Source organism: Periophthalmus magnuspinnatus, chromosome 19 (genome assembly GCF_009829125.3).
Source record: "Periophthalmus magnuspinnatus isolate fPerMag1 chromosome 19, fPerMag1.2.pri, whole genome shotgun sequence".
NCBI lineage: Eukaryota > Metazoa > Chordata > Actinopteri > Gobiiformes > Gobiidae > Periophthalmus > Periophthalmus magnuspinnatus.
In genome coordinates, this window is record NC_047144.1 from 15727912 (window position 1) to 15869857 (window position 141946).

General features: G+C 39.9%; 9 protein-coding genes across 14 annotated transcripts in view; 3 read left to right on the plus strand and 6 right to left on the minus strand.

Annotated features, from left to right (window-relative positions):
* The first annotated feature begins 15995 nt into the window (after positions 1 to 15995).
* On the plus strand, positions 15996 to 84507 carry kat6b (K(lysine) acetyltransferase 6B). 2 transcript variants are annotated; one of them, XM_033984171.2, is made up of 17 exons: positions 15996 to 16240; positions 21142 to 21990; positions 45737 to 45845; positions 49592 to 49707; positions 51261 to 51342; positions 53856 to 53985; positions 55187 to 56085; positions 61316 to 61431; positions 62386 to 62495; positions 63029 to 63170; positions 63619 to 63780; positions 64959 to 65052; positions 70440 to 70671; positions 71957 to 72128; positions 74083 to 74358; positions 77858 to 78167; positions 79256 to 84507. In XM_033984171.2, the coding sequence occupies exons 2-17, from the start codon at positions 21355 to 21357 to the stop codon at positions 82159 to 82161; spliced, it is 6492 nt and encodes a 2163-aa protein (XP_033840062.1). In that variant the 5' UTR covers positions 15996 to 16240; positions 21142 to 21354; the 3' UTR covers positions 82162 to 84507. The 2 variants fall into 2 exon arrangements, with proteins under 2 accessions (XP_033840062.1, XP_055085302.1); XM_055229327.1 differs by lacking the exon at positions 15996 to 16240 and adding an exon at positions 17224 to 17401 and having other exon boundaries at positions 79256 to 84115.
* LOC117387720 (dual specificity phosphatase 29-like) lies at positions 83959 to 88525 on the minus strand. Of its 2 annotated transcripts, none has more exons than XM_033985263.2 (4): positions 88402 to 88525; positions 87589 to 87798; positions 86664 to 86887; positions 83959 to 86090 (listed from the first exon to the last, which is right to left on the minus strand). In XM_033985263.2, the coding sequence occupies exons 2-4, from the start codon at positions 87747 to 87749 to the stop codon at positions 85876 to 85878; spliced, it is 600 nt and encodes a 199-aa protein (XP_033841154.1). In that variant the 5' UTR covers positions 87750 to 87798; positions 88402 to 88525; the 3' UTR covers positions 83959 to 85875. The 2 variants fall into 2 exon arrangements, with proteins under 2 accessions (XP_033841154.1, XP_055085339.1); XM_055229364.1 differs by having other exon boundaries at positions 88406 to 88425.
* A 1553-nt stretch (positions 88526 to 90078) lies between these two features.
* On the minus strand, positions 90079 to 91395 carry LOC117387721 (dual specificity phosphatase 29-like). The gene is made up of 3 exons (XM_055229841.1): positions 91268 to 91395; positions 90513 to 90736; positions 90079 to 90284 (listed from the first exon to the last, which is right to left on the minus strand). Exons 1-3 carry the CDS (start codon positions 91393 to 91395, stop codon positions 90079 to 90081), a joined length of 558 nt encoding a protein of 185 aa, XP_055085816.1.
* An 852-nt stretch (positions 91396 to 92247) lies between these two features.
* LOC117386879 (dual specificity protein phosphatase 13-like) lies at positions 92248 to 98205 on the minus strand. Of its 2 annotated transcripts, none has more exons than XM_033984254.2 (4): positions 98146 to 98205; positions 96753 to 96921; positions 95680 to 95900; positions 92248 to 93120 (listed from the first exon to the last, which is right to left on the minus strand). In XM_033984254.2, exons 2-4 carry the CDS (start codon positions 96911 to 96913, stop codon positions 92918 to 92920), a joined length of 585 nt encoding a protein of 194 aa, XP_033840145.1. In that variant the 5' UTR covers positions 96914 to 96921; positions 98146 to 98205; the 3' UTR covers positions 92248 to 92917. The 2 variants fall into 2 exon arrangements, with proteins under 2 accessions (XP_033840145.1, XP_055085340.1); XM_055229365.1 differs by having other exon boundaries at positions 96753 to 96941; positions 98146 to 98200.
* Positions 98206 to 101481: 3276 nt separating this feature from the next.
* On the minus strand, positions 101482 to 105734 carry LOC117387440 (dual specificity protein phosphatase 13-like). Of its 2 annotated transcripts, none has more exons than XM_033984948.2 (3): positions 105572 to 105734; positions 103707 to 103924; positions 101482 to 101800 (listed from the first exon to the last, which is right to left on the minus strand). In XM_033984948.2, the coding sequence occupies exons 1-3, from the start codon at positions 105694 to 105696 to the stop codon at positions 101580 to 101582; spliced, it is 564 nt and encodes a 187-aa protein (XP_033840839.1). In that variant the 5' UTR covers positions 105697 to 105734; the 3' UTR covers positions 101482 to 101579. The 2 variants fall into 2 exon arrangements, with proteins under 2 accessions (XP_033840839.1, XP_055085343.1); XM_055229368.1 differs by having other exon boundaries at positions 103707 to 103919; positions 105572 to 105647.
* Positions 105735 to 106701: 967 nt separating this feature from the next.
* LOC117386880 (dual specificity protein phosphatase 13-like) lies at positions 106702 to 109502 on the minus strand. Its single transcript, XM_033984255.2, has 3 exons — positions 109364 to 109502; positions 107702 to 107919; positions 106702 to 107311 (listed from the first exon to the last, which is right to left on the minus strand). The coding sequence occupies exons 1-3, from the start codon at positions 109486 to 109488 to the stop codon at positions 107118 to 107120; spliced, it is 537 nt and encodes a 178-aa protein (XP_033840146.1). The 5' UTR covers positions 109489 to 109502; the 3' UTR covers positions 106702 to 107117.
* Positions 109503 to 110216: 714 nt separating this feature from the next.
* LOC117387439 (sphingomyelin synthase-related protein 1-like) lies at positions 110217 to 121734 on the plus strand. Its single transcript, XM_055229360.1, has 7 exons — positions 110217 to 110381; positions 112097 to 112385; positions 113046 to 113322; positions 113684 to 113779; positions 113985 to 114102; positions 116261 to 116411; positions 118305 to 121734. Exons 2-7 carry the CDS (start codon positions 112106 to 112108, stop codon positions 118607 to 118609), a joined length of 1227 nt encoding a protein of 408 aa, XP_055085335.1. The 5' UTR covers positions 110217 to 110381; positions 112097 to 112105; the 3' UTR covers positions 118610 to 121734.
* Positions 121735 to 122494: 760 nt separating this feature from the next.
* On the plus strand, positions 122495 to 130785 carry LOC117387455 (voltage-dependent anion-selective channel protein 2-like). Its single transcript, XM_033984967.2, has 9 exons — positions 122495 to 122616; positions 123198 to 123269; positions 123574 to 123623; positions 124418 to 124570; positions 124944 to 124996; positions 125339 to 125566; positions 128705 to 128855; positions 129687 to 129744; positions 130654 to 130785. The coding sequence occupies exons 2-9, from the start codon at positions 123203 to 123205 to the stop codon at positions 130743 to 130745; spliced, it is 852 nt and encodes a 283-aa protein (XP_033840858.1). The 5' UTR covers positions 122495 to 122616; positions 123198 to 123202; the 3' UTR covers positions 130746 to 130785.
* Positions 130786 to 133201: 2416 nt separating this feature from the next.
* Positions 133202 to 141946, minus strand: part of LOC117387216 (catechol O-methyltransferase domain-containing protein 1-like) — a 12721-nt gene continuing 3976 nt past the window's right edge. The window contains exons 4-7 of one of the 2 annotated variants that reach the window (XM_033984661.2): positions 141107 to 141225; positions 140212 to 140266; positions 136546 to 136679; positions 133202 to 135683 (exon numbers count right to left, since the gene is read on the minus strand). In XM_033984661.2, the coding sequence (XP_033840552.1) occupies positions 135537 to 135683; positions 136546 to 136679; positions 140212 to 140266; positions 141107 to 141225 (455 nt within the window). In that variant the 3' untranslated portion in view covers positions 133202 to 135536. The remainder of the gene's footprint in view (positions 135684 to 136545; positions 136680 to 140211; positions 140267 to 141106; positions 141226 to 141946) is intronic. The other variant, XM_033984662.2, reaches the window with a different exon arrangement.

Consider the following 141946-nt stretch of genomic DNA (forward strand, 5'->3'; position numbering starts at 1 on the left):
AAGTTAGCAACTAATTAAACATGGTCATGGGCAGAGTGTAGTCCTCCACTCTAACGAGTCTTTTTGGCGGGAGTATTTTTAGTGGGAGTAGTTTTAGTGGGAGTAGTTTTGGGGGGAGTATTTTTAGTGGGAGTAGTTTTGGCGGGAGTATTTTTAGTGGGAGTAGTTTTACTGGGAGTAGTTTTAGCGGGAGTAGTTTTAGTGGGAGTATTTTTAGTGGGAGTAGTTTTGGCGGGAGTAGTTTTAGTGGGAGTAGTTTTGGCGGGAGTATTTTTAGTGGGAGTAGTTTTGGCGGGAGTATTTTTAGTGGGAGTAGTTTTGGCGGGAGTATTTTTAGTGGGAGTAGTTTTGGGGGGAGTATTTTTAGTGGGAGTAGTTTTGGGGGGAGTATTTTTAGTGGGAGTAGTTTTGGTGGGAGTAGTTTTAGTGGGAGTATTTTTAGTGGGAGTAGTTTTGGCCGGGGTCGTTGCCTTTGCCGCTGGACTCTTGGTGGATGGGGTCTGGACTACTTGGGTCTGTGGCTTTTGGTTTTCCATTTTCAGATTGTTAACTAATGAATTTAGGTAACAATTGTCCCTCCGTTTGATGTTCCAAATGTGTGCCGCTGTCTGTTCCTGCTCCCGTCGCCAATGTTCTGCGATCTTTTCCGAGTGTTCTATTGTCTTATTCATCTTCTCTGTTAAGTACTCGTTTATACTCTCCACATGCTGATCTACTGGCATTCTGGAGTGCCCATTAACGTAAAACCCAATCATTGATTCCACTTTTTTTTTCAGACGTCTGGGATTTTCTAGAACGACTTTACAGCCTTCTAAGTTCACTTCAATATCTTTCAATTTTTTCTCCAAAAGTCTGTATTTCTCCCTCTCTTCTTTGAGCATGGGTTGGAATGAGTCAACTTCGAACTTTAATTTCTCATTTGTTTTTCTCAGTTCATTATTTCTATCCTGGAGCACCTTTTTTCCCCTCTCGATATTTTCTGCGTGATCAATCAACTCCGAAAACTCTGCTTCCAAGTTTTTCATTTTTTCATTGCAAGATTCAGTCTTGACTTCGCACAAAACCTTCTTGGTCTCCATCTTTTTCAGTACCTCTACGACCCTACCCCTTTCCTTAATCTCGCTAGCGATGTCAATGTCTTTGTCCAAATTCGTTTTCTTAAGTTTTGCGTTCTCTTTTTTCAAATTCTTAATTTCAATTGTTGTGTCATACTTCAGATTGTTAAATTCTTCTTTTAAACCCGCAATTTTCTCAACAAAACGGTCTTTTCTAATTAGAAAGTCTATTTCAAAAGACTCTTTCGTGGCTATGTACACGTTCTTCTTCTCAATTCGTAGCATGTCTGCAATATCTTCCAGCTCTTTAATCTCAAGGTTCTGTTTTTCGATCAGTTCATCCCTTTCGTCAATGTCTTTTTGTAAAGACTCTCTGATTTGCAACAGTTCCTCAGATTTTTCTTGGAGCTTAACGTTTCTATCCATTTCCAGGTCGGCAATTTGAACCTCTAGTTTTTTCACCTTTGATTCATATTCAACCTGTTGTTTGGATAACAAGTCCATGTATTTGTCTCTTTGTTCTGAAAGCAGAGTTTTAGATTTTTTCTCTGCTGTCTCTAATTGAACAATCCTATTTTTGGCAATATTCAGTTGCGTTTCATACTTTTTGGCGGACAAGACGTACCCGGCTATCTTGCCCTCGCACATTGATTTTACGGATGCTGTTTCAGTTTGACAGCGTTTTAGTTCAGATCTTAGATCTTTTATCTCCTGGATTTGGCGCTGCTCATTTTCCTCTAACTCAGTTTTTTTTATGTATTTTGTTTGCATGACCCTTTCCAGCTCTTTAAATCGAATGCGGTGGTATTCTTCCCGTTGTTCAATTTTCCATTCCATATATTCCATGGAGCCAGGGGCAGGCTTATTTTGGGCGGGTAATTGAGAAATATCTCTCTTGATCTTTTGCCTAGGCATTTTGATATAGGTAAAGTCTAAAATGGTCAACTCTCTAACTGCTCGTAAAGGCTCAAAATAGTCGTTCTATCGCGCTGTTTGTTGCTAGCCGTATGCTTCTACGTGTGAATGAGATGAAATGAAACGCTCGCACACAGGTACAAACTTGGCAAGCCAGACTGGCAGTGATGTCATAAAGCTTCAAAGAATTCCGTTGCTATGACATCACAACTTCAAAGGATCACTTTTGGTTTCTATGGAGACGGAGCACAACAGTTTCATTAGGGCGTATCTAGGGCGTATCTAGGGCGTTCTAGAACAGTGTTTTGTTTTGGGGGGTTTTTGGATTCTTGAATGCGATGATGTCATAGTCTCAGGTGGGGGAGGGGCCACAGGTTCATCTATTGATAATGTTGTATTTAGTTATGAAATATCCAAAAGGTAAATGCACAAATGTTGAACCTGATCATTTCTATTGATTAGACCTAAGAACTCACTGTTTCACAACAGAAATCTGCATTTGAACAATATTCATTTTAAGGGCCCCTCATTTGTGTTAAATATTATTGGCCTATACTGTAGAACAGGGGTCACCAACCTTTTTTAACCTGAGAGCTACTTTATGGGCACTGAGTCCTATGAAGGGCAACCAGTTTGAGACGCTCTTCTGAAATAACACATTTTCTCAGTTTGCCTTTAGTTATACATTATTAATAATGATAAATGATAATCATCTATGTGAACACACTGATCATGTTGGAAGACACTGATCACATTAATGATTTCTCAAAATAATTATCAACAATGAGCAAGGAGGGAAACAGATATCAGTATTCAGCACTTTAACTTTACTAATCTTAGCAATTGTTAAATTTCCAGATGACACTTACATCACTACATCTCATAGGGTGACGCAAGGGTGATTAAAAAAAATAGCAACAGAATAAAATTAAATTTTAGATGCAGCTCATTAGTGAGTTGTGCTATTTTTGAACCAGTCTGCGGGCGACTCATGTGGGGCTTGGGGGCGACATGGCGCCCGCGGGCACAGGGTTGGTGACCCCTGCTGTAGAATGTGGTGATGTCGTCTAAAACCCAGCTATAGTTTAACACTGAGCTGGTCGACAGGTCAGAATGCAGAATCATTGGAGCGGCGGTCACATTCACTGACCCATAGGTTGACAATATGATACTAGCTTCCACAGATAAATGCTGTTGTTGTGTCTTTGGGCAAGACACTTAACCCGCTCCGCCTCCAGTATCTGCGTACACTGGTGTATGAATGTGTGTGTGAATGGGTGAGTTGTGCCTTGATGTAAAGCGCTTTGAGCATCTTGAAGGTGGAATAGTGCTCTATAAAAATGTGACAATTTACCAAAGTACAAGAACATAAAAGTAGTAAAAGTATAAGAACATAAAAACCTGAAATGCTGTCATATACAGTTGATTAGCTTCGGCATTAGCATTAGCTGCTAATTAAAGCTAAAGTCACATTTAAAGCAGCTCCTGTTTTGTGTCTGCTCTCATTATTTAATCAGCTCATGGCTTCATCATGTTAATCACTTTTGGACACATCCGCCCCCCGTAGAGAGACAGAGGGGCAGCAGAACAGAGGGGGCGAAGTGGAGGAGGAGAGGGAGGAGGGAGGAGTCAGAGAAGGAGGACGGGAGAAGCGGTGGAGGGAAGGAAGGAAAAGGGAGGAGGGTGAAGAGGGAGAAGAGGAGTAGAGAGGGAGGAGGGGTTGAGGGAGGGCAGGAGAAGGGGGAGGAGGAGAGAGGGAGGAGGTGATTGAGAGGGAGGAGGGGGAGAGGGAGGACGGGAGGAGCTAGCAGGGGATGGGGGCAGGCCTGGTGGCTACAACCTCCCACTGAGTCCTTGTTTGTTTCACTGTAAAAATGAAAATTGGCCAACTTTTTCTGTTAGTTTTGCTTTTTGTTTATTTACTTTTTCACAATTTTTTTTTTTGGATTTGCTGGAGTGAACTCAAAATGACCCCACTGATAAAAAAAAAATATTCTAGATTCAGCAAAAGCAACCACACTATTCAAATGAACAACTCTTTGGCTTAGAAAAACTTTGAAAAAAATTACTAATTTAAAGGTGCACTGTGCAACTTTTCTAAGTGGGGTTCTACCACCTGGAATGTTCCACAGGATGCATTTTAACGTATCTATTTGTCCAGTATTTATTTAACTACAGGTGTTTTTATTGCTCATGAAATTACCTTGAAAAACTATCTCGATCGTGAACGCCTCTCCATAGATCTGACCTGTCACTTAGCCTGTTCAATGCCATGCTGTGAAACATTCCAGGCAAAGCGACAACAGGACAAGATGAGAAAACACCAGAAAAGTTCCACAGTATAAGTTAATTCTTTATATACACACTTTTTTACAGTGTTACCATGGCGATACGTTTTTGGGGGGATTAGCGGGTTTTGCTCCACACGGCGATCATTAGAGGGCTCTGAAAATTAGCCTGACCCTGGAGTCCAGCTGTGTGCGGCGAACAGACATGCCCCTCCCCCTTTTCTCGCTCCTCCCCCCTTGCTCGCCCTCTCTCTTTACCCTCTCACTTTCTTTCTTTCTTTCTCTCTCTCTTGTTCCCAGTCCCTTTACCCTTCTCACCCTCTTTCTCTCTCGTGCTCCCTCCTTCTCTCTTCGCCCCGTCTTCTCTCTCTCTCCCTCCCTTTTGTTCCAAATCCCCCCTACCTTCCCTTCTCTCCCTCTTCCTCCCTCCTCCCATCTCTCCCTCGCTGTCTTCTTTCATCTCCCCTCTCTCTCTGCCTCCCTCCCCTGCACTCTCTGCCCTCCTCCTCCTCCTCTTCTCCCTCCTCCTTTTCCTCCTCTCTGTGCCCCTTGCTCGCTGTCTCTCTCCTCTGTTCTCACCCTCTCTCTCTCTCCCCCTTCGCTTTCTTTCTTTCTTTCTCACCCTCTTTCTCCCCCGGGCTCCCTCCCCTTCCCTCTTCTTCTTCTCTCTCTCTCTCTCTTGTTCCAAATCCTCCCTTCTCTCCCATCTCTCCGCGTCTTCTTCCCCTTCTTTCCCTCTCCCCTCTCTCCATATCTCCCTCCCCTTCACTTTCTTCCCTCCTCCTTTCCTCCCCTCTCTCTGTCTCCCCTTCACTCTCTGCCTCCCTCTTCCTCCTCTCCTCCTCCTCCTCCTCTCTTCCTCCCCTCCTTCTCTCGCTCTTTTGCCAGTCTCACCAGTGTTTTATGGAGAAAACAATGTCTTTACAAAGAGTTGCTGGTCTGACGCTGAGTTTTTTTGTTTTTTTTTTCTTTTCTTTCAAAATCTCTTCCACTTTTCTCTCGTGGATCACACTTTTATTCCACATGTAACTGACAAACACGAGCAAAACGTTGGACACGCCCCTTTTCATTGTTTTATTTTTATTGCTTTCTACGTTTTGTATACACACAGAACTGATCAAATATATGACATTAAGTCTACATAGTTTCACCTTTTTGCTGCAATAATCACAGAGTTGCTGGTTTGACTTCGTTCCTGTCCTTGTTTCATTGGGCAAGACACTTCACGTCACACATTGGCATTCTCCAAATCTATTAAAAGTGTTTGTCGCTTTTTCTAAGACTCCAAACTGCAGCAGAAAAATGATAAAACAGTAAATGCTCGGTTTGATGATAGACTTAAAAGTGCGACACGTAACTTTTCTAGAGGGTCTGTTTCCATGGAGACAGGAGGACATTTATTTAAACCTCAGTATGGAGTGTAAGTTTGAGATGTCGTAAACTGACTCATAACAAGTATTTTGGCCGTGCTTTGTTCTAACAGGTCACGTTTGCTTCACTTATGCAAAACAAGTTCATCTGAAACCTCCTCCCAAAATAGACACTCCCTTCTTTCTCTCTCTCACTCTTTCTCCCTCACTTTCTTTCTCTCCCTCTTGTTCCCAATCTCTATCCTTCTACCCTTCTTTCTCTCTCTCTCTTGCTGTCGCTCTCTCTTTGCTCCCCCCTCTCCCTTTCTCACCCCTTCCCTCTCTCTACTTCTCCCTCACTAAATCTCTCTCATCTACTTTCTCTCTCTTTCTCCCTCTTGTTCCATGTCTCCCTCACCCGTACCCCTCTCCCTCCCTCCTCTTTCTCTCCCTCTTCCTCTCCTCTCTGTTTCCCTATGTCCCTCCCTCTGCTCCTGTCTTTCTCCCATCCTCTCTCTCTTTCTCTCTCTCCCCCTCTCTCCCTCTCTTCTCTCCATCTCTCTGCTCCTGTCTTTCTCCCCCCAGATGCTCTCCCCCTCTCTTTTCCCTCTATCCCTCCTCCCCCTTCCCCTCTCTCCCTCTCTCTGCTCCTGTCTTTCTCTCTGCAGATGCTCTTTCCCCTCTCTCTCCCTCCTCCCCTCTCTCTGCTCCTGTCTTTCTCTCTGCAGATGCTCTTTCCCCTCTCTCTCCCTCCTCCCCTCTCTCTGCTCCTGTCTTTCTCTCCGCAGATGCTCTCTCCTCTCTCCCTCCTCCCCTCTCCCTCCTCCCCTCTCTCCCTCTCTCTGCTCCTGTCTTTCTCTCCGCAGATGCTCTCTCCCCTGTCCTCCCCTCTCTCCCTCTCTCTGCTTCTGTCTTTCTCTCTGCAGATGCTCTCTCCCCTCTCTCTCCCTCCTCCCCTCTCTCCCTCTCTCTGCTCCTGTCTTTCTCTCCGCAGATGCTCTCTCCCCTCTCCCTCCACCCCTCCTCCCCTCTCTCCCTCTCACTGCTCCTGTCCTTCTCTCCGCAGATGCTCTCTCTTCTCTCCCCTCTCTCTCCCTCCACCCCTCCTCCCCTCTCTCCCTCTCTCTGCTCCTGTCTTTCTCTCTGCAGATGCTCTCTCCTCTCTCTCCCTCTCTCTGCTCCTGTCTTTCTCTCCGCAGATGCTCTCTCCCCTCTCTCTCCCTCCACCCCTCCACCCCTCTCTCCCTCTCTCTGCTCCTGTCCTTCTCTCCGCAGATGCTCTCTCCCCTCTCTCTCCCTCCACCCCTCCTCCCCTCTCTCCCTCTCTCTGCTCCTGTCTTTCTCTCCGCAGATGTGTTCTGAATGGCCCTGGCTGGATCAGGCAGCTGAAATGACAGATGGTAAAATACAAACACAAAAAGGCGGTCACATGATGAAGGCTCCAGCTCTAGGACACTGTTCACACTTTCACTCATCCCCCTGTCCCACAGTCTGAAGGAGAGAGCCGAGGCTCGCTTGTGTCTATGTGTCATTGGCCTATGTGTGTGTGGGCCCATATGTCTGTGGGTTGCGTGTCTGTGGGCCGTGTGTCTGTGGGCCTGTCTGTCTGTGGGCCCTTGTGTCTGTGGGCCCTTGTGTCTGTGGGCCTGTGTGTCTGTGGGCCTGTGTGTCTGTGGGCCCTTATGTCTGTGGGCCTGTGTGTCTGTGGGCCCGTGTGTCTGTGGGCCCTTGTGTCTGTGGGCCTGTCTGTCTGTGGGCCGTGTGTCTGTGGGCCTGTGTGTCTGTGGGCCCGTGTGTCTGTGGGCCCTTGTGTCTGTGGGCCGTGTGTCTGTGGGCCCGTGTGTCTGTGGGGCCTGTCTGTCTGTGTGCCTGTCTGTCTGTGGGTCTGTCTGTCTGTGGGCCGTGTGTCTGTGGGCCTGTCTGTCTGTGGGACTGTGTGTCTGTGGGCCCTTGTGTCTGTGGGCCCGTGTGTCTGTGGGCCCGTGTGTCTGTGGGCCTGTCTGTCTGTGTGCCTGTCTGTGGGTCGTGTGTCTGTGGGCCCGTGTGTCTGTGGGCCCGTGTGTCTGTGGGCCCGTGTGTCTGTGGGCCTGTGTGTCTGTGGGCCCTTGTGTCTGTGGGCCCTTGTGTCTTTGGGCCTGTGTGTCTGTGGGCCTGTATATCTGTGGGACTGTGTGTCTGTGGGCCCTTGTGTCTGTGGGCCTGTCTGTCTGTGGGCCCTTGTGTCTGTGGGCCTGTCTGTCTGTGGGCCCTTGTGTGTCTGTGCCCATGTGTCTGTGGGCCCGTGTGTCTGTGGGCCCGTGTGTCTGTGGGCCCGTGTGTCTGTGGGCCGTGTGTCTGTGGGCCCTTGTGTCCGTGGGCCGTGTGTCTGTGGGCCCTTGTGTCTGTGGGCCGTGTGTCTGTGGGCCCTTGTGTCTGTGGGCCTGTGTGTCTGTGGGCCGTGTGTCTGTGGGCCTGTGTGTCTGTGGGCCGTGTCTGTGGGCCCTTGTGTCTGTGGGCCCGTGTGTCTGTGGGCCGTGTGTCTGTGGGCCCTTGTGTCTGTGGGCCATGTGTCTGTGGGCCCGTGTGTCTGTGGGCCCTTGTGTCTGTGGGCCTGTCTGTCTGTGGGCCTGTCTGTCTGTGGGTCTGTCTGTGGGCCGTGTGTCTGTGGGCCCTTGTGTCTGTGGGCCGTGTGTCTGTGGGCCCTTGTGTCTGTGGGCCCTTGTGTCTGTGGGCCCGTGTGTCTGTGGGCCCTTGTGTCTGTGGGCCGTGTGTCTGTGGGCCCTTGTGTCTGTGGGCCCGTGTGTCTGTGAGCCCGTGTGTCTGTGGGCCCTTGTGTCTGTGGGCCTGTGTGTCTGTGGGCCCGTGTGTCTGTGGGCCCGTGTGTCTTTGGGCCCTTGTGTCTGTGGGCCCATGTGTCTGTGGGCCCGTGTGTCTGTGGGCCCTTGTGTCTGTGGGCCTGTGTGTCTGTGGGCCTGTGTGTCTGTGGGCCCTTGTGTCTGTGAGCCTGTGTGTCTGGGCCGTGTGTCTGTGGGCCCGTGTGTCTTTGGGCCCTTGTGTCTGTGGGCCCGTGTGTCTGTGGGCCCTTGTGTCTGTGGGACCTTGTGCCTGTGGGCCGTGTGTCTGTGGGCCCTTGTGCCTGTGGGCCGTGTGTCTGTGGGCCCTTGTGTCTGTGGGCCCTTGTGTCTGTGGGCCTGTGTGTCTGTGAGCCCTTGTGTCTGTGGGCCCTTGTGCCTGTGGGCCGTGTGTCTGTGGGCCCTTGTGTCTGTGGGCCCGTGTGTCTGTGGGTCCGTGTGTCTGTGGGCCCGTGTGTCTGTGGGCCCGTGTGTCTGTGGGCCGTGTGTCTGTGGGCCCTTGTGTCTGTGGGCCCGTGTGTCTGTGGGCCCGTGTGTCTGTGGGCCCGTGTGTCTGTGGGCCCTTGTGTCTGTGGGCCCGTGTGTCTGTGGGTCCGTGTGTCTGTGGGCCCGTGTGTCTGTGGGCCCGTGTGTCTGTGGGCCGTGTGTCTGTGGGCCCTTGTGTCTGTGGGCCCGTGTGTCTGTGGGCCCGTGTGTCTGTGGGCCCGTGTGTCTGTGGGCCTGTGTGTCTGTGGGCCTGTGTGTCTGTGGGCCGCGTGTCTGTGGGCCCTTGTGTCTGTGGGCCCGTGTGTCTGTGGGCCCTTGTGTCTGTGGGCCCTTGTGTCTGTACAAGACATACAAATGTTTTACTATTTAATTTTGAATGTGGTTCACTGGTAGAACAATTAATTTTTTTACAAGAACAAGTCCAATTTTGAGCTCTGGGTTTTGTTCCAATTCAGAAATAAAACCAGAAACTTTGTATAAATGAGTTTTGATATTTCTAGATCATTACTGCCACTTACCTTCTACATATTGTACCACTTTAATTTGCACATCAACACCAATATTATTTTTGAAAGTTTAAATTGTAATTAAAATTCATTCACACTTTGTTCTGGTTTGGGCCCTGTTTAGTCCTGATGTAGACCTGGTTTAATCCTGGTTTAGTCCCGCTTTAGTCCTGGTTTAGTCTTTAAACATAATGAAAATACTGTGCTTAGTTTTATAATTGGTTGATTTTGTGTTTTACTGGCAGCACTTTACTTTTTTACTAGAAACGGTCCAATTTCAAGTCCTGGGTTTTGTTCCAGTCGTAAATTAGAACTTGTTATAAATCAGTTTTGATATTTAGATAAAGTTTTGAATGTAATTACTGCTATAATCTAATCTCAGTTCTCCCTCTGTTCTGTTTCAGACTTGTGCTTGTTTTATTCACACATTACCACTAATATTATTTTGAAAGTCAAATTTTTATCCCTCTTTAATCCTGAGGTAGACCTGGTTTGGCCCTGGTCTAGCCCTGGTCTAGCCCTGATTTATTCTGGGTTTAGTCTGTGTTTAGTCTGTGTTTAGTCTGTGTTTAGTCTGTGTTTAGTCTGGGTTTAGTCTGGGTTTAGTCTGGGTTTAGTCTGGGTTTAGTCTGTGTTTAGTCCTTGTTTAGTCCTTGTTTAGTCCTTGTTTAGTCCTTGTTTAGTCCTTGTTTAGTCCGTGTTTAGTCCTTGTTTAGTCCGTGTTTAGTTCGTGTTTAGTCCGTGTTTAGTCCTTGTTTAGTCCGTGTTTAGTCCTTGTTTAGTCCGTGTTTAGTCCGTGTTTTAGTCCGGGTTTAGTCTGGGTTTAGTCTGGGTTTAGTCCGTGTTTAGTCCGTGTTTAGTCCTTGTTTAGTCCGTGTTTAGTCCGTGTTTTAGTCTGGGTTTAGTCTGGGTTTAGTCTGGCTTTAGTCAGGATTCATTCTGAGTTTAGGCCTAGTTAAGTCCTGGTTTTGTCCTGGTTTAGTCTGAGTTTAGTCCTTGTTTAGTCTGAGTTTAGTCTGGGTTTAGTCTGGGTTTAGTCCTTGTTTAGTCCTTGTTTAGTCTGTGTTTAGTCTGTGTTTAGTCTGTGTTTAGTCTGTGTTTAGTCTGTATTTAGTCTGTGTTTAGTCTGGGTTTAGTCTGGGTTTAGTCTGTGTTTAGTCTGTATTTAGTCTGTGTTTAGTCTGGGTTTAGTCTGTGTTTAGTCTGGGTTTAGTCTGGGTTTAGTCAGGATTCATTCTGAGTTTAGGCCTAGTTAAGTCCTGGTTTAGTCCTGATCCAGTCTGGGTTTAGTCCTGGTTTAATCCTGGTTTAATCCTGGTTTAGTCCTGGTTTAGTCCTGGTTTAGGCCTGGTTTAGTCTTGGTTTAGTCCTGGTTTAGTCCTGGTTTAGTCTTGGTTTAGTCCTGGTTTAGTCCTGGTTTAGTCCTGGTTTAGGCCTGGTTTAGTCCTGGTTTAGCCTTGGTTTAGTTCTGGTTTAGGCCTGGTTTAGTCCTGGTTTAGGCCTGGTTTAGTCCTGGTTTAGTCTTGGTTTAGTCCTGGTTTAGGCCTGGTTTAGTCCTGGTTTAGGCCTGGTTTAGTCTTGGTTTAATCCTGGTTTAGTCCTGGTTTAGGCCTGGTTTAGTCTTGGTTTAGTCTTGGTTTAGTCTTGGTTTAGGCCTGGTTTAGTCCTGGTTTAGTCTTGGTTTAGTCTTGGTTTAGTCTTGGTTTAGGCCTGGTTTAGGCCTGGTTTAGGCCTGGTTTAGGCCTGGTTTAGGCCTGGTTTAGTCTGGGTCTAATCCTGGTCTAATCCATAATCACCATATATTTGATAAAAATGTGTCTTGTCCCAGTACAGATATATTACATTAGCAGCTCTTGGAGTCAAACTAAGTCAGCTGTGTCCTGTCTGATCAGGAAGTGCACTGTTATCATGCTAGTTGTTGTTAGCGCTGCCGTGACTACAAAAGTCTGATCTGCTCTGGCCTCTGAAAGGTGTAACCCAGTATTATTTTCATTATTGGGAATGGAAACAATGTGTAGATTTGAGAAGTTTAGTTTTTTGGAAGGGCATCTGGATTAAAACCACATAACACTGAGCAAATCCAGATACTTTAACATCAACTCTATGTCTCTGTAGTCATTGTTTTAGATTGATTGTTGGCTCATTTTTCCCATAGTGCTTTTGGAGGCTCAGACGGAGCGGGGTCCACAGATGGGCAGCGGGGATGGGGTGAAGTTGGCAGAGTTTTGGGGGGAGTCGTCTCGGGGAGAGGGAAGGCGGGGGATGGGGATGGGCAGATTGCAGGCAATGGCTCCAATTCAAATGATCCCTAGACTAACTGGGCAAGAGCCGTAATTGACTGGAGACAGTGCGGGCTTTTATTGTGAAATTTTACTCTTGTTTAACGTAATTTTATTTTGTTAATGCTGCATTTATGTCAATATCAGGACTGAAACAGAACCAAACCAGGAAAATCTGAGTGTTTTTACAGCCACTTAAAGCTCCACTATGTAACATTACTTTCTTACATGGAATCTGCATTGCTTTTGGAATGTCCCGCAGTACGGCATTAAACTAATTTATCTCTAATATTTCATAACAGTTGTTTTTATTGTTCAGAAATACCTTGCGTTTTAAGGTAGTCTCCACAGATTTGACTTGTAACTTGTCTCCATGGAGGTAGATACGATTAATACCATATATGGAACACTCCAGACAGTGCATCAGCATCTCCATGGAGACAAGCAGGTGGCAGAGAAGTTACACAGAGCACCTTTAATTAAATTATTGCTAATTTGTGTAATTATTTTTGCTTGTTCTGCTAGTTTTAATTGGGTTTTGTTCCGGCTTCGTACTCCAGACCTGACAAAGAGGACCTGGACCTGTTCAAGGACCTGACCACTTGCTCTTTACAGGTGAAATATGGGTCAAATGCAGAGGACACATTTCCATAAGAAGATCGTAAAGCATTAAAGTTACACCATGTAACTTTTCTTTTCAACGTGGAGAAGTTATTGTTTTTGCCTAAAATGTTACATGGTAGGGCATTACACTCATCTGTCTTGCACTTATTCAATTGCTCAAAGTGTTTATCACAAAAAAAAAACACAAAAAAACTAAAAATCATGCATTCTTACAGCAAGTGGGCTCACCTTTCCATTGATCTGACCTGTAACATGGTCTGGTGGCATCATCTGCTTGTCCCCATGGTAAATAGATAAGTTTAAAGCCACACTATAGAACATTCTATGCAAAAGCAGTGACTCAGGCTCTATGGCACATGTGTCAAACTCAAGGCCCGGGGGCCAAATGCGGCCCACCACATCATTTTATGTGGCTCGCGACAATGTAAATTAAAACGTGTGACATGTCTTAAAATGGCAGTTTATCAGGAAATATACAGTTACACAGTCATATTTTTTTTTACATCTATGCAAATTTGAGGGATGCTCGCTAGTGTGATGTGCAGCTGTCCATAGGGGGCGCCGACAGCTACACGTCTCTTTGTTGTGATGACGTTTACAACATCATCTCCCATTGGACATCGCAGTTTTCAAACGTGGAACTCAGCGGACATCTTTCTTTTATTAAGCCGTTTTAGATAAATATTGCGATTTAAAATGTGCAAATTGTGACTTCAGGATCCACGAGTGTCATAGATTATAACTATATCACAGACACAAGCACAACAGGTCTTTTTAAGCTGAATTTGTAACCAGTTTCCCAGGCAACAACGCAATAAAAATACTTTTCTATTTTACATTTTGCGTCTGTGTCTCCATAATGTGCAAATGAGCCACATAATCACAACAGCCACGCATTATCGATCAGCTGTTTGCCTAAAATCATGTCCTTAATACACAGATCGATCACTAATTGGAAAATCATTATGGTGCAATCAAGCGGGAATCTGTTCTGATTTAAATGTTAAAAATAGTAGATCCGATTCCTCCATTTTGTATTCCCCTCATAGAGAACCATGTTTATAATCTCCCCCAATTATCTCTCTAATTACATCTGAGTTAGTGCATGAAAAATTAGCTTTCCAACGCAGCTAAAGACTTCAAATCTGCAGCCTCCGTGATAGACATTACAGAGCTAACAACGCCGCGCTTCCTCCAGCAAGTTAATTAGCAGATTATGGAGTTACTGTATAATGTCCCGCAGTGCCCAGGGTGATATCAGCCAATGCAAAGATACCTGTCCTATTTTATTAAAATGTCAAAATGAACCACACTGATATTGAGTTGAAATGTCCATAGGGAATCAATGGGACTAATAGCAGGAGCTTAAAAATATCTGTCCAAAGCTAATCCGGATAAATGCAGTTTAAAGGTTGTCTTTTTGGACGGGAAGTTATGGAGTAAGAGGTGTAGTTGTTATGTCCGACTGATTTACTCAAAGAAATATATACAGTATGTGTTAAAGGGCTCGTATTACGCTGTTTTCTGATCTATGTTATAATGTTTCTTCATCACAAACAGACCTGGAATTGTGTTTTTTTTTCTTTCATTCGCACATATTTAACACACAAACCCTTCTTCTCTCAAACAGAAAACACTCCGTTCCACCTTGTGATGTCATCATGTGATAATACAGGAAGTGCTCCACTGTGTTTTTAAACTTCGTACACCTTCACTAGAATCATTTGGATGATTTCAGCTCTGTAATTGTCCATCTTTAATGAACAAAAGGTAAAAGGAGCCAAGTTAACGTGTAAACTACCACTTAATGACATCACAAGGTGGAACAGAGCATCTTGAGCTTTGGAGACAGACTAATAATAAACTTGTGTGAATCAAACAAAACACAGGACCTTCACAAATAGTTCAGTTGGTAGAGTATTTGTCCAGTTCAAATCCCGCTCTCGGCATAAACGTCATTGGTTGATCGGTCAGAATATCAACTGAACCACAAGTTGGCGGTGCGATTCCAGCTCCAATAGATGAATGCTGTCGTTGTGTCCTTGGGCAAGACACTTAACCCACCTCGCCCCCAGTGTCTGTGCACTCCGGTGTATGAATGTGTGCGTGGTTCCTTGATGTAAAGCTAGATTAAAAAGTTTAGCGTAACATTTTGAGCATAAACTTATTCAGTCACCAATGCCTCCAGTAAAGGGAATCATACATGTTGTCTGGGGTGAGATTTTGAAGCATGTATAGCACTATAAATGTGGTTCTGTGGTGTGATTTACATGATCACTCGTCATTATACAGGGAAATTGTCCAACTAATTTATGAGTTTAAATGGGTTGGCCCTGTTGCATGGGCCAACCTGATGTACACGTTTTTCCAGGTTTGGGGATAAACCAAAGCAGAAGACGAGGTTTATGTGGACAACGACGGCACAAATACTCGGATACAATCAAATCAAACCCAGGACCGTGTAGCTGTGAGGTGAGAGTCTTAACCCCCGCACCACTGTGTCTTAAACATTTTATCCTCACAGTGGTGGGAGAAGTACTCAGTTTTGTTACGTAAGTGAAAGTACAGACACCAGAACAAAAAAGTAAAAGTATCACATGGACAAAAAAGTATTAAAGTACCAGTTTAAAAGACTTTGAGATCTAATAAAGCTTCAAACATAGTGATTTTGATAAACATTTGTGCATTTATATTTTAGTTTTACTTAAATTATGAACATGTTAAAAATAAAGCTCAGTCCTTTATAGCAGGTCTTAGACAGTAAAACAAAAAAAATAAATAAATAAAATAAAATAAAAATAAATACTTGTAATATAATAGAGCGAAAAAATAAATAAATAAATAAAATGTGTAATATAATAGAGCAAAAAAAATAAATAAAAAATAACATGAATAAATAAAATGTGTAATATAATAGAGCAAAAATAAATAAATAAAAAATAATAATAAATACAAAATAAAATAATAATGCAGTACGCCCTATTCTCTACTACTATAAATTGTTGACGGTGAAATGTATAGGCTGGTCATAATGTTCTGGCTCATATGAATTCTATTGTTTTAGTCTATTATATCATGTATTGTATAAAACTAATTCTAATTTAACATATGGCACAATCTTAACACTAGCTTCACGTTTCTGTAGTGGTGCACTTAAACAAACACATTATTAAAATGAAATGCAGAAATTCAGATGTTTTAATTTGCATATTTATGTTGATTCTGTGCCATTTTAATTAGATTAGCCAACCTTAAAATCCTAATTAGGCTATTTGCTTTGGATCTACAAAACAATAAAAAGGGAAAAGATGACATAACACGTTTGGATGATTAAAAGTCAACATTTATTTTACAATGTGACTTAAGTAAGACTGTATTTTGAATTAGTTTTACTGGCCAAACCACAGTGCCCCGATTGAAACCAATGGTGATTTTGTTGCGCCACAAACAACAGCCAAATATGTGTGAAACTATGGGAGCTGTTAGCCTCCCAAACTCAGTCCCGCTGTGCCTGTACAATAATGCCAGAAGGGAGAAAAAAAACCTGCTTGTATGTACCACCAAGCAGCCACCGACCGACCGAGCGAATGACTGCTGGGTATGTGGACTGAGGAGGAGGGAGGAAAAGTGAAATTGACAGCGGAGAGTCGACGGTCCGCTGCGCTACACTCAAGTACATGTCTACAGTGAGCGAGAGCGAAAGGGGGAGGGTACCACTTTGTCACTGGCTGCTACGAAGATTAACCTTTCAATTAGTAGTTATCAGCTCCTCTGTGTGTCTCCATGCGTGCAGACCTGCGGGATTATCATTATTTTGGATACATACAACACCATCCTGACGCGCCTTCCCCTCTCCATCGACCATTATGATGAAGAGCGCGAGCCGATGTGCGCAAACTTGAAGAAGGTAAAACTACGAGTGCATATTTTTACTGTCTTTTCACGCCGCCTCGCCTGCATCCATCGCTGAACATGTAAAAACGCGTTAGTTCGTGTGTCCTACGGGGGGAAAGGGGCGCCCGTTACGCACAGAGTATGTGTCTCTGTGCGTCGTTTTGGGAGAATTTGAAGAGCAAACTTGTATTCCCCCCTGAATCGGGTTTTCTTCGCCTCAAGGGGCTCGCTGTTCCCCCGCCGTCATTGGAGATATTTGATAGTTACGGTTATAAAGAGGTCATGGCATGGTTGCGCGCGGTGCATGACGTTAATAATGCTCGCTGGTAAACACACAACCCACTTTTCATCGCTAATGTGGCTTAATGGCTTTACGTAGAGTGCGTTTTATAAGACAAGAATAGACGAGGTGGGGGAATAAGGTGTTTTTTCATGCGCTTGCTTTAAAAAAAACGCTGCGTGGATATGCAAAATATGGCACGTAATTATTACATCGGTTTCACTTTAAGTCGGTGCTGAGCCTTTGCGGGTTTTATGCAAACAGATGATAGATTTAACAAACAGCCAATTAAAGTCTAAAATGATCTAAATCACTTTCAAGTGTAACCAACTGTTTCAAGGAGGAATATGGATTAAGGTGGGACGGCGCTAAACGATTCACTAATGGGGTCATAAATTAGCCCGTGTAATTAATTCCGGGCTAATTCGCGTTTGTTTTTTCTCGTTTTAACACGGTAATAAAGCGATCTGGAAGCGGTTAGGCGGTAGAGAGTCGATGCTCCCCGTACTCCCCGAGCTAAGCGGTGTCAATTCATCTCCTTCGCCTCTCCACCTTAAGAGGAGGGTCAATTGAATGAAGTGACGGGTAACACAGCCAATGGCGCGCCTCTGAGGGTGAGCGCACGCATAAAGATTGACACACGCTTTATCAAACCAGGAATCGGATCTTGTCTTTGCAGCCAATATTGACGTTGCTAGGGAGGGCGCATTAGCGTAGGTGAGCTTTAATGACGCTCCATTGGATTGTAATAAGCGTCATGTCGGATTCATGTAAACTGCAACATTGTAACAAAATGGCGACTGTTTAGGTGACATCAGTAACGCGCCCGCTGGCATCGCTGTCATGTATCTGCGGAAGGAAGCGAAGAAGCGACACACGGGGACTCAACTCGGGGTTAGTTCTGTGGTTATTCCAGGTTTATACACGTTATTGTCGCGGACATTTCACTGCCTTTTGGCCATCGCTGTCAGAAAGTCCAAGCGTCACAATTTGGCTGGCGCGTCCCTGTGCGTAATGTCACTGGAAAACGCAGGGACAGAGCTGTCAAAAGTGCGCACTGGGCCAAAGTTATCAGCCGCATCCTTCACTTTAGCATACTTTAGCGCGTATGCGAGGATGACACGCAGGATTTCAGCGTTAAACAACTTGACAGCTTGTTCCAAATAGGATAAATAATGTAGCATACACTGTCACTTCACTTGTCTTTGCGAGTCTCGAAGTTTCCACGCATCTCGTTCTTCTTCCACAAGACCCAACTCCTTCAAAAAATGGGCAGCTGGGTTTGCAATGTGGATTAATAGTGTGAGATTAAGTCGCTTTAATTTCTTTTGCAGCCATGACAGCTCCCGCATCTGTTTGGATCCATCTGTTTTTCGCGTTTTAGCACATCTTAAAAAGTAACTTCACCCCTCTGCTCCTCCCACGCTCACATTTGTATTGAGTAAAATGCGTGCGTAAAAGTGGGCCATGGGACTCTGGCATTCCTAGACTACTGAGAAATGCATTGGTGTGTAGTCTATAGAAACGTGGTGGTTATTACAGGAGCATTCATGGACCATTTGACTGCGCAATGTGGGCAAATCAATGAAACAATCACAGGTTTAGCAAAGTAAAGCTGATAAAGATATAGTTTTAAGGATTAGACTTCTTTATGTTTGCGTAATAAGAGTAACAAACCTATTTACAATCATTAATTTCACTATTATATGTTTATGTTACATCCTTAAATTTTTATCATTTGAATATCAGTTTTATAATTTTTGGCACTGAAGTAAAGCTTATAAAGATATAGTTTTAAATATTAGACTTTTCTATGTTTGTGTAATAAGATTAACAAACCTATTTACAATCCCCAATTTCACTATTTTTATTTATGGTAGGCTACATATTAGTGACATGGATTGGGTAGGCTAGTTCAGCTGTCATCAAAACTTTATAGCTTTGTTTTAGCGTTCATTAAGCTAACATTTACATCTTTAATTGTTGTTATTTAAATATGAGTTGTAAAGTTTTTGGAATTGACAGTCATTGATCATTCACGATCTCCAGTTTCTCTTGGTGTCCATAGTTTTATTTTTGGTACATATGAGTGACACAGATTGGGTAGGCTACTTCAACTGTCATCAAAACTTTATAGCATTGATTAGCTTTCCTTATGCTAACATTTACAAACGTGAGTTATTACCATTGAATGTCAGTTTTATAGTTTTTGGCATTGAAGTAAAGCTGGTAAAGATATTGTTTTAAGTAATAGACTTTTTATGTTTGTGTAATAAGATCAACAAACCTATTTACAATCCCCAATTTCACTATTTTTACTTATGGTAGGCCACATATTAGTGACACGGATTGGGTAGGCTAGTTCAGCTGTCATCAAAACTTTATAGCTTTGTTTTAGCGTTCATTAAGCTAACATTTACATCTTTAATTGTTGTTATTTAAATATGAGTTGTATAGTTTTTGGAATTGACAGTCATTGATCATTCACGATCTCCAGTTTCTCTTGGTGTCCATAGTTTTATTTTTGGTATATATGAGTGACACAGATTGGGTAGGCTACTTCAACTGTCATCAAAACTTTATAGCATTGATTAGCATTCCTTAAGCTAACAGTTACATCCTGAAGTTGTTGGTATTTGAATATCAGTTTTATAGTTTTTGGGATTGAAATAAAGCTGATAAAGATATAATTTTACATAATAAACTTTTTATGTTTGTGGAAAAAGAGTAACAAACCTATTTCAATCCGGTAGGCTTCATATTAGTGACGGAGATTGGGTAGGCTACTTCAACTGTAACCAAAACTTTATAGCATTGATTAGCTTTCCTTATGCTAACATTTACAAACGTGAGTTATTACCATTGAATGTGAGTTTTATAGTTTGTGGCATTGAAGTAAAGCTGGTAAAGATATTATTTTAAGTAATAGACATTTTATGTTTGTGCAATAAGAGTAACAAACCTGTTTACAATCCCCAATTTCACTTGACATCCATATTTTTCCTACATATTAGTGACACGGATTGGGTAGGCTACTTCAGCCATCATCAAAACTTTATAGCATTGATTAGCATTCCTTAATCTAACAGTTACATCCTTAAGTTATTGTCATTTGAATATCAGTTTTATAGTTTTTGGCACTGAAGTAAAGCTCATAAAGATATAATTTTACGTAATAGACTTTTTATGATTGTGTAATAAGAGTGACAAACCTATTTACAATCCCCAATTTCACTTGACATCCATATTTCCTACATATTAGTGACACAGATTGGGTAGGGTACTTCCTTAAGCTAACAGTTACATCCTTAAATTGTTGTTATTTGAAAATCAGTTTTATAGTTTTTGGTATTGAAGTAAAGCTGATAAAGATATAGTTTTAAGTAGTACTCTTTATGTTTGCGTAACAAACCTATTTATTTTTGGTAGGCTACATATTAGTGACACAGATTGGGTAGCATTCATTGAGCTAACATCCTTATATTGTTGTCATGTGACTGTTTTTGTATCGTTTTTAAGTTTTCTACGGCTGTGTCTCCCGTTGATCCGACTTCCTCAGTCATAATGTGATACAACATTGTTTGTTATTGCGTGTTATTACATAGAGCTCATGACCTAGATTTGACCCCAGCGAACCAGGAAGTTATGTGCTCAGCCCTTTGTCCACACACTTCTGGGTTTGACTATTTCCTAGTTTGAAAATGTCATGCAAACTGTGCAGTACGCCTACACTGTAAGCGTTACATTTGAGGCATTTTAATAAGCATGGTTTATACTGTATAGATATTTGGAAAATGATAACAGCGAAAACCTTAGATGACCTCTGCAAAGGCACTAGCTCTGTATTGCAATGTGAAGTGTCCAGACCCACATTCTAAGTCAAAGACAGTGGTGGAAAAAGTACTCAATTTTGTTAAGTAAAAGTTCAGACACAGGGGCAAGAAAATACTCAAGTTTAAGTAAAAGTATAATATGAAAAAAAATTACTTAGTAAAAGTATTAAAGTACCTGTTTTAAAACGGACTTAAAGAGTAAAAAGTAAAAGTATTTTGTGCTGTTTTTTAGATCTAATAAAGCTTAAAACTGAGTGATTTAGATACAGATTTATACTATTTTTGTTTGCTCAAACTGCAAGCGTGTTAAAAATAAACTCTCAGCCTTTTCAGCAGGTCTCAAACAATAATAAAAAAAACACTTTTACTTTTCAGTCTAGTTCAAAAATGTAGTATAGTAGAAAGTACAGATACCTGCTCTCAAATGTAGTGAAGTAAAAGTAAAAAGTACCCAGTTTACAATTGGCTTAAATAAAATACAGATACCGAAAATGTATACTTATGTACAGTACTTTACTACTTTTACTTTGTTCCATCCCATCACTGAGTTCAGGGGTAAATGCTTTTCACATCTTGATTTAAAAAGATCCACAATCCACATCTTTGTTCTTTTAAAATCGAAAAACGTTTTTGAAGTGACATAAAACAACAGTAACTAAAACAAAAATAGACTAATCTGAAATCGTGCATATTTATCCAGAGTAATTACTATGCCCATATTAAATACATAAATAAGTACGCAAAAAGCTTGAATATGTGAAATATATTATCTGACATAACTTTTGCTCTATCTCTCCTCAGATTTGAACTTGGATTTCGTCTCAACAGCGCCCTCAAGCAACTATAGTGGATTTTACCAGTGCCAACAGTTAAAACTAAACCTTGGATTGAGTTCAATGCGCGGATGTAACTTTGGAACCTAACTTTTTGACCTTTCCGAAGGATGTGGATTTATTCCTTGTTCTCTAGCTGTATGGATTACATATTATTATTATTATTTGCAATCGAGTAACCATGGTAAAACTCGCTAACCCTCTGTACACGGAGTGGATTCTCGAAGCAATACAGAAAATCAAACGCCAGAAGCAAAGACCGTCGGAGGAGAGGATATGCCACGCTGTTGGCACCTCACATGGACTCGACAAGAAAATTGTTCTCGAGCAATTGGGATTAAGTGTTCACGATGGGTCTATTCTCAAAGTCACCAATAAGGGGAGCACTTCATACAAAGACCCCGGGAATCCTGGAAGAGTTGGAGTGGTCGCGCAGCCGGCAATCGCGACCCCGGTTCCGACAAAGGAATTTAAATGGGATTCCCAAGATCTGCGCCATGTTGATTGGAATAAAATACTAAAACGGGCGATCGAAGGCTTGGATGATACGCACGGCTCCTCTCTGAAAAATATCGAGCGGTATCTGAGAAACCAGAGGGATTTGGCCAAAGTTGCCTCTAACCCCGCTTTCGGGCAGAGGTTGCGGTTAGCGGCGAAGCGTTCGGTGGGCAACGGCAGGCTGTTGAAAAATGGCCCGCGATACAAGCTTAGTTCACAACGGGGCAGCGTGGAGCAAGGCAGGGGGCACTCCAGGGGTCCCGGTAGCTCGACGTTACTGCTGACGACGGTGACGCTCCTCCCACACGAACGCGATCAGGTAAGAGCAACGTTTAAGAGATTAGCGCTCATACTAGCAACAGAACACGTGCTTTTGTTATGACGCCATTTTGACAAGTCCTTCTGCTCTGATTGGTCCAATGCTTCACTTTTTTTTCCACGCAAAACTTTTTTTTAGAAACGTGATGACATAATAACAAGTTGGGTATGGTGGAAAGTCAACGTTTTGTCCATGTTAGAAGCTAGAAAATGTAGAAATATGGGTTTCACAAGCTAGCGAAAGAAACAAAAATGGTGAAATACTTGTGTTGACATGAAATACAGTGAATATTAAGTGTAATCACAAGAGGTGGGGTTATGTAAACAACTCAAAGATGAACTGCTTTAGTGTTAGTCCATTATTCCATATGAGTTGTTGTTGTACATTTGTCTAGAGCATATGTGTCAAACTCAAGACCCGTGGGTCAAATGTGGTCCTCTACATCATGTTATGTGGCCCTCGACAGGGTAAATTAAAAGGCATGATGGACTTAAAATGTCATTTTATCAGGAGATACAAAGTTACACAGCCATATTTATACATATATGCCAATTCATAACTAATATTTGTTACTTGAATAAGTAATACATACAGAAACAGTGAATTAACAAGTTATAAAAGTAGTTTCAATAGATTTATTTTAAATCTGGCCCTTTGAGTGCAGCCATTTTGCTGATGTGACCCTCGCTGAAAATGTGTTTGACACCCCTGGTCTAGAGTATATATTTATCCATTTTTGTTACTATAGACCTTTTAAACTGGTGACAAAGCTGATCTCGTCTGACTCCGTAACACCAGCAAACATCTAAACAAGTCACTTTTAAGACAGTAGCTCAGTTGTTAGAGCTTTTGTCCACTGATCCAGAGATTGGCCGCGCGATTTTAGCTCCCACAGATGAACGCTGTTGTTGTGTCCTTGGGCAAGACACTTAACCCACCTCACCTCCAGTGTCTGTGTGCACTGGTCTATGAATGTGTGAATGGATGAGTGGTTTCTCGATGTAAAGTGCTTTGATTGACCGTTTACCATTTACACTGGCACAAAATCCCCCATGTCAAACTTGGGAATAATTTTAAGGAAGCACTGTTACGAAAATTTTCATGGATCAGATATTAATTCTGAGATATTGAGTCAATATCCCATTTTGGTCTTTAAACTGGGGTAATAAGATGATTTACTAGCCCCAAATGTCTCGTAATATTAATAAAACTTGTATTTTTATGAAGTTGTTCTGTAGTTACTTTAAATGTTACAAAACACATGGGATAATTTTGATTATTTTTCAGATACTTAAAACCTATATGACACGAAATTAACTCATGTGAGCTTTAAGTCATGTTACAATGCTGTTAACGTATGAAAAAACATACTTGGAGCTGTGTTTTATTTCATTCTATTTACATCTCCAAAGCTCAAAATGCTCTGTTAAACCTTGTGATGTCATGAAGTGGTAGTTTTCAGGTTTACAGCTCCTTTTACCTTTAATTTAGTAGAGACTGGAAATTGTAGGGCTGAAATGATCCAAATGACTCTAGTGAAGGCAGTTTAAAAACACAGTGGAGAACTTCTTGTATTACCACTTGTTGACATCACAAGGTGGAACAGCGTGTTTTCAGTTTGAGAGAAGAACTCAGCCTAAATATGCGCAAACATACAACTTCAGGCCTGTGTGTGATGAGGAAACGACATTATAACAGATCAGAAAACAGCGTATATGGGCCCTTTAAACGATAAATAACAGTTACAAAACACATGAGCTAATTTGGATATTTATCTCAGATCGGTTAATCGTTATCGACAACAAAAAAACACTGGATTGGTGCCTCCTTAAATAACTTGTTCTTTTGAAGTCTCATAACTGATCCTTTCGTGAAGCATAGCAAAACATTTTCACAGTCTCTTCAAATGAACTTCAAAAATAAAAGAGCTAGCAAAACAAGACAGCGGCTCTTGTCAGGCTAAAAATAAACGCATTACGGTTAGCATGCTGCTTTCTTGTTCATGCTAATTGTGTAATGGAAAGGAGTTTGTGTGCCTACAAAAATATTTACAACGGCCGTGTATTGGTGCTGGAGTAATTGTGTTAGGCTGATTTCTCCATTACACTTGTTTGCATATGGAAAATCATTGGAGTTGATGACTAAGCAGAAATATAAATGGAACTTTTTTTATTTTTTTATTATAATATTTGTTCAAAGGGATGGTCTGATTACGCATGGAGACTGTCTGCTGTTTTGTTTTGTTAAAGGAAACCTGTTTTTCCCCTTTTAAGTGTCTAAATGGGCGATGAGGTCTGTTTTGTCCTATGATATAATGTTTGGGTTGGGATTTGAATGGGAGTTTTATGCATTTGGAAGAAGAAAGTATAAAAAAAATCAGTATTTATGCATCGTGCTGTAGGAATTGTCTTTGCTACTTTCAAAAATGATGTATTTTAAAGGTCCTATATTACGTAAAACTGACTCTTGTGAGCGTCAAGTCGTGTTATAATGCTGTGACCTCCTCAAAAACAGACCTGGAGTTGTGTTATGTTTCATTCACATGTTTCAGTAACACTTTATTATTATTCTGTAACATCTCCAAAGCTCAAAATGCTCTGTTCTACCTTGTGATGTCATGAAGTGGTAGTTTTCAAGTTAACAGCTCCTTTTACCTTTAGTTCAATAGAGATTGGCAATTCCAGGGCTGAAATGATACAAATGATTCTGGTGAAGGTGTGTGGAGTTTAAAAACACAGCGGAGCACTTCCTGTATTAGCACATGATGACATCACAAGATGGAACAGAGTCTTTTAGTTTAAAAGAAGAAGGGTTTGTTAAACATGTGTGAATGAAACAAAACACAACTCCAGGTCTGTTTGTGATGAGGAAACAACATTAGAACAGAGATCAAAAAACAGCGTAATATGGGCCCTTTAATGCCATACCGTGGAACCTTCATAAAGATGTATTATGGAGCTTTTCTGGTGGGGGGTCTGGTCTGCCATCTGCTCGTCTCTGCTTGTCTTTCCACAGATCACACCTGTAACTTGACCTGGTGGTGTCACGTGCTTGTTTCCGTGGCGATAAATAGGTTTATTGACATAGTATGGGACAAAAGGCAAAGCAGTAACATCTCCGTGGACACAATTGGCAAACCTTTCAACAAAAAAGTTGCACAAAGCACCTTTATATAGGCTTTAAATATCTGTATGCGACTTACCAACACCCAGATATTGAGATCTTTAGAAAGAAATTGGGAATTGTTGAAGTCGGATAATTTTAAAAGTTCAGATTTGACGAATTTATGAAGTTTTATTCGTTATATTGATATTGGAAAACGACAAAAGCCATTCGTTATCACCAAATTAATTAAATAGTTGTTGACGTTATGTTTTTAGACAGACTATTGGCAGTAATTTAACCCAGTAAAACAAATGAGAAAAGTGGATTTGATTTCATTATGATTTCCAACATTAATATTGAAACTAAATACTCATTTGAGCAGGTATCGATACTAAAAGAGTCCCATTCCATCCTCGTGGTATCGAAACACCGATACCACAACGATGACAACATTTTTATAACAAAGAGCCTTTCTTTACCCATCTACAAATCACTGTTTTGGATCACGACGGTTGCTATGGCTACGTTTACGGCTTTGTAATGTTTTCTTTTCTTCAGTACAAGTTAGCACAAGTTCAAAACAACTTTATTGACCTGAAATCTCTCCAAACATCAGAATTCACCAGGACAAAGGCGTGAATGGCATCTCCAGAAGCTCGGAGCAGAGATAGTATTTAATGTCTTTGTCCTACATCCATCAGATTAGCTCTTTCCCAGAAGGCACATTTAGCCTGTTTACATCGATAGCTGTGGTTAAGAGACTAAAACACACACTTTATAGACTGGAAGTGTGCTCGGGCTAGTGTGGGCACCATACTAAAGCTTCAAACTCGATTTACATACTTGATAGTGATTCCGATACCACGATGATAATAAAAAACACTCTTTATTTAGACCTTTATCTTTAAAAATATTTGACAAGGAGGAACAGTGGTCAATACAGTGGATAATTCAGATGGTGCATAGTTTTGACTTCATACTTTAAATAAGGCTTGAAATATTAATATTAGGTCTGTAGGACAATGCAGTATGATGTTATTTAGGTTATATTGATAAAAAGTGCTGATTATGATCAATTGGGCCAGGTCAACTGAAGCCTGAGGACCACTAAAAATTGGTCTGAGGACCGCATTTGGCACCCGGGCCACAGTTTGGACACTCCTGATTTTAACGATAGAATGTGACTTTCAACATTAAATTGGTAGAACCTTTTTTTTCTGTTCCATGTGGCCTTATGTCTGTGTAATCCCTCAGTCGTCCATGGAAGTATAATAGTCTGTGTGTCTTATACTCGTTCTGATACAGCTCAAAATCATTCTAAAAATATTCAGGAAAGGTTCATTTTAGTATCGATACTACGCTCAAATATCAGCATCAAAAGTATCCAGTTTTGATACTAGTTTTAGTATTGTTTAGTATTAGATTTTTAATACTTTTTACATCCCTGTCTTATGTTTGGAGTAAAGTTTTGATACAGATAAAGCTGCTCCATTGTGGCAAAAAATATAATCTTGATTTCTGTGGCTCATTGTTCAAATCAGTTATTTCAAGTGATTATGTTTCAAAATATTAGTGTGTCAAAATATTAGTGTGTCAAAATATGAGTGTCAAAATATTAGTTGAGACAGTAGGATATTGACAGGTTTCAGAATGATGAAAAATTACTGTTGCCTCCGAGAGAGGAGGAGAGAGGAGGAGAGAAGAGGAGAGAGGAGCAGAGAGGAGGAGGAGAGGGAAGGAGAGAGGAGGAGAGAGATGAGAGAAGGGGAGAGAGGAGCAGAGAGAAGAAGAGAGAGGAGCAGGGAGGAGGAGAGAGGAGCAGAGAGGAGGAGGAGAGGGAAGGAGAGAAGAGGAGAGAAGGGGAGAGAGGAGAAGAGAAGAGCAGAGAGGAGGAGAGAGGAGCAGAAAGGAGCAGAGAGGAAGAGGAGAGAGGAGGAGAGAAGGTGAGAGAGGAGCAGAGAGGAGGAGGAGAGGAAAAGAGAAGAACAGAGAGGAGGAGAGAGGAGCAGAAAGGTGCAGGGAGGAGCAGAGAGGAGGAGGAGAGGGAAGGAGAGAAGAGAAGAGAAGGAGAGAGGAGCAGAAAGGAGGAGGAGAGGGAAGCAGAGAAGAGGAGCAGAAAGGAGGAGGAGAGGGAAGGAGAGAAGAGGAGAGAGGAGGAGGAGAGGAAGGAGAGAAGAGGAGCAGAAAGGAGGAGGAGAGGGAAGGAGAGAAGAGGAGGAGGAGAGGGAAGGAGAGCAGAGCAGAGAGGAGGAGAGAATGGGAGAGAGGAGCAGAGAGAAGAAGAGAAAGAAGCAGAGAGGAGGGAGAGGAAGAGAAGAGCAGAGAGGAGCAGAGTGAAGGAGAGAGGAGCAGAGAGAAGCAAAAAGGAGGAGAGAGGAGGAGAGAAAAGCAGAAAAGTAGAGAGGAGCAGAGAGGAGGAAAGAGGAGCAGAGAGGAGGAGGGAAAAGCAGAGAGGATTGGGGGCCCGGGGCAAGGAGCCTAAAATGGCCCTACCCCGTAATACAAAGCTTTAGGAAAAGGGTCCGATTCTGGGACCTAAAGACCCTGGAGCCCCGGACAACAGACCCCTTTGTCCTGTTGACTCCCCTGTGGATAAGTCATTTTTTTCTGTACATTCTGGTGATATAACGGTGATTATCTTGTTGGCGATTATCCCGATTATATAAAATGTCTCACGAACGATTCTTGTCGACCTTTTTATCACGATAAACGATGTAATTGTGTATTGTCTCATCCCTAATCCCGAGTTTACAGCCAGTGAAAGCTTGAGGCAGACGATAAACGATAATATTGAAACTAATTTATGCTACTAATTTAATCCAAGAGCAGATTTACATCACAAAAACTGTTATAAATCTGCAATATTGTTAAAAATCATGAGCTTGCAGTAAATAAACAGCAAAATGAAAAAGTTTAGTTATTAGTTTGCATCTGTAATGAGTCATAAAAGTTATTAATTTAAACTTTTACGGCTTAAATCTTATCTTATAGTCAAAAAATTACCCAAAACCCAAAGAGTAATTAAAGAGAGTGATTAACGGGGCTAATATTTTGTCAGTTTTCTTTATGGAAATGATTAAAAGTCTGTATTGTTTATGTAAAATATTGAAATCCGTTTTTATCAGTTTTTAGCCAAATAAAAAAATAAAAAATCATGGTCAGTGCGAGAGTCAAGCCTTGTGTTGAAAGTGTGAAATGTTATTGTCATGGCAACAGTGTTTTAAAGTCCCGCTCTCTAGGGACGTCCTTTATTTATTTACATATTTTACTAGAACAAAAGTGACACAGTTCAAATAGTTTAACTGAGACAATATTATTACCACATGTTTGTCAAAGTCAAAATAATGAAAGAGAGATGGAGGGAAAGAGACGGGGATAGAGAGAGAGAGGGAGAGGTAGAAAGAGAGACAAGGAGAGACAGAACCATAGAGAGAAAGGGGAAGAGAGTGTGAGGTAGAAAGTGAGAGAGAGACAAGGAGAGACAGAGGGCGAAACAAAGAAAGGGGGAGAGAAAGGGAGAGATGAGGACAAACAGAAGGCGATGGAGAGAAAGGGTGAGAGAGGGAGCAAAGGAGAGAGAAAGAGGGATAAGGAAAAAGAAAAAGAGACAGGGATAGGGATAGAGAGACAGTAAGAGAGAAAGAGAGGGGAGAGGGAGTGTAAGAGAGAAAGGGAAAAGATAGGGACAGAAATGGAGAGAGTGAGAAAGTTTCTCTTTTTATCTAAGAGAAAGGAGGAGGGAGGGATAGAAAGGGAAAGGGAGCAAGAGAGAGAGAAAGATACTTTGACTTTTAGAGAACAATAGGAAGAGGCAAAAAGGAAGAGAGAGACAGAGAGAAAGATAGAGAGAAAAATAGTGACAAAGAGAGAAAATTATAGAGAAAGAGGTAGCGAGAGGGAGAGACAAAAATAGAGTGAGAAAGAGATAGCGAGAAATAGAGAGTAAGAGAGGACTTCTGGGAATTGCGAGGAACAAGGATGTCATTGTAATTGTATTTGTAATTGTAGCTTTATCGTGGATGTCAGATGGGATTTTTTTAAAAACAGGTTTTCCACAGATGAGCCGTGATTTTAAAACCAGCTCAGATCTGGAAACGATAAGGAAACACGCCTCTGTTTGGGCCACAGAAATAATTTAGTTTCAGAGCTCGTTGTCACAAACTCTGCTGCTGTTTTTAGCCATTTTCAGACAGATTTTGTGACTTTGTGAAACTGGAAAACACTGGAAAACAAACACTTCACAAATATAGAAGATACTAGAAAGTTTACTTTTTAAAAAGAACTTCCCTGGTTGTGGTTTGACAAAGGAACATCATATTATGTTAATTAAACACGCTCTACCTGATTTCTGTTGTTATAAAAATGTGAAAAACAGAAGCAGTTAATTTCAAACCGTTTGCAATCGTCCAAAGTTACTCCTCAATTACCTCATGCATTCAGAACATCCCAATTATTCACCATGATGAGTTTATAAGCAGTTTTCACAGCTTTCAGATGCCAGAGCGAGTTTTGCTGTCACTGTAAACAACTAGCATGCTAATTGTGCACCTCTTCAGTATCAGACGAAGAAGAAATGCTTTAGAATTAGTTCAAAATAGTACAACAGTCATTAAAAATATCCAAAATCAGACAGTAATCGACACAAAAATCACATTCTATTGTCTAAAGAAAGAGCGTTTTTAATGAATCATCGTGGTATCGGAAAGGTTTGTGGTTCAAATCCCACTCTTGATATAAAAACATATTGGTAGAGTGGTCCGATCCACTGACCCACAGGTTGGCAGTGTGATTCCAGCTCCCACAGATGATTACTGTAGTTGTGTCTTTCCTTACCGTACTTGCACCACATATTAAGAACCCTGTGTGTATCTGGAGATTATCTTTGATCCATTGGCCCCACTTCTACACCTCTGCCCTGTGAATATGAGCCTGGTTAATCACAGAGTCATGCTGACAGTGTGTGGTGGGCCGTGTGCTGGCTGGCTCTGATCGCTTATGTAACTCGACCCTAATGACCTTAAGGGATGTGACTGGGTTGTCTTGTGAGCTCCGCTTTTGGCCAAACACACGAGCAAAATGTTACTGCCAATTTACAAGGACAAAAAGTACTAATGGTGTTTTGTTTTTTTTAGTTTGTGTTCATGTACCGTGAGAAAGAAGGTGATATGTGCTGATCTAGGAACTGGTTTAGATCTGGTTTTGTTCTGGTTTAGTCCTAGTTTAGTCCTGGTTTAGACCTGGTTTAGACCTAGTTTAGTCCTGGTTTAGTCCTAGTTTAAACCTGGTTTATAGTAGTGATTTAGTAACTGGTTTAGTCCAGTTTTTAGTCCTGGTTTAGTCCTGATTTAGTCCTGGTCTAGTTCTGCTTAGTCCTTGTCTAGTCCTGTTGTTTGTCCTGGTTTAGCAGCATTTTAGTCCTGGCCTAGTCCTGGTTTAACAACAGGTTTAAGCCCGTTTTTTGCCATGATCCAGTCCTGGTCTAATCCTGGTTTAGTGCTGCTCTAGTCCTGGTCTAGTCCTGGTCTAGCCCTGGTCTAATCCTGGTTTAGTGCTGGTCTAGTCCTGGTCTAGCCCTGGTCTTATCCTGATTTAGTCCTGGTCTATCCTTGTTCTAGTCCTGGCCTAGTCCTAGTCTAGTCCTGGTCTAATCCGAGTCTAGTCCTGGTTTATTGATGGTTTATTACTGGTCTCGTCATGGTCTAGTCCTGGTTTAGTTCTAGTTTAGTCCTGGTTCAGTTTAGTCTTGGTCTAGTTCTATATTATTTTGTTTTTGTTCAGGTTCTGTGAGAAAATAAGGAGGAGCCACGTTTGCGGTTTGGGTTTGGTTTTGGTGAGATTAAACACTGACCTTTAAAAAGAGGAAATAAAACTGCTCTGCTTCTCTTTGGCTTTTTGGAACATTTAAGCCCCAGTGTAAACACCAAAAAAAAAAAAAAAAACACACTAAAACATAACAAAGTACACCAAAACACACCACAAAAAACACCAAAATACACCAAAACAGACCAAAATACACCAAAATATACCAAAATACACTGATATATATACCAAAACACAACCAAAATACACAGAAATACACCAAAACACACCCAAAAAAACACCAAAATACACCAAAATATACCAAAACACACCCAAAATACACCAAAGCAGACCAAAATGCACCGATATATACCAAAACACACCCAAAAAAACACCGAAATACACCACTATATACCAAAACACACCCAAAAACACCAAAATACACCAATATATAACAAAACACACCCAAAAAAACACACCAAAATATACCAATATATACCAAAACACACCCAAAATACACCTAAACAGACCAAAATGCACCAATATATACCAAAACACACCCAAAAAAACACCAAAATACACCAATATATACCAAAACACACCCAAAAAAACACACCAAAATACACCAATATATACCAAAACACACCCAAAATACACCAAAACACACCAAAACATTCCAAAACACACAAAATACACCAAAACAAACCAAACAAACACACCAATATACAACAAAACACACCAAAATGCACCAAAACACACCAAACACACCAAAGATTTGCCTCAGGAAGAAAAACCCTTGTCATAATCTCACATGATTAGTTTAATTCATGGCTACTAGAATATTGTTTATAGGAAAATTTTAGGAATGAGTAGAAATTTCAACATTATCTTTATTTTTACAACTCTCACCCTATCAAAATTGACAAAGAAAAAGTAATTTTTTTCACTTTTCCTTGTTATTCTTGTATCACCCATATCAAACGCTCGGGCCCGCTGCCACTATTGTCTGATCTCGAAACGTCTGACTGAAAACATTTATACAAAGAAAATAAATGGTATAAAACTTGGCCTTTCTGTGTTTTCTTAAAGTGGGAGTTGACTTCCGTAGAGTCTATTGTGCTAAGTACCACTGGTTTGTTAGCTCACTAAAGGCCACAGTGTACACAGGCTGTACATTAGCCCAGGGCCCTGTGTAGCATTTCATGGCATTTTAAATACGTCTATGGGAAAATCAGGCTGTTTAGAGCTGTGTTTTTTCCATACTGCTAACACTGTACCAGCTGAAGTATAGTGAAGAGGATTTTTTATAATATCTGGCAACACTGCTGATTTTTCATAATTCTGAACCTCATGGATACTGTATTTGATCTGGAAATATCGACCATTTTTATTAGAAATTTAGGCCTGCAGCTGAAATCACAATTTGGATAAACATGATTAGTAATTGTTGTTTTTTGTCTTGGTTTAGATCTGGTTTAGTCCTGGTTTAGTCCTGGTTTAGGCACAGTTTATAGTATGGGTTTAGTCCTGGTTTAGGCACAGTTTATAGTACGGGTTTAGTCCTGGTTTAGCCCTGGTTTAGACCTGGTTTAGACCTGGCTTAGACCTGGTTTATAGTTCTGGTTTAGTAACTGGTTTATTGTCCTGGTTTAGTAACTGGTTTAAGGGCATTTTAGTCCCGGTTACTAACTGGTTTAATCTAGTTTAGACACGGTTTATAGCCTTGGTTTAGTAACTGGTTTAGCGCTGTTTTGGTCCTGTTCTTCTCCTGGTATAATAACTGGTTTAGTCCTGCTTTAGTCCTGCTTTAGTCCTGCTTTAAGGCAAGGCAAGTTTATTTGTACAGCACAATTCGTACACAAAGTAATTCAAAGTGCTTTACAGAATAAGAAGGACATTAAAATCACACAAATAAAAACATAAATAATCACAAATAATCATCATAAAATTAACATTAAAACAGAAGAGTGCAGAATAAAAACCTTTCAGTCATATGCACAGCTGAACAGAACTGTTTTGAGCCTGGATTTAAACATTGTCAAAGTAGAGGCCTGTCTCACATCAGCTGCATAAAACTGAAACACGGATTCTCCATGTTTAGTCCTGACTCCGGGCACCAGCAGGAGGCCGGTCCCTGAAGTCCTCAGAGTGTGAGATGGTTCATATGGCACTAACATGTCGGAGATGTACTTTGGTGCTAAGCCATGGAGAGACTTATACACAAGCAGAGCTGCTTTAGTCCTGGTTTAGTCGTAGTTTAGTCCTGGTGTAGACACAGTTTATAGCCTTGGTTTAGTACTGGTTTAGCGCTGTTTTGGTCCTGTTCTTCTCCTGATATAATTACTGGTTTAGTCCTAGTTTAGTCCTGGTTTAGTTCTGGTTTGTAACTGGTTTAGTTCAGTTTTTAGTCCAGGTCTAGTCCTCATTTTGTCATGGTTTAGTGCTGTTTTGTTGCAGTTTAGCACCATTTTAGTCCTGATTTAGTCCTGGCTTAGTTCTCGTGTTACTTTGTCAGTTCATATTTCAGTCATTTTGTCAGTTCTTCTGGACGTGTTTAAAATGTGAACTTTGATCAGAATCTTATTACTAAAATCACAAATGTAATTGCAATGCCTGTCAGAAAAATCACAATAAGATATTTTTTCCAAATCCTTCAGCCCTACACTGCACCAGCTGTAGTATAGTGACACTCGTATAATATCTGACAACACTGCAAATTCTTCATAATTCTGAACCCCATGGAAACTGTATTTGATATAATTATTTTTACTACTGTTCACATTTTATATACAAACAGAAGACATCAGATATATGAAATAAGATATATGGAGTTATGTAGCAAAGAAAAAAAGTTAAATAGCTCTACTAAATATTTTTCCACACAGCAAAGAGTGGATACTTTGCCAATGTGAAGATAAAAAATAAATAAATCAATAAATCAAATTAGTAGTTAGTAGAGTTGTTTACTACATAATCCCATATATCTTACTTCATATATTTGATGTCTTCCTGTGTATATAAAATGTAGAAAGTAAGACATATGGATTTATGTTGCAGAGTTAAAAAAAAATATTTTTGGACAAAGCAAAGGGTGAATACTTTGATTTGAAGTTAAAATAAAAAAATGTGTAGAGTTGTTTACTAAATAATCCCATATATCTTACTTTATATGTTGCAAAGTTTAAAAAAAAAATGTTATTAAATATTTTTTCAGAAAGCAAAGGGTGGATATGTTGAGGATTTGAATTTAAAATCTAAAAAAAAAGTGTAGAGTTGTTTACTACATAATCCCATATATCTTACTTTATATATCTGATGTTTTCCTGTGTTTATAAAATGTATAAAGTAACATATATGGAATGAGATGGTGTGCATCCAAACCTGTAATGTCGTGTTTAGTGCGTTGCATTTTGGATGTGTTTGCAGACGTATTGTTCTAATAGTGAGTGCAGCAGCAGCAGTGTCCTCAGAGCTCTCACCTCACTCCAGTTTCACAGTGAATAATCAGGAAGTGATACCTCACCTTTAACTACGGCTGGGCCAGAACTGAAACAGAAGACACAGATATGCAGAGATATGGCTCCAAGAGAACAGGCCAACTCCAAATCCGCTGCAGTTTGAGTTTTAAACGTACAATGTGTAACTTTTCTGGTTGTCTCTGCTTGGAAGGTTCCACAGTACGGCATTAAAGCGCCCATATTTCGCCATTTTCTGATCTGTGTTATAATGTTTCCTCATCATAAACAGACCCAGAGTTGTGTTTTGTTTCATTCACACATGTTTAACACACAAACCCTGCATATTTAGGCTGAGTTCTTCTCTAAGACAGAAAACACTCTGTTCCACCTTGTGATGTCATCATGTGATGATACAGGAAGTGCTCCACTGCGTTTTTAAACTCCATACAGTTTCAGTTTATAATCAATTGGAGAATTTCAGCCCTGGAATTGTCAAACTCTACTGAACTACTGAAGGTAAAAGAGCTGCCAACTTGTAAGCTACCACTTCATGACATCACAAGGTGCAACAGAGCATTTTGAGCTTTGGAGATGTTACAGACTAATTATACAGAATGTGTGAATGAAACAAAACACAACTTCTTGCTGTTTTTGATGAAGAAACAACATTATAACATGACTTAAAGCTCATTACTTAAAGTCAATTTTGTGTAATATTGAAACTTTAAACAAATCTATATAACATTTATTATATTAGATCTGCTTTTATTGCTAAAAACTAAAACTAAAAATGCATTCTTCTTACTGTAAGCGGGCTTGCCTCTCCACAGACGCGACGTGTGACTTGGCCTGAGCGCACCTCTTTCTCGTCTCCATGGAAATAGATAATTTATTGTCTTACTGTTCACATGAAATGAACAGTAAATGAAACAAACTATTTAAGTAAAAGTATTAAAGCACCCGTTTAAAAATGTACTTAAAGAGTAAAAAGTAAAAGTATTTCGTGCAGATTTTCACGTCTTATAAATCTTCAAATGTAGTAATTTTGATCAGCACAAATAATTTAATCGATAATTTTTCCTGCTGTTTTTATTTGTATATTGCTCAAATTATGATCTTGTTAAAAATAAATCCTCAGCCTTTTCACCAAATCTCAAGCAATAATAAAAAATACTTTAAGTTTTCAGTCCTGTTCAGAAATGCAGTGGAGTAGAAAGTACAGATACTGCTCTCAAACGTAGTGAAGTAAAAGTATTCAAAACTGGAACTCGTGCGTTTGTGGTTTGCAGTGGTGTGAATCCAAACGTGTCCAACCAACAGAATACTTAAGTACTTACATTGCTGTGTTTTATAGCATAAGGTAAAGATATATTTTTACACTGAGCAGGTGGTCATGATGTTTGACCTGATTTTTCTGCTTCAGAGAGTTTGACTGCTTCTATTTTAAATACATACTTTTATCCATATGTCATTGGGGACACTGGTTAATACTACACTCATGGCCTGTTTATAGTGTCAAATGGCCTCTCCCCCACTTGAGAGATTAGCCGTGATAAATTTAGATGTTAGATTTGATAGTGTGCTGTGGGAACGTGCCAAAAACGCCTCCACTGCCCCCTGCTGGCTGCGCTGCAATAATGTAACTCAAGATTTTCAATAGGAATCGACTGGCTCCGAGAGGACAGGCCAAGTTACAACGTGCAACTTTTCTGGCTGTCTCTGCTTGGAAGGTTCCATAGTATGACATTAAAGGGTTCATATTACGCTATTTTCTGATGTATGTTTTTTTTTTTCCTCATCACAGACAGACTTGGAGTTGTGTTTTGTTTAATTCACACAAGTTTAACTCACAGCCTTTGCATATTTAAGCTGAGCTCTTCTCTCAAACTGAAAACACTCTGTTCCACCTTGTGATGTCATGTGGTAATACAGGAAGTGCTTCACGGTGTTTTTAAACTCCATGCACCTTCACTAGAATCATTCGGATGATTTCAGCCCGGGAATTGTCAATCTGTACTGAACTAAACATAAAAGAAGCTGTTAACTTGAAAACTACCACTTCATGACATCACAACAGAGCGTTTTGTGCTTTGGAGAGTAATTATGCAGGTTTTTCTCCCCAACTGGCTGTTGTCGGTCAGTGTAATGGTCAAAACGTAATGGCAGATTTTTTTGTGAAAGATTTCCAGTTATACTATTGTAAGTAGACATTGGCTGCACTGTAAGATCAGATGTGAAGGCTTTTTAAGGAGCTGTGCCTGGACAATAGAACGCCTTATACTTAGATGCAGACAGAACACAGTGGACTTATTTTGACCTCGAGATCTGCTTACATAACATATCTGTACTGCGGCAAGTCACATTTAGCTCAAATATATGGGAACAAACCGGCTATAGGTCCTTTTTAACTTAGTGAGATAAGGTATTTAGCCTTAAACCATAGACTGTATAAAGAAGTGGACGGAGTGATTGTGATGTCAACCACAGCGTTTGGGTCCGGAGGCTAACAGTTGTAGCGGCTAATTTGGAGCCAAGATGCATATTAGGAATTCTGACCACGAGTATCATAGCAACTAGGTTGCAACGAGGTTGTTGAAAGTCACGCCCCTTTTCGCTTAGCAACGCTGTCAATCAAACCTGTTGCTAAGCTAGCGGGAGCAACCTCAGGGACAGAAGTTATTGTTATTAATGTTCATATCTTGATTTAGAGACACAGTAGCGAAATAAAAACACCAGGATCTTGTAGAGTGGGTTGATATGAACATTTTAAAACCAAAATGACGAGTCTGACGGCAGCAGTTGCAGAGAGAGGAGCCGCAGGTTTTCAATAGAAAGTGAATTGGAGCCAGAGCTCTCTTCCTATTTCGGCGGCTAGCAGGTTAGCTATGTCCATTTATATATACAGTTTATGCTTCCACCAGATGATTCTCCTATTGGAATATAAGGAGACAAGCAGAAAGGTTTTAACTATAGGCCTCATCTTGCTTTTACTGGAATGTTCCAAAGTATTAAACATATATATTGCTTTTATTGCTCAAAAAGACCTTGAAAAAAAACATACTCTTTTTGAACAGGGTCGCATTTCCACAGATCTGACTTGTAACTTGACCTGAAAATGCACATGTAGCGCCCTCTGCTGTTAAAGGCGCACTTTGTAACTTTCTGGTAGAGGGTACGCCGCTTGGTTAACTCCTTGGAGATGTTATTGCTGATAAGGTTTAATGCCCTACTGTGGAATATTCTGTTTATCACCATGGAGACAAGAAGAAGGTGACACTAACGAGCCAAGTTACAGGTCCGAATATGTTTTTCAAGGGATCTTTTGAGCAACTGTGGAACATTCTACGCAAAGTAATAACATCTTCGTCATGGAGATAAGCAGCTTGCCAACACCTTACCTGAAAAGTTCCACAGTGCACCTTTAAGATTGGCATATGCTCGTTCATTATTTGACCTTTTTTGACCAGATTATGTCATAGTTATGTAAGACAATCTTTTAGTTTTGGCACATCAATAAAACCTATTCGCTTGTTCCTCGACGTTATAATTTTTCAGTTTTAGCTCAATCCCACGAGCTTCTAAACATCCTGAGGGGAACAGAAAGGGATTGACAAAACGGAGTGATGTTTTTTTGTCTTTCACTGGTGTTATGCAACCACTTGAGCTGTGTCTGTAGCTGCAGCTAATAGAGCCCCGCCCCCTCAGAGGACAGCCTGCTCTTTTCAAGCAGCATAATTTCCTGTAATGTCTTTAATTTAGCCCTCCCCGAGTACGCCGTCTTCATCAGCTCTGTTTGTTCCTCAGTTTCACTCATTTTGGGCTTTTTAATCACAGCTACTGAGCGAATCAGTGATGGAGACTCGTTTTACAGTGTAGTCAGTGGAGAGATGAGAGTCAAAGAGAGGACTGGGTAGATAGTTAGATGTAATTGGACTTAAAAATAGTGCAGCGTCTCTAAGCCACTGGGAAATAGGGAATATAGAGATCGACTGATATGTTTTGTTTGTTTTTTCTTTGCTTCTTTTTTTCCGATACCGATTGTTTAAAACCCACAGCAACCATAGACTGTATAAAGAAGTGGACTAAGTGAGTGTGACATTACTCATAGGATTCGGCTCAATTGAAGCTCATCGAGGCTAAAAGTTATGAAGGGAATGTGTTCCATATTAGGAAGTCTGACGCGAGTATCATAGCAACCAAAGAGCCAATCCGCAGGGAGGCTGTTGAAGGTAATGACGCCCTTTCCCGCCCGCGCTGCTGGTTTAACAATAACAAATAAAAACTCAAGGATCATGTAGAGCGGGTTTATACAAACATTTTAACACCAAAATGACGAGTCTGACAGCAGCAGTTACAAAGAGAGGGGCCACAGTTTTTCAATAGAAAATGAATTGAAGCCAGAGTCGATGGAACCGGAAGCGCAGTCGTGCCCACTTCCTATTTGGAACGCAGCTGTCTAGCAGATTAGCTATGTCCATGTTTATATTTACTCTTGTTCAAGCCGGTGACACCCCCAGGCAAAGTCAGATCTGTGGAGAGGTGAGCCCAGTCACAATAAAAATACATTTACAAGGCCCTCTACCACATTTTACCCAAATACATGAGAAAAATGTGGTAGAGGACCTTGTACATGTATTCCTATTGTAAATGGCTCGCCACTCCACAGATCTGACTTTGCTCGGAGGTGTCTTGCCCCATATTTTGATCTCAAGAGCTGATAATACAAGGAATTTATTGGCAGTTAGTCAGGAGGTGCGTGTCAGCATGCTAGTTGTTTTCAGGTTTACGGTTGTGGCAAAAACTCTTAATGTAATTTTTAAAAGTTGTGAAAAGTGCTTATAAACTCATCATGGTGAATAATTAGGGTGTTCAGAATGCTTAAAATAAGTGAGGAATAACTTTGAACCACTGCAAAAGATTTTAAACATTATTTTTAAACCAGAAATATGATTTGAAGAAACAAAACTTGACGAATATCATAAGGAATTAGCCTCTCCATGTTCCCGACAGACCACACACACAAGCGCTTTAAATCAGCCCCGCTCGGTTTACGCTCATGTGGCAGATCAAAGAGACTTTACTCGGACCAGGAAGTCGTAACTCAGACTAAATGGGGACACGCAGCCCCGTCCCGCTGAGTTAACCGGGACACAAGTTTAAAATGACCTCTTCAGTACTAACTCAGATCGGATCTTTGTCGGACATTTTGTTTAGTCTGATACCAAAACACTGGGGTCGTTCATGGAGCAAATACTTGTACGCTTTATAAGTTTATGTTATGGTTGGTTGATTTAGAGACGTTAATTCTGGTTTAGACCTGGTTTAAGTGAGCATTAAACAACTCGGGGCTGTGTGTTTAGCAGTTTTAACGATGCAGAGTTAAGGTTCCAGGTTGTTAAATGCGCTGTTACCATGGCTACAAACTGAAATATGTAAAAAGTCTAAAGGCTAAACTCTGATAAAACTTCATTTCTGTGTTAAATAATGGTCAGATTGGACTGGCATGAGTGTTTATGGACTAGTAATAATCATAAAAGGTTTTGTCCAACTGGATCTCACTTAAATAGATTGGATTATTCATTTTTTTGGTCTGAGATGTGGAAATTCTTGCTCGAGGTAAGGTAATCAGCTAATGCTAGCAACTTTACGCGGCAACAGTTAATTTAAGAGTGTTTTATACATAATCAGGATCAACACTGCGATAAATCAGTGCATCTATCTGCTTCATTCAGTCATGTTGTGTCCAGTTAAAGACCTGTCGCCGTGTTGATGTTTTTCTAACTCTTGCAATGCATTGTGGTCTATACTGCCTGATGATCCTCACTACTTTTCAAGGTGCATTGTGGGAAATTTTGAGTACGCCCACTGGACATTCGGACACTGCTAAACAGTCCGTGACCCGTAAATAGCGAGTGTTTAAATGAAACTAGTCCCCGCATTCTTCTCAGAGAAATGAGCAGTTGTTTACCTGTTGTTATGGTGATGTCATGGCGACGGGCGCAGAGCAGTGATATAGAATGTGATTTAACTGTTGCCGGAACTACTTGTGTTAGACATTTGGATTCTCACTGACTGTGGAATAATCCCAGTTAAGACCAGGTTTGATCCTGGTTTAGTTCCTGTTTTGAAGTCCAGTGTAAATCCTGATTGATCCTGGTTTGAGTCCTGGATTGAGTCCTGGATTGAGTCCTGGTTTAGTCTCATTTGGTCTTGAATTAAATCTGAGGGATGATTAATGAGTTGTGGTTTAGTGCCTGTTTAGTTCTGTTCTAGTCCGAGTCCCGTTCTAGTCCAAGTCCTGTCCAAGTCCTGTTCTGGTTTGAGTCCTGTTCTAGTCCGAGTCCTGGTCTTGTCCGAGTCATGTTCTAGTCCTAGTCCTGTTCTAGTCCTAGTCCTGTTCTAGTCCAAGTCTTGGTTTTGACCAGTAGATAAACCTGATCCAATTTGATATTATTTTGACTTAGGCTGGTTTAGTCTTGGTTTAATTGAGACCTTATGTAGGCCAGGTCTGGTAGCTGCTTAGACCTATAGTTTAGACCTATAGTCCTGGTTTAGTCCTGGTTTAATCCTAGTTTAGTCCTGATTGACCTACTGTAGCCCCGGTTTTGCCTGTTTAGACCTGTAGTTTGGATCTGTTTTAGTCCTGTTGTAGTCCTGATTCAGCCCTGCTTTAGTTCTACTTTAGTCCTGGTTTAGTCCTCCTTGTTCACTCACACTATCCCCTTGTTTTTCCTAATGTCTTGAGCTCTGAGGTCACTCACATGGAGCTGTTTATACTTGGAGTTGGTGATTCCACTCAACTTTATACATGAACCATGCTAACGAGGACAGACCTGCTTTTACTCTGCTGCAGGTGGAGCCAACAAATCATGGAATTGCTTAATTGATTCTGGTTTAGTCCTGGTTTAGTCCTGGTTTTGTCCTAAGTTCAGTTTTCCCAATTCAGTGTTTTAGTCCAGTTTCTTTTAGATCCAGATTAGTTTTATCTTTAGTCTTGGTTTAGTCCTGGTAATATTAACCTGTTTTACAATATCAGTCCCAGTGGTGGAATAAGTACTCAGTTTTGTTACTTGAAAAAACCCAAGTAAAAGTATCACATGAAAAATCGACTTGAGTAAAACTAGTAAAGTACCTGTTTAAAGATGTATTTAAAGAGTAAAAAATGTAAAAGTATTTGGTGTAAATATTGAGGTCTTACAAAGCTTCAAATGCAGTGATTTTCTTTTCAACAGAAACAATTAGATCATTAGTTTTTCCAGCTGTTTTTATGCTCAAATTATGAACAACTTCCCAGTCTTGTTCAAAAATGTAGTGGTGTAGAAAGTACAGATACTACAGAAACTTGACGCTGTATCGATCACACGTTCTCGCTCGTACTTTAATTTTTCTGTTATCTGCACATTTTGGAGACGGTGCTTGCAAACAGCCTGAGAGTCCCTGATGCCCTCCCGTACTGCAGAGACGAGCCTGGACTTGTCGTGTTGTGTTTGCAGGTTTAAATTGGAGTGAGGTCAAGCTGCCAAAGTGCGTCAGGAAGAAAGAAAAAAAAAAAACAGGGCTAATTATGGGGGTCCCTAGAGTCTTTTTTTCAAAGCTCCAGTTGATCACAGAGGGGGAGGGACAGCAGCAGTTACAGAGAGAGGAGCCACAGTTTTTCATTAGAAAGTGAATTGGAGCCAGAGTCGATGGAGCTTTAAACATGCCCATGCTCACTTCCTATTTTCAACATAGCAGCTAGCGTGTTAGCTTTGTCCATTTCCTTTTCCCTTCCTTCCTCTTACCTTCTTCCTGTTTTATTGTTTTGTCAGTGGTAAACGTGCAAATAAATAAACGTGAAATAACAAAGCTGCCGGATTTTTGGTGAAAAGTGTAATTTCGTGATAAAATTTGCGATATATGTTTAAAAAGTCATATTCTGAACAACTCCACAGCGTTAACATTTGAGAGACTGAAATCTGAAGTGATAAACTAATACAAAAACCCCATGTGTTTCAGAAGTGGTTTGGAGAGGTTTGAACTGCAGGTACAAGAATGATTCATAAAGAGACAGGAAATTGTGTCTTATGAAGGAAATTTGAATATTTAAATAATCAAAGCTTTTGATATTTGATAATTGTGCCAACTCAAAATGTTAATTCAATTTGATTGTGAAATATTGTGCTGTGATCAGCCATAACTTTATGACCACATACTAGGACTGTCAGAAGAAAATTTACTACTACTACTACTAATACAACTGCTACTACTAATACTACTACTACTTCTACTACTACTGATAATAATACTATTACCACTACTACTTATACTACTAATACTACTAACACTAACACTAATACAACAACTAACTACTAATACTGGTGCTAATACTATTATTACTACTATTAGTACTACTAACACTACTACGAATACTACTATGAATTCTGTTACTAGTATTACTTGGTTGAAAATATTGTCTAAAAGCAGCACTTTTATCAGAGTTGAGTATCAGACCTCATCTTTAGTTTTTAAATCACGCGGGTAGCAGACCCCCCACCAGCACAGTACATATTGTACCTTTAATCTGTAAAAATAAACAGTTTTTTGACCCTTGACCTCTGCTTCTGAAACCTTCACAAACCAGATCATAACTCTGTGTTTTGTCGTAGGAACAGTTACATAAACATCTCCGTAGTCATGCGTCTTAAAACTTCATAGCCACAGCCGTGATAACATCTAAAGTGATAAAAATACATGGAGGTATTTTTAGCTTCTTGATAGTTCGCGCTTCTACATATTTTTCCATCTCTGTTTCCGTAAAATAATGAAACTTAGGTGTCATCTTGTGAAACCACAGTATTTGGTTGTGTTGTTCTGAGAAGTAGATTTTAATCTCTGAGGTACTTTTTTATTGAGTCAAAAATATTTTTAGAGTGACAACACGAGCCTGAATAAGAACAAGCAGCTTGAGCATTTACTGCACACTGATGGTACTTTCAGACACACTTACATAGTTTCAGACATGTTCATACAGTGGTAAAAGTATAGGGAGCTAATTTAAGAAGAAAATGATTATCTTTATTTTTGTTTTTATTTTATTTTAAATACCAATATTATTTAGCAGCCTTACTTTATTTATTTTATTTTTATTTTTTAAATATTCTGTACATTTTTTTTTTTGTAACTTTAAGAAGTAATTTCAAAATAACACCCGTCTTACCCTTCCCTTCCACTAGATGTCACTATTCGTTACATCAGCAGTTTTTGAATGTGGTCATATCACTTCCTTCCGTACAGCAATTACACAACCAGAAATGCAACACTCTCTTCTCCTCATAAATAACATATTTTGTCTTATATTTTTTCACTTCCCAACAACTTTTTTATGATTGTGTAGTTGTTTTTTTAAAGAAATGGTAAAATTAGACCTTAAAATATGGTCAAAATGAATACAAACTAAAAGAACACTTCAGCTTTGTGAATCAGTAAATGTACTTGTTTATTTATTTATTTATCTATACAGAGGGACCCAATGAGAGAACACAAGCAGAAAAACAAACAAAATAAACATACAAGTCCATATAAATGCAGTTTATACAAGTTCATTTCCATATTATTAAATTGCGTCTCCAGTTTTGCATTTTCTTTGAGTTTTTTTTTCCATTTTTGTGAAGCAGAACAGCTAAAATCCTCTGTCCCGTCTCAGTTTTGTTGCTGCTGGTCTTTGGCCTTACGCAGTCATGTGATCTGGTGTTAAATGTTCCAGTATTAGTGATTAACGAGCAGTTGGGTGAGGGATTCTGGGAGTTTTTGAAGGAGTCCCTTATAGACACATTTCATAGAGAATACAGTGAATGGGGGACTTTAAAATCTATCCTGAAGTTTACAGAGACCTGAGGATGGGACTGAGTTGCTCTCTCTTTCTGGTCCTGGTCTGTGTGTGTGTGGAGGGGTCGATGGCACAGATTGGCAGCCTCACTTCCATCAGTCAACCTCAGGGCGGCTGTGGCGACAACAGAACTTTACCATAACTGAGTGTGCGTGATACGTCTGTCACTATAATCACTATATCAACTTATCATTCAATATATAAAACATGGAGCAGTATTTTTTGCGGGGTATTTATCATGTGTATTTTGAAGTACAGGGAAATTTTTGTGTTTTTTTTAGCTATATGATAAAATTTCTCATGATTTTTAACAATATTGTAGATTTAGAATAGTTTTTGTGGTTTAGTTTGCATAAATTTGCTTGAATATGATCGATTATTGTCTATATTTACTTCAAAATATGTTATTGTGACAGGATTATTTACACTAAACAAAAGAATCAGCAGTTACCGAGTGTCTTGCTTCCTCTTTTTTTGTCGTCTTGTCAGTGCTAAAATCCCTTTCTCCCTGATCTTGTGTTTTTCCTTCGATGACTCCCTCTGAGACCTTCATTATTAACACCGGGTTGGTTTGATTACATGCTGCGTAATCCTTTCAGACGTGGACCCCGCTGGAAGAATTGGATTAAAGTGCGATTAGCTAAGATCACTTACCCGTTCACGTCTATTGGATTTGAAAGTATTGCGCTGTTTTTATATACATCTATTCTGCGTAACAGATCAGCCATAACAATATGACCACACAGATAAATGATAAATGACGTCGCCTTCATTAACGTTAAAGTCGCACTGCGTAACTTTTCTGGCGACTGGCCCCATCCGATACTTGTTTACGCATCCCCATGGAGATGTAATTCCATAATATCAGTTAAGCATTTTTACTGCGTACAAATACATAGAAAAATATGCTTCCTGTACGTGAGAGGGCTCTCCACAGATCTGACCTGTCACTTGGTCAGGTGGTGCCACATGCTTGTTGCCATGGAAATAGAGAAATGCTTTAATGCCATGCCACATTGACAGGCATATGGCATATACTCGACTAGAAAAGTTCCACAGTGCGTCTTTAAGGATATACTGTTGTCCATAGAAGGAAATTATTCTGTTTATTTGTATTTTACCCATGATTCAGTGCTGCCGTGGCAACCTCTCAGCTGAAATACAGAACTGAAACAAGTTTATGGCCACTTAGCGCAAGTACTGTGTCTATGTAGTTTAAGTCTTAAAGGTTCATTATGTAACTTTTTAGCTTGTCTATGAGGCTATGTCATTGTTATTCCAGGAATGTTCCACAGTATGGCATTAAACTTCCATCCTATCCATCCTGCATTTCTTCAATTGTAAGTTACTGTGATCGGGGTTGCCTCTACACACATCTGAAGTTTGATAAGTTTAATGCCATACTTTGGAACATTCCAGGCAAAGCAATAACATCTCCATGGAAACAAACTGGTGGTGTGCGCTCAGAAATGTGTAATTTTGTGTTCATATATGTTTTTTTCTGTCTGTTTCTGTCCAGATGCGGGTGGACCCCATCCCAATATGCAGCTTCTGTTTGGGAACGAAGGAGTCGAACCGGGACAAGAGGCCGGAGGAGCTGCTGTCGTGTGCGGACTGTGGCAGCAGCGGTCAGTCACTGTTTAATGATGTTTAAGATTATTAAGGCTTATTTTAATGAAGTTTTATCAACTGTAGCTCCAAACTTAAACTCTATGGAGATCTTTACTGCTTACTGGTTTTGTTCTGTTTTTCGTCTTGGTTTTGTCTTTGGTTTAGACCTGGTTTAGACCTGCTTCTTCCTGGTTTAGGCCTACTTTGGACCTAGTTAAATCTTCCTAGTTTAGTCCTGGTTTAGTCCTGGTTTAGCCCTGGTTTAGTCCTGGTTTACCCCTGTTTTAGCCCTGGTTTACTCTTGGTTTAGTCCCGGTTTAGCCCTGGTTTAGCCCTGGTTTAGCCCTGGTTTAGCCCTGGTTTAGTCCTGGTTTAGCCCTGATTTAGCCCTGGTTTAGTCTTGGTTTAGTCCTGTTTTAGCCCTGGTTTAGTCCTAGTTTAGTCCTGGTTTAGCCCTGGTTTAGCCCTGGTTTACTCTTGGTTTAGTCCTGGTTTAGCCCTGGTTTAGCCCTGGTTTAGCCCTGGTTTTGCCCTGGTTTAGTCCTGGTTTAGTCCTGGTTTAGTCCTGGTTTAGCCCCGGTTTAGCCCCAGTTTAGTCCTGGTTTAGCCCTGGTTTAGCCCTGGTTTAGCCCTGGTTTTGCCCTGGTTTTGCCCTGGTTTAGTCCTGGTTTAGCCCTGGTTTAGCCCTGGTTTTGCCCTGGTTTAGTCCTGGTTTAGTCCTGGTTTAGCCCTGGTTTAGCCCTGTGTTGCCCCATCTTCTTCCCCATGTGAATGTGATGCTTGTGTAACTTTTAATATGACAGTTTATTCAGTGTTTAAAATTCCTTGATGATTTGTTCCGGGTGACATTTTTCTGCTCATATTTGACTAAAGCGTTGCCGTGGCGCTGGTTTTCATTAGCGGTGGGTGGCACGCAGCTGTTTTACACACGGGGTCCTTTGGGTGACGACTTTCAAACATGGAGCTGCTGTTTCTGCCTCATTAGCATCAAATTATCTGCAATTAGCCACTCACATGTTTGATCACTCCGCTCCTAGACTCTGTGAAACGTGTGGACACAAGTCTGTTTGGTTCAGGACACTGCATATTTAATTAATACTAGTAAGAATTAGACTATAGTTAAAGGGCCCATATTACTCTATATTCTGATCTGTGTTATAATGTTGTTTCCTCATCACAAACAGACCTGGAGTTCATTCTCACATGTTTAACACACAAACCTGCATATTTAGACTGAGTTTTTCTCAAACTAAAAACACTCCACCTTGTGATGTCATCATGTGGGGATACAGGAAGTGCTCCGCTGTGTTTTTAAACTCCACACACCTTCATTAGAATAATTTGGATGATTTCAGGTGTGGAATCTCTACTGAACTAAAGGTGAAAGGAGCTGGAAAACTACCACTTCATGACATCACAAGGTGGAACAGAGCATTTTTAGTCCTAATTTAGGCCTTGTTTGGACCTGGTTTAGTCCTGGTTTAGTTCTGTTTCATTTCTGGTTTAGTCTTGGGTTAGTTCTGGTTTAGTTCTTGTTTAGTCCTGATTTAGTTCTGGATTAGTCCTTGTTTAGTCCTGCTTTAGTCCTGCTTTAGTCCTGCTTTAGTCCTGGTTTAGTTCTGGTTTAGTCTTGGGTTAGTTCTGGTTTAGTCCTTGTTTAGTCCTGCTTTAGTCCTGGTTTAGCTCTGGTTTAGTCTTGAGTTAGTTCTGGTTTAGTCCTTGTTTAGTCCTTGTTTAGTCCTGCTATAGTCCTGGTTTGTTTTTGAGGAGGTAACAACATTATAACATGACTTAAAACTCATAAGAATCAATTTTGTGTAATATAGGACCTTTAAACAAGCCAAAAAATAGACTAAAATAAAAGTCATTTCTTTGCACTAAAAACATGGTCCTGACCGTTTGTGGACTCGCATCTCCACAAACCTGACTCCTATTCGGCCTGGAGCATGTTGAAATGTTGATGATTTGACTATAATATTCAACAGCATCTCCACGGATAATGTTCTGAATTATAGTTTTAACTATTTCATGGAGCAGGTGACGTGCCACCTCCAGAAAGTTACACACTGTAGCTTTACCAATACCGATATGAACAGAGCATTTTTCACACAAAACACAGCTGACGTGTTACAGAATGAATCCAACTGTGGTATGGCACTGTTATTTATTCTTTGCTTTGAATAAAAGTTCAAAGATTATGAGCCGTTCTAAGCCACTAAATCGTCCCATTACATCCAAGGCCCAACCAGGATTTGAGCTGAACCGATCCTTGGGTTTGTTGTTGTGGTGGAAGCATTTCTTTCTGATTTGAAGGATTTGGCACAGAAACAAAAGCTTTAAAAACTTTAGTCCATTTGACAGAATTTAAGTTTTCTTTTGCGATGGATCATAGTTAAACCACTGAGGGATTACACAGACATGGAAACAGCCCTCCATTGTTCTAGTAATAACACAATTTAAATTAAAAAGTATTATGTCTTTTGAGTCGCTGGGTTTCAGATGACATCACAATGTTCTATAGTTCAATAATATTTAAAACAACTAAAATGTGTATCGTTCAAATTCAGTTTTTTGTTAAATAGTGAGTGTTGTCTCTGATAGAAATTATCAGGTTCAATGTGGGAAATCTGGCTCTTGCTCCTTCCCTCACCGCCATCTCAGAGTATGACATAATCACACTCGATAATCTGAAAACCACCAGCGGGAAAAAGACCTCACCAAATCCTTCAAATCAAGAAAAAATCATTTGTCTGAAACCCAGATATCATGGAACCCGACCCATCAAAACACAGTCGATTTACTAGAAAATGGATCCAACAAGTAATTTTTGTAACAGTAACAGCTTTGTATGAAGAAAGTCCAAACATTATGAAATATTCTGAGCCAAAACAGGGCCGATAACCACATGTTTTTTACAGACCTGTCGATTAAAAAACACAAACTGATCTTCTGATAATTAGAAATGACTGAATCCCACTTAAAATTGTATTAACTGCACAGCCCTAATGTTTTCAATTAGTTAGTTTATTCTTTTTATGATATTATTTCCATTATTTCCATTATTTTCATTTGTTCATTTTTTATTTTATTTTATTTTATTTAATATTTTCATTCCTTTTTATTTAAATGTTGAAATTTGTTATGTACATTTTTATTATTTTTATTCAATTTATTAATTTTATTAATTAATTCATTCATGTTTATTGTTATGTCTATTCTTTTCATTTGTTCATTAATTTTTAAACATTTATTTATTTATTATTTTTACTTAATTTATCCATTCATTTTTTAATTAATTTAATTTAATTTTGTTCATTTTTACTGTCTTTTCTTTTCATTGTATTATTGTTAAGTCTATTCTTTTCATTTGTTCATTCATTTTTATTTTTGTATTATTATTTAATATTTTTTATTTCATTTATTCATTTTTTTCGTTCATTCATTTTTATTGTTAAGTCTATTCGTCTCATTGTAATGTAGCCTGTGGAAAACTCATCCTGGACGCCCTAACTCCACTCCCATCTTCTCACTGCTTCTCCAGACTTTACCTGCTCCTCACCTTCATCACCTCCTCCCATTACTCCTCCCCTCTACTCTCCTCATCTAACTGGCCACGCCCCTCATCACAGTGTCTCAGGGGTCGCCGGGGTCTGAACGCCAAACAGAACTCATTCGATAAATCTTACTAACACTAATGTCTTTTCAGGTTGCTTTACTGTTACGTGTAAACCTGTTTTCCTAACTCTACTTATTTCCTCTTTAGGGCATCCGTCATGTCTGAAGTTCTCTCCAGATTTAACCTGTAACGTGAAGAGGCTCCGGTGGCAGTGTATCGAATGCAAAACCTGCAGCTTGTGTCGAATCCAGGGCAAAAACGCAGTGAGTCTCATGTTGTCACTGCATTTCAACCTTTATGTTCTAAAAATAACCCACTATAGGCAAAATCAGCTTAAATTTGTTGTTATTATTTTCAGTTTCAGGCTGTAAAACTCCTCACCACACAGTTTATACTCTTTTCTTAGAGAGGCATTAACATTTTCTCACGTTTCTCTCTTGTTTAATTAATTAATAGTGACTCCCATGTATTTCACAGTTCCTCTGATTGCGCCTCTTCGTCCTGGCGCCGCTCCGCTGTAGTATCGCTCGAACATTTATGTAAATTTGGCTGAACGCATTCCCGTAGCCCATCAGGACGCAGAATACAACACATGCTCATACTCTGTAAAAAAGCATGTAAAATTAAACAAAAAAATCTGCGAAACAGCGAGGTGAACCACGTTATAGCGAGTGACCACTGTATTTGGTTAAAAATGTATTCAAAACGTCTCAAAAAACAAAATAAATGATCGTTTGACTCACCGACGACTATAATAATTGTTCGTCTTGAAGTTATATCCTCAGAGGTGGTTCGCCCTCCACAGATTTCGTTGTCGTTTTGGTTTCTAACTCCTCTCCAGTGAAAAATTGGGTTTACTTTTCCTAAAGACTCGTGGCCTGTGGGGTTTAAAACAGTGTTCCTTCTTTCATATAAAACTCTGTGTGTAAAATGGAGCTCTCAGGCATAATTTTCAGCTCGCGGTACATCAGAGACTTAGCTCCCCACTCGCCTGTTTGAATATGCAAGGGCTTAAGGGCTCCCCATGAAAACTCATTTAAACAGGTCAGAAACACTGCTATTAAAGTCTTTAGCTAATTCATTGGAAACACTAATAACTAGACTATTCACAGCCTTAATAAAGCGTGAATAAAGACTTAAAGGGCCGGTGCATGATTTTTAAAACACGATTTTTGCGACTAAGGTTGTCAAAAGTATCGAAAATCAGATACGAAATGAAAGTAAATACCCGATTGAGCAGGTATCGATACTAAAAAGTCACATTCACAGGACAGAAATGAACCTTTCTTGAATCTCTTTAGCTTTTTATGATCTTGAGCTGTATCAGAACAAGAATAAGACCATATAGACTCGTATACGTCCATGGACCACTATGGAGCATATCTAGACGACTGAGGGATTACACAGATATAAGGCCACATGGGAATAGAAAACAAAGTACTAAGATTCAAATAGTCCTGTTCTGTGAAGTTTAAAGGTGCTAAATTACACAAAATGGACTCTTGTGAGCTTTAAGTCATGTTATAATGTTGTTACCTCCTCAAGAACATACCTGGAGTTGTGTTTTGTTTCATTCACTCAGCCTAAATATGCAGGGTTTGTGCGTTAAACATGTGTGAATGAAACAAAACACAACTCCAGGTCTGTTTGTGATAAGGAAACAACATTATAACAGATTTTATAATGTCTGCTGTGGATGTTCATGTACTGTGTGAACTTGGAACTATTTTGAATTATAGTAACATTATTATCATTATTATAGTATATTATGTAAATTATATTGGCCTGATCTTGATGTATGCGTTGTTCATTTTAGGACGAGATGCTTTTCTGTGATTCGTGCGACCGAGGGTTCCACATGGAGTGCTGCGACCCTCCTCTCTCTCGAATGCCAAAAGGTGAGCAGCCCTTTCCACGCTCTGTAAACGCTTTATCGCACTGATTATTACCATAGACTGTGTAAAGAAGTGGACTAAGTGAGTGTGACGTCACCCATAGCGGCGAATTTGGGCAGAGTTGCATATTTGAAATTCCCCCCACGAGTATCATAGCAACCAAAGAGCCAATCCGGAGCAAGGTTGAAGGTAACACCCCTTCCTGCCTTCCTTAGCAACGCTGTCAATCAAACCTGTTGCTAACAGGAGCAACCTCGAGGAAAGAAGGCGCCTCATTAGTCTGTTTTTAACGATCAAACATAGCTGTATTTGTAAAACTATAACAGTAGCTCCGTTGGTAGAGCGTTTGTCCACTGATCCAAAGTTTGACCGTGCAGTTCTTTTTATTGTATTATTGTTATGTCTATTCTTTTCATTTGTTCATTCATTTTTATTGCAATTTAGAATTTTTTTATGTACATTTTTATTTTTTTATTTAATTTATTCATTTTATTAATTCTTTCATTCATGTTTATTATTATGACTATTCTTTTCATTTGTTCATTAATTTTTTTAATTTATTATTTTTAATTTAATTTATTCATTTTTTTATTCGTTTCATTTCATTTTGGTCATTTTTACTAATATCTTTTCTTTTCATTGTATTATTGTTCTGTTTATTCTTTTCATTTGTTCATTATTTTTAATTTTTATTTTTTTATTCCATTCATTCATTTTTATTGTTAACGTCTATTCTTTTCATTTGTTCATTCATTTTTAAAATGTATTTATTATTTATTTATTTAATTTATTCATTCTTTTTTTTATTAATTTCATTTCATTTTGGTCATTTTTACTATTATGTCTATTCTTTTCATTTGTTCATTTGTTTTTATTTTTACTTATATTTATTTTTTACAGATAAATACTGTCGCTGTGTCCTTGGGCAAGACACATAAAAAAAACAAAAACATTTACCATTGATTCATCATAAAACTATTCTAAATATTCAGTACTGTGATTAGACCATGGACCTAAATATGTTACAAAAGACATTTCAAGCAGGTCTTCAGTGTTGCGTAACCAGCTCGATGTTCAAATATCATTTCCATCAGTGCTATTACAGTGTTTCATCCTCTCTCTGATTCCAATCCGAACCCATTTGTAGCTGTCAGTTAAATCTATAGAGGCTTATTAGAGCGTTCGCTGTGTCTGTGAGTGTGTCCCTGCAGAGTTCACCGTCTGTAGATTACACTGTTGTTTGTTCAGGGGTTTGAGGCTCATAAAAGTCACATTGCTTTTCCAAACAAGTCCTCGTCCGAGCTCATGTTTTTCTTATAGATTTTCACTTTGTGCCGTGTAACTGATTGTCATTGTGAAGCGGTCAGTGGCACAGTTAAAGGGGAATGTATCAAATGAATGTGCCGGACTCGCTCTCTCCTCCTCCCCCTCTTCTTCTCTCCCTCTCTCTTTTCCCCTTTATATCTTTATTTTTCTCTCTTCTTTCTCCCTCTCTTTCTTTCTCTATCCCTCCTACCTCTTTTTTCCTCCCTCCGTCTCTCTCATTGTCTCATTTTCTTCCCCCTTTACATCTTTCATCTCCCTCTCTCCGCTGTTCCTCTCTGCCCTCTCTTTCTGTCCTTCTTCTTTTTCTCCCTCTCTTCTTCTCTTTCTCTCTCTACCCTTCCTCCCTCAGTTTTTTCTTTCTCTCTCGCTCTTTTCCTTCTCTTTCTTTCTCTCTCTTCCCTCTCTCTCTCATTCCCTTTCTTACTTTTTTCCTTTTCCTCTGCTCACTTGCTATGTTCTCTCCCTCTCCTCTTTCTCTCTCCTCCTTTCCTCCCTCTAGCTCTCCTCCCCTTCTTTTTCCTTTTATCCCTCTTTCTTTCCCTTTCCTTCTCTCTCTTTCCCACACTTACTTCTTTCCCTCCTCCTCCCGCTCTCTCCCTCTTATCTTTCTTTCTATCCCTTTTCTACTACCTTTGTATTTGCCCCTCCATCTCTCTCTCCCCTCCTCCTTCTTCTTTTTTCTATCTGTCCTTCTCTCTGTGTCCTGTTTCTTGACTAGGGATGGGCGATATATCGGTCCAGCATTGGTATTGGCCGATGTAGATACAGATTGTCTAGATCAGTATCGGCTGATATCGATGCAGGTTATGTATACCAGCATCGGCCTATATAGATAGAGTCGCTGATATCGGTATCGGGGGATGTTGATACAGATTTGTTGATATCGGTATCAGCTGACATCAATATTCTGCACTGATATTTTTTGGGTGGTTCATTATTCTGAGGGCCTTTTTGAACAGATTACACAATGGTCACAATGGAAATAGATCTAATAGTGAGTTCAGATAAATAGATTTTTTCATTATTTTTGCAAAAGTGAAATGTAAAATCGAAGTAAAAATCACTAATGTCGATACATTTATGAAACTTGCTATGGATTTTAAAAGCACAGCGGCAGGCCAAATATCGGTATCGTCCATATGGGCCCGTCCTGTTCTTGACTGTGCCCTGTGTTTTTGGACGTCCTCCAGGGACTTGGATCTGCCAAGTCTGCAGGCCCAAGGAGAACGGGAAGAAGCTGCTTCAGCAGAGAGCCCACCAGATCAAGCGCCGTTATGCAAAGCCCATCGGACGACCCAGGAACAAGCTCAAACAGAGAATGTGAGTTAAACAAACACTGACGCTTTAATGATGGTGATTATGGATTTAGGTTCATGACAAACAAACTATTACAGTATTTACAGAGGTGCATAGAGTAGATAGAAATTACACTCAAAGTACGAGTAATGGTATTTCAGAATAACATTACTCAAGTAGAAGTACAAAGTAGTAAGTAAGTATTTAGGAAAAGTAATGCTCAAGTAAGAGTAACTTAAAGAGTAAATGTCAGGACCTAACATCTAAATCATAATTTGAAGTTAATGTAATTGAAGTACATATTAAATAATGCACAAATTCTGGTGTTTTCAAACAGACACAAACATGAGACAAATCACATCTGAAGCAGCTGCAGGAAACACAAATGTTCAGATCATTTCTCATTGTCGACATAAAGCTCTTGTTACTTGTGGATTTACTCACATCAGGAAAAGGAACCAAAACTTTCACAGTGAGCGGTGATGCAGAGTGGTTGGCAGGTTGGTAGTTCTTGAGTTCAACTCCCGGGCAACGTGCCGTCCCAGCGGTATTGAAGGAAGGGTGAAAGTGGATATATTTCTCGCAAAAGGGATTATTACAGTGTAGCTTTCTTTATCCCAAGGAGCAAGGATTACATGTAAGAGGGCGCCCTTGGGTCAAGAGTCTCCATCTTTGAGACTTATCAGGTTCAATTAAAGAGGACTTATTATGGAAATCAACTTTTATTTTAGCTTAAACCATGTATCAATGTGTGCCGTCATCATTAATTAACTTTTTATAATGAGTAAATGATCTCAAAGTTGTATTTCACTTGATTCATGCATGTTTTTTTATTTATTTGATTGTGTAAATATGCCAGATTATTGCAAAGATACTAATTTCCATATGTTGTCCCTAAATCAAATCAGCAATCCCTTTTTTTGTCCTACATTTGAGGCTGTAGTGCTCAGAAAATTTCAGTTTTCACCTACCCCCTATCCCCGCCCACTGCATTAGCATTAGCATTATCACTATTAGCACGGTTAGCACTTGTTAAAATAAGTAAATGCTAATGGAACTCTTCGTGTAGATCGTAAAAGCCAAAGGTAAATCAATCAACTGGACAAAATGTTGTAGGAGTGAAGACGTTTCGCTGCTTTTTCAGATTGTGTACTTAAACTTCTGCATCTCTCTATTCTCCTTTTCCTCTAACGTTGTCTTATCTGTGTGCGTTTGTGTGTTGCAGGTGTGTGAGTGGCGGTGGCAGCAGCTCGGCAGCACTGGCGGGCCGGGGGGCACCTGGTAGGGCTCAAAAGATTTCCGTCTGTTCCACAAATCCATCTGGTCATGCTGCATCTGTGACGGACACCAGGGGGCCTCGTTGTGCAGTCGAAATCACCACCTCCTCCTCCTCTTCCTCCTCCTCCTCCTCCTCCTCTTCCTCCACCCCTCCCCCCCTCACCTCCACCTCAGCCACACTCACCGTAAACAAGAAAACCAAAGGGCTAATCGACGGGCTTTCCAAATTCTTTACCCCCTCACCCGTGGGACGTCGCATGCGAGCTGTGTCTCTGGACCAGCCTCCAAAACTGTCGGCAGAAACAGTCACTTTGACCCCAGATTCGACCCAAAACACCCCCCCATCTCTTCTTCCAGTCCCACCCCCTTCGTTGCCTGGACTTAGCCCAAACGTGCAAGTCTCAAGCAGCTCAACATCGGCTAACTCCCCTCAGAGTTCTTCCAGCCAGTCTAGCGTGCCCTCCCTAACTAGCTTGTGCACGAACAGCCATGTTAAAGGCCTTTTCGACGGACTCTCTCACATATTTACCACTCAGGGACAGTCACGGAAAAAGAGGCTTCCTTGCTACGCGCCGCCCAGACGCCATAAAACCCAAGTTGAGTCCAAAGCGGGGACACAGCGCCTCCCCAAGACCGATTTTAGTCATAGCAATAGCAATAGCAAGAGCAGGCTGCCAGGATGTCCCAGAGGATTTAAGATGGTCAGTCATTTCAAGCGTAACCCCTTCCTAAAAAAGCACAGGACTCTAGGCAGGCTGCGCTATAGGGTGAGTCCACACAAGGGGGCGCTGTCTCCAGGAAAGGCAGACTTGAAAGATGGACAAGATAAAGCAGAGAATATTCATGGTAAGCAAGGAGTTACCTATACCGCGTGTCCTTACCCTCTACAGGCCTGTCACGATAACGCAGTTTAATGTGTGATTTATTGAAATTAAAAGTTCACTATAAACCATATTATATAAACTACTTCTTGCTACTGAAAATAACCCTAAAACACGATAAAAAAAAGTTTCTAAATGTACAAAATTGTTTTAATTTGAGCTGCGGTACGAACAAAACACTTAAAGGTGCACTACGTAGCTTTTCTTGTCTGCTTGTCTCCATGGAGATGCCACCGCTTCGCTTTGGAATGTTTATCGAATGGCATTTACTTTTACTCTCGTCTATCTCCATGGAAACAAGCGCGTGAAACACCACAGGCCCAAGTTACAGGTCCGATCTAATTAAATAAATGCGAGATAGATGAGTTTAATGCCATACTGCGGGACGTTCCAGACAAACAATAACGTCTCCATGGTTACGAGCCCCAAGAAAAGCTACGTAATGCGCCTTTAAGCAGTAAATTGTACGCTGACTCATAGATATGTGATTTACTCGACCGCCAACAGCTCAAATATTATAGTACTACATTTTTTTTAAAGTTGTTAAAACATATTTAGACCAATTTACTGAACCCCAAGTCCATGTAGTAATTATGGTGACAGGCCTGACCTCTTTAAGCTTCTTTTTGCTTTGTTTTGGTTGGTTTCTTCGTAGACTAGAGCTAACCCCGTTTATACTAATCCCATCATTTAGTTTCCTAACCCAGTTTCGTTGCGTTTTGGACTTTTTGGCTGCGGTCTTTTCATATAGCTTTGGCATTCCTCTCTCGCTGTTCGATGGCTTCTGTCTCTCTGCATGGTCCTTCTAACCTCCTCATGCTCCATGAAAAGACACGAAGTACACTGGACCCAGGAGCACATCCTGAAGTACACAGCAGATAATGCAGACAAATGCAGCTAGAATTTCTTGTTTGTGAGTATTTTCAGATAAAAAAGAGGAAATTTTAGGCTATATTTGTATACTTGACAAACTACATTTAGTAGCTCAAGTAGTAGTAATCACACAAGTAGTATTAGCCATAGTAATAGCAGTAGTTGGTGGTGGTGGTGGTGGTGGTGGTGGTGGTAGTAGTAGTAGTAGTAGTAGCTGTAGTAGTAGTAGTTGTAGTAGCAGTAGTCGTAGCTCTAGTATTAGTAGTAGTAGCTCTAGTATTAGTAGTAGTAATCATCCAAGTAGTAGTAGCCATAGTAACAGCAGTAGGTGGTGGTGGTAGTAGTAGTAGTAGTAGTAGTAGTAGTAGTAGTAGTAGTAGTAGTAGTAGTAGTAGTATTAGTAGTAGTAGCTCTAGTATTAGTAGTAATCACACAAGTAGTAATAGCCATAGTAATAGCAATAGTTGGTAGTGGTGATTGTAGTAGGAGCTGTAGTAGTAGTAGTGGTAGTGGTAGTGGTAGTAGTAGTAGAAGAAGTAGTAATGCATCTGATCAAGTTACTGCTTCAAAAGTTGTACTTGCAAATATCAATATTATGATTACTATGATTATGTGTAGAAACATGGAAACGGCCTTGTCTCAGCCTCTGGTTCCTGGGTCCACTTGGTTCCTGTCTTTGACCCCTCCCCTTGCCCTGTCCTTGACCTTTGACCCTACTTGTGGGTGGGACAGCATTATCCCCCCCCCCTCCCTGTTTCCTCTCTCCTCCAACGCTCCATCACTCCACACACCACTGCACCAATGTTTCAACCAGCGTCTACACCAGTCAAGACACATGCAAACTGTAAACTCATCAAACCAGTGTCTTTAAGGGGTGGATGTAAAAAGGAGTAGTATATAGTAGTATAGTATGTAGTATATAGTTTAAAAGCAGTTTTCAGGCAGTTAGCTTGGCAGCCTCACTGTTGGGATCACTACTTCCTGTCTAATTGTATCTCTATGATGTTTTTTGCCAAGTCACGCTAAAATGAATAAACATTTAAAGATCAGGCAGTGGACAGGGAGCTGCAGGTGGGTTAGGGGTCAGGGGTCAGAGGTTACAGGGTCAGCGTCAGACAGTGGACAGGGAGCTGCAGGTAGATGTCACTGACATGTTAAACACTACACAAATAAAATTAATACTTTACCGAAGGGCACTACTGTGTTTGTGTCAATGCTAATGCTAATACTAATTTTGAGACATTACAAATATTAAAACAACACCACAAACTCAATTCATTTACATTTAAAAACAATCAGGTAGTCTGTATTTGAATTAATTTGATAGGTTAATAGGTTATTTATTTGTGTTTCCGATTTGAATAAAAGTGACTGTTAGCTTTGAGACACGTGAGCTAGCTAGCGTGCTACAACAAAAGAATGACACTTTGCTAGCTCTGATAAAGCTCAAGATCATTCTAAAACTGTTCAGGAAAGGTCCAGTTTTGTCCTGCTTATGTGATTTTTCCACTTGGTCAAATTAAAATCTACTTTCCTACCAGTTTAAAATATATAATAGCACATTATTCATAAAACGTTTGACAACCTTAAGTCGTAGCATCCATTTTTACCACAGTGAACAGTTATAATCGCAGTGTTTGTATTTGTTTGTATAGGGCTGTTGTTGGTATGGAGTAAATAAATAGGTTTTTTTTACACTTTTTGCTTGGGTGATTCCAACTCAAACTGAAAGTACGTATGTAGAGTACAGATTGTTTTAGTTGTTTCTCACCTCGGCTTAAAATAGACGAGGGCACGGCTGTGTGAACTTAAATTGCTGCCTGCTGCTTTGAGATGTTTCACTTCCTGCTTTCTGTAGCTCCGCCTCCGCTTCTGAAAAAAATGTCTCACTCAGAACAGTTACACAATTAAACCACTATAGACTCTGCTGGAGATCGAGCGATGTGGGATTTTTCATGGCTCAGTATGTTATTTAAGTAAAAGTACAAATACAGAGGCTCTAGTAAAAGTATTTAAGTACAGGTTTGAAAATGTACTTTACTGATACTACATACTGATGCATATTTTGGTCAACAGTAACACTATGAAAAGCACTTTTTACTTTTTAGGCCTTTTCAAAATTGTAGTGGAGTAGAAAGTACAGATACTGCAGTAAAAGTAAAAAGTATCCACTGTAAAATGTACTTAAGTGTACTTCATTACCTTCCATCGCTGTGATACTGATTGTTTAGAATCCAGAGCAGCCGATGGTCAATAAGCTTGATATTTTTTCCTATTTAATCTTACTACAAACTCACCAAAACCCCAATTTTTTTATATAAACCAACAAGAGAGTGTAGTCCTGTCTTGTGCCATTGTATTTTTGCATTTAAGTGTACAAGTTAAGCTTTCTAAATATCTTTTAGGCAGCAGGTTGACCAAACCAAAACATCGCCCTCTGCTGGAGATTTAAGGTTAATCTGCTAAAAAGTGCAAATATCATTTTTTTCTCTAGTCTGTGCTCATTACGTTTGAGATTTTCACATAAACTTGCAAAGATGAGATGTTGCGTAAATCGATGGAGATGTTTGTGTTGTGTAGAGTGAATGTGTTGGATTAGTGAATAGTGTTGGGTCGTGTACAGAATGGTTTATGCACAAGGAAATATGGAGCTGTTTGTAGATTGTAAAGAAAATGTGAATAATTTGCATGTCATGGTTTGTTTTTAGTTGTACAAAGAATTTTAATCAAAATTTGCTAAAACAAACAACGTTTTTTCTGCACTTTTCCGGTAGAAGTGGGTAATATTTATGTTTGTATTTATTTTTATTATAAGGATTTATCTGGGACAACAGCAGAAAGGAGAAGTGATTGAGCGAGTTAGCTGAAGATTTGGTAATTTCTTGGTATTTATATGTAAAAGAAAAAAAATCAGATGAAACTCATGATTCATAAGGTTCTTTTTCTTTATATAAATACATTGTTTCCTGGTGCTTTTTCCCGCTTGAGCTCCCCCTGCAGGTGTAGACTTGTGAGTGCAGTTTGGGTCAGATACTCAAAGATGTGTAATAATTTTGAGAGCTTTGGCCACACCCACTTTTTAGTCAACCAATCGATCGGCAGCACATGTCTTTAGTCGACGACAGTCCTAGTAATATATATCGTCTCTTACGTAACATTGTAATAGTTGTCCTCAGGGTGAACCAATATAATAGGGCATATCAACTGTAATAAGACTGAGTTTAAACAGTTTATTAAAATTTCAAAAAAAACTAAATTTGTACATTCATTTCATATTTAATTTCACCGTACATTTAATTTTTTCTGAAATACTTGAACCTAAACCAAGACACACATTTTAGTTCATGTTTGATGGTTTGCCAAAATATAATCTGATTATATTTGTCAGAATTAATATTAAATAAAGAATAAATATTTTAGATAATCTAGGATAGTATGGCCCACCCTTACCCTTGTGGTACTTATACCTTATTAATAAACCATTACATTTACATATGTAGTAGTAGCAGTAGCAGTAGTCTTCGTAGTCGTCATTGTCATCGTCATCGTAGTAGTAATAGAAGCCCTAGTATTAGTAGTAGTAAACACCCAAATAGTAGTAGCCGTCGCAATAGCAGTGCTTGCTAGTAGTTTTAGTTGTAGTAGTAGTAGTAGTAGTAGTAGTTCTAGTAGTACTAGTAATCACCCAAGTAGTTGCATCCATAATAATAGCAGTAGTTGGTGGTAGTAGTGGTAGTAATAGTAGTAGTCGTAATTGTAGTCTTCATAGTTGTCCTCGTCGTAGTAGTAGTAATAGAAGCCCTAGTATTAGTAGTAGTAATCACTCAACTAGCAGTAGCCATAGTAATAGCAGTAGGAGTAGCAGTAGTTAGTAGTAGTAGTAGTAGTAGTAGTAGTAGTAGTAGTAGTAGTAGTAGCAGTAGCAGTAGCAGTAGCAGCAGTTCTAGTAGTAGTAATAGAAGCCCTAGAATGAGTAGTAATAATCACCCAAGTGGTAGTAGAAACATTAGTAGTAGTTCTAGTAGTAGTAGTAATCACCCAAGTAGTAATATCCATAGTAGTAGCAGTAGTTGGTGGTGGTGGTAGCAGCAGTAGTTGTAGTACTAGTAGTAGTAGCTGCTCTAGTCCTATATTTATTGATTAATGAGCCATTACATTTACACATTCACATTTGGTGCATTTCTTACTCTGAGCATGATCCAGTTTAAACTATAGAGACATGTTTTCTGTCACATCCTCTGCCTCCGTTAAACACACAGCGTCGTCATCCATCGTCATGTTACTACTGTGTTATATTATGTTGTGTTGTTGTGGTCAAACAGGACTGAACGGAGAGCTGAGGGTGAAGAAGGAGGCTGAAATGGCCGCCATGTCCCGAGACCACGTCAGTGAAGAAGACATCGAGACGTTTAGCACAGTACAAGAGCTCGCTGCACAGGTGAGGAGGAATAACATACAAGAAATGGATTAAAGGTCCTATATTACGCAAAGGTGTGTTTTGTTGTGTTTCGTTTCATTCACACATGTTTAAGTCACACTTTATTATTAGTCTGTAACATCTCCAAAGCTCAAAATGCTCCGTTCCACCTTGTGATGTCATGAAGTTCTAGTTTTCACGTTAACAGCTCCTTTTATCTTTAGTTCAGTAGAGATTGGCAAATCCAGGGCGGAAATCATCCAAATGATTCTAGTGAAGGTGTATGAGTTTAAAAACACAATGGAGCACTTCCTGTATTACCACATGATGACATCACAAGGTGGAACAGAGTGTTGTCAGTTTGAGAGAAGGGTTTGTGTGTTAAACATGTGTGAATGAAACAAAACACAACACCAGGTCTGAGGAAACATGGGCACTTTAAAGCTACACTATGCGACTTTTCTGATGTGCATCTGTTGCTCCCTCGTCTCCACGGTGATGTTGTTGCTTTGCCTGAATGTTCCACAGTATGGCATTAAAAGCATCTATCTAGCATTGATTGCATTATGGGTGTTTTTATTGAAACACTTGGGTGGGGTCATGTCTCCACTGATCTGACCTGTAACTTAGTCTGGTGGCACCCCCTTGTCTGCTTTTGGGCCAGGTTTAGTCCAGGTTTTGGTCCAGGTCTAGTCTTGATGGCACTGCTTGTCTTCATGGAGATAGATCAATGTAATGCCAAACTATGGAAGATTCAAAGCAGTAACATGTCAGTGTAGACTCTGGTCCACAAAAGTTACAGACTGCACCTTTAATTACACATAAATCACTTAGTGTTTCTCAAACTGTTGTGACTTGTGGTTTAAATGCTGCAGATTTTTATGGAGTAGAACTTAACTCCATATATCTGTACTATCCTGGCATATAAGGGTTAAATAAATAAACAAAGTCACATTGTTAATATTTTGTTTACAGAGAACCGGTGCTCTGAGCAGTGACTCCATGCGTTTTCCCTCTGTCATCGAATTTGGAAAGTACGAGATCCAGACGTGGTATTCATCGCCTTATCCTCCCGAATATTCAAGGTAAACCAAATCAGTTGGTTCAGTTTTTACAGTGAATATATGGTGCAGAGCATAGACTGTATATATAAAACAGGAAAGTGATCATGGACGTACTTCCAGCTCCACCGATTTTGGCTCAGGAAGGGGCGTTACCTTTAACAGCCTCGCTCTGGATTGGCTCTTTGGTTGCTATGATACTCGCAGTTGGAATTCCAAATGTGGAACTTGGCACTAAATTCGCCGCTATAACTGCTTTAGCCTCGACAAGCTTTATTTGACTGAAACTGAACGCTGCAGGTAACGGCACATTCACTTAGTCCACTTCTGTGGTCTGTGGTATAGAGGAGGGAGAGTGAATATTTGGGTCGGAGGATGCTGAGACTAGAGCTGTAGACCTAGAAGAAGACCAAAGAACAGATTGATAGATAAAAAGAGAACATAAAATTGGTTAACATGGGCCATTCAAATACAGTTTATTTATCAAAACTGTATAATGTTATTAAAAGTCCTTGATAAAAATAGATTCTTTCTGTCCATTTTCCCCTAATTTCCAGACTACAAAAGCTTTATCTGTGTGAGTTTTGTCTGAAGTACATGAGAAGCAAAAACATCCTCCAGAGACACACGAAGAAGTGCGGCTGGTTCCACCCTCCTGCCAACGAGATCTACCGCAAAGACGACCTCTCCGTGTTTGAGGTATGCACACACTTAAAGCTCCCATATTACGCAAAACTGACTCTTGTGAGCTTTAAGACATATATAATGCTGTCACCTCCTCCAAAACATACCTGGAGTTGTGTTTTGTTTCATTCACACATGTTCAAGCACTTCCTGTGTTACCTCATGACATCACAAAGTGGAACAGAGTGTTTTCAGTTTGAGAGAAGAACTCCTTAAGCCTTAACATGCAGGGTTTGTGTGTTAAACATGTGCGAATGAAACAAGACACAACTCCAGGTCTGTTTGTGATGAGGAAACAACATTAGAACATAAACAGCATAATACGTCCCCTTTAACTTGAACTTAAAACAGAAATAAACCGTTTGTTCATTTCACCCCAGAGATCAAACTGTGCTTTTTAGCAGTGATCTCGTGTTTTTCCAGATCTGGTTTCAAACTCTGTTCCTCTTTTCTGTTTTTTTAGGTTGATGGAAATGTCAGTAAACTGTTCTGCCAAAACCTCTGTCTTTTGGCCAAATTGTTCCTGGATCATAAAACGCTGTATTACGACGTGGAGCCGTTTCTTTTCTACATCCTCACCCAGAACGACCAGAAAGGCTGCCACCTGGTGGGATACTTCTCCAAGGTAACTCACATCAGGCTGGTTACTGGGTTGGGTTGTTACTTAAGTTAAAGTACAGATACAGGGATAAAAAGTTACTCAACTAAAAGTATCACATGAAAAAAATCTAGTAAAATATAGCAGTAACAGCTGTAGAAGCAGTAGTAGTAGTCAGTGATGGATGAAGTACTTAATTTTGTTACTTAAGTAAAAGTACATTTACACAGGCAAAAAGTTACTGAAGTAAAAGTATCACATGAAAAAATACTTAAGTAAAAGTATTTTGTAGTAGTGTTAAATGTAGAGATATTCATTCAAAATGAGACGTATTTTGGTCGACAGGAACAATATGAATCATTTTCTTCCCTTTTCTTATAAATTTTGTGTATTTATTTTTGTTTGCTCAAAGCTGAAGCTTGAACACGAAAACGTTAGTCAGGATGTTTCCAAGAACATGGTAAAAATAACCCCTCACTCTGAACCCCCTCATATGAAAAGTACTTTTTAGTTTTCACTCCTGTTCAAAACTGCACCGAAGTAGAAAGTACAGATACTGCTCTCAAATGTAGTGAAGTAAAAGTAAAAAGTATCCACTGTAAAATGTACTTAAGTAAAGTACAGATATCTAAAAATTGTACTTGAGTACAGTATTTAAGTAGTACTTAACTTTCTATTTCTGTGGAATCAGACAGATGACGTGCCACCTCCAGAAAGTTGCATACTATCACTTTAAATATTATTATTCTATAGAATGTTGTGATATCCTGTAAAACCCAGTGGTACAGTTTATGTTTCAGTCTCTCTCATGATGACACTTTTGGACAGGTTTAAAACGTAAACTCCAAACAGAATCCAACTGTTAAAACACAAATCTCAAATCGAATCACAATCTTTGTCAGAAGAATTGAAATGAAATATTTAGCCAAAACCGTTCAGACCTGAGCGTGCACGAGTCTATGAGCGTGCACGAGTCTATGCACGTGCACGAGCCTGTGAGCGTGCACGACCCTATGAGCGTACATGAGACTATGAGTGTGCATGAGCATATGAGCGTGCACAAGCTTATGAGTGTGCATGTGTGTATGAGCGTGAATGTGAGTCTTGTCTGTGGAGTTTATCTGTGGAGTCTGGTCTGTGGAGTCTGGTCTGTGGAGGGGCAGGTTCAGCTCGGGTCTGACTCTCCTTGTGTTTGCGTCCCACAGGAGAAACTCTGTCAGCAGAAGTACAACGTGTCGTGCATCATGATCCTGCCTCAGCACCAGCGCCAGGGCTTCGGACGCTTCCTCATCGATTTCAGTAAGTTCCGTAATGTGACTTTAATGTCCCTCTTAAATCGAGTACAACTTTAAAGGCCCTGTAGCCATTTTTTTCCATGTATTTGAACAAAATGTGTCCAAATATATTGTATACGTAGGTCTAGAGGTCAAAATAAGACCACTGTGCATCTAACATTTTATTGTCCCATAATCAGGAAGTGTTTGTTAGCATGCTAGTAGTTCTTAAAGCAGATCTGCCAACTTTTTAAGGCCTTTAACCATGTTATAGTTGTTTCCCTTTGACATCAACCCTCTGAAGTTATATTTGGAGTGATTCATGTTTGAGTGATCTTTAAATCTTATTTTCAAGACGCCATTTTGTTGATCTACCCTCGTTTTCACCGCCCCCCGTACACGCCCACTGTGACGTAACTACTTCTTTCTCCAATTTTATTTTCTTCATCAGTGATACACACATAATTCGGCAACATTGTGTAGTCATTTTGGTACAAATGTGATGTGCAGCTGTCCATAGGAGGAGCCGATACTTTGTTATGATGAAGTTTACAGCGACGTCAGCTCCCATTGGGCATTATTAAATAATTTTAGATGAATATTGCGATTTAAAATGTACAAATTACAGCATAACGATCCACGAATGTCATAAACTATAGCTATGGAGCAAACATAAACACAATAGGTCTGCTTTAACTTTACTGTCATGGAAAACATCCACTTTAAAAGAGAGAAAAATGCTTATAAACTCATCATGGTGAATAATTAGGATGTTCAGAATGCATAAAGTAAGTGAGGAGTAACTTTGGACCACTGCAAACAGTTTAAAATGAACTACTTCTGTTTTTCACGTTTTTAAGACAGTAAAAGTCAGATACAGTGTAGTGGGCGTCTTGGGAATAGAAAACACTACAGTGAATTTCAAGTCAAAGTCTCTGGTTTCTTTCTACCTCTTTCTCTGTTCAGGCATTTTGTCACTGGAGCACTTTTATTATTGTGAAGAGTTCGGTAACAATGAAGGAGGAGAGAGAGAGGGAGGGAGGAGAGGGAGGGCGTTTGGTAATGGAGCGTTTGATTTCCTCTTCACTTTGGGGGTCGCTGAGACGGGTGGAGATATTGAGAGTGGCTGATAACAAAGAGGAGGATTAGGCCGATTGAACACAGCTGAGCTCCTTCAAGCCTCTATTGGAAATGCAGTTTTGTAGCTTGAAGACATAGTTAAGTACGACTGGTTCGATACGTTTTTTTTCCCCCAGCTGATACCAAAATCTGGTGTTTGTTTTGCTTTTTTTGAGTTGTTACCAATGTTTGCTAATGTTGAAGATGTAGAAATCTTAAAGGCTCTGTAAAGGTCTGATTTTTAGTGTCTTAAAAATGTGAAAAACAGAAGTAGTTAATTTTAAAGGGTCTGTGTTATGCAAAATGTGAACTTTAAGCCATGTTAGAAGGTTGTCTCTACCTCAAAAACATACGTGGAGTTGTGTTTTGTTTCATTCACACATGTTCGTCTATATTTCCAAAGCTCAAAATGCTCTGTTCCACCTTGTGATGTCATTAAGTAGTAGTTTTTATGTTAAAGCTCCTTTTACCTTTAGTTCAGTACAGACTGGCAATTCCAGGGCTGAAATCATCATGAATGAAAAAAAACACAACTCCAGGTCTGTTTGTGATGAGGAAACAACATTACATTACTAATAACACAGATCAGAAAATAGTATAATATGAGCCCTTTAAATAGTTTGCAGCCGTTCAAAGTTATGCCTCACTTTCCCAACACATTCCCACCATCCTAATTATTCACTGTGATGAGCTTTTAGGCACATTTCACAATTTTCAGTGACGTCATAATAATTCTAACAACAACCAGCAGTACAGTTTACAGTATATATGTATGAGGCATAACAAGCAGAATTAAAGTTGTCATTCAGTTCACACATTAACCTTTGTGAAAATAATTACAAAATGTATTTATTCAGGATATGATAAGACTTGTTATAATGTTATCTACTGGGGCGACAGTGGCTCAGTGTGTGCTCAGTGTTTGTCCATTGATTTGAAGGTTGGCTGTTCGAATCCTGCTCTCAACATAAACAATTCCAGCTCCCACAGATGAATGCTGTTGTTGTGTCCCTGGGCAAGACACTTAACCCACTCCGCCTCCAGTGTCTGTGCACACTGGTGTGTGTGAATGTGTGAGTGGTTCATTGATGTAAAGCGCTTTGAGTGACTTGAAGGTGGAAAAGTGCAGTATAAATATGCGACCATTAACCATCAAAAAAGTTAAATTTCGACTTTGTTCTGTGAAATATTGTAACCAGCTTTAAACAGTCTCTCTTTATGTATTTTTTTTACTCAACAATTGTCTGTTTTACCTCTGTTTGTGGTTTTCAGATCATAGAATGTGATGATGATACTCCAGATGGGGGCGCAAGAGCCAGATTTCCCTATTCCCTATTAACTACATTGTACTTTGCTATGAAATATCCAAAATCTAAACTCATAAATGTTGAACCTGATCACTTCCATTAGTGACTTGATCCAAGAACTCACCATATCACAACAGAAATTTGCATTAACAATATCACTTTCATCTGCCCCACATCTGTATTAAACACTGTGAGCCTATAGAACGTCATGATGTCATTCGAAACACAGTGATACGTACCTCTCTCTCCGCCCGCAGTAGAAAGGAGGGGGCTTGTGAAAAATCCTCTTTCAGATCAGTTTTCAAAGGCGCCGTCTCTGCTCCTTTAGTTCCCTTTCTATTAATGCTAATTCGCTTGTAAAATGACAAAATGGATTCTGACTTTTGCCAATTGATTTATTTGAATATTGAGCTGTAAGTGTTTGTTAAATGAATACAGGGTGATTACTGTAACATTAGCGGAGCGCGTTTGGTGATTAAATTGGCTTGTTTGGGCGCATCGGTTGCGTGTGCACGTTAAAAGCATTAATTAATTTCACACAGTCTCGTAATAGATGACCCTTGACAAAGCAGCTTGTGAAATGAAGTACACACAGTTTGTCTCTAGAGTGAATTAAAGTGAATTTTTCTACAGTCGCTGACAAAAGTCTTGTCGCTTATCCATTTTGTAGAAACAAAAGCTTATAACCTGACTTTAAATTCATCGATTGGTCTTAGAAATGTCTCATATGAAAGCTAAAACCCTCCCAGATTATGCTCAATATACTAAAATAAATTTGCTTCACTGAAGAAAGACTGATCATTTAATGAACACAGAAAGGTCAGATTTTGGCAAGACAAAAGTTTTGTCGCCTACAGAAAATTGAACAAATAATTTACTTCAAATACAAAACTATGTTGCATAACGTCAGTGAATTAAGTAGTGGTGCTGTGAGATCCATATTTAATATCTTGTATGACTTCCATGAGCTTGAAGGACTGCATCCATGCGGTTCGACAATGATTCATACAATTTGTTAATGAAGTCATCAGGAATAGCAAAGAAAGCAGTCTTACATGCCTCCCAGAGTTCATCAAGATTCTTTGGTTTTGCCTTCCATGCTTCCTCTTTCATTCTACCCTAGACATGCTCAATGATGTTCATGTCTGGTGACTGGGCCAGTCCTGGAGCACCTTGATCTTCTTCGCCTTGAGGAACTTTGATGTAGAGATAGAAGTATGCGATGGAGCACCATCCTGCTGCAAAATTTGAGCCCTTTTATGGTTGGGAATGTAAGAGGTAGCTGATACTTCTTGATATTTTAGGCTATTGCCTTCCACCCTACAAATGTCTCGCACACCCCCATACTGGATGTAACCCCAGACCATGATTTTTCCGCCACCAAACTTAACTGTTTTCTGGGTGAATCTTGGATCCATGTGGGCTCCAGTAGGTCTCCTGCAATATTTGCGGTGGCTGTGATGTAATTCAACCGAGGATTCATCTGAGAAATCCACCTTCTGCCACTTTTCCAGTGTCCATCCTTTTAGCAGGCTGTGGGCCTTGGCAAATGCCACACAGTTTTTTGATTGCCTTTAGTTTAGTGCTGGTTTCTGTGCACTGATTCGACCATGGAGGCCATTTCGAGACAGAATTCTACAAACTGTTGTGGTTGACACGGACTTGAGGTGACCAGGCCTGGTGGAGCTCTGCTGCAGTGGAAAAGGGGCAGGCCTTGGATTTTCGAATCAACAAACGGTCCTCCCGAGCAGTTGTCTTGCTGGGTCTGCCGGACCTGGGCTTGTCAAAACATCTCCAGTCTTTTCAGATCTTTTTCTTATTCTTTGTACTTGACGCTGAGACACATTGAAGGTGTCAGCCACCTCAGCAGTGGATCTGGTCTTCAGCCTCTTGATAATTAACGCTTTGGTCTCAGGGTGGATCTTAAGCATGTTGTCAGAGGTCAAGTTGCAGTTGATGTGAAGGTCTGGTGTGCCGGGGTTCTTTTTATACACACTCACTAATTGATTGATCAGTAACTGATCACAGGTGAGGCTGTAATCTAGGATTGGGTGCATCATATGACAAGGCGAAAAGACTTTTGTCTTGCCAAAATCTGACCTTTCTGTGTTCATTAAATGATCAATCTTTATTCAGTGACGCAAATTTATTTTAGTATATTGAGCATAATTTGGGAACATTTTTGCTTTCATATGAGACATTTCTAAAACCAGTCGATTAATTTAAAGTCAAGTCGTAAGCTTTTCTTTCTACAAAATGGATAAGTGACAAGACTTTTGTCAGGGACTGTATTAACTACTATCTGTTATACTAATGTAACAATGGGATTTGATTGTCCATTTACTAATTAATGCTAAAACTGCTATTGAAACTAGATACTCATTTGGGCAGATGTTGATTCTGAAAAATGACATCTTGATTTTTTTTGTTTTTCAAGGTCCTATATTATGCAAAAATTTACTCATGTGCGATTTAAGCCGTGTTATAATGTTGTTATCTCCTCAAAAACAGACCTGAAGATGTGTTTTGTTTTATTCACTTGTTTGAGTAACACTTTATTTTTAGTCTGTCTACATCTCGGACACTAAAAATGATCTGTTCCATCTTTTGTGCAGTAGATGTTGGTAAATCTAGAGCTGAAATTATCCAGGTGAAGGTGTGTGGACTTTAAAAACACAGTGGAATACTTCCTGTATTTCCACTTGATGACATCACAAGGTGGAACAGGGTGTTTGTGAGAAGAACTATGCAGGGTTTGTGTGTTAAACATGTGTGAATGAAACAAAATACAACATCAAGGAATGACTCACACATTCACACACACATTCATACACCAGAGTACACAGACTCTGGGATCGACGTGGGTTAAGTGTCTTGCCCAAGGACACAACTACAGCATTCATGTGTGGAGGCTAGAACCGCACCGCTAACCTGTGGGTCAGCGGATCCTGTTTTGAGTCTTGACCTAACAGTTTTTATTTCCTAGGTTACCTGCTCACGAGGCGGGAGGGGCAGGCCGGGTCCCCGGAGAAGCCGCTGTCCGATCTGGGCCGTCTGTCGTACTCGGCGTACTGGAGGAGTGTGATTCTGGAGTACCTCTCGAAGCACCGCCAAAAACACATCAGTGTGAGGGGCATCAGCAGGTCCACGGGGATGTGCCCCCACGATGTTGCCTCCACCCTGCAGCAGCTGGGCATGATCGACAGAAGGGACGGCAGGTCAGTGTGAGGGGCCTGGGTTAGACCTGGTTTAGACCCATAGACTGTTTATATAAATGGACAGAGCTAACCTGGTAGCCCCCGCGTTCCAGATAGGAAGTGAGTGTGGGCGTGCTTCCGGCTCCATCGACTCTGGTTCCCCTTTACTTTACATTGAAAAATTATAAGACTGCTCTAGCCTCGATGAGCTTCATTTGACTGGAGCCGAATGCTGTGGGTGACGTCACACTCACTTAGTCCACTTCTTTATACAGTCTGAGTTTGACATGAGCCAGATTAGGTTTGGACATGGCTGAGTAGTAACTATTAAACCCAGTTCTACTTCCGGTTTGAAACTGTTCCAGTCATGTTTTAGTCCTGCTGTAGTCCTGTTTTACACCTGGTTTAGTCTTTGTTTAGTCCTGTTTTACACCTGGTTTAGACTTGGTTTAGTCCTGGTTTAGACCTGGTTTAGACTTGGTTTAGACCTTGTTTAGTCCTGGTTTAGACCTGGTTTAGACCTGGTTTAGTCCTTGTTTAGCCCTTGTTTAGTCCTGGTTTAGTCCTGGTTTAGTCCGTGTTTAGACTTGGTTTAGACCTGGTTTAGTCCTTGTTTAGCCCTTGTTTAGTCCTGGTTTAGCCCTGGTTTAGCCCTGGTTTAGTCCTTGTTTAGCCCTTGTTTAGTCCTGGTTTAGTCCTTGTTTAGTCCTGGTTTAGCCCTTGTTTAGTCCTTGTTTAGTCCTGGTTTAGTCCTGCTTTAGTCCTGATTTAGACCCAGTTTAGTTCACACAGTATGCTGCAGTTGATTGGCGGGTGTGGCAGGTCAGCCCGCCTCCTTCAGTCAGGCTCTGTGACTTATCCAGGACACTGTGTATTTTTAACATCATATCCATTTAACACGGCCCAATATTGACAGAAGTAAGTCAGGTTAAGCCCCCCAAGGACGCCATCTGTCTGTGTACACCTGGCAGCCCACCTGTACTCTGTGCTGTTACATAGTACTACTGCTACTACTGCAGTTTCAGCAATAACAAAAATATTCTGCTACAACTACAACTACTGCAAATGCGGGTGCTTTTACTTATACTATTCTGGTTAATTACTCCATTGATACTACACAAATTACTATCGTGCAGTTATTATGACCTTTGACGGTGACCTGAGTTACACCAAACCAAACTAAACTGAAACAAAACACAACTCCAGGTATATTTTTGATAAGGTAACAGCATTATAACACAGTTTAAGAGTCGATTTTTGTGCAGAATAAAAACCTTTTAAAACCCCTTTGTGTTTTCTCTTGCAGAATCGTGTTGGTTCGTAGAGACGGTGTGATCCAGAGGCACATGGAGCGGCTGAGGGAGCGACCCAGACCGTACGAAGTCGACCCCGGCGCCTTACGATGGACCCCGCCGAAAAACCACAACGCGCCCACCACATCCGACGAGGAAGAGGAGGAAGAAGAGGAAGAGATGGAGGTAGGAAGTGGGATTCAACACCTAAACTCCACCCACAACCATATTTCAAACAGAGCTGCTAAACTGGGCGGGGCCTGGAGGACTAAATGGGAGAGTGAGAGGTGGGGAGGGGCGGGGTTTGGAGGTATAAAGAACAGTGTGATTGGTCTAACAGGTATCCATACTTCAAACTCCGCCCCTGCAGTCTTGTGTGATGTCACCAAGTACTTGAAATTGCCCCAAAAAATCACTAGAAACCGAAGGTAATGTTATTAAAACCACACTGTACACACAGTTTAGTAGCAAAAATGTGTTTAGTTCCAGTTTAATATGACAAATACAAGAATTACATGCATTTCAGAACACATTTGTAAAAGTTAAATCTGGAGTTTAAATGTGGGGCTTACAAGATTTAAAGATAATTTTGAAATATTAAAAAATGTGAAATTAGGGCAAATAACACAATGAATCACCCAAATAAATCATATTAAACCTTATTTTGCAGATTTGTCATACTGGCATACAGGCTGGGGCTATCTTTCCTGTCTCCATGGAGATAGATATGTTTTAATGCCATACAGTAGAACATTCTTCTGTATTTTGTTTTCTGTCTTTTCTCAAATGTTACGGACGAAATGCATTTTTAAAACAAAAATCTGCAAAAACTGATACGGCACTGACATCATCTCAGTCTTATCTTGTTAATCTGGTTTAATTTGACTTTTTTGAAAACTTTTGTCCTAAAAAAAATACATGCATAAGCATTCATAGGCCTGGTTTGGTTCTGATTTAGACCTGATTTAGACCTGGTTTAGTCCTGGTTTAGTCCTGGTTTAGTCCTGGTTTAGTCCTGGTTTAGTCCTGGTTTAGTCCTGGTTTAGTCCTGGTTTAGACCTGACTGAATGTATTCTTAAAGCAGATCTAACCTCAGTGCTGTTGTAACGCTGACATCATTCCAGTCTTATCTCGTTAATCTCGTCTAATTTGACTCGTCTGAGGTTTTCTCTTTTACATTTGTCCTCAAACGTCTTGTGTGATTTCCATCCCGACTTCAAAGTGACACAGTTACATGCGTAAACAGTAATAGGTCTGGTACAGTGTGTCCTCTGAGCTAAAACGAGCATAATTCTCAATGGGGTTTGGTGACTTCAGCTGTCCTTTGAAAAGCCCTGACTCATGGCAAATTAGGAGTGAGCCTTTTACCATCACCTCATTACAGCTCTCATAAAGCGCTGTGTAAATGTCCTGCTCCTGTGGTAAAACTGAAATGAATATGTTTTTATAGGCAGACGATAGTTCAAATCTGTACAAGGAAAAAACCAATTGAGATAGTGTAAGTACAAAAACATAGTTTATGGAAAGGGAATTGGAACCTTCTGCTCCTTTGGCAACTGTTTACTAGCACTGCTGCTAACGCTAAAGCTATTAATATTACCACTCAGTATAACTAGCACTTTTACTATACCGCCCTTTATACTGACACCTGCACCTGTTTTTAATGTTTTAAATGGACTCGTGTAAATATTTGCTAGTTTTATTTGTGTTTTTGTTTATATTTTTTCTGTATTTTGAACGGAGCACCCATAAAAAAAGAGGCTAATCCGCTCTACACGGCCCTAGTACTTTTTATATTAACTCAACATATGAACATTAATAACAGACAAATCAGGCGTTTTCTGATATATATATTTTTGTTATACTCCCCAGCCTTAGATGTAATATTCAGTCATGTTTTAGTCCTGCTGTAGTCCTGTTTTACACCTGGTTTAGACCTTGTTTAGTCCTGGTTTAGTTCTTTTTTAGTCCTGGTTTAGACCTGGTTTAGACTCTGCACGGCCCTAGTACTTTTATTTCTCTATTGTGTCCGTAACTCAACATATGAACATTAATAACAGACAAATCAGGCGTTTTCTGATATATATATTTTTGTTATATTCCCCAGCCTTAGATGTAATATTCGTTTGTGTAATTCCAGATGGAGAGGCTGAAGGATCAGTCCAGTCGCTGGGACAAAGACGACCTCTTCTCCCCATCTCAGAGCGGCCGTCCCACCCTCACCAAAGTCCACTGTAAGGTTCCCTACCGAACCTACGAGCGCCGCGCCATGTCGTCGTGGAGCCGCCGTATCCAGGAAGCGGAGGAACGTAGCCATGACGACGAGGAAGCTGACAACGATGACGACGATGAAGATTCAGACAGCTCGCCGCCCGTTCTCACCAAAGCCCACGTCATGCTCTCCACCAAAAGAAAGGTGAGTTCAGTATTAGTTTACATGTTTTTTTTGTCCTGTTTAGATCTGGTTTAGAACTGGTTTAGTGCTTGATGCGATGGGACGATAAACAGTAATATCGTTGATTGTAATTAAAAGCTTTGTCAATTATCGTTCGTGGGACATTTTATATAATTGTGATAATCGGCAACAAAGATAATCGCCATTATATCACCAGAATGTGCAGAAAAAATCAATTTATTCACAGGGGCGTCAAGAGGGGGGACCAGAATTGGAGCTTCTTCCTATTAATTTGTATTAGAGGGGGGCCCATGTGAGGGTTAATGCCCCGGGCCCAAATTTCAGTCGACGGCCCTGCTCATCCATAATATTCTCTGCTAAAGCGTAGTTATTTTCACTGATAACAAAGTACAAAACTATGACAGTTGTTTAAACATGGAACTTATTCATAAGATTAAAATTACAATGATTCATATCCATTTAAACTGTCAGCCACTTTAATAATGATCATGAGACAATCCTTAATCGCGATTATTTTGGACATGAAAATCATCACACAAAATTTCAGTATCGTCCCATGCCGAGTCCTTGTCCTAGTTTAAATCAGACCTGTTGCAAAATTGACTTTTTAGAGCTGGTAACCATGATTTCATCTCCTGTTTTCATCGCCGTGGTGCACACCCTTTACTCTGTACTCACTTCCTTCCCCAATCTTATTTTCTTAATCAGTGACACACGTAGGAGTCGCCATTTTAGCACAAATAATCTTCTCGTTACCGTGATCTGGAATGTTCTATAGTATGCCATTAAATTTGTCTATCTCCATGGACTCAAGCAGGAAATGCAACTAGATCAGATCTGTGGAGAGGCAATCCCGTCCACTGTAAGAATACATTTTAGTTATTATTTTTATGAAGTCCATTTAAAACATTAAAACAGAAGCAGGTGTGAGTTTAAAAGTTCATTACCAGATTATTAAATTGCACTTGTGGCACTAAAAGTATCCAATTTTCTTTGTCCTTGAGATATATTCCATTTTTGAGAAGCAAAACGGCCAAAAGCCCTTTTTCCGTCTGAGTTCTGGTGCAGCCAGGCCTTAGACATCGACAATCATGAGATCAGTATTAAATGTTCCTGTATCAATGAGATCAATGAGATATTCTGGCAGTTTATGACATATGACCATATTTTTCAAAGATGTTTAAAAAAAAAGAGTGCAACTTTTATGTATTTCGGAATAATTGGAAATACGTTCTTGTTTAGGAGTTTGCCAGCAGTGGTCCTGTCTTTGCTCCTGTCTTTACCCCTGTCTTTGCTCCTGTCTTTGCTCCTGTCTTTGTTTCTGTCTTTTCTCTTGTGTTTCCTCCTTTGCTCCTGTCTTTGCTCCTGTCTTTACTCTCGTCTTTCCCTGTCTTTCCTCCTCTCTTTGCTCCTGTCTTTACTCCTGTCTTTCCTCCCGTCTTTCCTCCCATCTTTGCTCCTGTCTTTGCTCTGCTCGTCTCTGAATAGACAACAGTGTTTGTATTTTATGGCACCGATTATATTGAAGTTCCCTATTGGAAAACTGCCTCCAAGAGAAGACACAGCATTCCACTTCCCAGAACAGGACTATAACAGGAAGCAGCTGAGTGGCCCACACAGACGTCACCTTCTACTGGTGCTTTTCGGGGGGATAGGGGGGATTTGATGATGTCATGATTTCAGATGGAGTGCGGGTTTTTGAAAGAAATATCCAAATCCACAATAAAGATAGACCAAAATGTCAGTTTGCCGATATTTTCACTTTTTAGCGTATCAGTTATCGTCCTTAAATCTCCAGCACAGACCAATATTTTGCTTTGGCCGATCTGCTGCCTAAAGACGAAACAGAAAGCTTTATTTTAACACTTAAATATGAAAAGGTAACTGCACAAAACATGACTACACAGCTCCATTAAAGGTTTCTGGTCAAAAAAGGATTGGTTGAGTTTGAAGTAAATTAAAATTACATAGTAGTAGAAAAATATAATTAAATCAGCCCTACATATCCCAAAAATATCGACAGAGTTATTCGGCCATTGGCTGCTCTGGATTCGAAATGGCATTGATATCGGCCATGGAAAAAACCACATCAGTTGATCTCTAATCCAAAACTGTTGAACCTCATCATTATTTCTTTGGGATTGGGTCCACAAACTCGTCATATTCAGTCTCAAGTCCTTTCAACTGACACAATCACGCCTTTGGAAACGAGGAATGACGCTACTTTCTGAAGCTATTGGGAAAAAATATTACTTTTATGTATTTGTACTGACAGAAAAGATGTGAAACTTTCTGTCAGTGTTTGCTCCATGTGGATAGTAGTAGTTGTTGTAGTTGTGGTAGTAGTAATAGTAGTAGTAGTAGAAGAAGAATGATAGGTCCGTTAATTGAGATAATGGTTGACTCCTGCTTCGTGGTTGTTTTTCTCTGGGCACAAAAACACAGCTGAGTGTTTATCGTTATTTGTTTCCCTTCATTAGCGTCTGTGTTGCGTTCGTGTGCAGTGGGAACTTTGATAAATATTCATGGATCTGGTGGAAGCGGCGTAGAGCTCGCAGCTGTGGATTATAGATGTGTTTTAGGGCCGCTGTTTAAACCTTGTGCCTTTGTCAGCTCATGGTTAATGTACTGGCCTCTTTTAATGTGACACTGCTGCCCTCTTGTGGACGTGAAGATAAAAATACTGACAGCATCAATATGGCTGACATTGTTTCTCTGTACAAGGTGTTACATAAAAACTATGAAGGTATTTTAATCTACATATTTTACAGGGATAACTCCATTTTCAACTATACATGTTTACATTACAAAGTTTGGACACACCCTCTCATTCAGTGTTGTTTTACTACTTTTTATTATTTGTACATGTTAGATACTTGCAGAGCACACCAAATATATGAAGTAAGATATATGGAATTATGTAGTGAAATAACTCTACTAATTTTTTTTTTTTTTTTTTTTTTTTTTGACAAAACAAAGTGGATACTTTGAGGATTTAAATATAAATAAATATATTTTAAAAAATATTTAGTAGAGTTACTTAAAGTGTTTTTCTTTACTACATAATTCCATATATCTTGCTTCATATATCTGATGTCTTCTGGTTGTATATAAAAAGTAGTAAAAATAAAAATTAAAAATAAAAAAAAACACTGAATGAGATAAGATACAGTTTGTTTGTTCCCCCTTTGCTTGTCTCCATGGGAACGTTTCCATTTCTACTTGGAATGTTCCATAGTATGGCATTGTCTTTCATTAATTTACTTGTAGGTGGAGTTGTACTATTAAATATACTGTACACCATGCATTTTTACTTTGGTTTAGATCGCTTTTCCACAGATCTGACTTGTGACTTGGCTTGTGGAACATTCCAGCCAAAGCAATAACATTTTAATGCGGAGAAGCAGAAAAGTTCCACTGTGGAGCTTTAATTCAAATCAGCTGGTAATCGTTGAATATCGCTAACTTGTATTTCGTGTTTTCTCTTCCTGTTTCGCAGAGGTCTGTGGTGCTGAAGAAGCGCGGCCGAAAGAGGAAGAGGGTAAACAGCAGCGTCACCACGGAAACCATCTCCGAGACGACAGAGGTGTTAAACGAGCCCTTTGATCACTCCGAGGACGAGAGACCCATGCCCCTCCTGGAGAGAACGTCCCGGGTCGGAGAGATGGATGATGAGGAAGAGGAGGAGGAAGAGGAGGAGGAAGAGGAGGGGAGAGAGAAGAGGCATATCACACCAATGAAGAGGAGGAGAGGAAGACCACGACTTGAGAAGAACATTCAGAAAGACAATCGTGAACTCTGGAGCGAAGGTAGGTCTTGACATCTCTGTAGTTTATTTTGTTTTTGTTTGTTTTTTTGGTTTATTCTTGAGTTTCAGACTAACAATTCCTTCCTGATTTGAAGAACTTGAATCATGAATAGGATATTTTTGCAAGAATATACATGTTGTGTCGCCTTATTTAAAACATTAATTAGGGAACTATGGAATATTGTGGTGTAATCTTTTACCCAACAACAGTAATTAACAACAATTAATAACCATGATCATATTAAAAACATTGGGTGATATTTCATTGTTTAAATTTTGACTAAAACTAAAATCCGTTGTAGCCCGAGTTTCATCGGGTGAAATATAAGCTAGAGTTGAAATACTGTTATAAATATGAAGCAAAAAGGGTATTCATGGGTTTCAGAATGATGATAATTAGGACTGTTGCCATAGTAATTAACAAAAACAGAATAATCTCTACATGTATATATTTTAGTGGTCAAAAATGGTCCTCAAAATGTCACATCTGAAAACTGAAATCCAATAGGAAAATCTTGTTGTATCTATTATTTTGAAAGTACTTTTTTACTTTAATTATAAACATTTAGCAAAATTTAACATTTAGCAAAAGTTACATATGGTGAAATACAGGCTAAATAAGTTAGAATACTTTATAAATATGAAGTAAAAAGGGTATCCATGGTTTCAGAATGATGAAAATTAGGATACTTGACATAGTAATTAACCAAAACAAAATAATAGTCATCAAAATGTCACTGTCCATCGTCCATGAGGAAAACTTGTTGTTCATATTATTTTGAAAGTACTGTTTACTTTGCTTTTTAGGGCCTTTCTAGACACTTAAGGTCACTGTATAACAACCAACAAATACAAAAGAAGCTTTATTATAGAGCAAAGTTAAATATACAGTAAAAACATTCAGTTAAAAGTGTATAGTTATAAAGGACAGAGCGACTCTGGTCTGTTGGTGTGGAGTGAATAGACCAGTTTAAATAGATGAGTTGTGAAATAATTGATTGAAAGCGTTTAATGGAGATGAATCGTTTCCTTGGTGTTTTTCCCATGTTTTCCTCAGACCAAATAACATTTCCATTCCCTCTTTTACAGGAGCAGATTTTCTCTGCAAAAGGCCCACTCCACGTCCACTGAAACGGAAGAAAGGCTGGCCCAAGGGTGTGAAGCGCGGCCCGCCCAAATGGAGAACCAAGAATGAGAGAAAGATGGGCTTCAAACTGAACCTGTACACGCCCCCCGAGACCCCCCTGGAGGCGGAGCACCACACGGAGGAGGCGGAGCGGGGCGTCGCCAGCGGCGACGAGGGCAGCCGAGCAGAGCCGGGGCCAGACAGTCCTGATGTAACCGAGCCTCTGTCCCAGCCTCACAGCCCCAACCAGCCGGAGTCCCACAAGTCCAGCTCTGCAGAAGACTCTCCAGTCTGCTCCCCCGCCCCCTACCGTTCCTCCCCCGAAGCACCTCCAGACCCCCAGGACAGTGAGCCTGACTCCCCCAAAGACCCTGACCACGAGGAGCCCAGAGCCGAGACCGCCCGGGACAGAGAGGAAGAGGAGGAGCCCAGCCAGGCAGAGGGGCGGGGAGAGGAGGAAGAGGAGGAGCAGACCTCAGCGGAGCCGGAGGCCACGAAAGAGGAGCCAGAGCCAGATGTACCGGACGCTCCTGAATGCACCTCAGAGTATTCAGGTCCAAACGAGTGTGAGGAGGCGGGTCTGCAGGTTACTATGGCAACAGATGAGAGTGAGGACAGGCCTGAGGCTGCAGCAGAGGCTCAGGCTTTAACAGAACCAGAGCAGGGCCCAGTCCCAGAGGCTGCAGTGGATTCTGGGAACGCCTCAGAGGAGGAGACTGCCCCCAGTCCCTGTCAAGATCGCCCCTGTCAGGACCTCCCCAGTCCCTGTCAAGACCACATCGGTCAAGACCGCCCTTGTCAGGATCACCTCAGTCCCTGTCAGGACCGCCCCCCCTCAGCACCTCCAGAGAAGCCCCTAAGCCCCGCCCCCAGAGCGGAACCCGTGTGCCCGGAGCTGGAATCTGAGACGGTGCAGGCGGTGCAGTCCCTCACACAGGATGCTGTGTTCCAGGAGTGTGTGGAACCTGTGGAGCCTTGTCCCCCAGTGCAGCCCTACGCCCCCATGCCCCCCAGCCCCGCCCCCGTGCCAGAGGACTGCCCCCAGTCTGACCACAGCAGCCCCCTCTCGTCCGCCCCCTCTCACCCCAGCCAATCAGTGCGCTCCGTGAACAGTCCCGCCATGTCTCTGCTGGAGAGTGGCTACACCCAAATCAGCCCCGAACACGGCGCCATGGTGCTGCACAACAACTTGGAGACAAGCCCGGTCATGGACGTGCCCTCGGTGTCTGACCACGGGCAACAGGTGGTCGACAGCGGCTTCAGTGACCTGGGCAGCATCGAGAGCACCACAGAGCCATACGAGAACCCCAGCAGCTACGACTCGTCTCTGGGCTACGGCAGCGCACTGTCCCAGGGCAGCTGTGCCGTGGGGCCAGCCATGGTGGGGCCCGGGTGCTCTCTGATGGCCCAAAGTCTGAGCTCGCCTCAGCACTGCAACGTCAAGTCTCCCCAAGGCTGCGTGGTCGAGCGGTCTCCCGGCAACGGGCGCCACGGGCAACACAATCAGCACAATCAAATCAGCCACAATCAACACCAACACGGGCCTCACAATCTGAACCAGCCGCACAATCAGCCCCACTCCCACAATGCACCTCACCCGCCACACTCCCACAATGCACCTCACCCGCCACACTCCCACAATGCACCTCACCCTTCTCATTCACACTCGCATAACGCCCCGCACCCTCCACATTCGCACTCCCATAATGCACCGCTCTCCCATAACCCACCGCACCCTTCGCATTCGCACTCCCACAACGTACCTCACCCTTCGCACTCGCACTCCCATAATGCACCACACTCCCATAATGCACCTCACCCGCCGCACTCCCATAATACACCTCACCCCCAACACGCTGTGCACAATCAACCCCTGTCCCATAACCACACTCCGCACCATACGTCACACGGGCGCCATAACTCCACCCACTCACAACATAACTCCACCCACTCCCAACATAACTCCACCCACAGTCAACATAACCCTGTCCACAGCCAGCCCCATATCCATAGCTCCTCCCACTCACATAACCCCACCCACAGTCACAATCAAATGAGTCACAATCACAGCCTGCACCACAATCAACTGCCCCAGCACGGTCTCCACGGGCAACAGCATGGAGTACCCCAGTGTGCGCTGCCCCCCAGCTTCACCCCGGGCGTCCCGTTACCCGACCTGCCCGAATCCAGCCCCAACTTCTTGTACGAGCGCCTAAACCCTCAGGCCGAATATGGACCGCACTATACCCAACCATCGGGACTCAGTCTGGCAAAGCTACAGCAGTTCACCAACTCGTTCATGGACCCGTTTAGCCACACCCCCTCGCACCCCATCACGTCCTATGCCAACACGCCGACTCTACCCCAGACGCCACATCGGGTCCCCGCCCCCCAGACTGCCATGACGCCCCCGCCCCCCTCCCTCGCCGGCACCTCCCACATGATGCTCCAGCGGAACCTCCAGTCGCAGCGCGTCCAATCACAAATGACCTCCAAGAACCACGCGGCGTCCCGTTCCAAGTCTCTCCACGCCCACCAGCAGCAGATGTACGCCCCCCGCACCGTGCCGAGGGTCAGTCTGATGCCCGCCGCGCCGGCCTACAACTCCATGAACATGCCATCGCTAAACGGCTACGGCATGAGCCACCCGACCATGAACAGCGGTTATCACGGTAACCACGGATACATGAACCAGTCGCCCCAGTACTCTATGCAGATGGGCATGATGGGAACTCAACCGTACGCCCAGCAACCCATGCAAGCCCCGCCACACGGCAACATCGTGTACTCCCCCGCGGGACACCACACGTACGTTAACGCCGGGATGTCCAAGCCGCCATTGAAAGGGGCGGGGTTTATGCGGCGGTAACAGAGGGCGTGTGGAGGTTCTGAAGACTTTATAAAATGCACTAATTTGGCCTTGTTTCTTTCTCTGTGTCTTTTTGTTACCTAAAACCAGCAGCACTTGGAAAGATGCAAAAACGTTCATCAGAGTTAAACTTTGATCTAATCTTGAAAATATTTTTGTTGCTCAGATGGGAAGCCTTACTTCATTATGACAAAAATCTATTTAAATAGCGTTAGTGTTTTAGGGTATGTCCACACTAATGCTGTTTATTCTACAATCCCAATTCTGATGGTTAAAGGAAATTAAAGGAATGTAACCAATAGTGTTAGCTTAGCCCATAGCTTTATATTGTATCGCGGTTATGTCTGCAGTGTTGTAGTTTATGCTAACCGCCCATGCTAATCGTTCTTAATCAAAGAATGAAGGAAAACATATCTTTGTACTGAGAGACTGTACTGAATCATACATATATATATTTTTTTGTTTTATTTAAAAATTGCCCTTTTCCCCAAGTGGAGATGCACATTTTTGGCAACCCTCTCACAAAAAGGTGTCTTGCTCATAGGTGCCACAATAGGAAGTGAGGGATTTGTATCAATTTCCATTTATTTTTCCCCATTGTCTATTTAAATTAACTACTATGTGACAACCTATTTACTTATATACTGGTCTATATAATGCTTGGAAGTGCTATGGCTGGTTTAGGATTATTACAGATGTACCAGGAACATAACATGAAGTATGAATTTAAGCATTCTTAGATGATATGTAGGCTTTATAAAATACTTTTACCTGGAAACCATCGTACAATACACAAGTCCCACTTTGTAATAATTCACTTGTTATTACCATAGACTGTATATATAAATGGACATAGCTAACTTGCTAGCCGCCGCGTTCCTGAACTGAGAAACTATGGCCCCTCTCTCTGTAACTGCTACTCTCAGACTCATCATTTTGGACTTAAAATGTTCGTATTAACCCGCTCTACATCCTGGTGTTTTTATTTCGCTATTGTGTTAACAGACACAAATAACAGACAAATCAGGCGCCTTCTTTCCCCCAGGTCACTCCCGCTAGTGTTAGCAACAGGTTTGATTGCTCCCTGCTAAACCAGCGGTGCGGGCAGGAATGGGGCGTTACTTTCAACAGCCTCGCTCTGGATTGGCTGTTTGGTTGCTATGATACCATGCTACAAAAACCAAATACAGCTATTGGCTCCAAATTGGCCCCTATAACCGCTAGCCTCGATGAGCTTCATTTGATTGAACGCTATCGGTGACGTCGCACTCACTTAGTCCACTTCTTTGTACAGTCTATGGTTATTAGAGTTGGTTAAGCTAGTTATTACATAGTAGTTACATTGAACATAACAATGTAAGTGTAGTATCAAATTAGTATTCACTTTTGTTTTGTTTTTTTTCATTCAATTTGTTTTTCTATGGCACCTGCCCCTAAAAAGCATGACTTAGGCCTATACAAATGTCACTTTTGTAATAATTGTGTTATTACAAGTTATTACATAGTAGTTACATTGAACACAACAATGTATGAAGTGTAGTATCAGAAGTATTCTCTAGTCTTTTTCATTCATCCAATACGTTTTTCCATTGCCCCCATCCCTATAAATCACCATTAAACAGGCCTATTCAAGCCCCCCTTTGTAATAATTCACATGTTATTACAGTTGATTAAGCTAGTTATTACATAGTAGTTACATTGAACACAACAATGTATGAAGTGTAGTATCAGAAGTGTTCTCTTTGATTCTTTCATTCATCCAGTGTTGGGTGGAAATTGCCAATAAACACAGCGATGAGCTTTACCAATCACTTTAATCTGCAATCATGTGATCAAAGTGCAATATGACAACCCTGAATTTTTCAAATCAAAATGAAAAAAAAAAAGAAGAAAAGTTTATTTTTGTAAATGTTAAAGTTCATTAGTGTGGACATAGCCATAGGGGGGTTCAGTAGCAGCCTATGAAGAAGCCATGAAATGTGCCTGGTCTTATGGCTGTGTGCCCCGTGTCCTGTTTGTACTATACTCATGCCTTTGTATATTTAAATTATTGTACCTATTTTGTAAAGTGACTAGCATGCTTCAGTCTATGTTAGTGGCAGTGCATTGAGTAGTACAAGTGTTGTGCTGATAGCAAGCCATTTTAAAGAGTATCTGGCCTTTTATTAGGTTATCTCTATCACGGGGATGAAAGATTAAACTATATTTTGTTAATTCTAAAAATGTATAAAATGTAAACTTAGTCCTGTTTTGTTCAGTTTGAGAAGTTTTATCGCTATGTGTATAAAACTGAAGTCTTTTTGTAACAGAGGCAGCTTCCTGTTGAATAAATATGTCTAAAGCATATCGCAGTGTTTGTACTCTTAAAACCGTGTGGCAGAATTTCAAAGTATATCTACCCCAAAGTCGATATTTTGCATAATGCCTTCATTCCATCTGTAGATTTGTTTTCTATCTTTATAAAATGTTTATATTTTATCGAAGAGTAGAGGCCTGTGAATAGACCAAACTAAGCTAACGGATTTGCATGTAAAACGCAGCTTGTCCCTGTGTTTCTGTTTCTAATAAGAACCCTGCTCTTTTGTAGCCTTTGTACTTGTACAGGGAGCGGAGGACAGGAGGCGGGAACATCCTGGGTTTGTGCAAAGAAAGGACTTGTATTTATGACTTTTCTCCTTTTGTCAGTCACATAAATGCTGTACATTTTAGCATAAGAATAAATTATGATTGACCATGGATCTGATTCCTCTTCTTTGAACACAGTGTTGACAGTGGAACATCAGCACCGATCTGACGCAAGATACACATACAGAACAATTCAAAATGGTTACACAAGTTACTTATTTATCAAAACGTAAAGATGCGTTATGTAACTACGCTCGTGTCTCCATGGAGATGTCATCGTTTTGCTTGGAAAATCCCACAGTATGGCTTATTTGGGATCTGTTACAGGTGTTTTATAGCTTAAAAATGCCTTGACAGTAGTTCAGTTTGGAGAGTGTTTGTCCACTGATCTGAAGTTTGCCAGTTCGAGTCCCGCTCTTGACATAAACATCATTGGTTGAGCGGTGAAATCCACTGACCCACAGGTTGGCGGTGCGATTCCAGCTCCCATGGATGAACACTGCTATGTGTGTAAATGGGTGAGTGGTTCCTTGGTGTAAAGCGCTTTGATTAACTTTAAGGTGGAAAAACGTTATATAAAAATGTGAGTGAGCGTTTACCATTTGAAAAACACACACGATCAGGGTCTCTTCTCCACGGATTTGACCTGTAACTTGGCCTGGTATCATCGCCCGCTTGTCTCCATGGAGATAAAGTTTAATACCATACTGTCGAATATTTCAGGCAAAGTAATAACATTGAGCCCTCCACTAGAAATGCCACGTACTATTGCATTTTAAGAACAAAATATCTGTATGATGAAACAAACAACAACAGTTTTTCTCACTCACTCTCCCTATTGGTCAGCCTCAGCAATACTCAGTGAGTGATTGACAGGTGGATTTAACCAATAGCAAAGAAGCAGATGATTTTAGTTACCTCTTCAGCCATATAAAGATACTATGTTTACATGAAATTATAAAAAAATCAAAAACAAAAACATGATCTGGCTTTAAGAAAAATGTGACTTAAACCTATTTTTCTATTATATTTCAGTTAATATGATGAACAGCTAACCTTCCCCATTCACTCCCTGTGCCATACGGTTTGTTATGGCTGTCCTGTTTGCTCCAGTCTCTTCTCTTGTAGCTGCATATCCAGTTCTCTCAGCTGTTTGAGGAAGCCCCAGTTGGGAATAATGCGTCTGCGTTTTTTCACTGTTTCTATGGCGTCAACCACTGTCATGTTCCTGCAGATCATGAGGTAAGCCAGAAACAGAGTGGCCGATCGGCTCCTGCCCATTACACAGTGCACCAGCAGCTTATCTGCACACACAAATAAGACAAATAAAAACAATTAAAAAAAAATATAATAATAATAATAATAATAATAATAATAATAATAATAATAATAATAATAATAATAAATAAATAAAAATAGTAGTAGTAATAATAAAGGAGAGATTTTATGTATCTCTCATACGCCTGGCTCTACAGAACTCCAATCCAACCCTAAGTTCTGGTGTCATAGTTGGGGAAATTACAAAGGTGTAAGAACTAAGAACAGCCAAAATAGAAGAAAAAGATTACTAAAAAGCATTTTAAAAACACATTAAAAAGGCTACTGAAACAAATAAACATTGTTTCTTACATTTTAAATCTGGATGTACTTGACCCATCTGAATAACTGAAGCTCTGATGGTGTCAAAATTGTAAAAAAACAAACAAACCAACAATAATATCAAATAAAAGTAAGTTATTCCACTCTAAAGGTCTCCTCTCAAACTTTAGCCCAGTTTAGCCCTGATGTAAACTTGTCTCAGTTCTAGTTTGGTCCTAGTTTAGTTTCAAGTTTGATTTGGTGATGAGTAACCTCTATAAGATCATAAGTCTTCTTACTTTGTGGGTTACTCAGAGTTTTGTCGATGAAACTGGCCGCTGAGTGGAAGTACTGGCTCAGGTCAAAGGTCGTGGTGTCCTCGGCGACCACACCATAATAAACAATGTCCATATCGCTATAGTAACCGGCTCCTGTGTCCACGCTGTTCCACGTCCCCTCGGCCGCGTTCAGAATGTGAGTGATCCCGAGCGCCTTCAGCTTGTACTTGTCCCTCGCTGTCTCCCTGAAAGTACAGAATTAGTGTCCTGCTCAATAGCACAATGACGGCATGTATTTCTAGTGGGAATTGAACCGTCAGCCTACGTGTATGAGTGCTTTACAGACTGACCTCCAACAAGTGGACATCTGCAGAGTCCATAATGTGCAGCTAAAGGCAGTAATGGAAGAAGTACTCAGTTTTGTTAAGTAAAAGTACAGATACAGGAGCAAAAAAAAAAAAAAGACTCGATTAAAAATAAAAGTATCATATGGAAAAATCTACTTAAGTAAAAATATTAAAGTACGTGTTTAAAAAAGTACTTAAAGAGTAAAAAATATTTCTTGAAATATCGTGATTTTGATAAAGATTTGAGCTGAATTTTGTTGTTTTCTTCTATCTGTTCTGTTTTTATTTATATATTTTTATTTGCTCAAATCATGAACATGTTAAAAATAAACCCTCAACCTTTTCAGTGGATCTCAGACAATAATAGAAAATACTTTTACCTTTTAGTCTTGTTTAAAAATATAGTGTAGTGAATGTGAATATAAAATATATATATATATATAAAAAAAGTACAGTTATTAAACTTTTTTTAAACTTCATATATCTGATGTCTTCTATGTGTATATAAAATGTAGATAGTAGCAAAAATAAAAAAATTTATGAGAGGATGTGTCCAAATTTCTGTCCAGCAATGTACGTCCCTGTGTGTTCATACTCACTCGTCTCCTATATAAACATTGTCCCAGACTTCATTGACGTGGGTGTAGGCCACAGAGCCGCGGTTCAAGATCTTCTCCAGCTCGTATCCTCCTGGGGTGACGTACTCCTCCTCGTCTTCTGGAGGCGACCTCAACCCCAACTTTGACTTTTTACAAGACATTTTATCACTGTGACGTCACCATAACCCTTTGTCAGGCAGAGTGTGTTTCCTGGAAGAACAAAAACACAAAAACATGCTGGTTCAAGGCGACTTGCTTTTTCCGCAGGCAAATTTGTAACGTGGCATCTGGGTTATTGTAGTTCTTTGTCTGCGGGGCTGGACCAGGGCTCAATGCAGCACTTACAAAATGTCCAGAATGCTGCAGCTCCTTTGAGACAAAATCTAAGAGACAAGACACATCAGACCTGTGCTGTGTGACCTGCTCTGACTCCTGTTTCATATCGGGTCACATCAAAATGTTATTGATTGTGTTTAAATGTGTGCACTCTATGGGTCCTGTCTCTACTCTATGGGTACAGTCTGCACTTTATGGGTCCTCTTTCTGCACTTTATGGGTCCTCTTTCTGCACTCTATGGGTCCTCTATATCTGAGGAAGTTACTGCAGTCCTATACTCCACCCAGGACACTGAGGTCAGCTGTTCCCAAATCCAGGCTCAAGACCAGAGGTGACAGAGCCTTTTCTGTGGCCCTTCCTCTGTGCAGCTCTTGAATAGTTTGAATGATCTTTATATTAGTCTCAGTGACTCAGTTTTGTCTTATTTTATCATTAAACATTAACCCTTTGTTGTGTTGTCTAGATGCAGGACTCACCCACCGATCTCTTCTCTTCATTTTTCGGTGGAGTTTTTTTTTTTTGTTGCTGCGTCAGATTTTTAATTTCAGGACAAGGCCTTCAGCTGTTGCGTCGTGTCTGGGGCAGGAAAACGACAGAGTCTGTGTGAGACGAGAAGAGCAGAGGATATTTTTAGGTTACCATGTCCCCTCCCTCTGCCCCCTCTCTCCCCTCTCTCCCTCTCTCATCCCTCTTCTCTCTCTCTCCCTCTCTATCCTCTCTGTCTCTGTACCGTCTTCCCTCTCCACTCTCTCCCCCTCTCCTCTCTCCCCCCTCTCTCTCTCTCCCTCACTATCTCATCTGTCTCTCTTTCCTCTCCACTCTCCCCTCTCTCCCATTTCCTTTCTCTCCCCTCTCTTTCCCTCTCTGTTTCTCTCTCTCCCCACTCTCTCTCTCTCATCCCTCTTCTCTCTCCCTCTCTATCTTCTTTGTCTCTCTTCCTTCTCTCTCCTCTCTCTCTCCTTCTCTCTTCCACATTATCTCCTCTGTCTCTCTTCCCTCTCCTCTCTCTCCCCTTCCCTTTCCTTTCTCTACTCTCTCTCTCCCCCATCTCTCCTCTTCCTCTTTCTCCTCCCTCTTCTCTCTCTATCCCTCTCTATCTTCTCTGTTTCTCTACCGTCTTCCCTCTCCACTCTCTCCCCCTCTCCTCTCTCCCTCTCTCTTTCTCTCCCTCACTATCTCATCTGTCTCTCTTTCCTCTCCACTCTCCCCTCTCTCCCATTTCCTTTCTCTCCCCTCTCTTTCCCTCTCTGTTTCTCTCTCTCCCCACTCTCTCTCATCTCTTCCCTGTTTCTCTCTCTTCTCTCCCCTCTCTCCCTCTCTCTCTTCCCTCTCCTCTCTCTCCCCTTCCCTTTCTCTACTCTCTCTGCTCTCTCTCTCCCTCACTCTTTTTCTCTCTCTCCCCCCATCTCTCCTCTTCCTCTCCCTCCTCTCTCTCTCTCTCCCTCTCCTTCCCCCTCTCTCTCCCTTCCTCCTCTCTTCTCTAAAAGACAAACTCAAGAAAACTGATGGATTAAACATGAGAATTAAAACATGCACCTGTTGTCTCCATGGAGATGTTTATCACTGTGCCTGGAATGTTCCAGAGTATTGCATTAAACCTGTAGTAGTTATTTCATTCATTACAGTTGTATTTATTACTCAGAAATACATTTGAACACACACATTACTGAGTCAGTGTGATATGTGTATGTTTAGTTTAATTTGTGTAGAATATTCCAAGCAGAGAAAAAACATGTGATTATTTCAACAGAGCCTTTTCCGACCTATTTTTGTCCCATCGTCTGCAGCTTCACGGGTAAAACACATCTATCAGACAGGTGTTCACACATGGCTCCGGGCTGTGGGTGGAGGTGAGTGGAGGATGGAGGTGTAATCGTCTAAATGTGTTTAATCTTTTCTTTCTGTACTGGATTATGGAGATTTGATCTACATTTAGACTTCAGCCTCTACTTCAAACCTTTAGATTCTTTCTCACTATTCACCACAATCTGTCAGAAGAAAACAACACTGTGTAAAATGTATTTATAAGGGACTACTTGAATGAAACAAAACACAACTCCAGGTGTGTTTTTGAAGAAGTAACAGCATTATAACATAACTTAAAGCTACAAGAGTCCATTTTGTGTAATATAGGACCTTTATAAACTGTGTTGTTATGATCTCTCAGTCCTGTGTTGATGCAGTGCAGTGTCCAGTTGTCGGAGCTGGTTCAGAAATCCTGCATTTGGGAGAATGTTCCGGTGTTTTCGGACCGTCTGCAGCGCCTCCATCAGAGAGAGTCCACGTTTGATCATGAGGAAGGACAGAACCAGAGCAGCAGAGCGACTGATCCCACGAGCGCAGTGAACCAAGACCACACCTGAGACACAACAGAGTCAATGGAGCCGGAAGCGCACACATAATAACTTCGTGTTTGGAACTAGCAGGTTAGTTATGTACATTTATATATACAATCTATGTTCATGAACGTGACCTTTTTTTGCACTTGGTTCCACTGCATGATGTCATTAGGTGAAAAGCCATAGTCTCCTCTGTATTTTTAAAGTCTCTGATCCAATGCATCATATCGTCCCTGTTTCTTTCTCACCATTTTGGTTTAGTGCAGAGTGAATGAACTCCGCTGTGTCACTGAAGAAGCCGCTGATGTCGAAGTCTTTGCTGTCGTCCGCCGCCACGCCCAGGTACACCACACCTGCGTCGCTGTAGTAACCAGGTCCAGTGTCGATCCGCTCTGTGCCGTGTGCAGCGTTCACTATGTGGGACACTCTCAAATCCTGCAGCAGAGCTATGTCTTTGGCTACAGACCTGCAAACATAATAGTAGTGGGATTATACCAAAATATTGTTCTTTTTATCATGGGGAACTTTTTGGAAAGAACTATTTTTTATTTAACTCCCTTTTTTTTTCTTTTTTTCTGAAATATAGAAACTGATTTTCAAATTTCAAACAGATTTTCAATTCATCAATTATTTTCCCCCTTTTTTGCAGTGTTCTTAAAGCCCCACTGTGTTACTTTTAGCCAAAAAATATACTAAAATAAAATAGTAATAATAATTTATGTTTTTATTGCACAAAAAACATGCACCCTGCGCCGGCTTGCATCTCCACAAACCTGGCCTGGAGGAGGGCTTCCTGCTCGGTTCCATCAAAAAAATGTTGTTCCTTTAGCTATAATGTTCCACAGTGTGACATAAAATGCATCTATCTCCATGGAGAATGCTTCAAATGGTCTATTTCAATGTAATAATGCAGGCAATGTGCTAACTCCAGAATGTTACACAGTGTGACTTTAAACTCTGGCAAAGGCCCTGGGTGTGTACAGGACTGGTAAAACTGTCTTACGCGTTGCTGAGGTAGAGTCTGGGCCAGACCTGGTTCACTGCTCCAGTGTTGTGTTTGTTCTTCAGCAGGACGTCCAGTAGAGAGCCTATGGGCGGGGCTTCATATGACCCCTCCTCCCCTCCACCCATCGTCCAATCACACGCCTGAGAATGTCCACAACCTGCTTTTTGTCTAACTTGTCTTAACAAAAAAATAGTTTCACAATTTCGAATGTTGCTTCAATTTGATGGAGGAAGCTTGTTATAAAATTAAAACAGCTTGGTCTTTGTGACAGTCCAAAGCCACGATAAATAAAGGAGTTTAACCCATTTAAAAACCTATACAAAAATAATGTCTAAAATTTCCATAAACTACAAAAGTGTCAAAACATGAATTTGATTATGTAAAATGCAAAAGTAAATTGTAAAAAATCTAATCTTGTTGTCTTCCTTCACTTGTGTCGGCTGTTCAAGCATATGGCGGCCATTTTGTTTCTCGTGCGGCAGAGCAACAGCTGAAGATGCCAGAGTGGATCATGTGACTGGGACATTTTTATTCTCAGTGACAGAAGCTAGGTCCAAGTCTCAACTCAACTAAAATTAGTCCTCCACAACGCTTTTGTCCCGTGAAGTGTATGTTAGTGTATCAGTGTAAAGAGTGGAAGTTAACTTTATGCTATGTCCAATTATATATAACAGTCTGTGGAAGTTACTTAGCTAATTAAAAATAAAATAAAATAAAAACATGCTGATTTTACACCTGGCGCTACCGATATTCAGATTTATATATTGAAATACTTGCAATTTCACTTCAGTGTCTGGTCTTAAATGTCTGAAACGTCTACACTGAGAAAGAGACTTTATTTTGAATATTTTTACCTGTTTCTTTTTGGTCATCAACATCGCAAAAAAGCTTTACAAAAATGAAACAAGTGAGGACACCAGCAGGGGGCAGCACAACGATAAAAAAGCTGTTTAACTTGAGATTTTAATAATGGCATGTAAATAAAGCAACCTGTGGCAAACATGTTAAAACTTGAAAAAAATAAATCTTTGCCATTTACAAGGTTCAAACAGGGGCGGCGCCAGGAAGGGGGTTGAGGGGGCACTAACCACCCCTAGAATGGCCCCCTCCCATAGCTCCCCCAAAGATTTTTGCCCCACTTTCATAGTACATCCAATCTTGACTAAAAGTGTTGTTCAAAATGAGACTCCAGTAAAAAAAAAAAAGCTTTTATAAATCACTACAGGAGCTATCTTCATTTAAACTTAAAACAGCGACTCAACCATGGTATGGGGTGCACTCCATTGTTAAAAGGCTCTAAATTAACATGCTAAGTGAGCCCCCACATTGAAAACCTTAGCCTCCCCTTAGCTCCTCCCACCAAAAATACCTGGCGCCGCCCCTGTTTTCCAGGAATAGATTTAGCAAAAAATGCAAACATGATTAATTTTACAACGTTATGATCTTTACAATTTAACACATCCAGAGTCTAAATGACACATTACAATGGAATGGTAAAGCTAACTCTTTGCTCACTCAAAATAAAACTACAGGTATGTTTTTGAACGTTATAAGATATGGTCGAAAGCTCAAACTAATATTTTAGCCTGATGTGTCTCCTTAAACAGTAGCCTAGCGGTGCCTGGGTCCACCTCCGCACTGCCCGTTCTACCTGGGTCCACCCCCACAGTGCAGTTTGGAGTCCAGAGCTCGGAGCTGTTCCAAGAAGCCGTTGTTGGGGCAGACGTTTCGGTTTTCGCTCACGGCCTTCAGCGCCTGCACCAGCGTCAGCCCCTCGTGGATCATCAGATACCCCAAAACCAGAGAGGAGGAGCGGCTGAGGCCCATCGCACAGTGAACCAGCACCTTACCTGCAAATACAACAACAGCCTCTGAGTCCAAAGAGGTACGTTTAGTCTCCAGTGGGACCTGCTTAAAGATGCACTATGTAACTTTTTGGGAGTGTGTGCATCACCCGCTTGTCTCCAGGGAAACGTTATTGCCAATAATGTTCAACAGTATGGCCTTAAAATACAGTTTCTATTTATTTAGTTACAGATTTTGTTTTTTATCTCTGCAAAATTACATTGTGTTAGCATGAGCGGTGTTGCCTTCTTGTCTTCATGGGGATAGACAAGTTTAATGCCATACTGTGAAACATTCAAGGCAAAATAATAACATCTCTATGGAAACGAGTAGGTATAGCGGACCTCCAGACTAAAAAGTAACATAAACAGTAACAAAAAAGTAACATAGTGCAATTTAAAGTGCAGTAGTGCAGTCTAGACACCTGTAAATGCTTAAAACCATAAAGATGAACATTTAAGGCATCTCCATGGTAGCAGCCTCCCACTGGAAAAGTTACATGGTGCACCTTTAAAGAAGGAGCTGGTGCTGGTAAAAGCAGTAGCAGCACTAGTTGTATTTATTTGTTTGTGGGAGCATCATAATTACTCAAGTACTCATTATGTTGTGTGCATTCAGTAGTCTGTATTTCTTATAGACTGTATATATAAATGGACATAGCTAACATGCTAGCCGCCGCGTTCCAAATAGGAAGTGATCATGGGCGCACTTCTGGCTCCATCGACTCTGGCTCCAATTCACTTTCTATTGAAAAACTGTGTCCCCTCTCTCTGTAACTGCTGCTGTCAGACTCGTCATTTTGGTCTTAAAATGTTCTTATTAACCCGCTCTACATGATCCTGGGTTTTTTATCTCATTATTGTGTCTGTAAATCAAGATATGAACATTAATAACAGACAAATCAGGCTCCTTCTTTCTCGAAGGTCACTCCTGCTAGCAACAGGTTTGATTAACAGTGTTGCTAAATGCCTGTTTCCTGCTAAATCAGTGATGCAGGCCGGAAGAGGCGTTACCTTCAACAGCCTCGCTCCAGATTGGCTCTTTGGTTGCTATGATACTCATGGTCAGAATTCCAAATGTGGAAGTCAGCTCCAAATTGGCCTCTATAACTGCTCGCCTCGATGAGCTTCATTTGACTCTCACTTAGTCCACTTCTTTACACAGTCTATTATATTTCCTAATGCCAGGTCTTACATCCCGTGGTTCAGTTTACAGCACATTCCTCCTAAAAACGTCTCATTTGCTGCTTGTTCAGGGATTAAACCTCTGTGAATTACTGAGTGTTTGTGAAGACTTCAGGATAATAATTGTGATGTGCTAATCCCAGTTTTCCTTATCAGAGCATGGTTTATAGGACAGGTCTGTATTTCCGTGTGGGATTACTCCTGTTTGCACTGTGGCACTGTTTAGCAGAACACGCTGTCAAATGTAGCTCGGGAATTCCCATGTCTAATCAAAGTGTTGTTACAATTTGCCAAGACGATCCATTTAAACCCAATTTTTCCGGTTTGTATTCCCAGAGCAGGACGCTGCTAGCATAAGGGTTAGATATTAGCATAAATTGATTAAAGGTCCTGCAGTGATTTTCATTTATTCTTGTCAAGAGAAATACTCTACATTAGATGGTAAAAACTCCTAAATAAGAACTAAAATTTAACTTTAACTATCTGTTCATTTTAGATAGTACATTGTTGCTAATAACGATGGGAAATGTTTGAAATTTTATTTACACAAAGCTGTTCTGTGTTACTTGACAGATGCATAACAGGGACATAACACTTTCGGATAAATTCTGCCTTATTTTACTTTTATTTTAAGGAAATAAATGCTGTTTTCAGTCTCTACATTGGTACCGGTTAATACCAAGTTTTTCAATAGAAAGTGAATTGGAGCCAGAGAACTATCATGTCTTTGGAATGACACTATTTTTTGAAGCTGTGAAAAAATAATTTAATTTTTATTCTTTTTTTTCCTTTTTTGATATGGATAGGCCCAGGAATTACAGATATATTAAACACAAACTGGGTCAACACATCTGCAAGACAGTTAAAGAGAGGGCATTTTACTCAACTACTATGGTTCCTTTTGTTGTTTTGAAAATCCTAACTTAATCAAAAACAACATATTAACAAGTTTTATAAGTTTAAGGTTGTTGTTTTTTTTGATGCTCTGAAAATCAATCTCAAAAATCACTCCCCCTTCAGGCCAGATCTGACTGCTAACCGTAAGAAGGGTTCAAATAGAGCCTGGGAGAGATCGCTAGATTACTCAGACATGCATGGATGACGTTTAAAACCACTTCGGGTATGTTTTTGATTGAAGGAAACAACATTATAACATGGTAGAAAACTTCAAATTCTGCCATAGAATTCTTACCTGTCCTCCAGCTCACTTGAAACTATAGGGATTTTAGAATATTGTTAAAAAATGATGAGAAATTTAAACTGTTACCATAGCGATTACCAATTGAAAACAAAATATGATGTCTTTTGAATGGTGAAAAGTCCTCGAAAGGTCCTCAAAATGTAAAGGAAGCTGGAACTTGTGAATAAAATCAAACAGACCTGTGGGGGAGCTGAGTGCGTTGTTGATGAAGTTGGCTGCTGGGTAGAAGAAGGGGCTGATGTCGAAGCTCGCCATGTCGAACGCCTCCACTCCGAAATACGTGATCTTAGTGTCTCTGTAGAAAACGGCCCCGGTGTTTACGTTGTATTTACCGTCTGCTGCGTTGAGGACGTGAGTGATGAGATGAGACTGAAGCGCCTTCTTATCCTTCGCCGCGTACCTGGACACAAACAAGAAGCTTAAAGTGGACATATTCTGTAAAATGTGCTTTTCAGAACTTTTAAACATGTTCTAGTTGTTTCTTCTCATTGAGCCTCTGAAGTTGTATCTGGAGTGATTCATGTTTGAGTAATCTTTAAGTGACTATTTTTAAGACGCCATTTTGCCAATCCCTGTTTTCACCTCCACTGGTACACGCTCATACATACTTCCTTCTCCGGTTTTATTTTCTTAATCGGTGACACTCAGCAGCGTCGCATTTTCGAACAAATGAAAAAAATGGGCTGCTCGCTAGTGTGATGTGCAGCTATCCATAGGGGGCGCCGACAGCATTGTATAAGCAGCTCTTGTGATCAAAATAAGTCTGTTATCTAATCAGAAAAAATGTATTGTGCGATAATCAGGAAGTTTGCATTTAGCATTCTAGTAGTTGTTAGCTTTACCGCCACGGCAAAACTCAATGTCTCTGAGAATTGTGAAAAGAGCTTATAAACTTATCGCTGTGAATAATTAGGATGGTCAGAATACATAAGATAAGTGAGGAATAACTTGAAAACATTTAAAATGAATTAGATTTTTTTTTTTCATGTTTTTAAGACGATGAAGATCAGGTACAGCGCCTTTAAATGTTGCAATATCTCTCCTTGACTCCTTTTACTTATTTTTGATACATTTCATATCGAATTAAAACTTTATTATATTTTATGAAATTGTTCCACTACAGTCTCTTGGTTCGGTCCAGCAATTTTTTTTTTTTTGCCCTGAACTTAACAGAATTTCATGATTATTTAGAAAAGGCAAATCATAATTTTCACATTTTTAAGGATTATAATCTCTATATTTTTGCTCTCACATGTCTCCGATGTAAATCCTCGGATAGACTTCGTCCATGTGGTTGTTGCTGCCGCCCTTTTTGGTCCACATGAGCCTCTGTAGTTCTGAGGCGGGAGGGGTCTCATAGCGCCCCCCGTTGGTCCCATCGCAGGACGTCCCACTGCTCAGACCACGAGGCATGTCTCTGTCTACGACCAAGTATTAAAATCTGTAAAAATATTCAGATTAAATATTATAGCATGGTTCATTTCTGGAAACTAGAAATGTTCTTTTAAAGTAGGATTTGGTTTGGTACTTTTAACCTTTAACTAATTGAACTAATTTTGCAGCAAATGAAAATATTAAATGTAACTTTTCTAGTGGAGAATCTGTCAGATTGTTGTCTCCATGAAGATGTTCCACTGTATGGCATCCAACGTCTTCATGGAGACAAGGCAATGACGCCACCGGGTCAAGTTACAGGTCAGATCTGTGGAGAGGCGAGCCCACTCCCAGTAAGAATGCATATTTCTCAAGGTATTTCCTGCAATGAAAACAACTACAGTTGAACAAATGCTACATACATAAGCTTGATGTCTGTGTAATCCCTCAATCGTCCAGGTCTGATCCATGGCAAAAGACAAAATTTAAATCTGTCAACTGGACAAACCGTTGTAAGTGAAGACATTTGACTGCTCATCCACACCGCTTCTTCAGTTCTGGTCAGATTACTGCTGGACACTGACTTATATCTGTCTGAAGGGAGGGGCTAATGACACTGAAACTGTAAACAGCTATTGTCTCCAGTTTCAGCCTTAACAACCCTATTCACCCTGTAACGACCACCTATTGTCCTCTTTGTTCCTGTTTGTTTTGGGTCTGAAGATAGATATACTGTAAGTAGATATCAGTAGACAGATATAAGTCAGTGTCCAGACCAGAACTGAAGAAGCGACTAGAATGAGCAGCGAAACGTCTTCACTCCTACAACGATTTATCCAGTTGACAGATTTAAATTTCGTCTTTTGCTACATAAGTTTGATGTTCTACTGTCCCACTATAGAGCCAACCTGCCCATTCACAAAAACTCAGCATAACAATGATTGGCTGGAATTACACACTAGAGACGAGAAGGGGGCAAAAGCCAGTTTCCCCTATTGATTAAATTACACTTTGCTGTGAAATATCCAAAAGGTAAATTCACAAATATTGACCCTGATCATTTCTATCAGTGACTAGACCCAAGAACTCACTGTATTACAACACAACTCACTGCAGTTTAACTATTCATTTCAACTGCCCCCATCTGTATTAAATGATTGGCCAATATAATGCTGTAATCTGAAACCCAGCGATCTCACATAAACCCAACAGTATTTTCTTACATACAGATGCATACATGATTATTATTATTATTATATAAAAAGTCTTACGTTGGCGGTAGAGGTTGTGCTGTCCGGTAGGCCGCTGTCTGTGAGATTCACTCCACAAATGCTTTTTTTAACTTTTGAATCTGAGCCTGGACATACCACGGCTGACATCATCTTCTGAGTTTGTCATCGCTCAAAAGTGACACAGCGGATAAGCGAGTGAGTACACATGAGAAGTAGTATATATAAGTATGTATAAGTATATATAAGTATGTGTAAGTATGTAGGATTGTCCTGTATGGTATAGGGATTGTCTTAATTGGATTTTTAGACCCAATACGACTATGTTTATGTCCCTCCAGATGGATATAAGGCAGTGTCCACCAGGAATCTGACCAGAAATGAAGAACCCATTTGGATGAGAAGCGAAAGTTTTTTTGCCCAGACAGAATAGATTTTATTTATTTTTTACACAGATCTGAAGACTGGAGGTTCGGACTGTATATATATACATGGACATAGCTAACCTGCTAGCCGGTATGTTCCAAATAGGAAGTGATCATGGGTGTGCTTCTGGGTCCATCGACTCCAATTCACTTAACATTGAAAAACTGTGGCCCCTCTCTCTGTAACTGCTGCTGTCAGACTCGTCATTTTGGTCTTAAATGTTCATATTAACCCGCTCTACATGATCCTGTTTTTTTTTTATTTTGCTATTATGTCTGTAAATCAAGATATGAACATTAATAACAGACAAATCAGACGCCTTCTTTCCCTGAGGTCACTTCTGCTAGCATTAGCAACACATTTGATTGACAACGTTGCTAAGCGCCTGCTCCTTGCTAAACCAGCAGTGCAGGCGGAAAGGGGTGTTACCTTCATCATCCTCGCTCTGTATTGGCTCTTTGGTTGCTATGATACTTGCGGTCAGAATCCCAGATATGGAACTTCGCTCCAAATTAGCTGCTATAACTGCTGTAGCCTCAATGAGCTTCAGTCTGTGGCGTACACTAGTGTGTGAATGTGTGTGTGAATGGGTGAGTAGTTCCTTGATGTAAAGTGTTTTAAGAGCCTTGAAGGTGGAAAAGTGCCATAACATTTGAGACATGATTGTGTAAACATACAGCCATGATTCTAGCCCATTCAAGCTCATTCAATTTTTTTACTCTTTGGTCTGATCAAAAAGTCAAATCACAAAAATGATGCACAAACTAAGAGACTTGACAAAATGTTTAATATCGAACCAATATCTGGGAAACCACCGATATTCATATTGATAAAAAGAGTCCACAATAATCGTTCGTGGGACATTTTATTTAATCGTGAGAATCGCCAACAGAGATCATGGTTTTACACCACGAGAATGTGCAGAACAAACCTACTTCTCCCTGATTGTCTCGTCTACATCCTTGTTGTTCTCATTTATAACAAAGTAAAATACTACAACAGCTGTTTAAACATAAAACCTATTCTTAATATTAAAATTATAACATTTTTAAACTGACAGCACTTCAATAATTATCGTGATATAATCGGTAATCGCAATTATTTTGGACATGATAATCGTGACACCAAATTTCAATTTATGGCCCATCTTTATTATGAACTTTTCAGGCTTTTGGGCACCTTAGCCTTGGTATTTTTTGTGGCGTGTCTAGATAGCAAATACCTTAAAGCCTCAGTTGTCATGCCCACCAGCAGAGGGAGCTAGTACTGCATTTGCTTGTACATTAAGAAGTGAAGTGTTTTGAAAGCAGCTGAAAATCTGCGTAGCTATTTTTCCAAAAGGCTAAACTGACAAGTGAAGGGAATTCAGAATGATTGGCCCAGTTCTAATTCAACTGCTGATAAAACCAGATGTAAAAAAAAACAAAAACACTAGGACTGCTGTGTATAGTTTATTTAAAAGAACTGTGATTTTTTTTTTTTTTCCCAACATTGAATAAATAAGAGGTTTCTTTTTCCTGGTGCTAAATCTATATAAATGACAATGACATTTGGTCCATATGTTTCTGAGTAAAGTGTGAGTTAAAAACAACATAAATACAAAAAATAAAGCACATTAACACATACATAGTACATTCAAGTGTTTTGACCAAAGACGGTGATTGCAGCAGTGATTCGTTTTCATCAAGAGGAAGGTTGGAGGTTCAATTCCACCTCGGACCAGTGCATACTATTGTTGTGTCCTTGGGCAAGACACATTTGTGTGATTGGTAATGGATGGAGAGGTTGTTGGCACAGATTGGCAGTGAGTCGGACCCAATGTATCACTTTGAGAAACTTTCAAATCAAGTATAAACCATAGACTGTGTAAAGAAGTGGACTAAGTGAGTGTGACGTCACCCACAGTGTTCGGCTCCAGTCAAATGAAGCTCATCGAGGCTAAAAGTTATAGGAGGGAATTTGGAGCAGGGTTGCATATTTGGAATTCCGTGAGTATCATAACAACCGAAGAGACAATCCAGAGTGAGGCTTTTGAAGGTAATGCCACTTCCTGCCCACACCACTGGTTTACCTGGGAGTGGACGCTTAGCGACGCTGTCAATCAAATCTGCTGCTAACGCTAGCGGGAACGACCTCAGGAAAAGAAAGCACCTGATTTGTCTATTATTAATGTTCATATCGTGATTTACAGTAGGTTAATACAAACATTTTAAGACCAAAATAACAAGTCTGACAGCAGCAGTTACAGAGAGAGGGGCCATAGTTTTTCAATAGAAAGTGAATTGGAGCCAGAGTCGATGGAGCCAGAAACACGCACATGCTCACTTCCTATTTGAAACATGGCGTCTCGCATATTTGCTATGTCCATTTATATATACAGTCTATGGTATAAATCCACTCATTCATATTATTTATGTATACTATGATATTATGATCATAGTAGTCCACTTTATCAGCTGTGTAAACCCGTCTCCTTAGAGGTACAATACGTAACTTTACTGGGGGAGGGTCTACCTGCTCGTCTCCATGGAGATGCTATTGCTTTGCCTGGAATGTTCCACAGTATGGCATTTAACCAACCCATTCAGCGTATCTATATTGCATTTATTCAGTTACATGCATTCTGATTGTAAGTGAGCTTGCCTCTCCACAGACCTGAACTGTAGCTTGGCCCGGTGACTTCACACGCTTATCTCCATGTAAATAGATATGTTTAATGCAGTATTGCGTAACATTCCACAGCTTTTTGCCCCACCTGTAGAGGAGAGAGCGCGTATTTTTTATAGGCACGTGTCCTTTGTAGGTGGTAGGAGTTAGAGTTGGAGAAGTCTGATGTGCCCCTTGGCTGCGTCCCATTTCTGTTAACTTCATCCTTAACTCAGTTTCTCAATTTCTAAATCCGCCCTCCTTCCCTCCACTGAAAAAAACTCAAATAGGAGTGATACCGGCTAATTCCAAGTGTGGTTAAACTGAGGAAACAAGGACTCAAGGAGGCAAGTGCACAGTTATTGAACAGAAATGGGACGCAGCCCTAGTTTGATCCCAGTTTGTCACAGAATGGCACACATCCTCCTCTTTTTCCTCTTCTTCATGAGCTGCAGGTCCAGGTCCAGGAGCAGAGCCAGGAAGTTTCTGTTGGGGTAGATCGCCCTCTTCTGGACGACGCAGTGCAGTGCCTGTTTCAGCGACATGTGCTCGTAGATCATGAGGTAGGCCAAAACCAGAGAGGACGAACGGCTCATTCCCATAATGCAATGCACCAAAATCTTCCCTGAAAAATAAAAAAAGTATTTGTCAGTCAGTATGTTTTAATACGCCAAGAATATGACCTCCTGCCTGATATACACTATGAATTATACACAACAAAATACAAAATATACGTGCTAAAATTTAAAGGGGAATATTGCATTTCTATGGGGTATTCATGGCTAACACATAACATTTAAATCACCATGTTAGTATTACTACTACTACTAATACTACTACTACTACTACTAATACTACTACTACTACTACTAATACTGCTACAAATACTACTACTACTTTTAATAATAATAATAATACTCCTAATACTACTACTTCTACTATGACTAATACTACTGATACTACTAACACTATTACTACTAATACTACTAATACTACGACTACTACTACTGCTGCTACAAATACTACTACTACTTATAATAATACTCCTAATACTACTACTACTACTATGACTAATACTACTGATACTACTAACACTACTACTACTACTACTACTACTAATACTACTAATACTACTACTACTTATAATAATAATAATACTCCTAATACTACTACTACTACTATGACTAATACTACTGATACTACTAACACTACTACTACTACTACTACTACTAATGCTCCTAATACTACCACTAATACCAATACTACTACTGCTACAAATACTACTACTACTTATAAAAATAAAAATACTCCTCCTACTACTACTAATAACAATAATATAACACTTGTATATCGTTTTTTCTAGAAACAAAAAGACACTTTACATAACTTTACGTGTTATGTTTTATTATTTTGAAAGTGCTATATTCCTCAAAAACAAAATATTAAAATGTTTATCTCTGAAGAGGTTTTATTGTTGATATTTCTTCAGTCGTGTTTTTGATGAGGGAACAGCGTTAAAACACAGAACACTCCTAAAAGTCAATGTCACACAATACGCCCTCTTTAATATTTCTGTCCCTTGTCTAAAACTGTAAACAAATCACAACCTGCTTCCTTGGCCTCTCAACTAATCACATCCCTCCTTTAATGCAGCAGCCAAACTTTTAACCTCCTCAACCTCTCCATCTCCTCCTCTCCACCATCACCAAATTATTTTTTATTTTTCAAATAATCAGTGATCAGCTTGGGTTTTTTTAGTCCACAATCAGCCCTTACAGTTATTTTTTTCAAACTCAAGATGAATCTATATAAAGAAAAAGAAATGATTTATTTTTGTCAAATCTCCAAACCCTCAACGTCTCTATAATCTAACACTAAACCTGTAAAGGGACTATTTCAGCTCTCACTAGATACAAAAGCCTGAATTCCCACAATGCAATTCACCAGCACCATCTCTGCAGAGGATTAGTCTTTTTAATATCATACTTGACTGACTCAAGGCTAAAAATAGTTCCCACAATTCCTTTCTTTAGTGTTTGAGCTCTACGTGGCTGTACATTCTGTACATTTATGATTTTCTTACTTTCTGAAACAGTAGGGCCGGGCTAACAGTACTGAGTCCTGGTTTAGTCTTGGATTAGTCCTGGTCTGGTCCTGGATTAATTCTGGTTTAGTGCTGGTCTAATCCTGGTCTAATCCTGGTTTAGTTCTGGTTCAGTCCTGGTTTAGTCCTGGTTTAGTCCTAGTTCAGTCCTGGTTTAGTATTGGTTTAGTCCTGGTTTAGTCCTAGTTCAGTCCTGGTTTAGTATTGGTTTAGTCCTGGTTTAGTCCTGGTTTATTCCTAGTTTAGTCCTGGTTTAGTCCTAGTTCAGTCCTGGTTTAGTATTGGTTTAGTCCTAGTTTAGTCCTGGTTTCGTCCTGGTTTAGTCCTAGTTTAGTCCTGGTTTCGTCCTGGTTTAGTCCTAGATTAATCCTGGTTTAGTCCTGGTTCAGTCCTAGTTTATTCCTGGTTTAGTCCTGGTTTATTTTACCATCTGGAGCCTTGATTGCTCTGTGAATGAAATCCGCTGCGAGCCTGAAGTACTGGTCCAGGTCGAAGTAGGTAGAGTCCTCAGCCGGGATCCCGAGGTAAACAAAGTCGTTGCCGTAGAAATGCTGGTTGCCGATGCTTCCCTGCTTCGAGTGAGCGGCGTTCAACACATGAGTGATGCCCAACCTCACCAGAGCGGTCTTATTCTGAGCTACTGCACTGGCAACACAACAAAACAGTAGCATTAGCATATTAGCGTGATAACCCAACTGTACTCCAAACCCTAACCCAAACCTCAACTCAAACTAAATCAAACTCTAACTCAAACCCAAACTCCAAACCTAACTCAAACTCTAACTCAAACCTCTAACTCAAACCCCAACTCAAACTAAATCAAACTCTAACTCAAACCCAAACTCAACTCCTAAACTCAATCCCTAACCCGAACCCAAACCCCAACTCAAACCCTAACCCAAACCCAAAATCAAACTCTAACTCAAACTATAATCTAAACCCTGACTCAACCCCTAACTCAAATCCAACCCCAACTCAAACCCTAACTCAAACCCCAACTCAAACCCCAACTCAAACCCTAACTCATACCCTAACTCAAACCCTAACTCAAATCTCTAACTCAAAACCTAACTCAAACCCCAACTCAAACCCCAACTCAAACCCCAACTCAAACCCTAACTCATACCCTAACTCAAACCCTAACTCAAATCTCTAACTCAAACCCCAACTCAAACTCTAACTCAAACCTCTAACTCTAGCCCTAACTCAAACCCAAACCCCAACCCTAACTAATAAAAATAAATATCACCAAAAAGTATTGAAGTAGTAATAGTAGCAGTGGTAGAGGTAGTAGTAGGAGTAGTAGTAGTAGTAATAGTAATGGAGTAGAAGTGCATGTGACAAGTTTTCATGTTTTGCTGATTATTACTTTGTTTAGTGGAATAAAACATGTAAAAATATATACAATACATTTTATATTAGAGGAAATGGTTAAAAAAAATTTTGAAAAACACAGGAAGTAGTAAAGTCCCTCCATCTATATCATCAACACACAAAACTTATCTGCCCCTCACTGAAGCAGGGACACAGTAAACAAAGTAATCAGACCGGTAAATAAAAGTAAAGTTGATAAAACAGGATCATTGTTTTTGGAATGAAACATTTATGAATGAATGAAGCAGGTACAACAGCTCAGAGGCAGTGGAGGAGGAGGTGCTCAATTTTGCACAGCTACGGAGCAAAAAGTACTCGCGTAAAAGTTAAAGTATCAGGTGAAAAACTCGACTCAAGAAAAGTATTAAAGCACCTATTTAAAAATGCACTTAATGAGTCAAAAGTCAAAGTATTTTACGCAGATTTTGAGGTCTTATAAAGCTTCAAATGTAGTGATTTTGATAAAGATTTGAGCTGAATTTTGTCCAACAGAAACAATTGAATCGATTTTTTTCCTACCTGTTTTTATTTGTATATTTTTGTTTGCTCAAATTATGAACATGTTAAAAACGTAGAGGAGTAGAAAGTACAGATACTGCTCTCAGATGTAGTGAAGTAAAAGTAAAAAGTATCCAGTTTAAAACGCACTTACTTAAAGTACAAATACCTCTATATTTGTTCTTAAATACAGTACTTTACTACTAAAAATGCAAATAAATGGGTAATATTGTTCTGAAACTACTGTCTCAGCTTTATGGTATCAGACTAAATACTTGTACTTGTAACAGTGTCGTCCTTCTCTGTTTCACAACAATACAACTTTTGCATATGAAACTTTAAATTTCCCATAATATTTTTCCCAAATACTGAATCCTACACGTGCGTTCTTTTCATTTCTTCCTAAACTTCCATACTTACACATTCCCGATGAAGATATTAGGCCACACTTCATCGATTTGTCCCAGATGAAGCTTGCACGAGTCCAGCATTTTCTGCAGGTCCTTCACAGTGAGGTACTCCTTCCTCTTTCTTCGGTGGGACATTTTGGATGGCGAGCAAAGCCGCAGTATTTTGGACAGGATTCAGGTCCGAGCGGTTCGAGGCTCGGGCTGTCTGCTGCGGGCGACGTCTGGGAACAGGTGCTGCCATGACGACAGAAGGCACGAGCCCAGATTTAGACGGGGCCGTTAGGGTTAGTCTTACAAAAACACAACGCGACACGAGAGTTTTAAAACGTACGGAATAATCTGTGTGTTTAAATAATCCACTTCTGATGCTGTGGACTGTGGAGATATTAAATGCTGCACTATGGAACATTTCTATAAGTTACAGTTTAATAATAATTCAATGGACTCTGTGAGCATTAAGTCATGTTGTAAAGCTGTTACCTCCTCAAAAACAGACCTGGAGTTGTGTTTTGTTTCATTCACACATGTTTGAGTAACAGTTTATATTAGTCTGTTTAAATCTCCAAAGCTCAAAATGCTCTGTTCCACCTTGTGATGTCATGAAGTGGTAGTTTTCCTGCTCCTTTTACCTTTAGTTCAGTAGAGATTTGCAATTCCAGGGCTGAGATTACTCAAATGATTCTAGTGAAGGTGTGTGGAGTTTAAAAACACAGTGGAGCACTTCCTGTATCACCACTTGATGACATCACAAGGTGGAACAGAGTGTTTCAGTTTGAGCAATAACTCAGCCTAAATATGCAAAAATGTGTGTGTTAAACATGTGTGAAAGAAACAAAACACAACTCCAGGTCTGTTTGTGATGAGGAAACAACATTAGAACAGAGATCAGAGAATAGCGTAATATGGGCCCTTTAAAGCTGTACTACGTAACTTTCCTCATATCGGGTCCGCCACCATCTTGTCTCCATGGAGATGAAATTGCTTTGTCTGATTGTTCCTGCCCAAGTTACAGCTCAGATCTGTGAAGACGTGACCCTCTCATAGTAAAACTGCAGGATATTAAAGGTGCACTAAAGGCCTATGTGATTTGCTTTGCTTTGAAATTAAACTTACGTAATAAACATTCAATTTCATTCATGTTGTGGTAGTATTTTCCATTCAATGTTGTCATACAAATCAAAGTCACAAGTCTGGAGTCTTATAAGAAAAAAACAAACCATAAACATTAAATAAATATGATGTTAATAGATGTAACACCCAGACCTCCTCCAAGGCGTCGGGTCCATATCGCAATCGTAAAGATGGACTTCGCAGACCTGGACGTGAGTATTGGTTAAGTTCATTGATCCATACATCCTTTTTCAAACCTTCACATCTCACAGTAGTAAACAATCTACTCAAACTAATCATTTATTCCTTCACTGCCCCCATGTGGCTGGAGTCAGTACCTGCTTCAGTGTTTATTTATCAAACCCAATATGTAAAGTCCAAACAACAAAATAGTATTTATAAAGAAGTTATTGTTAAAAAAATATATAAATAAATAAAAAAGCTGATCAGGTTTGAGAGCGAAGTTTCATGTCCAGAGCTCGGAGTTGTTTAAGGAAGCCGTTGTTTGGGAAAATCCACCTGTGCTCCTTCACTGTGAGAATAGCGTCCACCAGGGGGAGCCGGTGGTGCAGCATGAGGAATGACAGGACGAGTGTGGCCGATCTACTCACGCCAACGGCACAGTGCACCAACACACGACCTCAGGGAGAGAGGAGAGGGTTAGTCCTGGTTTAGTCCTGGTTTAGTCCTGGTTTAGTCCTGGTTTAGTCCTGGTTTAGTCCTGGTTTAGTCCTGGTTTAGTCCTGGTTTGGTTCTGGTTTAGTCCTGGTTTAGTCCTGGTTTAGTCCTGGTTTACAAATTAGCGGCTGTGGTTGGACTGTCCCAAGTTAGAATGGGTGACCTTTTCTCTTTTGTTCGTTAGAGATTGGCAAATCCAGGGCTGAAATTATCCAAATGATTCTACTGAAGGTGTATGGAGTTTAAAAACACAGTGGAGGACTTCCTGTATCACCACATGACATCACAAGGTGGAACAGAGTGTTTTCTGTTTGAGCTAAGAACTGTTATAGACCTGGTTTAGTTCTCTTACCTTCCTCTACTTCGAGTGCTCTGTGAATGAACTTGGCTGATGTACTGAAGTATTTGGAGAGGTCAAAGGTCGGCGAGTCGTCAGCAGGGACCCCATAATACTCCACAGAGGGGCCATAGAAGTCCGGACCACCCTCACTGTGGGAGCGTCCGTGTGCTGCGTTCAAAACATGCGTAATTCCCAGCTTCCAAACACTGTAGCGGTCATTGGCCACTGTCCTATACAGAGAAATGAGGGTTTAGACACAACAGCTGGCTATATTAGTCCTGGTTCAGCCCTGGTTCAGCCCTGGTTCAGTCCCGGTTTAGTCCCGGTTCAGTCCCGGTTCAGTCCCGGTTCAGTCCCGCTTTAGTCCCGCTTTAGTCCCAGTTCAGTCCCGGTTCAGTCCCGGTTCAGTCCCGCTTTAGTCCCGGTTCAGTCCCGGTTCAGTCCCGGTTCAGTCCCGCTTTAGTCCCGCTTTAGTCCCGGTTCAGTCCCGGTTCAGTCCCGGTTCAGTCCCGGTTCAGTCCCGCTTTAGTCCCGCTTTAGTCCCGCTTTAGTCCCGGTTCAGTCCCGGTTCAGTCCCGGTTCAGTCCCGGTTCAGTCCCGCTTTAGTCCCGGTTCAGTCCCGGTTCAGTCCCGCTTTAGTCCCGGTTCAGTCCCGGGTTAGTCCCGGTTTAGTCCCGGTTCAGTCCCGCTTTAGTCCCGCTTTAGTCCCGCTTTAGTCCCGGTTCAGTCCCGGTTCAGTCCCGGTTCAGTCCCGCTTTAGTCCCGCTTTAGTCCCGGTTCAGTCCCGGTTCAGTCCCGCTTTAGTCCCGGTTCAGTCCCGGGTTAGTCCCGGTTTAGTCCCGGTTCAGTCCCGGTTCAGTCCCGCTTTAGTCCCGCTTTAGTCCCGGTTCAGTCCCGGTTCAGTCCCGGTTCAGTCCCGGTTCAGTCCCGCTTTAGTCCCGGTTCAGTCCCGGTTCAGTCCCGGTTCAGTCCCGCTTTAGTCCCGGTTTAGTCCCGGTTCAGTCCCGGTTCAGTCCCGGTTCAGTCCCGCTTTAGTCCCGCTTTAGTCCCGGTTCAGTCCCGGTTCAGTCCCGGTTCAGTCCCGGTTTAGTCCCGGTTCAGTCCCGGTTCAGTCCCGGTTCAGTCCTGCTTTAGTCCTGGTTCAGTCCTGGTTCAGTCCTGGTTCAGTCCTGGTTTAGTCCTGGTTCAGTCCTGGTTTAGTCCTGGTTTAGTCCTGGTTTAGTTCTGGTCCTGTTTTACCATAGTATTAAGATGTGAAATTCTAAATATTGCCTGAGACGTCCATTAAAGATGCACTATGTAACTTTTCTGGTGGGGGCTTCACTATTACTACTATTTTTTTTTTCCATGGAGATGTTTCTGTTTTGCCTGAAATGCTCCACAGTATGGCATTAAACTTTTAAACATTTATTCACTTCCGGCTGTTTTTTTGCTACAAAAATATCGTGAATACCAGCCCTTCTTACTGTGAGCAGGGTCGCCTCTCCATAGATCTTACCTGTAAATTGGCCTCGTAGCACTACCTCCTTGTTTCCATGTAGTTGTAGTTGACAAGTTTAATGCCAAACTATGGAACATTCCAGGCAAAGCAATAACATGTTTGTGCAGACAGGCAAGTGGCAGCAGACCCTCCAGAAAAGTTACATAGATTTAACTAAAATTAACTTAACTCACATGTCGCCAAGGAACAGATTGGGCCAGACTTCATCCACATGATTCCCAAAGCGTTTCCCTCCGTACAGAATCTTTACAAGCTCTTTAACTGAAGGAGTGTGAGGGTTTGCTCTGCTGTTTTCCATGTACTAGCCGTGACTGTGACAGGCTGTTCAGGGTGAGTCTTTATTACCAACATGGTGGTACTGACAAGAATACACTGCTCTAAAATTACTCACCACTGCCTTCCAAATTAAAACAATATAAACTTATTTTGAGTCATAATCTTCTTTTGGCCAGAGTACAGGAGCTATAAATTATAATAATGTCATACAATAATAGAATATATATTTTTATTCAATATTTATAGCTGTTGATGATTAAAAGTCTGTAATATATATGGTCAGGAAGTTAAGAAAAAGAAAACTTATTCTGAAGGTTTTTATTGTAGTACTCCATTCCACCACCAGAGGTCGCCGTTTCCCGATTATGTTCTGACTAAAGTGTCTAATATTAAAACTGACAATAAGTTGTTTTGTTTTTTTGTTTTTTTATTATTTAATTAATTTGTTTGTTCCATACTTGTTTTCATTTTCTTTTTTAAGTTATTTTTTAATCATCTTGTAGAACCGTCAGAGATCATTGTTCCCTCATTTATGTTTTGACTACAATGTTTCATATACGTCTTTTATTTTAATAATTCAATCTTTTAATTTATTTGTTTGCTTCTACTTGAATTAAAATTGAAAGGAAAAGTTATTTTTGAGTGAAATATCTTCATATTCCTCTTATCTTCACCAGAGGCCACTGTTCCCCAACTACAATTCTGGGTGCGCCTCTTTTCCGAACATTACCGCACTGTTTTTGGTGACAACAGTGATGCTAATGCTAACTAGCCTTCAGCCTGTGCGAAATGATTTCATACGAGGAGCCGCTATTTTTACACCAAACGCAATCACTACAGACTGCCTCGTCATGTCACGAAGCTAGCTAACTTATAACCCCATTTCTTATCTCTCAGTGCTACATTTCAATCCTGGTACGTATTTGTTTTGATCAAAATTGATGGTTGAAAAGCTAGCTGGTGGCTAATGCTAACAGTGTGTGTGAAGCATTGGCAAACAAATCACTGGTTTTGTAGCTTTTTAGATACATTTTTTACGACTGTTAACCAAAATTATTTGTTAGATGTAGCTATACCCATTAGAACAATATTGCTTTAGCATAATGGCTGTATTTGCTGCACCTTTTTGCCTGTCAAATGCATTGAAAGAAGGACAATATTTCATAGATTCTCAACTAAATCGGTTTTGTCAGTTTTACAGTGACAATATTAATTAAATTACATCTGTTTGACCCACAGATCAAAAATATATATGTGAAAGTGTTCATATAATTCATTGGGGGTGTGGTGGATTTTAATGTTTGCAAATATTCTTGCCTCGTTATTTACATTGGTGTAGCAGATTGAACACAGAGTTTGTGTGGCATCAAAGGGGAGTGTTCATTTGTTTTGCAAGAGTAGACTTTGTGTTTGCTGATGTAGAAGTTTGGAAACGCTGGCATCTACTTCTCCTTAAGTCCTGTGATTTTTGTTAAGTACAAAACAGATGGAAAGAAATTAGCCACATGAAAGCTACAAGAAGAAGCAGAAGGTAACAGGTTTTTTCATATGTCAACTTTAAATTGATATACTATTGCAATAATGGTGGGATTGATTGACATGAATACATAAATTTTGTACTGTACACGTAGTTTGTTCGCAGCTTGGATTGTATAGTGATAGCGTGCCTTTTTGGCAAGACACTTTGCCCAGATTTTCTATTAATCTGATGCATCAGGGAGAGAGTTCCGCCACTCATCCGATCTACACAGGCTGTATGACATGGGGTGAGAGCGGATCAGTTGGTAAACTGTTTGTCCACTGATCTGAAGGTTGGCAGTTTGAATCCCACTCTGGACATAAACATCATTGGGAGAGCAGTCAGAGGCACTGACCCACAGGTTGGTGGTGCAATTCCGGTTTCCACAGATGAATACTGTTATTGTGTCTTTGGGTAAGACACTTAACCCACCTCTCTCCCAGTGTCTGCGTACACTGGTGTGTGAATGTGTGTGTATGCATGGGTGAGTGATTCCTTGCTCTAAAGCGCTTCGAGTGTCTTGAAGGTGGAAAAATGCTACAAAAATATTACTGACATTAATTCTCACTGTTTTAAATTATGATTTTATTATCCATTTTTTCCATCATCGAGCAGCCATTAAAGGGAGTGTTTAGCTTTCTACCATATTATATTTGTTCCCTCATCAAAAACATGCCTGAAGAGGTTTTATATGCCGTCCATGCATGTTTGAATAATCTAGCTATCTCTCCCCGGCCCAGTTCAAACCCTCTTTATGGTTAGCTGTAAGATTCTTTGCAATGCTCCACCCACAAGCCTACGTCATCCATGCTCCTACACGACAGTTCTCCATAGATATATAACAACATGATACACAGCTGTTAACAACAACTTGAAGCGATGTGCAGTAGTTTTATTAGCAGGATGCACACTGATTGTGTTGTGATAGAACTCTGCAGGGGGGATGACTTGTTGTTTTCAGTGAATATAGCATTTTCAAAACAATAAAAGGAAACATGGTGATCTAAATATGTTATGTGTTAGCAGTTAATACCCCATAGAAGTAAAACACACCCTCTTTCAAGCTGTTGTTATACATTGAGTTATTTCATAGTGTATTTCTGTGTTACAGTGTGGTACCATGATGCAGATGAGTGTGCGGCGCTGGACCACCAAACATGTGGCCAAATGGCTGAAGGACGAGGGCTTCTGCGACTACGTGGACCTCCTGTGTAATCGGCACAGACTGGACGGGACCAGCCTCTTGGCCCTGAGCGAGTACGACCTGCGCTCACCCCCGCTGGAGCTCAAAGTTCTGGGGGACATTAAACGCCTCATGGTCTCCATCCGAAAACTACAGAAACAAAACCTGGACGTTCTAGAAGAGTTGGGGCTGCCCTTTGACGGACACTCGCCCACAGGTATGGCACTTTAAAATATTTGAATCATAATGTATTGTTAAGGAAAATGTCTGTTTCACACATTTAAAAAAGTTACATAAGGCTGCCATCATTACACTGCATAATAATAATTTAATTGCACTAATACAGTGATCCTAAACTAAAGAATGATTATAAATGAATAAACAACAGACTTAAAACTATGGAAATTAATATATACAAGTAAATATTGAGTCCAGAATTATTGTGTAACAGTATGTGATATTTTAGTGGCTTAAAGTAAAACTCACAAATATTTGGCATATTAATGTTTGAAACTTTTTAAAAATAAATTGCAATTATTGTCCAAGCACAAAATGGCACTTAATGATCCTGTCAACAATCCATCTCACCCCCAATCGTATTTTGACTTGTGATATCATATGTGCTGCTAATATTGGAGGGGGTTTCCCATAGACGGTATATATAAATGGACCTAGTTAACCTGCTACCATAGACTGTATATATAAATGCTTTGGTTGATGTCACTGACTTTGTCCACTTTTTTGTACAGTCTATGAAACAGCCTATTCAGTTAAAATGGCTTTATGGGTCTTGAAACTGCATAATATTGATTAATGGTTAAAAACAACTATTACAATATTATCTTTTTTTGTTATATTTCCCTTTTTCTGTTCACAGGTCCTGGTTTGGAGTGGCTGTGTAACGGAGAAGGGGTGCGGGACTGCGACAGCACGGACACAGCGCCGGTCGGAGAGGAGTATCACACGAATCAATACACCAACGGGAAGTACAAGAGCGCCCCCCGCAGGCTGGACCCGGAGTATTGGAAGACCGCCCTGAGCTCCATCTACGTGGTGTTTGTTTTCGGCTTCACCTCCTTCGTCATGGTGATCGTTCACGAGAGGGTCCCCGACATGCGAACCTACCCCCCACTGCCAGACATATTCCTCGATAGGTGCGTTTTTAAAGTGAACCCCCCCCCCCCCCCCCCACACACACACACACACACGCACACACACACCCCACATTCATAATAGGCAGTGTGGGCGAGGTGTCTTGCCTAAGGACACAACTGGGATTCCCAGCAGTTTCCCATTCAAATATGAACCAGGCCCAAACTTGATTTGCTTCTGAGATCTGATGAGATCAGGTTTTGATGGCCAGCCCTAATTTGCAGTTTTACAATAATAAAAATGTGATCAATAGTTTTTTATTGTGATGGCCAGTTTAAGACTTTTTAATTGGAGGAATGTTTTTTGTTTTCTTCTTTTTTTTTTTATAACAAGCTTAATTGTGTCTTTGTTTTCCATCTGCAGTGTGCCTCGTATCCCATGGGCCTTTGCGATGGCTGAAGCCTGTGGAGTCATTCTGTGTAACATCTGGGTGTTGGTTCTGCTGCTTCACAAACACAGGTGAAAAATATTGTACATTTCTTGGTACTGAAACATTCCAAGACCAGCGTTGTTAACAAACTGTGAGAGAAAACACAAGAGGGTAAATGAGAAGGGGAAACAACTATAACATGGTTAAACCCTCTGATAAGTGGATTTTTTTGTTCTGCTTTAACATTTACTAGTGTTGCCCCTGGTTACATATTCTGTTGTTGTTTTGCTGTAGGTCCATTTTACTGCGGCGCCTGTGCAGTCTGATGGGGACCGTCTTTATGCTGCGCTGTGTCACCATGTTCGTCACCTCCCTCTCCGTCCCTGGACAACATCTGCAGTGCTCCAGCAAGGTAACACCATCATCATGGAGACAGAGTATTAGAGAGAAAAGGAAACGTCACACTTCAAATAACCTGCCACCATCTGACCATATTTGACTGTTTATGTTCACTGGTTGAATTAACTAGTGCCCAGTGTAAACAGGAAAACTATGACTGAATGTTTCAAACTCGATTTCGATACTGAGGAATAGACTTGATACTCGATACACTAAAAATAATAATAATAATAATCATAATAAAAAACACTCTTTCTTTGGACAATAGAATGTGTTTTTCCACATTAAATGGTAGTACTTTCTCTTCCCATGTGGCTTTATATCTGTGTAATCCCTCAGTCATCCAGATAGGTGTCTTATACTTGTTCTGATACACCTCAAGATCCTTCTAAAGCTACTCAGGAAAGGTTCATTTCTGTCCCGTGAAGGTGACTTTTTTAGTATCCAAACCTGCTCAAATGAGTATCCAGCTTCGATATTAGTTTTAGTATCGATTGGGATCAGATTTTTTATACTTTTGACAACCCTACTACAGATAATAGATCACTATAACTGTCACTTCCCTGGCAGTGTTGGCCTTTATGTATCTTGACTGGTTTTACCTGATTACACTGGCACAACCTAATCCATGTAGTCTTCCATCCCTGTATTAACAAAGCCCAACCCTGCTTAGCTTCTGAAAAGAAACAAGATCAGGCAATTTCAAGGTAGAATAGATTTAAATTTTTTTTTATTTTTTATTAAGACTTTTTCTAATTAATTCTTCTGTACGCATATTGCCCAGTTACTTAATTAACACTTACATTCTCAGATATAGGTCGGTGGAGAGAGACTTTAATCACAGCTCTATCGATGGAGCGAGAAATACAAGATTGTGTGAATATTGTTGTACGCAGTGGTGGAAAATAATGAAGTAAAAGTAGTACTGTACTGCAGTATAAATTTTAGGTATCTGTACTTTACTTAAGTACATTTTACAGTGAATGCTTTTTACTTTTACTTCACTACATTTCAGAGCAGGTATCTACTTTCTACTCCACTATGTTTTTGAACTGGATCAGAAAGTGAAAGTATTTTTGATTAGTATGTGAAACCTGCTGAAAAGGCTGAGGGTTTATTTTTGACAAGTTCATAGTTTGAGCAAACAAAAATATACAAATAAAAATGGCTCTATTCAGTTGTTGAACAAAATCATCACAAATCTTTATCAAAATCTGTACATTTGAAGCTTTATTAAATCTCAATCTATGAGAAATACTTCAAAAATGTATTTAAAAGAGTAAAAAATTAAAGAAGCATGTTAATAATTAAGTAGATTTTTTCATGATACTTTTATGCGAATATTTTTTTACTCCAGGATCTGTACTTTTACTTAAGTAACAAAATTGAGTACTTCATCCACCACTGGTTGTAACAGAAACTTATAAGACCCAAATTTGTCATCTCACTGAACCCCTCCCTCTCAGAACCATATCCTGACAAAACAATAATAAAATACATAAATAATTCATGTTTAACTGTTTATATCTGTCCACATTGGCTTAATCCTCTTAAGTGTTTAGTCACTTTAAAGCAGGATGCCGGCCCACATACTCCAATCTGAGTCCTGTAATGTTCACTTGGTCTTTTCTGCTGTGTGTTAATGAGAGCCTCTTGTTTTTAATTGAGAGTTAGCTACTCAAATCTTGCCTACCTCCCACCCACTACCACATTATTATCAACAAGCCTTTTAAACGCTGCTGTTTACCTAAAAGAATCTAGTGTCAACTGCATTCTTCATTAAAGGTCCTATGTTTTGCAAAATTGACTCTTGTGAGCTTTAAACCATGTTGGAATGTTTTTACCTCATCAAAAACAGACCTGGAGTTGTGTTTTGTTTCATTCACACATGTTTGATTAACGCTTTATCATTAGTCTGTAACATCTCCAAAGCTCAAAACGTTCTGTTCCACCTTGTGATGTCATGAAGTGGTAGTTTTCAAGTTAAAAGCTTAAAATCTGCAGGGTTTGTGTGTTAAACATGTGTAAATTAAACAAATCACAACTCCAGGTCTGTTTGTGATGAGGAAACAACATTAGAGATCAGACAATAGCATAAGATGGGCCCTTTAAGACTCAACAGAACACACACTTGTTCTTCTAACATCCTCGTAAACGTTTGTTGTGTTCAGATGTACGGGGATATGTGGGCCAAACTGCAGAGGGCAGTAGCGATCTGGAGCGGCTTCGGGATGACGCTGACCGGCGTTCACACCTGTGGAGATTACATGTTCAGCGGACACACTGTGGTCATCACCATGTTAAACTTCTTCGTCACAGAATGTAAGTCAAGAAGCATGTGTTCACTAGACCTGTCACGAGAACACGTTTTGAAGTGCGATACGTTGCTGAAGTAAATATAGACGATAACGATGATATTGAAGCCAAACCCTAAAACAGAATTATCACCGAAAACTATTTTAAATGTACAATATTGTTAAAAAATATGAATTTCAATGAATAAATAACAGAACGCAACACTTCAATAGCTAGTTTGTGTCTATAATGAGGCATAGAAAGTTATAATTCAAACTTCTACAGCTCAAATAGTAAATTGTCACTTTTTTATATAGCGCTTTTCCATCTTCAAGTCACTCAAGGCACTTTACATCAAGGAGCCACTCACCCATTCACACACACATTCATACACCAGTGTACACAGAGTCTGCTAACATGTTCTCACTAGTGCAAAGTTAAGGTATCCATGATAAATATTGACCCCAAAAATAAATGTTCTATTCAACATGTATAAAACGATAACGATCAGTATTTAAGACAATACAAAAAATTTGCAATCTACAATGGAATTTGAATGGCTGCAGTTACCGGGCAGTTTAGGTCATATAGTTTGTTCTGCAAGCAAAAGAAAAAAATACTTCTGTCTCCATGTGCCTTAACAAACTGGGCTCACGCTGCAGTTTTTTTGGCTGGTTTTGACACAATTTGAAATCACAACCATTTTAAAATCGAGTAGACTTTCAGGTCCTATGTTTATCATGTTTGAAATTCATCGTGAGTCGCAAGGTCCGAGCGCTGTGGAAGCCGGGGGAGAGCAGCGTGTGCGTAGTAAAATGATAAGCTAATATTCATGCGATTTTTCCAGTGTATTTCTATATTTTGGGAATTAAAACAGCCTGTATGAAAAGATATTGCGAGCAGAAACATGTCCATCCCTCCTCTGGCTCATGTCACACAGTTTAAGCCCAGATTTCTGTATGAAAACCGCTAATCCTGCAGTTAAGACCTACAGGACACGGCAAAATGCATCAAATTCTCGTATTAGTTTCTTCATTCATGTTCCAGTCTTCTCTCAAATGTTAAAGAAAAGATATTAAACAAAAAGTATTATTGTAATTTTATATATAACTCTCGCAAATATTTTATCACCACAATAACTTGCTGCTGCACTGAGGGCTCTTCCTGCCCGCTCAGTCCTTGGCTCTGTCTGAATGTCTCTCCCAGCCCCTAACCCCTCATTCACTACACAGTCCCTCATTCTTTAGTGGACTCTATAAGCCTCATTCACAGAGATTCGGACACTGGCGTCTGGGTGAAAAAAAAGTCTAAAGGTTAAACTCGGTAAAACTTGAAAAACTTGATTTCTGTAATAATGGCCTGATTGGACTGGCAAGTGTTTATGGAGTAATAATAATTAGTTTTTGTCAGGCTGGATCTTCTGTTCTCTGTCAGGCTATTACTATTTATTCTACAACAGTTCCTTTTTCCTTTCAGACACCCCTCGGTTTAGTCCTGGTTTAGATCTGGTGTTTGACCAGGTTTAGATGTGGTTTAGTCCTGGTTTAGACCTGGTTTAATCCTGGTTTTGTCCTGGTTTTTGACCTGGTTTAGTCTTAGAGCAGTTTTTTGACTTGGTTTAGACCTGATTTAGTTCTAGTTAATACCTGGTTTAGTTCTGGTTTAGTCTTGTTTTAGTTCTGGTTTAGTCTTGGTTTAGTTGTGGTTTAATACTGATTTAATACTGATTTAATCCTGTTTATTCCTGGTTTTTGACCTGTTTTTTGGACATTCAGACATAGCCCTTGTTTACATCATCATGTCCTCTGAGTTCATGTCTGGGTCCTGAACTTCTTCGTTCTCCAGCTTCATCCCTCTTCTGTTCTCCATTGGGTTTCCTACTTTTTATTCTACAACAGCTACTTTTCCCTCTTCTTTCAGACACTCCTCGGAACTGGCACTTCCTGCACACTCTGTCGTGGGTTCTGAACCTGTTTGGGATCTTCTTCATTTTGGCGGCTCACGAACACTACTCCATCGACGTCTTCATCGCATTCTACATCACCACCAGACTCTTCCTGTACTACCACACGCTCGCCAACACGAGGGCCTACCAGCAGAGCCGCCGCGCCCGCATCTGGTTCCCCATGTTCTCCTTCTTCGAGTCGAACGTGAACGGGCCGGTGCCAAATGAGTACTGCTGGCCCCTCTCCAGACCCACTATAATGCGTCGGCTCATAGGGTAAATACATAGTGTTTTTATTATGGGCAAAGACTCACTGGTTTTACATGTGCAGTGGTAGTCAATGTTACACTGGGAAAACAAATGTCCTAAAGGCGCGCTGTGTAACATTTCTGGTGACGGGTGTCCATGGAGATGTCGATGTTTTGTTTGGAATGTCCCACAGTATGGCATTAAACTTATTTAGCTTGTGTTTATTCAATTACAGGTGTTTTAATCACAAAAAATGTCTTACTATGAGCTTGCTCGCCTTTCCAGTTTTGACTTCTAACTGTCTCCATGGAGATAGACAAGTTTTATGCCATACTGTGAAACATTTCAAAGCAATGTCGGTGTAATCCCTCAGTCGTCCAGGTCTGATCCATAGCAAAAGATAAAGTTTAAATCTGTCAACTGGACTTGGATGAGCAGCGAAACGTCTTCACTCCTACAACGATTTGTCCAGTTGACAGATTTAAACTTTGTCTTTTGCTATTCCAAAGCAATAATATCTCCATGGAGAGACTCAGGTGGTGTATCCTCAACTAGAAATGTTACATAGTGAACCTTTAAATGAGCTAAATGGCTTGAATTAAGAATTTTGAATCTGAAGTTGATATAGATGTACGAGTCACTTATTATTAGTTTTACATATTTTTAAATGGAATATGATTTTTTTTAATGAGAAATATATTGTTATTGTTTCACATTTTAAGTAGAATACGACTCGATTTGACAATTGAGTCATAATAAATTTGACAATTTATTTCTTTAAAAACTGACTCAAACCAAGATCCGTAAACACTCTTAATTCATGCAGTTTAAACTTATTTAAGATGGACATTTTAGGGATGCATTTGTCTTAAGCTCTTGGAATGTTCAAGAGGTTTAAATTGGTTTTGTTCATAATAATGTTTAAATACACCAGCCCTCTATAAGCCATGACTACAAAATATTTAACCTATGTATCGTAGATTTCTTTTTTTTTTTTTTTTTGGTGAAAGTTGATATAGAGCTAGTATGTTTTCTGTTATACGAGTTGTACCACCAAACTGTGTGGTAAGATGTCTAAACTTTGACCTCCACCTTCTTTTTGCATCAGTTAAATATATGTTTTTGTAATTATCAACGAGAATTCCTTAACTTTTTTTTCTCTGAATTTTACATGTTTTTTAAATATTTATTTCATTTATCAAGACCAATTGAAACCTCTTAAAAATTCTAGACGTTCATTTGTCAATAACTATTTTTCTCAAGTTGCCATTGGGACTTTGAAGCAATTCCCAAATCTAGAGCCATAGCAATTATGAAGCCCGCTAACTGTTATTATTACTATTATTATATTTTGTTTTCAAAATAACTGCAGGACTTTTCATAATAAACAATAACTGATTAGACCACCGCTGAGGCATTAATCCTATCTCGCAATCATAATAACAATGGTGCCCAGACCGATACTTCTAGTGACCCCTATAGGTAGAGTTAATATTTCTAGCCTTGTAAAAAAAAAGTATGCCGTTTGGTAACATTTTGTAGTAAGATTACAATGAATATAGCCCATTTATCGCCTACGGTAGCCTTGCTGGGACATGTGCGTCAATGTTAAAGAACCAGTAATATGAAAAAATATGTAGAAAAACGTATTATTAAAAGGTCTATGTTAAAGCTGCGCTATGTAACTTTTCTGGTGGACCTGCTTGTCTCCATGGAGATGTTATTGCTTTGCCTGAAATGCTCCACAAAATGGCATTAAATGAAAACATAATTTATCTTCATGTAAACAAGCCGATGATACCACTAGGCCGAGTTACAGGTCAGATCTGTGGAGAGGTGAACCTGCTTTAGATGTTTTTCAAGGTATTTTTGGCCTATAAAAATGTCATACTGTAGAACGTTCCAGGCTAAGTAATAATATCTCCATGGAGACAGGCAAGTGCCACCACCCCCACTATAAAAGTTACATACTGTAGTTTGTCTTTAATTTAATTTTCAGCCCATTATTGTACAGAACTCCTTAAAAAGTGACCAATTATAGTGTATACTGCCTTTTTATTTTATTTTGTTTTGAGAAAACAGAAATGGCCATAACGCAGTTTCTCATCCCGTAGATAATACACCGATCAGCCATAACATTATGACCACTGTTCAAAGTAAAAAAAAATGATAGAAGATTCATTTTTGGATAGAAAAGTGAGTTGGATCATTTCCAAAACTGCAGCAGAGGTGCGTTAGCTGAACTAAACCAGAACTAAACCAGGTCTAAACCAAAGCTCTTTTGATGTGTATTCCTGGTTTAGAAATGTTTTTTGACCTGGTTTAGACCTGGTTTAGACTTGCTATATTCCTGGTTTGGTCCTGGTTTAAACCTGGTTTATTTCTTGTTTAGTCCTGGGGTAGAACTGCTTTTGGACCTGGTTTAGACCTGGTTTAGTCCTAGTTTGGACCTGGTTTAGTTCAGGTTTATTCCTGGTTTAGAAATGTTTTTACTTGGTTTAGACCCATTTTTGACTGGTTTGACTTGCTTTAGTCTTTGTTTAGACCTGATTTATTCCTGGTTTAAATCTGTTTTTGACCTGGTTTGTCCTGGTTTAGTCCTGGATTAGTCCTGGGTTAGTACTGGTTATGTCCTGATGTAATATCATCTTGGTGATCATGATGCTCTGTTTGATTTGTATAGACAGAAAAGATGTCCTTGTTTCAAACTGTGAATGGTTGTCATAGTAACCATAGCATTTCAGCAGTTGTGAGCCAAATCGTGTAAACATTTGTCTCATAGATGAAAACTTGCCAATAATTCTTTGAGTGTTATAATTGCTTTTTCGTGTCTAAAATATTTTAGTTTTTTGGTAGACGTCTAGTGTTTTTATATGCTACGGAGCAGTGTAAATATCAATGAAAGTAGTGGCCAAGTTCCTTAAATTTCTATGTATGTTTGTATTAATTTATTCTTTTTTTGTAAGCATTCATAGTTTTTTATACATATTACCAAGTCTAAGCAACATGCACAGAAAAAAATATGTTTACAGTTGCTCTGGGTGATAAATTTGCTTTTCGTAATTTTGATTTAAGATTTCAAAAAAGTGAAATTATGTTTTCATAGCTTTTAAGCTGTATCAACTTATACTTTGACTGGTGCAGTGCAGTAGTGCTCATTTCATGTCATTTTCCCATTTCGAAAATTCAATAAAAAAACCTGAAATCGCTTGTATTTGTCTATTGCCTCACTCCCTCCTGAATGGCCACATACCTTCACTATCACAACTCGCTGTCTACAATGTGTGTTTTACCTGCAGGATTTATTAATGTTTATGGAGTGGGTAGAGTAATATGTAAAACAGTTCCGCTAATATCATTTACACCCAAATTGCCACAGTAAAACTACTTTTACACCAGTACTACTACAACCAATATCACTACTTTTCCACAATGACAAAAACGATTTAAATTTTATAAATACAATTAAATATTATAGTGGTTAATTGAGATAATTTGTCAATATTTAAAGTAAATGTTAAGTTTTATTATTATTATTATTATTATTATTATTATTTTATTTTTCTTTTTATTATTATTATTGTTATCATAATTATTATCATTATATGCTTTTGAATTTCCCTCTCCTCTAACAGTCTAGTCACTGTATCCTGGTACTATGAAAAAATGAAAATTTATGGTTTATGGGGCATTCGGGTGTAACTGACGCTTTATCCAATTATTTTTCATTAATGAACAAATATATTACTGAAAGCTCTCTTTAGCATGTCATTTAATAATTATAAACTATAAATGTCAAAAGATAATATGTGTAGAATACGTTTAGGATATGTTAAGTGTAGAAAAAATATATACATATATATTATTTTGCTTTTTTCCCCCTGGCCGCCATTTTAGACAGGCGCGTGACGGACAGCTGTATCTGGGGTCCTGCGGTGCCGAGGTCAGCTCTCCTTCATATCGTCCTACACCGGCTTGCACAATTTACTCTCTCCTTGTTTAATTTAGCGTTTTTAGACACATTTACGACTATAAACGGTAAGTAAACTAGCATTTTCAATCATGTATGTTCACATCTTTTTCCGTTTTGGCTCTGGTTTTTGAAGGTGAGCTGCTAAAGACAAAGCTAGCTACTGTGCGTGACATATACGCCCCCTCTACGGTCAGGTTCACTACTATACCATACTAGTTACGTAAAGGTACCATTTTCACGCTATTTCGCAAATAATTGGGTGACTGTGTAGTCACATAATACAATCTAAGGAGTTGGTTCCGTTATTTGATTGTTAGCAAATACGTTACAATTACAAGATTAACCAACATTTGTAGGATTATTGTGAACTACTTACGCACGTTTGCCCTGTTTGTCACTAGTACACAGCCAGGTGATGACAAAAGCCACCTTGAAATAAGATAACTTAAAGATTCCCTGTTAAAATGATAATGTTTTGACTCAAATGATTCTTGAGTAACTATTCCACTTTCAAAACAAACTGCTATCTTTGTTTAATTACCTTTCAAGGTGTAAAAATGTGTGATTATTCTTATATTTTTGTGATCATTTTGAACTCCGGTAATTAACATTAAACTTTATTATTATATTTTTTCTTATTTTACAGGCGCCATGGCAATCCCTCCCGCCTTCGCAGATCTGGGAAAATCAGCAAAAGACATTTTTAGCAAGGGATATGGTAAATAACATCTGATCTTCCAATGACACATGTGGCTATATTATCTATAAACACTTGTTTCTGTATCCAAAACACTGTTGATGTAGAACCTGTAGAGTATGACGTAGTTTTCCCACAGATTTCCGGTGATGTTTTTGGACCATAAAAAAATTGTTCTGTTAAATATATTGTATAATAAAAATGTTATTGAGCCTACTTACTTATTTTTGCATTTAAAGTCACAGTATCTGTCCATGGTCATTGTATTTTTATTTTATTTTGTGTTTTATAGCTTGTTTTTAATTCAGTTGTTTTGTGTCTGTAGGATTTGGTCTGATCAAACTTGACGTGAAAACAAAATCTACAAATGGTGTGGTAAGTTATATCACAAAGTAAAAATATTGACATTTATTCCTGTACTGGTTAAAGTTGAGGGGATGACCACTGCTTTGTCCTTGGTAAGCCTGGTTTAGATCTGGCTTAGATCTGGCTTACACCCGGTTTAGACATGGTTTAGTCCTGGTTTAGATCTGTTTTATCCTATCTTAGTACTGGGTGCATCAGTGTAGTCTACTCCTTAGTTCCTCAGGCCTTAAATTCTGGTTTAGTGCTAAAATATTCAGTGGTAAGGCTTCTTAAATTATTTATTTTCCCATTTGGTTTGTTGTTTAAGATAATACTTTGGAGGGAAAAAATGAATTTCTTTGAGAACTTAATGGGTACTGGTATGTGGCTTTTTGCAATCAAATTTATTTATTTATTTATTTATTTATTTGAGGGACAGTGTGCAGATACATTAAAAAGATGGCTGCACTAGATTTAGCAAAATGCTAATTTCCATCTGTAGTCCTTGGTGTCACAAACATAAAAAAAAAAAACAAATCAATATTGTCACTGTAATGGTTGCTATTAGAAAATGGGAAGTCTTCAATTATTTATATGTAGGTATAGGTAATGCCTTTATAGAAAGTAATGCACCATTGGGTCTCATTATGAAAAGCCCAGATGTGTTTGACATGAGCACTGCTATTCAAATCTTAAATGTTTCTATCAATATCTACTTAATCCCTATTTCTCAATACATTATCACCTTGCATGTTGTAGAAATTAGCTTGGCACTTATATTCAAATATTTAAATAATTATTTTGTCCCTTTTTTTTCTTCATAGGAGTTCAAAACCACTGGGTCATCCAACACTGACACCAGTAAAGTGACTGGAGCTCTGGAGACGAAGTACAAATGGTCTGAATACGGTTTGACTTTCACTGAGAAGTGGACCACAGAAAACACACTGGGGACTGAAGTTTGCATTGAAGATAAGGTATAAACCCATTTCTTATTTCTCAGGGACCAGGGTTCAAACTCATTAAGAAATTATGATTTGTACCTTAGCCACTTAGCCACTACTGTAAATGTTTTTGTTTTTTTTGCTGTTTTAAATTGATTCCCTATTCATATCACTAAAGGCCTGATAAGTTCATATTTCTGTATTAATTTTGTTAAGTTTATTACTTAATTTTTCAGGGACCATGTTCAAACTCTTATTATTGCAAGAGAGAATTATGATTTATACCAGATTTAACTATTTAAAATGACAATAAAAAGTACATTATAGATTTCCTTTTCATATGTTTAAGAATTTTTAGGCGCCATTTTGAGGACTTTTCTGAGATGTAACTTGCTCTCCATTTCAGATCACTAAAGGCCTGAAGCTCAACTTTGAAACCACATTTTGTCCAAATACCGGGTATGTGTGTGCTTTTTACAGTAATCTGCTTTAATTGTACATAAGGCTGTGCAAAAAATGATCATGATCCCCTTGAGTAAATTGATCGCAATTTTTCTATTAAATCTTATTTCTTCTTTTCTTATTTAAACAAAGAGAAAAGACTTTCAATACAATTTAATTTCCGTTTACTATACTAACTATATATTCACTTGTACTGGTTTAAGTGGATGTAATAGTTCTGATAGAGTTGGTGCAGTAGTTGTAGTAATAGTTTTGATGATAATGGTAGTAACGGTAGTTGTTTTGGTGATAATACTAGTAACAGTTGTAGTGATTTAACCAGTGTTTTTGAATCTCCAGTAAGAAGAGTGGTAAAGTGCGGGGAGCGTACAAGCGTGAGTTCCTAAACGTGGGCGTGGACGTGGACCTGGACTTCGCAGGACCCACCATCCACGGGGCGGGCGTGGCCGGGTATGAGGGCTGGCTCGCCGGGTACCAGATGACCATCGACTCGGCCAAATCCAAAATGACCCACAGCAACATCGCCGTGGGATACAGGACCGGGGACTTCCAGCTCCATACCAACGTGTAAGTTTTATATTAGATTTTTGATTATTTTTTTCATTTAAAGCTGATGTATATAACATTTTTATTTCATATACAATATGAATGGAAAGGAGCAGAAAGTAGTATAAATTTATAATCTCTCCCCTTTTCACGCACAAACCAATCTAAAGAGGAGATTAGGGCTATATCACAATCGAATCAAAATGGCTATTTAAGTTGATGTATTTCTCAAATCGCAAAGGCTGAAATGATTTAGACAGTGATAGACTCTCGTTGGCAAAAGACCAAAACATCCCGTCTTTATAGAAAAATCTTGTTGTGCCTGTAGTTTAGACCTCTACAAACCTGTTCTGAAATGCATAGAATTCTTGTATTAATTTGTCAGTTCATATTTCAGTCTCTCTCAGTCAGTTGTTTACAATGTGCACTCTCAACACAGTACTACTTTTTAGCATAAATCGCACATCTAATCACTATATTGCCAGAAAAATGTATTTTTTTCCCCCAAAATTGTGCAGCTTTACAGGATATGACCTTAAAATGTGGCAATATTTTTAATAATGAAACCCTGTGATAATCTTACTATAGAGATGATCATATGAGGACACTTGAGTCTTAAAAAACATGCATTCTCACATTGAACTGACCTGTAACTTCTCCTGCTTGTCTCCATGGAAATAAATATGTTGGAATATTCTAGACAAAGCAATAGCATATCCACGTTAACAGGCTGGTGACAGACCCTCCACTCGAAAGCTACGTAGGGCGCCTTTAACTATTTGAAACTATATTCTTATAAACGAATGCATTTCATGTTTTCCCCCAGAGTATATTGTAAAAACAGTACTGTTGTAAAATGAGACCACTGTGTGCTGTCTGCATCTAATAATAAAGCCTTTTATTGATCGCTAACCCGTTGTAGAGCTGTTAGTGCGTTATGATTGACTGGGCTTTAGAGATCTGCCTGTTTCACATCGCTGTATTGAAAAGGTCGTCTTAAACCTGTGCACAAACTGAAAATACAAGGATGTTCTTATTTTTGCCTACTATTTCTGAGGTGCTTAACCAATCCTATTTTTCCTGCTTCTGATAATTATTTTGTATTTATTTGGTTTATTTGAATGGGGAGAGATACAACAAACGGATTGACACCCGCATCAGATTTACTGAATTGTTAGTGTTTTTGCAACACCAGAAGGGCTTTTAAAGCTGTTCAAATCTCACAAAAAAGCAGTGGGATTATTTCTGTCTCCCCTCCTGCTCCCTCATACACTCGCTCTCTCTCTATCTATCCCCATACTCTCCCTCTCTCTCTCTCTCTCTCTCTCTCTCTCTCATTCTCTCTCCCCTACTGCTCCGTCACTCGTACTCACTCACTCCCCCACCTCTTGCTCGCTCATTCTTTCTTTCACACTCTCTCTCGCCTTTCTTCCTGCTCCCTCATGCCGCCCCCCCTTTCCCTCCTACTCCCTCATACCCTCTCTCTTTCACTCTCTCCCACACTCTCTCTCTCACCCATGCTCTCTCTCACTCATTCTCTTTCCCCTCCTGCTTCCTCATACACTCACTCTCTCTCTATCTATCCCCATACTCTCCCTCTCTCTCTCTCTCTCTCTCTCTCTCTCTCTCTCTCTCTCTCTCTCTCTCTCATTCTCTCTCCCCTACTGCTCCGTCACTCGTACTCACTCACTCCCCCACCTCTTGCTCGCTCATTCTTTCTTTCACACTCTCTCTCGCCTTTCTTCCTGCTCCCTCATGCCGCCCCCCCCTTTCCCTCCTACTCCCTCATACCCTCTCTCTCTCTCCCCCCTCCTGCTTCCTCATATTGACTCTCTCCCTCCCTCTCTCCACACTTTCTTCCTACTCCCACATACTCTGTCTGTCTCTCTTGCCCTCTCTCCCCTTTCCTCCTGCTCCCTCATAGTCACTCCCTCTCTCCCCCCTTTCCTCATGCTCCCTCATACTCTCTCTCTCCCTCTCTCCCCCCTTTCCTCCTGCTCTCTCATACTCTCTCCCTCTCTCTCCCCTTTCCCCCTGCTCCCTCATACGCTCTCTCCCTTCCTCCCCCTTTCCCCCTGCTCCCTCATAGTCACTCTCTCCCTCCCTCCTCCCTTTCCTCCTGCTCCCTCATACTTTCTCTCCCTCCCTCCTCCCTTTCCTCCTGCTCCCTCATACTCTTTCTCTCCCTCTCTCCCCCCTTTCCTCTTGCTCCCTCATACTCCCTCTCTCCCCCCTTTCCTCCTGCTCCCTCAGACTCTCTCTTTCCTCCTGCTCCCTCAGACTCTCTCTTTCCTCCTGCTCCCTCAGACTCTCTCTTTCCTCCTGCTCCCTCAGACTCTCTCTTTCCTCCTGCTCCCTCAGACTCTCTCTTTCCTCCTGCTCCCTCAGACTCTCTCTTTCCTCCTGCTCCCTCAGACTCTCTCCCTCCTCCGTGCTCTCTCTTTCACACACAGTTGACACATGGTGACATTCCTGCTGTCGTTGCTCTCTGTCATTCTTCATTCGTCCTGTGCTGTGGCTCGTGTGGACCTTATGGCCAGTTTGTTTACACATTTACAGGGTGAACATTTTAAACATTATTTTTACTTCTGTTTGCTTTTGTTAAATATTAGAATCATACAATTTTACCTGTACCAGCAGCTTTTGTTCAGCTCTTTTTAGACTATGGCAGCAAAAATTAGACTTTGGAGGGCCACCATAGTCTCCTATTGATGGGAAACACTGATATTTTTCAGTTCTTTTATCAGATTAACATGAATAAACCATATTTTAAAGATTGTTTCATTGGTCTCTGTGCTGTGGTTTGTGGAGTCCTGGTTAATGTGTTGAGACAGTTTTATCCGCATTTAAATAGATTTGAATTTACTCAAGTTTTTTATACTTATATTTCTCAAGATGGCAGTGAGTTTGGTAGGTTTCTGGTTACACAATTGCTATTTTTTTCTATTTACAGTATATCTCCACATGTCAAGTTCATACACAGTAATAAACACTACCTGTATTTAAGTTTTATGTAATCCCTTTAAATAATACTGTAGCGTCTGGTGTACAAAAACATGCTAGATTTCTTCTGGTTGTTTATTTTCTGAGGACACGCTGACATGTTGAGACTACTTTTGATAATTTGACTAATTCTTGTTAATTACACATATTTTTCAGTAAAGACGGCAGTGAGTTCGGTGGGTCCATTTACCAGAAGGTGAACGATAAGTTGGAGACGGCCGTGGACTTGGCCTGGAGCGCCGGGAGCAACGGGACCTGCTTCGGCATCGCAGCCAAATACCAGCTCGACCCCGAAGCGTCTATATCGGTGAGACCAGCTCCTACACTTTATGACAACTGGACATCCCATACCATACCGTACTACACTATACTACACTATACTACGCTACAGAGTTGAGCAATAGTGACCAAAATGGAAGCAATAGTGACCAAAATGGAAGCAACAGTGACGGCCTGCTCAGGTTCCAGAAGTAAAATTTCCATTCATTTTTCCCATTAAAAATTAAAATATTAAGAGTTCAAAGGCATCACGGAGGCTAACCAGCCACGTGCTAACCAGCCACGTGCTAACCAGCCACGTGCTAACCAGCCACGTGCTAACCAGCCACGTACTAACCAGCCACGTGCTAACAAATATCTATAACGGCATCATTTTAAACCCAGAAAGCACATTTAAAACTCAAGATTCAGCAAAATGTTCTTAATAATTTAGCAGTTAATTAAGTTTCATTAAGTATTAAATAAACTTAAGTCTTATAGCCATTAATTGCCATATATCTGATTAGCCCTGAGCGAGCTTTCAAACTTTTTAAATTTTTTTTTTCTATGGGAAAAATGAATGAAAAATTAAGTTTGTGAACCAGGGGGTGGGCTGTCACTGTTGATCTTCATAGACTCTTAGTCAGATGAGCGCCCTCTGCTGTCAGCTTAAGGGCTTTATGCACAAACCGACTATTGGAAATGCAGGTGTAGTTTTTAAGTGTTTTCTAAAAGTTCTGTTTTTAAGCAACATTTTTTCTCTTCTCTTCAAAACAACATATTTGATCATGTATAATTCAGATTTTTCAGTGTATCATTTCGCATTTTGTGATTTTACAGTTTAATACTGATTTCCTCTTAATGATATTTTGCTTCTTAGGCCAAAGTGAACAATGCCAGTCTGGTAGGAGTCGGCTACAGCCAGAACCTGAGGCCTGGTGAGTTTGAGTTTAATTAATATTTATTTAATTAATATAAGAAAATCCTCAATGTTAAACGTTATAGGGTTTATTAATGGTGACGTCTATTGTCACATGATTCCCACACACCAAAACTCTTCCACATTTTGTATTGTATCTTCTTCTCTGTTAAATTCCCAGTTCTAAGATGGAAAACCTGTTGTGCTTGTGTCTCTATAGTTCTCATCTCTGACACTGTGGATCATTATGTTATAATTTACACATTTTAAATCACAATATTCATCTAAAACAACTCAATAAAAGAAATGAGTCCACTGATGTGCGCGTTAGAAAACTGCAGCGCCCAATGGGAGCTGATGTCGGCGTAAACGTCATAACAACAAAGCGTCACATGCTGTCGGCGCCCCCTATGGATAGCTGCACATCGCACGAGCGAGCAGTGGATTTTTTTTCATTTGTACCAAAATGACTACACGACGCTGCTGAATCCTACAAGTATCGTCCATTAAGAAAATAAAACTGGAGATCAAAGTAAGTACGTCACAGTGGGCGTGTACGAGTGACGTTGAAAACGAGGGTTGATTGGCAGAGTTCAAATGTGTTGTCCCACTGCATGATGTCACTAAGTGGTATTTTTTTAAAGTCCATATAGACCTTTACCTTTTGTCATATGGTAGAACAATCCAGACAATGCCATTTGTGGGTTTATAGGCAACATTTTGAGCATTTTTTTCAATTCAAAAACTACAATATTTGGTTTTAAATTGTTAATTGCTCTGGTAACAATGTACATTTTTCATCAGAAAGATTACAGACTGCACCTTTTTAAAATATCATTATACTATAAAACTATAACCTCTTTAGGACATTTTAACTCTGCAGGGCTCTATACAATGTGATTTCAGAGTGTTTTTTTCTCTCTTGCAGGAATGAAGCTGGTGCTGTCGGCTTTGGTCGATGGGAAAAACATCAACGCTGGAGGTCACAAACTCGGCCTGGGTCTAGAACTGGAGGCATGAGGAGGATTCAAAAGGAAACATTATCCACAGCTCTGGAAATGTATGAGAGAACTGCAATTTATCAAACTCTTAACCATTAATCACAACGATCTAGATTCAAAACAGTTGAGGACATATTTGCTTATCAGATCGGTTTATTTGATGAATTTGAAGATATTTCCTAGTTGTTTCAAGATGAGGGATTTTTATTTTAGTGAAAATTTTCTGTCTAGGTTAACCAAGTTTATCCTGTACTTTAACTCTGCTCCAAATTGGCTAGAAATAAGACAAACAAAAACATAATTAACAAGATCTTGAAACAAAACTAGTTCAGATTTAAAAGTGTTTAATAACAGTTATTTCTTCATTTGTTCATGTAGTCTGCACTGAAATAGAGGAAACTACATAGACCATGCTCCTTTGCTCTATTTTGTAGCGGTTGCTGCACCAAAACAATGAATTTAAGCAAAGAGTTGTAATTCCATATACTGTGATGGTCCACGATATTATTATGAGACTTTTGACAATGTGATCATCATAATTTGGATATTGTTACAACCCTAAAATGTAGTTATGTCAGTGATAACCTGTTTGTTCAGATTTCAATTTCTGAATGTTTATTAAATAATTTGAACAAAATGATAGTGTTATGAATAAAAGGGACACGTTTAACTTAATTTCATACACTGTAATCCACACTAGTGGTGATCAAATATTCAAATTTGGAGATATATTTTCAACAGAAACTTAAAAATACCAGTCTAGCGAGTTTAAACTGTCAGGTATGAAAATGAACAAAACCATGATCTGATAAAACAATTAAAATTAAAAATACCAATTAGATCAATAGATATTTTGCAGTTTTCCTTATAATTTCCTTAGCTGTATAAATAAAAATGACAAGGCCCAGTTCTCAAGCACTTTGCTGTCACTGACTTTTCCAACTTAAGTCAGTCTATATATCTTTATCTACCCATTTCTCTTATTTAACCCAGGCTTATTTAAACCAGAGTTACTTGAGTTGCTGATTGCGTGATGACCTAGAATGTAACCCACGTTTTGCACATGTAGGAATTTCTTAAACTTTTATTTTCTTTGCACATTTTATCCCAAACCGGTAAATAAATAGTGAAACTTTTAAAATGAAAAAAGCTCCCACAGAGAAAACACTATGATATTGTGTAAGCAGCAAACTCATTGTAACCATAAATATCAGGGATGGAGACCAAATGATGATTTAAAATGTGTCTTAATCCAGATGCCCTACCTGGATAAGTTAAACTCTTGTCATGAAATGTTAGAAATTATCTTTTGATGTGTCACATTTAAAGGGATTACCATTTTAACCAAATATAGCAAGTTTAAAAAAGGTAGTTGTCATAGCTTTAGCACATTTGCATAAATCTAGTAGCCTAATCTCATTAGTTAATAAACATTTATGATTATTATGTGTGAAACGTATCAATATTTCAAACTTTATCCTAACAAAAGTACTCCATTTAGGATTATTAGCATTCAAAAAGCAAAGGTTAAGGCAGGGTTTACTCTCCCTGTACTGTGTTTTGACCCATCCTTCAGTACCTCTGGGTCTAATCCCTGATATATATTAGTTTAAATGAGTTTATTTTTGTAGTTTTGTGGCTTATTCTAGCTATTTAAACCTACAACTGCTGTCATTTTTCTTCCCTTTTTGTGCTTTACATGAATGATCACAACTGAGGACTGTGAATCAGGACAAAACTTCTGTGTGTGTGCTAACTTTGCAATAAACATTTGAGTTTGACCACACACTTTTGTAAATGTTTTCTCTATATTTATTAGATTAATAACTGTTTACAATTTTGATGGACTGCTAATTGACACAGAAAATAGAGCGGCAAGGTTCATCGCAATCGAATTTGAATGGATGCAATTGGCAAAACACAAATGCAATAATTTAGTAAGTAAGTACCATAATTTCCTCCACAAACATCTCCAGTCTTAGCATAAAAACTGTGCAGACGTCAGAAATGTCCCTCCCTATGTGTCAGATGCCGTCCCTGTCTCTCCATGGAGTCTTATCCTGCATTAAAAACTGCTAACCCTGTAGTTTAGATCTGTACAAACATGTTCTGAAACTGGATTCTTATTAGTTCATCTTTTTGTCAGTTTTCCTGGACGTGTGTGTGAAATTTAAACAGAATCCTATATTTAAAAACATAAATCTCTAATCTAATCGCAACTATATATTCTTAAAGGAACTTCTTAAGTCGCCTGTTTCTCAGTCAACAGTTTAACCGGAGGACTGGTCAGGAGTGTAACAGCCAAAAGTGCCCCCCCCCCTGTGTGTGTAATATTTTAGTTTCATATTATAATGCCAAGGTAAGTTACTTTTGTTTTTAATTACAGAAATCTATGTCATAATACTACTAAATTCTTGATATTTAAATGTCAATGGACCAGTGCTTTATACAGTAAGAACGTAGAACCCATCACTTATAGAGTTGTAAAAATTATGGTTTATTTTGTGTTTTGACAAGTTTTTCATTACAAACTCACATAATTAGAAGAATTCAGGCATTGCCCAATTTGGAAAAATCACTTATACAATTAACATTTCAATGAGTCTTCACATAATTTCACTTTATTCACGCTAATGGCAAAAATCAGGGTTATTTTAGTAGTATTTTCGTTTTCAAAAATGGAGCTCAAGAGTGACAGCTCGCTCTGGATCCTTAAGTAAATGTTCAATTCATTTTTCCCATAGATTTTCCCTGTCAAATCCTCTCAGTCTTTAATGCATTTAACACTAGCTAGACACAATATCTTGGTGTTTTATTGTTCTTTTCACGTTATCTGTATGCTTTTTTATAGACTGAGCACTTTGGTCACCTCAAGTTGTTTTAAATGCGTTATATAAACTTGAATAGAATAGACTGTATAAAGGAATGGACTAAGTGAGTGTGACGTCACCCACAGCGTTCAGCTTCAGTCAAATTAAGCTCATCGAGACTAGAGCAGTTATAGGAGCCAATTTGGAGCTGAGTTCTATATTTGAAATTTTGACCACGAGTATCATAGCAACCAAAGAGCCAATCTGGAGCAAAGTTGTTGAAGATAATGCCCCTTCCTGCCCTAACCGCTGGTTTAGCATGGAGCGGGCGCTTAGCAGCACTGTCAATCAAACCTGTTGCTAACGCTAGCAGGTGCCACATCAGGCAGAGAAGGCGACTGATTTGTCTGTTACTAATGTTCATATCTTGATTTACAGACACAAGCGGGTTAATAGAAACAGACCAATATGACAAGGCTCACTGTGGCAGTTACAGAGGGATGTAAAGAGAATTGGAGCTGGAAGCGCGCCCATACTCACCTCCTATTTGGAGGCGGCTAGCAGGTTAGCTATGTCCATTTATATATACAGTCTATGGTTCAAAGACATTGCGTAGGCTAACCAGCTAATATATAACCATAAATGTTTTAATAACTTGGCTTTTTTTTGGAAAGTCTATGGGGAAAAATAAATAGGAAATTTGCTTCTGAAACTGAGGGGATGTCACTGTTGAGCTCCGTTGATAGTTTAACATTATCGGTTACATTGGTGAGTCTTACATCTTACATATGTTACCACACTACAATACAATACTTGACCAGCCATAAATGCTCATCTGTGATAAGAAAAATATAAAAAGTTGCGCAAAAAAACCCAAAACAGTTAATTATATCGTATTGGTTTTAAGACTGCCAGGATAATTACTCACGGGGAAAGGCGCTGTATCTGATTTTACGGTCTTAAAAACATGAAAAACATACCTAGTTCATTTTAAACATTTTGAAGTGGACCAAAGTTATTCCTCATTTACCTTATGCATTCCGAGCGTCCCAATTACTCGTGGCGATGAGTTTAAGTGCTTTTCACAACTGTCAGAACCAGAGTGGAGTTTTGCTGTCATGGGAAAGCTAACAAGCACTTCCTGGTTATCGGACAACAAAACGCTTTATGATTTGATGCAGACAGCAAACAGCCGAATTGTTTTGGCCTCAAGAGCTGCTTATACAATAGATTTGAACTGGGGCAAGACAAATGTTGCTCAAATACATAGGGGAAAAAAATCTGGTACAGGCCCCTTTAATTAATAAATACTTTAATGAGTCATAGGGTCTAATTATAGTGCTATTAATCATCATTCATTAACTAGTACTGTCTATATCATTTATTATTATTTAAAATGGGCTCTGCACAGTAGCACGCTAGCTAGCTCACTGTTAACAGATAAGTCACTTTTATTAAAATCAGAAAACATACAATACTCTATTATAATTCAAATAATTTAAAACAAAGACTACCCAATTATTCTAAACGTAGACTTCAGACAATACTTCAGTTTGTGGTGCTGTTTTAGTATTTTTTTATGCCTTAAAATTAGCATTAGCATCAAGACGCAAACATGTCTCTTCCTAAACACTGAAGTGTCTCTGGAGAAGTATTCTTATTTTCTGTGTGTAATGTTTAACATGTTGTCAGAGACATCCACCTGCAGCTCCCTGCCCACTGTCTGACCTTAACCCCCTAACCTCTGACCCTTAACCCACCCGCAGCTATCTGTCCACTGTCTGATCTTTAAATGTTTATTCACTTTTGTGTGACTCAGCAAAAACCTCAGTGTCACTACTTCCTGTCCAATTTGATCTAACAGTGAGGTTGCCTGGTGCTATTGTGCAAAGAGCCTATTGTGATCTTTTTTCTGTGGCAGTATATCATATTTCAACATTCGTTACTGTGATCAGTCTGTTTGATTTGTAGATTACTGTAATGTTAGTTTTCCTGAGTTGTTATAGTTTGATGGCGAGCGTTAGACCATCTCCCACTGGCAGCATGCTCAGGCTAATCCTTGAGTCGCGTAAAAGTTTCTTGTTGAGTTTATCGATGGCTACGGTGTCAGCATCTTTGGGATCCAGGACCTGTCCTCCCCATAAAACCTGAAACACAAGACAAATAAGGAGATTAAAGGTCTACATTACACAAAATGGACTCTTGTGAGCTTTTAGTCATGTTATAATGTTGTTACCTCCTCAAAACATACATGGAGTTGTTTTGTTTTATTCATATATGTTTCAGTAACACTTTATTTTTAGTCTGTCTACATCTTCAAAGCTCAAAATGTTCTGTTCCACCTTGTGATGTCATGAAGTGGTAGTTTTAAAGTTAACAGCTCCTTTTACCTTTAGTTCAGTAGATATTGGTGATTCCAGAGCTGAAATGATCTAAATGATTCTAGTGAAAGTGTATATATAGAGTTTAAAAACACAGAGGAGCACTTCCTGTTTTACCACGACATCACAAGGAGTGTAAGAGAGAAGAACTCAGCCTAAATCTGCAGGGTTTGTGTGTTAAACATGTGTGAATGAAACAAAACACAACTCCAGGTCTGTTTGTGATGAGGAAACTGGAAATCTTACAATTTAATCAAAAAAGCAACTGAAATGTTGCAATTTGCAAAGTCCGCTACAAACAAGTGTTCCTCTCGTTCTTTTCTGAAAGTCATGGGATTTTTGTATTGGTTTATCAGTTCATATTTCATTCTTATCTCAAGTGTAAATTATATGTTTAAATGTGCATTGTGAACTGAATCTTGATTACATTTTTTAAGGGTCTAAACTGGGTCTTCACCAGAACTAAACTAGGACCAAGAACAGGACAGTTAGTACAACTGATGTAGACATGTGTACCATAATAATCTCTGCTAATCCCTTTATTATGGTAATTGTTTCCAGATTCAAGATGGTTGAATTACATTACATATGAATTTCAGTTATAGTAGTATCATGTTTACAGACGTACGTTGTCAATGGCGATGACTCCTCCTTTCCTGAGCAGTTTCAGAGAGCGTTCGTAGTAGTTGTCGTAGTTGGTTTTGTCGGCGTCGATGAAAATAAAATCAAAAGTCTCAGCCTCTCCAGTGGCGAGGAGATCGTCTGGAAGAGTACATTCAATGCAGTTAGACAGGGACAAAAAATAAATGATGTGTGAAAACTAGACTGTTTATAAGCACCATTTTGGGTACTTTTCAGCAGTCAAAGTATATTTAGTTTTGAATTATTTATTGCTATGGTAACTGAGATTATATTTTAATCACACTTCAATTTATGGATAACTGGAGAAAACTAAGCCAGAACTAAGCCATGAGAGGACTGGACTGGACATGAAAGGACTGGACTGAACATGAAAGGACTGGACTAGACATGAAAGGACTGGACATGAAAGGACTGGACATGAAAGGACTGGACTAGACATAAAAGGACTGGACTAGACATAAAAGGACTGGACTAGACATAAAAGGACTGGACAAGACATGAAAGGACTGGACATGAAAGGACTGGACTAGACATAAAAGGACTGGACTAGACATAAAAGGACTGGACTAGACATAAAAGGACTGGACAAGACATGAAAGGACTGGACTAGACATAAAAGGACTGGACTAGACATAAAAGGACTGGACTAGACATAAAAGGACTGGACTAGACATAAAAGGACTGGACAAGACATGAAAGGACTGGACATGAAAGGACTGGACTGGACATGAAAGGACTGGACTAGACATGAAAGGACTGGACTAGACATAAAAGGACTGGACTAGACATAAAAGGACTGGACAAGACATGAAAGGACTGGACATGAAAGGACTGGACTGGACATGAAAGGACTGGACTAGACATGAAAGGACTGGACTAGACATAAAAGGACTGGACTAGACATAAAAGGACTGGACTAGACATAAAAGGACTGGACATGAAAGGACTGGACTAGACATAAAAGGACTGGACTAGACATAAAAGGACTGGACAAGACATGAAAGGACTGGACATGAAAGGACTGGACTGGACATGAAAGGACTGGACTGGACATGAAAGGACTGGACTAGACATGAAAGGACTAGACATAGACATGAAAGGACTAGACATAGACATGAAAGGACTAGACATGAAAGGACTAGACATGAAAGGAAAGGACTAGACATGAAAGGAAAGGACATGAAAGGACTGGACTAGACATGAAAGGACTGGACTAGACATGAAAGGACTGGACTAGACATGAAAGGACAGGACTAGACATGAAAGGACAGGACTAGACATGAAAGGACAGGACTAGACATGAAAGGACAGGACTAGACATGAAAGGACTGGACATGAAAGGACTAGACATGAAAGGACTAGACATGAAAGGACTAGACATGAAAGGACTAGACATGAAAGGACTAGACATGAAAGGACTGGACTAGACATGAAAGGACTGGACTAGACATGAAAGGACTGGACTAGACATGAAAGGACAGGACTAGACATGAAAGGACAGGACTAGACATGAAAGGACTAGACATGAAAGGACTAGACATGAAAGGACTAGACATGAAAGGACTAGACATGAAAGGACTGGACATGAAAGGACTGGACTAGACATGAAAGGACTGGACTAGACATGAAAGGACTAGACATGACATGAAAGGACTAGACATGAAAGGAAAGGACTAGACATGAAAGGAAAGGACATGAAAGGACTGGACTAGACATGAAAGGACTGGACTAGACATGAAAGGACTGGACTAGACATGAAAGGACAGGACTAGACATGAAAGGACAGGACTAGACATGAAAGGACAGGACTAGACATGAAAGGACAGGACTAGACATGAAAGGACTGGACATGAAAGGACTAGACATGAAAGGACTAGACATGAAAGGACTAGACATGAAAGGACTAGACATGAAAGGACTGGACTAGACATGAAAGGACTGGACTAGACATGAAAGGACTGGACTAGACATGAAAGGACAGGACTAGACATGAAAGGACAGGACTAGACATGAAAGGACTAGACATGAAAGGACTAGACATGAAAGGACTAGACATGAAAGGACTAGACATGAAAGGACTGGACATGAAAGGACTGGACTAGACATGAAAGGACTGGACTAGACATGAAAGGACAGGACTAGACATGAAAGGACAGGACTAGACATGAAAGGACTAGACATGAAAGGACTAGACATGAAAGGACTAGACATGAAAGGACTGGACATGAAAGGACTAGACATGAAAGGACTAGACATGAAAGGACTGGACTAGACATGAAAGGACTGGACTAGACATGAAAGGACTAGACATGAAAGGACTAGACATGAAAGGACTGGACTAGACATGAAAGGACTAGACATGAAAGGACTAGACATGAAAGGACTGGACTAGACATGAAAGGACTGGACTAGACATGAAAGGACTGGACTAGACATGAAAGGACAGGACTAGACATGAAAGGACAGGACTAGACATGAAAGGACAGGACTAGACATGAAAGGACAGGACTAGACATGAAAGGACAGGACTAGACATGAAAGGACAGGACTAGACATGAAAGGAAAGGACTAGACATGAAAGGAAAGGACTAGACATGAAAGGAAAGGACTAGACATGAAAGGAAAGGACTAGACATGAAAGGACTGGACATGAAAGGACTAGACATGAAAGGACTAGACATGAAAGGACTAGACATGAAAGGACTGGACTAGACATGAAAGGACAGGACTAGACATGAAAGGACAGGACTAGACATGAAAGGACTAGACATGAAAGGACTAGACATGAAAGGACTAGACATGAAAGGACTAGACATGAAAGGACTAGACATGAAAGGACTAGACATGAAAGGACTGGACATGAAAGGACTAGACATGAAAGGACTAGACATGAAAGGACTGGACTAGACATGAAAGGACTAGACATGAAAGGACTGGACTAGACATGAAAGGACTAGACTAGACATGAAAGAACTAGACATGAAAGGACTGGACTAGACATGAAAGGACTAGACATGAAAGGACTGGACTAGACATGAAAGGACTAGACTAGACATGAAAGGACTGGACTAGACATGAAAGGACTAGACATAGACATGAAAGGACTGGACATAGACATGAAAGGACTAGACATGAAAGGACTAGACATGAAAGGACTGGACTAGACATGAAAGGACTAGACATGAAAGGACTGGACTAGACATGAAAGGACTAGACTAGACATGAAAGAACTAGACATGAAAGGACTGGACTAGACATGAAAGGACTAGACATGAAAGGACTGGACTAGACATGAAAGGACTAGACTAGACATGAAAGGACTGGACTAGACATGAAAGGACTAGACATAGACATGAAAGGACTGGACATAGACATGAAAGGACTAGACATGAAAGGACTAGACTAGACATGAAAGGACTGGACTAGACATGAAAGGACTGGACATAAAAGGACATAAAAGAATTTGGGTATGTTCACCCTTGCAGACAAGCCATATCAAATATGGTATTAAATTTGGACTAGACCAGGACCAAACCAGGGGCAAACCAAGGACTGATTATAAACCAAAGAGCTACACGTGGACCAGGACTTCATTAGGGCTAAATCAGTTCCAAAGCAGAACAAAAGCAGAATTAAACTTGTGTAATCGTACCTAAAGTATTTAGAGCAGGTTGTAAGCGCAGGTCAATCTTTTGGTCAACTCCAGCCTGTGAACAAATGAAAAAATGCATTATTAATAAAATATAAACCAGTGAAAAACAGCTGAAATTCTAAAATTTGACACAAAACACCAATTAAATGTTTTTGAATTACAAACTATCCACTTTATCATATAGAGTCCAAATCTAGACTCGGATGTAAAAGGTCTGAACCATGCCTAGTCCAAGACAAAAATGGGACAAAAATAAACCTTTTCTGAAATCACTTTGAACTTTTTAAATCATTTTAGACCATCAAGAGTAAACTCATTCAAACCATGCACTTGCCCTGGCTTGTCCAACTTAAAATTCTCAATAGAGATAACAAACTCTGATTTTTAATTGAATTAGGGCTTAAAAAAAGACTAAACCAAGGCTAGAACAGGGCCAAACCAAGTCTACATCAGGACTAAACCTGTAGAACACCAAACCAGGTCTAAATCATGTCTAAACCATAGACTGTATGTATAAATGGACATAGCCAACCATAGCTAACCTAATAGCCGCCATGTTACAAATAGGAAGTGATCACGTGCGCACTTCCAGCTCCGTCGGCTCTGGCTCCAATTCACTTTTTATTGAAAAACTGCAGCCCCTCTCTCTGTAACTGCTGCTGTCAGACTCGTCATTTTGGTCTTAAAATGTTCATATTAACCAGCTCTACATGATCCCGTTTTTTTCCCACTATTGTGTCTGTAACTCAAGATATGAACATTAATAACCCGCTACTCTCGACGAGCTTCATTTGACTGGAGCCGAACGCTGTGGGTGACGTCACACTCAGTCCACTTCTTTATACAGTCTATGGTCTAAACTATATTATAATAGAATGAATTTAAAAAGTGGTACCTCTTTCCAAAAAGGCTTTCCAATGCCGGTGTATTCTTCACTGATGTCACAGCCCACGATCACGCCATCTTCAGGTAATGCCAGCGCCATGTTCAGCGTGTTGTATCCTGTATAAACGCCTAATACAAAAACGTGAGAACAGTCTGTTTATCTGTCCCGATTAATTACAAAAACAAAACTCTTATTTTTCACACAATGGGAAAAAATGGGAGGGACTAATCATGTTTGTGCAGATAAACCTCACCTCTCCAAAGATCTGACTTGGCCTCATGGTGTCACATGCTCATCTCCATGGAGATAGACCAGTTTAATGTCATAATAGAACAGTCTAGGTAAGGTAATGTTAACATAGAGATCAGGTGGTGGCAGGCTCTCCATGAGAAAAGTTACATAGTGTAGCTTTAAAACAATGACTGGACAGTTTTTCAATAACTTTTCTTCTAACAAATCCAAAGTGCATTTGTTTTTTGTTTTTTTTTTGTTTTGTTTTTTTAAGGAAAGACAGATTTGATGCTAAAACGTCAGCTATTATATATTTTTTAAATGAAAGATGTTCAGGGAGCAGGGATAGATTATTAAAACAGATTGAGATGAATATGTAAAGCGGAGAGATGCCAAATATTTGGGAAGAGGTAACACAATGACTGCTCTGACCTCAATGATCAATCATGATTTTCAATTTGATTTTATTTTGTCTTATTAAAAACACTATACGATACAGTCCCTAAACATAAACAATAGAGGCGTTCAATCAATGTCATTTAACCAATGATGGAAGAAGTACTCAATTCTGTTACTTAAGTAAAAGTATCACATACAAAACACATTTAAAATCTCCCA

Excerpts from the sequence above, each read along its gene's own strand:
- LOC117386879 (XM_033984254.2), bottom strand. The coding sequence starts at position 96,913 with ATGCCTCGTGGTCTGAGCAGTGGGACGTCCTGCGATGGGACCAACGGG. Across the intron at positions 95,901-96,752 it reads AGGATTTACATCGGAGACAT|GTACGCGGCGAAGGATAAGA; the intron begins GTGAGAGCAAAA and ends GTTTGTGTCCAG. Across the intron at positions 93,121-95,679 it reads CGCACTCAGCTCCCCCACAG|GTAAGGTGCTGGTTCACTGT; the intron begins GTCTGTTTGATT and ends TTGTATTTGCAG.
- kat6b (XM_033984171.2), top strand. The coding sequence starts at position 21,355 with ATGGTAAAACTCGCTAACCCTCTGTACACGGAGTGGATTCTCGAAGCA. Across the intron at positions 21,991-45,736 it reads TCCCACACGAACGCGATCAG|ATGCGGGTGGACCCCATCCC; the intron begins GTAAGAGCAACG and ends GTTTCTGTCCAG. Across the intron at positions 72,129-74,082 it reads AAGAAGAGGAAGAGATGGAG|ATGGAGAGGCTGAAGGATCA; the intron begins GTAGGAAGTGGG and ends GTGTAATTCCAG.
- LOC117387439 (XM_055229360.1), top strand. The coding sequence starts at position 112,106 with ATGATGCAGATGAGTGTGCGGCGCTGGACCACCAAACATGTGGCCAAA. Across the intron at positions 113,323-113,683 it reads CCAGACATATTCCTCGATAG|TGTGCCTCGTATCCCATGGG; the intron begins GTGCGTTTTTAA and ends TTCCATCTGCAG. Across the intron at positions 116,412-118,304 it reads AAACTTCTTCGTCACAGAAT|ACACTCCTCGGAACTGGCAC; the intron begins GTAAGTCAAGAA and ends CTCTTCTTTCAG.
- LOC117387455 (XM_033984967.2), top strand. The coding sequence starts at position 123,203 with ATGGCAATCCCTCCCGCCTTCGCAGATCTGGGAAAATCAGCAAAAGAC. Across the intron at positions 123,624-124,417 it reads CAAAATCTACAAATGGTGTG|GAGTTCAAAACCACTGGGTC; the intron begins GTAAGTTATATC and ends TTTTCTTCATAG. Across the intron at positions 125,567-128,704 it reads TTCCAGCTCCATACCAACGT|TAAAGACGGCAGTGAGTTCG; the intron begins GTAAGTTTTATA and ends CATATTTTTCAG.
- LOC117386880 (XM_033984255.2), bottom strand. The coding sequence starts at position 109,488 with ATGGAAAACAGCAGAGCAAACCCTCACACTCCTTCAGTTAAAGAGCTT. Across the intron at positions 107,920-109,363 it reads AATCTGTTCCTTGGCGACAT|GACAGTGGCCAATGACCGCT; the intron begins GTGAGTTAAGTT and ends TTCTCTGTATAG. Across the intron at positions 107,312-107,701 it reads AGCACTCGAAGTAGAGGAAG|GTCGTGTGTTGGTGCACTGT; the intron begins GTAAGAGAACTA and ends TCTCTCCCTGAG.
- LOC117387720 (XM_033985263.2), bottom strand. The coding sequence starts at position 87,749 with ATGTCTTGTAAAAAGTCAAAGTTGGGGTTGAGGTCGCCTCCAGAAGAC. Across the intron at positions 86,888-87,588 it reads AATGTTTATATAGGAGACGA|GGAGACAGCGAGGGACAAGT; the intron begins GTGAGTATGAAC and ends CTGTACTTTCAG. Across the intron at positions 86,091-86,663 it reads AACTCTGAGTAACCCACAAA|ATAAGCTGCTGGTGCACTGT; the intron begins GTAAGAAGACTT and ends TTGTGTGTGCAG.
- LOC117387440 (XM_033984948.2), bottom strand. The coding sequence starts at position 105,696 with ATGTCCCACCGAAGAAAGAGGAAGGAGTACCTCACTGTGAAGGACCTG. Across the intron at positions 103,925-105,571 it reads AATATCTTCATCGGGAATGT|TGCAGTAGCTCAGAATAAGA; the intron begins GTAAGTATGGAA and ends TTGTGTTGCCAG. Across the intron at positions 101,801-103,706 it reads AGCAATCAAGGCTCCAGATG|GGAAGATTTTGGTGCATTGC; the intron begins GTAAAATAAACC and ends TTTATTTTTCAG.
- LOC117387721 (XM_055229841.1), bottom strand. The coding sequence starts at position 91,395 with ATGGGTGGAGGGGAGGAGGGGTCATATGAAGCCCCGCCCATAGGCTCT. Across the intron at positions 90,737-91,267 it reads AGACTCTACCTCAGCAACGC|TTGCAGGTCTGTAGCCAAAG; the intron begins GTAAGACAGTTT and ends CTACTATTATGT. Across the intron at positions 90,285-90,512 it reads CTCTGCACTAAACCAAAATG|GTGTGGTCTTGGTTCACTGC; the intron begins GTGAGAAAGAAA and ends GTTGTGTCTCAG.